This window comes from Anopheles cruzii, chromosome 2 (assembly GCF_943734635.1).
Source record: "Anopheles cruzii chromosome 2, idAnoCruzAS_RS32_06, whole genome shotgun sequence".
NCBI classification, from domain to species: domain Eukaryota; kingdom Metazoa; phylum Arthropoda; class Insecta; order Diptera; family Culicidae; genus Anopheles; species Anopheles cruzii.
Window position 1 is genome coordinate 19,302,860 of NC_069144.1, and position 141,275 is coordinate 19,444,134.

Below are 141,275 nucleotides of genomic sequence, written 5' to 3' on the forward strand. Positions count from 1 at the left end.
GGTTCGACTGTCCCGATCGATGATTGACAGAGCGATCTAATTTTAACAACGTTACCGAACGTCCATCAACCTGCTCCCGCTCCCCGGGGGTTCCACAACAAAATGTGACCGGAACAGGGCGACCTGTGGCCGGCTGGAAGGAACCGGTAAGGAAAGTAAATGGAAGCATTTGCTGCGCCCCTGGGCACGCATTCTCAAACCGGACTACATTTTTCGGGCAAGTTCAAGGCATCCGATTGTGTTGCCTTTCCTTTTGCAATTCCATTTAGCAGGTGATCCTTTTCGAGGCCCCCGTCTCATTTGTGCACTCCCAAGAATGGTAATGTAAGAGGTAGCGCCATCACCGCCGGAGATTCGACCCATTTAATCGCGGCTCAGTATTCCGTCATAAGCCAAATCACCAACAACTCGAAAACAATCCATTCTGTGGCGAGAGGGCACACAACAACCGGAAAACCCCGTGAGAGTGGAGCTGTATGTGTCTGTGTGTCGCGGATCCTTTCGTTCTGGATTAAGGCTCTACAGCAGCGAGCATTTCCGCACACTTCATCAATGTTCCGAGGCGGCATTTTATAGCCGGATGCAGTTCAAAGCACTCAAACACGGCCACCGGAGGATGTTGCGCTGGGTTTGCATTAGGACCCGGTCCCGTAATGGTGGTGTGCAAGGAATAAAAAATGTTCTTCAAAAGCCGAAGCCCGCTACAAGTCTACCCAAGGAGCTTGAGTGCAGCGAAAAATACAACTCCAGTCATGGTGAGCCAGTAGATCCTGGCCGACACGGGATACTGATCGGTTTGGTACAGACGCTGGGGTGGCAACACTCCGACTCCAACGCTCACAGAAGCGTGCCACGTAGCCGCGTTAGTAGTGTGTTGCTGACCAATTGTGTCAGCAGTTTTACGTGGTTAGCTTTCAAAAGCTTACCACCCCCACGGATTGTGTGCGGGCACTTTGACGTCAGCGGTTCTTGGGCCACAAAACAGAAGTCGTTAAAAGTTTCCAGTTTCTACAATCGATTATTTTAAAATAATTTCCGCTTGAACTGAACTACAGGTTGCACTGATAAATAAATCTATAGATTACAAAGAAAGCTCGAAAATTGAATAAATTCATTAGAAAGGCAATCTATTGCTCAGTATTAAATAATGGACGAGCAATGAATTGGTATTAATTTATGTTTATGCATTTATTGTGAGCCCAATGAAGGTACAGGAGATCCACTCGCTTCCTGATACAAGTAAGTTTTTATCAATTATTCATTCGATGCGTAGGGCGTTAACGTTTATGGGTCAAATTGTTGAGAATTCTACAACTCTAGGCGGCCATTATGGAAACTTAAAGAATTTGTATATAATGTTCTCGCGGTAATCGATAAACGTGGTCTACATAGTGACGTAAGAGTAAAAAAGAACATTACAATGTGTTGTAAATCAGAATGTAAACTTACTTTCCGGCCAGAACATACACGTCGGACGGTTGTAGAAAAACACACATCGACCAAAACCAGATCCAACACACTATTTGCACGTTTCCGCTACCGAGCACGCCCGGGAAAGCGGGACCAAACGGTGGCCGGTGCCAACAGCGATGGTAACGGAAAGCAGAAGAAGACAAAAAAACCACGACCAACCAGACCAACCGTTTGATGATCCAAAAAATGGTGGATGTTGGCCAAGTATTGCAAAAATTTGCAACGATTACTTTGTTTCACCGGGAGGTAAAAAGCCGGGAACAATGCTGGGCCGGGTAGGGCATAAAAAAGGACCGCGATGGGAAGCAGAGTGTTGGTCTGGGATAACCCGTTGCTGGTGAGAATGGAACACGGTGTTGCGGTGAGGCGTTCCGGGTCTCCCGGGGTCGCCAGGAAGCCACCGCAATAGACAGCGGAATTCTGCAGTCACATTGTTCGGAATCCTTCTGTGCCGTTGGTTGGACGTTGTTGTGTAACGTCAGAGAAACCCCCTAAAGAACGCGAGAATCGCGAGGCACCGCGTTTGCCGAAAAGCACAAAATGGCGATGGCCAACAGTCGGCCCATATTTTGTTACATCATTTCGTGACAAAATGTCAGGCACGGCACCAAGTTGGGTTTCAATAAGGAATTGAGCAAAACATTGATGATAAAGCTCAATGACATGTGTAATTTCTTGTTAACATTCACTATCAAATCTATTATAAATCTAACATTGATAACATTGAAAAACCATTGTCATGTAGATCGCACCTCGATTTTTGATCATCAATGTTTTTTGAGGAACGTTAAACTAAATTTGTGGTTCGTTCTGAACTTACTCAATGTCCTGGTATGCAAACGAAAATTTTATGTTAGGTGCCGAGGTGAAATGGGGTATCTAATGACAAATTTTACCAGCGTCAAAGTTTGATAGATCCTATCAGGTTACGTCTATTCTTTGTGATCTTCGAGTAGCTTTGCAATGCACTTTCGTACAGGACATAGCGTTGAAAGCTGGTATGTGTTTTACAACTTCTTGCTCTGAATGCGCTATAAAATGTATCGAACGCACTCAAATACGTTGCACCCAAAACTTCTCGTTTTGTGCTGAGAACTTTTCCTCTAATATTTTAACCAAACACTGCCCGCGATGCGATAGAACCGTAACCGAGAACTTCTTCCTAATTGCTGCTTGCTGCTCGAACCGGATAGGTCCTCAATGCACCATTTCAATAATTAGCACGCGCCCTGCTGTCGATTGGTTAATGAGCTTGCACACCCTTAAGCCCCATTGTTCTCCATAATCGATAGAAAAGGGCCTCCTTAATGTCTAATGGGGCCAATTACTTAAAACTGCCAGCAAATTCTCCTGGCCGACCTTTGGAAAAACGGGCTTCGCTCGTTACCACATACTTGCTGAATCTTGCTGGCAAGGAGAGCACATTAGCCTGCGAAGTAAATATAAAACGGCGCCCCAGCTGCAGCATCACCGTCGTCATCATCATCATCATCATCATGATCGTCGTCGTCGTCATCATCAACTACGGTATGCCGCCGTCTCTCCCAATTAATCTTTCATGAGTTCGATTTTTCCGAATGCCGAATACCTCGGGGTCCAGAGACCACTGCGGAGGCATGCCGTACCGTACCTTCGGAACAGCAACCGACCGCCGGAAGACACCAGCTTCGACCATCAAGACCACCTCAAGCGGGAAACGGTGGGGAAGCAATATTTTTCCATCAATTTCCATTTCTTCTTTATTTAATTTCTATGATAATGAGTCTGTCCATCATCGTGGGGCAGCAGTACTGGAGCGAGCGCTGGAGCAGAAGCGGCACCGGACCGGACAGCACCGTCGGTCGGTGTTGGCAACGCCTGGGACAGCGTTTCGCCCCCGGAGACCATCCATTCACGGATCAACGACGGTCTCCAAGTCACCCGGAGCGAGCATCAGACAGGCGTATCGAGCCGGTTTGCATGCCGGTCGCACAATACGCATGCATTGGCCTGGCCGGCCCGAGCATAGAGAGCCTCCATTAGTCTGGCTGCCCGAGGGCAATTTGGAGGGTACATTAAAGCGTTTAACACACCATTCAAAGGGGGTTTTCACGCCATTCTTCCAAGATCTTCGCCAATCAAGTGCTATTGACGGTAAAGTGCTTAGAACGTAGTACAGCGTAATCGGTCCTCCGTTTCGATGCGCTTCGCCGATGCAGTGCGCACTGCACACAGCGTCATCGAGAACCTGTCCCGCGATGCTGCAGCAAATAACCCCCGTTTACCGTTCTGTCAACATAAGAGACCATTGTGCTTCGGTGAAGGAGTCTGCGCCATCCGATGGGCAGGGCATTGGGAGGGCAGTTTTTGTAAGTGCAAAATCAACGAACTTCTGCAATCGGGCGGTGGCACGCAACGCATGGGCGAGTTTATTTATTGGTTAGAATATGTATCCCATAAATCTTTGGTTAGTTAAGGTTAGTGTAGCTATACAAAAGTCAGCACCGTCGAGTCTCCGTAGTGTTGATAGTTTGTCATCAGTCGGATCATTAACAATTTCAACAACCTTTAAAAATCCTTTTAAAATGTTGAGTTTTCGAGACACTTCAAGGACAGTATTATCATACACAATAGAAAGGAACCGAAAATCTTTACATGATGTGCTTAAAATTATGATTTTAATCTATACTTAAAATTCGCATTTTTGTGGTAGTCAAGTTGCGTGTTTTAGTCGTAGTTTTTTCGGTGAGAAAATAGTGCTAAGAAAATGGAAATGAAAAATATGCAAAGTAAATACACATAATGACAAAACTTGCTAGCGGTAAGTGAATTAAAACCATACATACGAGGTGTGATCAATAATTTTCGCGACATTTGAATTTTCTCGGGCTACGTATATCCGATTTTCGATTTTTTGTGGAGTTAGGTTACTACACATGTCAGTGACTTATGGTGAAAAGTTCGGCCATTTTGAGTAATCAGTCAATTTTTGACAGCTGTTTTGCTTGGACGTGTTTTGGCTCATCGTCGATTTTTGTGTACTCCAAAAGTAATTGACCACGAAGCTGTAATTTGAGTTTTGGAAAAAGAAAAAACAGGAAAAAGTACAGGGGGCCAGATCTAGAGAATACGGTAGCTTTGGCATCATTAGTGTGTTGTTTTGGCCAAAAATTCGCGCAGAAACCACGATGTGTGAGCAGGAGCGCGACAACCAATTTTGGGTTTCCCACAAATCCGGGCATTTGTGACGGATTGCTTCGGGCGAATTGCGCATAACTTGCAGGAAATATTCTTTATTGACCGTTCTATCCTTGGCAACAACTCATGATGCACCACGACCCTGCAATCGAAGAAAACTGTAAGCAAAACTGTTCACATTCGACCAAACTTGGCTTTTCGACGTTCACATCTTCTCGGCCCTCTGAAAAATTTTGAACACCGATAAGCTGCTTTTGGTCTTAATAGCTTCACCATAAGCCACAGTCAACATTTCGATTGCGTCCGAGCTCTTAATTTCGTTTTTCACACAAATTTGATAAAGATTCTTTGCCATCCATTTTTTGGAAGAGACAAAAATCGACGATGAGCCAAAACACGTCCAAGCAAAACAGCTGTCAAAAATTGACTGATTACTCAAAATGGCCGAACTTTTCACCATAAGTCACTGACATGTGTAGTAACCTAACTCCAAAAAAATCGAAAATCGGATATACGTAGCCCGAGAAAATTCAAATGTCGCGAAAATTATTGATCACACCTCGTATCAATTAAATGTGTAGGCTTATATTCCAGGCTACACTTTACAAAATATTTCTAAACTTTAATAAAGAACTTAGTTAGCATACTTGAGTTTTTAAATGAACTAGTTCGAAGCAAGGGTTGTGAAATGGTTTATAAGTTCACAATCAAGTTTGATGTAGCTGCGATGAATTCGAACGTAGCAGTAGCATCGCATCTGATAAGTTTCCTTTGCTTCTTACGTTCTTTAGTTTGGTTAATTGTAACTCGAACGTACTTCGAATTTGCTCACCATTGAAATGTCAAAAAAATGATAGAGAAACTGGCCGAAACTTACCTTATCACACAACCAGCGACATCGAAGGCTTCCCGGTGCGGTTCCATCGCGAAAGCACTCCATCCATCATCATGCCGCTTTGCCTCGAACACTCGATCCTTGCGCCCGTTTTCGTCGCAAAAATAGCACACAACACCCGCACACACACACACACACGCACGCGGCAGTCACTAGCAAGGATCGCTTCCGGTTGCCATCGGTACCTGCTTCGAGTACACTACTTCCACCATCGGCTCCATCCGATCGCGAACACACCCGGCATCCCCCTGTTTGTGATCCATCCAAAGTGTTTCTGCAAACGAGGAGCAAGGAGCAGCGAGCTGGACTCCCAATCACGATACAATTCAGCCCGACAAACGCAGGTCCATCTTCCAGGGGAGGGGTGCTTTACACACTACTTCACAGCTTCACAGCTCCGCCACTCTTAGTTTGGAACCAAATTTGATTCTCAACGCAAACTTACACACACGCGACAAGTGTTGGGCACGGGTTTTTGCCGGAATTTTCACCGAACTTCACTCGCTTTGTGGGTGGTTACCAGCAGCAGTACCACTCACTGGCGAGCGTTTCAATTTGGGCACTGTTCCCTGGTAGATGCTGCTGCTCCTGCTCGCGGCGGCAGTGGTTGTTCCGTACGCACAGGTCCTCTGCAGTTCCACAACTTTGTTGGGGTTTTTAATTTTGTTCCTCGTTTCGGCGCCACTTTCGCGTCCCAATCGATCGGGAGCGAATCGCTGGCCGCTGCAAAGATATAGGAAAGGCGAAACGAATCACTAAGATGTGAGCGAAACCCGAGAGATCCGAGGAAAGCACGTCGTCAGGGGGGCCGACGTTTTTCCGGCGGCTCAGGCTGGGCTCCGGGAAATATTAATAAAGGTGTCCCGCGCGTACTATTTGCTCGAGAAATATTTGCTCGATGCGTGAGGTTTTCTTCTTCCAAGCAGATTGTTTACCCTGGGCTGGATACACTCTGGCTCTCGCCGGTCGGTCACTGGGGCCCTAGCCCTTCAGACGCGGCGGTGGCTCAAGGCGTACGAGAGTCTACATTATACCGCAGGTCGACCTGCGAAGGTCAATAACTTGGGCTTTCGAAGGACGCTCGAGAAGAATCGCCTTACCAGAGGCAGTCCAATATCGTGTATCGTGTCCAATACCAACTATAGGGCGCACCAATCCCTCCAGAATCCTCTTTCCAGACGTGAAACGAGAAGCGACTGTGGAACGCGAGAAAGCGGCAGAAACTTTTCTTTTCCGACCTGAAAACGATTCCCCCTCGCTTGCTCCAGCTTGCTCCAGCTTGACTTGCGCTTCGTGCACAAGCCTTGTAGCAAGACATTCCGTTTATTCTTATTTATTTAGGGACCTATCTAAGTCTCACGAAGCCAGCCCGGGTACTGGTTAGACAAATATTCCACTCGTGCTGCAAACTACTACTACTTTGAAAAATCACCGGCGGACACCGAATCACCGACTTTCACTCGCACGGCAAAATTAGGTAGATACACTGGCGAAAGTCAAATAGTTCACGAGATCAATGTTCCCAATCAAGGAGAAAAATTACACAATTAAATGGCTATACATGAAGAAGAAAAAACGTGATAGTATTCTACTACTCTTTAGTGAGAAAAAACCGCAGTTTTCAAAAGGTCTCTTGGACTTATTGACCTATGTATTATAAAATACAGATGGAAATGAAAATCATGAAAAGGAGTAGAAATAAATGGATTAAAAATATGTTATCTTTGGCAGTTTGATCGTTTGTTAATTATTGATATAGTTCCACCAAACTCCAAACTTCGGCATTGCTCGAAAGCTGCATTGAGGCAAAGTGCCGACAGCCATCCTGGCTCGCTGTTTACATGACTCATAACGTCCAATCTGAAGCGCACACCTCAACCTCAACCGGGTCCGCGGCAGGTGGGCACAATGGACTATACAACCTGCGTCAATTTACTACGAAGCCACTGATGCCGCATTTCATTAGATACGGCAAGCGAGTGGGCCCAGTCTCAGGTCCTGGCCGGCCACGCATTCGCAACGATCACTGTATCGGCCGGCACTAATCATCATCATTCGGCCGTGCCGGGCGAAAATGGCCCACCGACATGCTAGCTGCTCCACATTGCCCACAACAACGGGAACATCCCGCCGCACCAGTCCCGAAGTCCATTAGGCTACCGTCATTAGGCCAACAAGTAGAAGATGAATATTTAAACTATGCACTGTTCTCATGAAAAATGTAGACCGAGACCGTACCGAGCCCGGCAGCGTACCGGCGGCCAGCCTTTCGGCTTTCGGCTTGATCATCCGAGGCTGTTCATCCGGGGAGGATTAAACCCGGGTTCCGGTGGGCGCCCCGGGTATATCGCTACCGGCAGGCAACCGGAAACTCGGGCTCTGTCGCGCCCGGAGTCAGAGCCACAGCCGAGGAGAGGCTGATGATTTATCGAATTATTGAAATGAGCCCGTCGACCCTGTGGCCGTCGACTGCTGAGCTTCATTCGATTTGACCACCCCAACCACCGGGACCTCTACGCTCGCATGCCCACCGCTAGACGCTACCGTGCGAAACACAGAACCACACACACTACAAGGATCTCCAACGGCCGGGAGACTATTAGTCAAACTACATCCCTGGCTGGCTGCCCATCGTCGGTCAACGACCAGGCGAAGGCCGAATCCGGACCGGAGAGGCAACAACATCAAAGATCTATGAGCGAGTTTGAGATTTTTCCCCAAGAAGCACGGTAGCGGCAGGTTGGCGAGCATAATTTACATGATGCTTTCGGCTCGTGGCTCCTGGGTCCGTGGCCGTGCCCCGAACGCCCTGTGCATGTTCTGCCGCCCGGTTTGTTTGATGGCATGTTGAAAGTGAACAAATAAGAGTCTCATAATTTGATTTAATATTTCACATGCTTTCCACACGTTGATAGCAAGAGGCGAACGACATGGAAGGAATGCGAAGCAAGCAAGTGCTAGTTATGTACGTACAACAGCACTTAAAAAGTGTAAAAAGTAAGTAGTAATATGCCCAAAATTGTTAGTCGGTCAAATACCAAAAAATCAGTAAATGAAAATTGATAAATGGCATGTAGATTGTCTTTTTGAAGCAAAGAACTTTAACCTGAACCTGATACTCATGTCAGTGGCTTTATTGGAAAACTAGTGTCCCAACACAAGTGTTTAAAAAACGATGACCTGTGGCACTTTGGGACCGTAATCTAGGATAATTACACACCATGTATTGGATTAATTGGTCACTTCCGTCTAGCTTTCTGATGTTCTTAGAAACATTGTATTAATAACATTGTAAATATAACAAAATGTATGAAGCAGCAACGCTTTGTGCCGTTAGAAGATAACATTCGGCTAGCATAACTATCGATCCACACCGCTCATATGCTTTTGAAAATATTATTACATTGGACGTAGTTGAAATTAATACGTGTCAAGTTCGGAACCTAACACAAAACACCAAAAGAGTTAAAACAAAAACATGTTAAAACATGTTATTCTTAGTTCATTTGATGATTAATGGTGCCCAATGCCCAAGGGACGTTGGACCTTTTTCTATGTGCCCAGAAACAGGGTTAGGCTATGTTGCGATATTTAGTTATGCATCTGACAAAAAGGTCACTTCGAAGTTAGCCTCTTCGGAATTACAATTAAACGTCTGGTATTAATTACACGCATTTCTCGCACACCCACAGAAAATTATCTCCATAACGCAGCGCACCAAAAACCCAACGCACCGGCGGTCTGAACGACGCACTGGAAGGGGGTCGCACATATCCGGGTGCCGGGACACTGCAAGAACGCTGGCCAGAGCCTAACCGAATGCTGGTGACAGTGTTTAGCACTAATGAATAATGGGCCCCCACCAGGGAGCACGCCGCCATGGCTGGTCTGATTCTGACAACAACCTAACGCTCCTCGGAAAGAACCCGGCACAGTTTGTTACACATTTTAATTTTGTAATTCCTTGTCCGTCGCTTGTTCGAGAAAAGCCCAACGGGAGGCGTCCGCTGCTGCTTTACACCTCGTAGCGGCTGTGCTCCTCGTTCGCTTTGTTATGGAAAAATCTTTACCGAAACGAAATCATCTGCCGCCGGCCCGCTGTCTGGCGATGCCGCTCCCGTGGCCGTTTGCTTTGCGCACCAATGCGCACACCGAGTGCCGGGGATTTTTCCTTAAGGTTCGCTGATTTCACTGTCCTTCTGCTCATAATCTCATTCCGTTTTCGGTTCGCGTTCCCGGCTGTGGGCAGGGAGCCCAGTATCCCGGCCGGACGAGTCAGGACGAGCAATAAATTCTCCGTTTGGAGTCCGATTTGTGTTTGCATTCCTGCTCTTCGCTCTTCGTCGTGGACCACCACATTTACTACCGCGTGTGCCAGCCAGCACGCGAAAAGGAACGGAATGTAACGAAAAAGAAGATTTTAGTTTCCTTTTTTTCCCCGTGGCACGACTTCTCAGGGTCCTGCAATGCGTTTCCCGGTTGGCCAAGTGTTCCCCCTGTAATAAATGAATCGATTGAACATTCGTAACGATAAATTGGATTTTCTCGCGAACCCCATTCTTAGCCCAGCCCATGCTCCTGGACCGACGGACAAAGTAACGAACTTTGCCGGCTCCGTAGGTTCAACTGAGCGCGGCGGCGAAGCTGCCGTGTTGTGAAAGAAAACTTTGCTTTTTCTTGTCAAATTAAGATGGCTTTTGTAAGACGCGCATCGGGAGACGAACAGAAGGGGCGGCAAGAAGTGAGCTAATTAAAACTGAATTGAATTTCGCTTTATACACAACTTATCAAAAAACACTCGACCTCGGTTTGCTCGGTCGTCGCGAACGCGAAGTTGAAATGAATTTACAATTACAATCGATTCGATTGTGCCTTTACTTACGTTGCTGTTATTACATTAAGCGTTACATCCGACCGTAAGGCTCACCGCCCACCAGTAACTTCAACAACAGCGTGTCGATCGATCGAGTTGTAGTTTTTGATGCATTTATTGCTGAGCATTTTAACAGGCCGAAATTAGTTCTGATTGTTGATTGTTTTACACGGTGGGAATTATACATCCGCCTGCATTCTAATCAAATTCATTAAGTCCACTAGTATTGATATAATAAGCAAAGAACGTCTGTACGTGTTAACTTTACATCGAACGATTATTGAAAAATCGTTTCAAAAGAATTATGATGATGATTCAATAAAAAAATAATGAATAGTGAAGCTCATTATAATTACTGCTTAATTAATTTATCAACGAATTGAAACTAAAAGTTTAGCAACGCCTTGAGTGAATGCATGATTTTATTTCTTTTCAAATCATGACGTTGGCTAGCATATCACTCACGAGAGTGATCTGAAAAGTTTCCGAAATCAACGTGAAAATGGCAACACTAGTAAACGAAAGCTAGTGATTTAGGTAGTTAATCCTTTGACAGTTACTTACAAAATTTCCAGACAGTTTGGGTGCACAGTTTTTGTGCGTTTCAATCGTTTTACGTGCACGAATCAACACTTTTCCGAATTCTATTTGAACTGTCTACAGATAGAGGAGTATCGCTGTGAGAAGTGTGTATAGTTACAACCTGACGGTGTTGAAAAAAAATTAAAAAAAACACCGAATAAATGTCCTGTATCTTTGTCATTCCGGATACTTTTCAGACTACTTTCGTAGGTTTCCGACAACTGCAACCGCCAAGCGGCCCTAGCCAGCCAGGGCTCAAGTATTTACTTATACCGTAATACAAATACCGATATGGCTTTAATTTACACTAGACTCGAGACATATTTACTCACCGAGGTGAAATAAATGGCTCTAACTAAATGGTTTAATGGCTCTCTAATAAATAACAATATACAAGTATTTGCTGATCAAATACTGTACAGTACCATTCTTTCAGCCATTCTTCTTTAGAGGCGAAAGTTAGGGTTACAATTTTTGTACGAAGATCATTATCGATAAGAAAAGATACAGAAATCCACGAAACACTTGAATCTTGAAATTCAGATCTAATAAGATGCTCCTGACACGTTCATACCAACCGTAGAAGTACTATAAAAGCTCACCAGTAAATGTGTTATGAAAAGGACAACAGGAATTGAACCTATGACAGGGTTGTCCGCAGCTGTTTGTCGAAGAGTAACGAGCTTTCTACCACCAAGGCCTGGACTGTTTTGGTAAAACTTTGCTCGTGAATCGAAAGCAACCGAACCGACGCTGCCCAAAAAAACCCGGAGCCCGGATTGAACTGCTCTTTTCAAAACCGAATTTTATTCCGGAACACGGGGACAATCCCCGACGGAGAGGAACGGAACAAAAAACACTCATCCTTGCGTTCGCCGGCACCATTTCGCCATAGAGCCATCGTGCCGATGCTGGTGCCGAGTGGTTGACTCTATCCGTTATCGTTTTATCAGAACCTTTTCAAAACCGAGCAATTCCGGGCCCGGCTCGCGACGAACGTGGCAAAGTGGGCTCTTCAGGTGCCTGGCCACTCGTCGGTGTGACTCGACGAGCAGCGGTGCAAATCGTCGGCCTACCAATCGGAAGCTTTCAGATAAATTAAAATTCCTTCAACATTAAATCGTTGGGCGCCCGCCCGGGCGCGTTCCCCGGTGCCCCGTTCTGGAAGGGATCGGTCCGTGATAGCATCGCTCAACAATCGGATTGTACCGGCCGGCCAGCGCTGCCGCCCAGAAGCTACCAGCGGAGCGGAGCGGTAAAGGAAGAAAAAACCAGTTGGAAGATTTACTTCTTGCCTTCAGGCGATCGGCAGCGACACACACACAGGCAGCGCGCACCCACGAGAGGGCTATGAATAATCTTTTGTGGGTTACACACGTGGAAGAGGCACGCATACACCGACTTGCGCCGGAGAAGGACGAACGACAACGCGCAGTCCTCGCAGGAAGATTAAAAACCGTTTTCCGTCACTTCGGGGAGCAGCCGGGACCCGGGGAACCAAAGGACTCACCGGGTTTCCTCGCTTCGGAGCGCGCTGCGCGAAACAACCTAACAATTTCCGTCCCATGGACCTTTGTTGGTTTCTCTGGCTGCTCTCCTCCGTCCGCTCTTTTACAGGCACACACACACAATATGGGCGCGAGAGGTGAAAAAAGGCGAGAATGCATTATCTCAGAGTAGCATCATCAGTCGCCGCCTCGTCGGCCGTCGCCGGCGCTTGTCCCGGCCGATGAGAATTACAAAAATGACTGACTTGAGGCTATAAAGTAATATGAAGCGTCCCCCGGTGAGGCACGCGGGGGACGGAGACTACTGAAAAGAGGGCTTTGGGCTCACACAACCAAAGGAAACATACCTCACCGGTGACCCAAAACAGTCCCTTCCAATAATGGCACCACCAAGGGTGGTCCTCTGGGTTCTCTGGACCGTGCCCCCCCTCCCTCATAAATATCAGTAGCAGCATTAGGAGGGTACACACACACACACACACACAGGGCGGTCTATTGTTGGGTGGTAAACTTGAGAAACTTGGGCGCGCGCGCGCGAAAAAGAACCCCAGAAAAAAAACGCTTCTCAAAACCAACTCAAAAAGTTCGGAACGCAGCGCGTCCTTTCACTTTCATTTTGTACCCTTTTTTGTTGTTGTTTTTCAACAATTTTCCTACCCTTTCCCAGTGGGTGGGGGAGGGCAGCGGCCCACCATTTCAAACAACAGGGCCTTGGACCGAAGCCCGGACAATTCCCCGACAGGTCGTTGGGGCGTCAGAGGAGTTGAAAAATATTTGATCATCACGAACGCAGCCTGCGAGGGTTTTGCCAAGTTTTCGATACGATCTCCCGCGATGAGTCCGTTGGAATCCATTAGCAACCCTGCCACCGACAATCTGTTCCGTGGGTCGCTTGTGGCCGGCTTCGGGCTTTTGTGTGGCACCGTTACCTAGATCGCAATCGAGATGATTCACGAACACTTAAGCATCCCACCAACCTGCACGTAGCTCACAGGACCCCTAGCAACTCAGGCAGGGTTCGAAACGACTTCCCGGGTGTAGCTAGTTTTACTACTTGACCAAGCTCTCTGGCCGAAGAGGGATAGCAATAAAATTTATTAGTGTAAAATCTTAGTAGCATTTACATTTCGATGGAGAGATAAATATTTTGGTAATGGCAGTACTACGTCGCAGGCCAGGACCGCGCTCGATGATTGTAGCTGCCAGATAACGGCAAAGGAGCATAACAAGAAGCTGCCTGTCGCTGCTGTTCCCTGTGACAATTTTCATGACCACATCTGCAACTCTTCAATACTATTCCATTTGTCTTATGGGAACATTCACAGGTGAGTCGTTGAATGCTTCAAGACATCGGAAGAAAGGCCTAAGTAGCAAGTAACACCGTATTGTTGACTTATAGTTGATTGTCCTACTCTGATAAAAATACGACCACAACACCTAAATTCCAGAAGGAATTGAACAGAAGTCGAAGAAGAACACGAGTTGTGTAAATTATTTTAACATGATCGATGAGGGGTTCAAGTATCGAGGATATCCAACTGTGTCGATGGATGAACAATATGCCTAGGGCAACAATACGAAAAGGGCGCTCAAAACTTCTTAATTTACAATGATTGATTTACCTCACTAGTGTGGCGATATCTGACTGATCGGTCGGCACCATTTCGCCCAAGGACTCGACGCGTACCACCAAAGACCAGACGTTTGTTCACGACACCGCTCCGTGGACAACGTTTCGGCCAGTGAGATAACAGAACCCCGAATCGAAAGAGGTGCTAAGGGCCATGTCAGAAAAGGACTATTAGGGTGTATTGCATTGGAAAAATTTAAAAGTATTCGGAAGTTTTGAAATAATACGATTTTTCTTATATTTTTTATGTAGCATAGTTTCAAAATTAAGCATCAGAAATCAACTAATAACAAAAAGAAGTTCTTGGATTCTTGACCACAAAGTTGGCAAAAGTATTAGGTAGCACCATGAAAACTTAAACTTTAAACCACAACCAAACCAAAATAAACCATATTTTTGTTGTGGTTCTAGCAACAATAAGGCCATTACATGGCGATTATCTGGTGCCCGGGCATGAGTGCGGTGAGATGAGCTCGGTGAAGCATTAAAAACTCGTACATCTCGGGCAAAGAAGCGCACCATCCATCAGGACCCACTTATCCGGGGCGATCGGTACAGCTGCAGCTTCCGAGGCCGGTGATGCCGAAACCGCACACGTACCGTCCCGACCCACGGGCGAAACACATGCGCGCCGCCCTACTAATGGAACCAATACAGCGTAACCCAGAACCGAACGGCCAACGGGTGAGGTTACAAATTGTTATGAGAGTTCATGGTAATCATTTCGTAACTTTTGCGAGCCACGCGCCCGAGCGTACCTCGAGGTGCAAGGTTGTGTACGTGACCGACGGTGGCCACACAGACACACGTAAAGCAGCGGCAAGGATCGCCAAAAACTGTCGCTGTCGTCGTCGGATGTCGTGTGTAGCCTAGGCAACCACACAACCGCCGAGCCCAAAGAGCATTATTGCCTACCACGCGCGCCCGAGAGCAAGGACGAGCGTCCTGGCCACAGAGAGAGAGAGAGAGAACCCGTCGAGAGACAATGTCTGCGAGATGCGATGAGGCCCGAGAAATAGCTTTTCAATTTCCAGCTCCCGGAATCGTGCGTCTGGAGTTCTCCTGCACAGGTTTCGGAACCGTGCCTGTCGCAGGATTACTCACTTTTCACTTGATGGGGTGGCCCTGCTCCACCGGCCTCCGGCGCACCCGTCACCGTGACACAGTAACATCAGTCACCACAACCACTCCGCAGATGATGGGTTCGGGTTGGGCCTACCGCAGGGGAGACCTCTTGAAAAGTTATTGAACCCCGAAACGCTGGTGGGCTCCGAGTTGGTAGACGATGAGAAGAGTGGATGTCACAAACAAAACGGAGACGTAATCTGCAGCCACCGAAGTAAATCGGGGTCAAGCTGTAAGCGGACAGTGAGGCGTCTTCCCAACGCCGTCAACCGGTCCAAACGGAATCGAACGTATCCTCCTGCCCATTGGCATACCTTCGCTGGTGTTGTGGAGTTTCTGACGACAAACGGCAAACCACCCTCCCGAGCTGTATCACACCGCAAGATGCCACTCTTCTGCGGTGCTGGGTGATCGAAGCATCACGAAATACGATGAGACACTGCACAGCACAACACTGTCCGCCCCGTCAAGACGTTGAACCGTATGGACTTTATAATGGTAGCACTCCTGTCAAATCGTGCACATTAAAGGTGCACTCGACATGACCTCAGTGAACTGAACAACGTAGCACTTCACAGCACGGGGATGGTCACCATCAAGCTCGGCACTCTGTGACCTCGCGAGCCACTGGACCACCCTTTCGGCAATGCATTCGGGCACCAGCGTTCCATGGACAGTCGGTCACAGTCGTTCCACTAATCTCTTCTCCAACAAACAAGATTACCACGATGGCGATGGCACAGGATGGGCTTCCCGCTGTCTTCACTGCGTTGCAACCGTACCGGACCGTACCGTGTCCGCGATGGAGGATCGATTCTTTCTAGTCCCTCCCGCCCAGCACTTCTGACACGGGGTCGGAAACATTGCTCTCTAGCCTGCCAGGCTTATCAGATAGGCTCACTGAGCTACCAGCAGAGTCCAGGCCGCAGGTGCTTTATTCTCGACGAAAGTCCAGACTGGCTGGCTGGTTCTTGACTCAAATCCTACGACACCAGAAGCGCATCCACACGCCTGACATCGTTGCAGCAGTTCGCTCGTCCCGCGCTGGTGTCCAAAAGCGGTCGGTTGGCGTTCGGTAGGAAAAACGGAAAGTACAGTGTAAGAACAGCACACACCAGAACCGATTCGGTAACCGTTCGTACGGCGGGAGTTCACCGTTGCAAGTCTCGTCCGGGACTGGCGATTCGTCTGCCGTGCGGATGGATCCTCATCATCCGTTCGTGGTCGCTACTCTCCGATTCTCTTCTCCATGGATGGATCTCGGAGGAAAGCGCAAAATAACACCGTCCGACCGAGCGGAGTTTCGAGTCCCATTGGAGCCCTTGCCTTGGTGTCCAGCGGGTCCAGAGAGTCGGGAGAAAAGCATGCCAACTAACAGCATCCAGCATCCGGGCTGAGAGCCTCCGGTGGCGCGGCTAGGCTCTCTGAGCGTGTTGTGGACTTCCGTTGCTCCGCTGTTCTTTCTCGCTCGCACCCGCGGCATCCATTTGCCACCAACTCTAACACTAGCTCTCTCTCTCTCTCGGGGGTCTCTCTTCCGGCAGCTGTCACATCAGCGCGTTCCGGTCTCATCGGGGCGCGTCACGCATGCGTCTTCGGCCGTCCCGAAATGGGACGCTGGGCCAGCGACGAACGAACGAAAGAGCCAGCCTGTCCGGACGGCATCCGACGTAGTCGGGCCAGAAGTTGTTGTCCCGATTGTTCCCAACCCAAAAAAAAAGCCCAACCAGATGGTTTCGGAAGATTCGGTAACCTTACTACTCTGCCAGGCATCTACGGCATCATCGAAAGGTGGCCGATGATGACGATGATGACGACCTTTTCGGTGGACAGAACTCGTAGATAATAACGACCCGGTACTTCAAGGTTTTAAGAACCTCTGCTTCAACAATACGATGGTACATAGGCTTGGGAGTAAACAACTCCTGATAAGAAACCAGTAACAATCTGGTCTTGACCACTGCTTTTAGATCAAAGTAGTATCGTCCAAATATTATCTACATCTTGTCCAACAGATTAAAATGTGTACAAAAGAGCTAAACCCAACGCCCCAACCGTGACGCAAAACCAACGCCCCAAAATCTCCATCCAAAAGAACGCCTTGGTCGGGAATCTACTCCCCGCCGCCGGGACCTGTGGAACTCTGTTGAACGCCACGGTCCCTGGTCGCGTCTCTGCCAACTTCCGAGAACACGGCTAGTCCGTTTACGCTAAGCTTTTGGCAGTGCCATTCGGAGACACATAATCAAGTTAGTTGGTCACCAGCTGGACCCGGCTCGTAGGCCTTTGGTGACAAGGCGGCCGCCAAGTCGGAAGATGACAACTGGTACGTAAAATTTAATCCATCACGCGGATCGGCCCGCCTTCGGGCATTGCTCCAGAGGGGCCTCCGAGAGCGTTGTTTCATCTGTTTGTCACCGTGCAGCTCGCTTCGGGCTGGGAATCGACTTCAAGATAGCACGATTTATGTGCTACGCTATGGCTACGTTTGAGGTTGGATTCCGCGGTAGTTGTTAACCCGTTGGGCTACACCGGAAAAACGTTTACCGCTTAGCCGGGCGTTCAACGGTGCGCGTCATCAGCGCCCCAACAGCCCAACGAAGCCTGCCGGGCGTCAGCATTTTTCGGGCTAGATGATTAACGTGCCACGAGTTCCCCGGTGGAGTCACCCAGCGCGCTGCGGGGTGGAATTATTTATGTAATGCCTCTTAAATTGAATTCACTCCGACTCAACGGACGCCTTTGAAGGCCTGTAAGATTTGATGACTGCCCGGTAGCTGTTGCTCCCTGGCCGCCGGGAGTTTTTTTGTCTTCCCATTAATGAAGTCTGCCTCTGCTTTGTTCTGCTCTACATTTGTTATGGTGATTAAACAACCTACTAAAACGGATTAGAGTGTCGATCAAAACTGTCGCTCTGTGTGCACCAAGGCCGACAGTTTAATGCGCGTCATGAATATTCGATTCGCAGCTGACCCGACCCAGTGCTGGATCAGCCACACAAAGACCACAAACCTAAAAAAGAGGCCATTGGAAGGGCAAACCGAGGAATCCGTTACGAAGCCGACCCTACAGAAGCTTTCCTCACTGCCGAGGGTCGCGCTCCGTTAAATCAAACGCCCAGCCCATTGGTCGTCGACGTCGTCGATCAACGGTGGAGACGCCCGGTGGCCCACGTGGAACCGGCTTCGCCAGCGTGGTTGAATTTTGCCAACCACCGAACGACGGAAGCAGTGTTAACGACGTAATGGAGCGATTGTCTGGTTTACGGTGAGTGGGCTCTGCGACATTCCGTATTTAACGCACCTAAACGATCAACAGCTCCCCCGGCAGAGGGCTCCCGTGGCCAGATAATAATGTTACCATAAAGCCCGCGCACGGCATACCGGCGCTCCGAGGAGCGTGCGGTGCGGTGCGGTGGTTTGTTTATCCGGCGAAATAGTTGCCGAAAATGCCTGCACCCCCCCAAGCCGTAGTAACTAACCGCAACGTCTTCCTCCCGGGTTCGGTTGGGCTAACGATAATTACGAGAGTCATGCAAAGTTTAATTAACGCTTAATGCATAAGCCAGCCAAGGCAGGCTGGCGTTGTCCCTGGCGACATGTGCTACCCGTAACCACAGACCCAACCCGCGCGCCGTGCCCGTCAAGCTCGACCGCGAAATGATTGCGCCTTTTGCCGAGCTCCCGAGTGCGGCTGGAACGAGGGGCTTAATTTCGGGGCCGGCACTCATAATCCGCAGCACGCGTTCGCCAACCCCAGCGGGACCCGGCGGCCTACTAACAAACTCCCACCCCGGGTTTCCGACCAGAAAAAAGGCACCGCAACACTTTCCGCGGCACGTCCGCTCTGTCCGCGCGAAAGTAGTTTTAAAACACTTTTTGCCCGGCGGCATAAATAAAGCAATAAAACCCGGGGCGCCTTGAAAGGTTTAAGGACCAAGCATAAGGACGCACCGGGACCGGGGCATTATGTGGTTCGGGCTCGGGCCATCCTCCAACTCCGACGGGAAAGTTTCGTTGGAAACGAATTAATCTACAGCTGACTGGATGCTGTGCCGTTGGAGTAAGGAGCAAACTCGGGGAAAGGAGCTGAATTTGAGAGACAGGGAAAGAAAGAGACAGCCCTAAAGCCGGCAAAAAACGGTATCTTCAGACGTACAATCTGCGTATAAAAGAGTGACTTTGAAATTATAACGCTCCAAGTAGCTTTCACTAACAATTGTAACCGCAAACCGCGTTGTTATCGTGTGACGGATGGTAATTTAGCGTTTAGCGTGATCTGTAAAAATTTTCAGCTTCAGCCACATCCTCAAAAAGTGTTGTTTCACTGAAAGAAAGTTAATGAAATTCGATCCAAACAACCAACAAGCATCACTCGTTGCGCATTTCCACCGTTGCCACAGTATTGATTTAGTTGGTGCCGCGAGTGCGGAAAGTTTCTCATCTCTCATTCAATTCGATACTTGGCCACATAAATGGCAAGTCCTGTTGAGCCACCCTGCATGAGTCCTTCGCTGGTGTTGCGGGAACACAACTGCTACGCTGATGCTAAGACATAAAAACGAGCAGACTTCTTAATGGGTCAAAGTTTCTCCACCGACTTGTGCAATGAGCTGAGGCAATCCGACGTGAAAGAAAAGCGCCAAAACTCCTGCTTTTCACACACACCCCGCAACTGCCAAAAAGGGCCAACGAATAAAAGTATGATTACGATATACATGCATCAAATTGCACATCAATTCATGGTCCAGCGTTGAAGCAACAAACTTGATTGCCGGCGACCGACGCAAAAATTGCGGTACGATTGCGGTCAGTGCGTTTAACGACCAGCGACAGCCACTGTCTTGGATCCACAGTTGGCGAAAAGTTCGAGCCAGCCCGATCGGAAAGTCCCAAAACTAAAACGATTTCGGGCATCGGCATCCGCATTACTGGCTCGCTCCATCGATATTGTGTGACACGGTGTTGCAACCGACGGACACAATGGAGATAATGGAGTTGAAATGGATCTTTCGAAAGGAAGCGCAATCTAGAACTTTCACTGTATAGTCACTCCGTTGGCTCTCCCGGACCATTTGTCATGTTTATCGAATGCTCATTGGGGTTACTACTTAGTAGAAGTGCAGTGTAGAGTTGATCGTTTGTTGTACCCAAAGTGTAAGCTCTCGCAGCTCGTCCTATTTCTCCTTCTACATCACATGGCCACGCGCCACTCGTGAATTAAACAAGAACCCAGCGTCGTTTTGTATACTGTTTATTCCTTATCGTTTATTTTCATATCGAATTTCACTGATGCATCCGGCTCCGGTCTTTCCGGTGGGTGACAGGTTCAAAGTAAACGCTGGAGCAAGTGGGTCGCGCGCTCCTTAATCAAATACTTTTTGTCACCGGAACCGAAGACATGTAGTCGTGCTACGGAAAGGGCGCTTCCATTGGTTTGCTTTTTTGAACACATCCTATGTACCGAATTGGTCGAACACCTAGCGTGGACAACACGAAAAGTAAACGTAGCTAACTTGCGATGAGCCTCACCGCACCCCCGAGACGGCATCCGGGGGCACGGTGGTGACTCATCAGAGGCGGTTTTATTTCGGATCAACAAAGCGCGCAGCGGCAGGAGCATTTAGATTGGGTGCGGTGCCCCATCATTCAGTAGAGAAAACTGCCGAAACCGAACGCGGATCGAATGCTGTCCCAGTAGTAGCTCTGCCAGTTGTGTCTGGTCATTTCGTACTCGGCCGCTGGAATCATCGTTTGTGTCAAATGAAGTTCCGTGTGGTCTTCCTAAAAGTTCCAAAAAAACAAAGCCTGTCTCAGTACTGGTTGCCGACGGAACTAAGCAATAATGGAACACTTGCAAGTCCGAGTCAAAGATTTGGATACCTAATTCACCCCAAGACCAAAGATTTAAAGTAACAAAATGACTAATTATAAAGATTCGAAATGATCGCTCGCTGATAGAGCAGTCGGTCGGCAAATAACGGAGTGACAGGGGTGTTGGCGCGAAGCCAACGACCCGGTCCGTAAAACCAAACCGATATGGAGAGCAACAGAGATTAACATTGTCTGATGCAGGCCAGGACCCCTCAGTGGTTGTTGCCGAATAAGAAGAAGAAAGGTTCGAAAACTAATTAGGATGGAATCATTGCATAAAGTGGTTGGATACGGCAACCCTGCGCAGTGACGGGACTTATAGTCGCAACCGCCAACGATCAAAGTAGACTCTGCAACAGTAGTTAAGGGATGAAAAAAGCTCCATGCTCAAAATTTCTCAAATGAAAAAAAAAACAGAAAAGAAAAATTTGATAATTCGTTGTAACACCTCGCGGAGAGAAGTCGTGGCCATTTCAAACATAAAAAAGACCGGTATTGGTATCCAATAAAATTAATAACACAAAATTGAAATGGAACGAAGGTCTTAAGGTGTCCTCCAGCAGTATCAAGCATATAAACCTGTTTTTTGTTCGACATTTGAAGCGCAGGCCAATGATAGTTTTTAAAGGGTACAGCTTTATACATGAATCGGCAATTGTAACCGTCCTTACCTTCTGCTCCATCTCCATTGTGACGGTGGAGAAGTGTCCGGGGGGCCATTGTTTGTACCGCCAAGTCTGTACAATTTTTTTGTTTGTCTCGAGCTCCTCGAACTTCCCGGAGATGTTTCCTCCAAAGTAGACGAAACTGTAAAACGAATCAGCGAATTACGTAGAGTTAAAATTCTGTCCTCGTTGAACCTGCAGTAAAGTCACGCTACGTACTCTCCGCCCTTGAACAGGTCCTGTTTCACGTAACTTCTAGTGAAGGCCGTCACCATGTCGGTACGCGTCAGGGCGTCATACAGTTCGTTCGCTCGGCACTGGAATTTTTCGACGGTGCTTAGCGTTTTCACGTCCATCTTGCAACCGACAGCCTTCGGCGAAGTGTCCGAGCTGTTCACGGTGTCGAGGTCGATCTTCTTCCTATTGAAACCACTGGCAAAAACCGTTTCTTTGTCCTTTTTCACCGTCACCGTCTCGGTGCCGTTTGCTTCGTCCTTCTTGGGCAGAATCAGCCCCTTGGCAAAATCGGCCTTCAGATCCCGGATGTACGTGTCCAGCTGCTTCCGGAGCATGTCCCGCCCAATGTTGTACATAAAGAGTTTCAGCTTCTCCGAGGCCGCATTCGAGGTGTCCACCGTAACCGTCAACTCCACCTCGTCCACATCGTTCTCCTCGGACAAATTCGGAATGGTCACCTTGCCCGTTACTTCCTCGTCGTTGCACATGCCCTTCCACTCCAGAACTATGTTCCACTCGTAGAAGAATATGAGCTTCCCTTTTCGATTGTTGGCCGTCGCTTCGCCCTCCATCTTTTCGATTTTTGTGACCGAGCACTCCTGGCCATTGCTGGCCATCACGAATCCGTCCAGCAGCACGTGCAGCTTATCCCTCGACCACGGTGTGGCATTCTTCTCCGTCCAGTGCCAGTTGTTGACGTTTGTCGCGTCGGGCCGCTCTTCCACAATCCAGCGTGGATCGCCTTCTCCCCATTTGGCCATTGTGCCGTGCGAAAGGAAGGATTGGTTTGTCTGTTCGGTGAACCAATTGCTGCGCGCCTCCTTCGGAGATCTGCACGATCGATGGTTTGAGGTTACTCGCCTACTCTATTCGGTAACAATTTATGCGGGGAAACTGTCCACACTTTCTGCACGCTTCGATGGGCTATTCTTTGTTTTGCGGCAGGAATTTGTATCGATCTCGTACGCCAGTAGCTTCCGGACTCTTTGTAGAAAAACGCTATCGACGGCAGGTTGATTCTCACTCCATTCAGCAAACACGAAACAAGCGCGAGCGAAATAAGGAGATTTTTCTAGACTTTTCGGCTTTTCTTCTAAACGATGCCGAATCAGACGGGAACTGTCAAAGTACGCAGCCTCAGAGAGAAGTGTCAAAAAACCCAGAGAAAATTGCAACGCTTACCAAACATGGGCCAGCACCCGCTGTCAAAGGAGTGTTTTCGAATAATCCTTTTCATGAACATTTATTATTTTGTAGTATGGTAATGTTTTATTGATAAAATAGAATGCACGATAGAACGTTTGGCAGATGTACATTGTTTGCTGTATTATATAGCCGTTCCTCGCTCCAAGTTTTGCTTGATCTCGACCGTGTGTTCGCCGTAGAACCGATCGAGTTTCTTGTTGAACCGTGCGTTCTTCTCGTTAATGTAATCGATGTCCGCGTCGTCATTGTGGGTGCGCCGTCGGGAGAACTTCTTCCGCTTTGCTATTTGTCCTTCAAGGTCCTTCACCATGTTGTCGATCGCGCCGGGAGTGTCTTTGTGCAGCCCTTGCAGAACCACATTCGGTCCACCGTAGAACGCGGCACCGTACTTTTCCTTTTGCGCTTCGTACTTGACCAAATCTCTCGGAGGCATGTTCTTCACCAGCCGGTTGTACTGCCGCGCCGTTTGCGCTTCGTAGTCGGAGAAGCCCGGATCTATGTTTTTCTTTCTCGCCTTCAGTTTGTCCATGCGCTCTGCCTCGGCCGCGGAAACACTCAGCATTTTCACGCGATTGTAGTCCAATCCTTTCGCTTCAGCTGCCGTGCGGGCGTTCAAATCGTCCGTGAGCCATTCGGCCTGCCGTTTGCGCGATTCCCAGTTATTAGGCAGTTGCTTGCGCTCGTTCTCGGCAACCACCTCTTGATGGTTCGAGACGCGAGCTTCGTTGCGCTGCGTGTGCAAGCTCTTTAGTCGAGCCATACGTTCGGCTTGTTTCTCGGCAAACGTTTTCGAAGTGGCAGTGGCCTCTGCCATGTTTTGTTGTGGAAAAGCACAGGTTTCGCCAGATAAAATAGTTTTTTCGTCGAGATTAAAGAACTACGTCGAGACTAAAGAAAACACTAATCGTAAACAAACCTTCGTCCAAATGTCAAGCAGAATGTCAAAACATCGAAACCTGTAGCTGGGCCCACACGAAGCGTAAAACCGAGTGTAAAAGCAATTATTAATGCCAAATCGTTTACACTTCGTGTGGCAGACTTAAAATATAAAAAAGTTTATACGGAAATGCCAAACGTGTTTTCGTGTTTCACCATTCGTGTTTTTGGCCCGAGAAAATAGAAATTGAAGAGGTAAGTTGATTTCTGAATCATGTTTTCTGTTTTTTTTTTTTAGATTTTGTTGCTGTACCAACAAAGAACTTACAGCATAAGAACTTACATTATCCTCTGTTTGTGAACAAAGCGTTTGCAAACAGTGTTTACGCTTGTTTTTACTTCACCGCGGACGTATAAACTTTTTGACATAAGCGTAATCGATTTGCCATTAATAATTGCTTTTACGCTCGGTTTTACGCTTCGTGTGGCCCCAGCTTTACAGTAAAATAAAAAGTAGCAGATAATTCTTTAAAACTTTATTGTATTGATTCAAGCACTTTTTTACGACGCAAATTAGCAATTGGGGCATTTCAATTGTACTTTTGCATCGTTTAACTTTGTTCCCCAATATTTCTGAATAGTTAATGTAGGGTGTTTCAGTAACAACACATTTTTTCATTTGGTTATTAAAAAACGACTAAATATTTATCAATGGTTGAACATTAGTTTGAAAGGTTCATTCATGACATTTATGTATAAAATAAAATTTTGGTTGCATAAAATTGGGAAATATGAAAAATGAAAAAATGTGTCGTTACTGAAACACCCTATAGAAATAATTTTTGAATGCCTCATGAGAGCGCGTTCACACCAACACTAGCGCAGCTGCGCACGTTCGAATACGAAATTTGTGGGTTTTGGCAGTTCGTGCGCCAGTGGTAGTTGAACTGTTCCTTGCGTGTGGCGTGTGCGTTGCGCGTTGCGCGAGTAGCTTTAAAGCGATTGAAAATGTTATAGTTTTCTGTGTTTTTTGGGAGTAAACGGAATGAATTGTGATGGAATAATGACCGCAAAACTGCGTGTAAAGTGAGCAAACAGAGTTGAGTGAAAATAAACGGATCCTCAAAAAGGTTGTGTGAAGAAAATCGTTCCATTTTACCGTGGCCAATGGCAGACACCGTACCAATGGCCCTCAACACACCGAAGCGCCTAAAAACGACGGTACCGCACCACAATTATCTGTGCACCCCGCCGCCGCCACAGTCGGTTGGCTTGGGCATCGGATCGCCACCGGTGCAGGCGGATTCGCAAACCAACGGAGCTTACGACGGAGCGCTGATGGTGCCGTCAACGACGGCGGTTGGCCAGCAGCATCAGCAGCACCAGTGGAGCAGCTCGAGCTGGTTAAGCGAAACCACGAGCCCGTCGTCGAGCTGCGGTTCACCGGATGGGCTGCTGAATCGCAGCTTTGGTGGCAACACCAGCATCGGAACGCCCAGAACTTGGAGCTCGTCGGGCGGATCGGCCGAGAAGTCGGAAAACAAGCGCGGCCGCCCGCGCTCCGAGGCACTGACGACGCTGATGGTCGAGGGCTCCAGTTCGCCATCGGCAATTAAATGCCGCTTCTGTAATCGGGTGTTTCCGAGGGAGAAGTCTCTACAGGCCCACCTTCGGACCCACACAGGTACTGTCCGCGCACGTAGGCCTTTTTCTTGTTTGTTCCTATTTCCTCCCTTTCCGTAGCAACCGTCCGTAGTTTAAATCGCAGGCCGCGGGTGTGCGCAATAGCGTAGCGATCGGATAGACAAATTTCAAATGCAAATCGAAGTGAAATGTAAAACCCGGAGCGCCGACGCTGCCGGCCGTTTAACCTTCACCGGCTGGCCACTGCGAGGGGGCCAATTGGTAGAAAGGAAGAAGGAAGACACACTCACACCGCACCTGCCCTTGACTTGACTGCTGCTGCTACTGCCTGAGCCATTTATTCCGGATTCCTTTCGCCGGCTACATTCTTCCTCCGGGCGGTTCGGAAAGTGTGCTGCAGAAACACCGATTTACTCTCTTTTTTTGGTTTGCTGTGGGAAGCTGCCATAAAATTTTGTTCCCCAACAACGCCACGGCCCCGTTGCAGGCAAGGAAACTGTGTGCGAGTTATGAGGTGCGTGAGGTTTTTTAAAGCCGGCCCCCAAGAGACAGCTGGGCACGGTCCAGCGCCAGGTGGATTGCTCGGGTTTTGCTCTCCTTCACGTTCGAAAATGGCCATCGGTTTGCAAAGGCGTTCGAGAAGCCTCCTCTTCCGCGTTGCACGCCGAGCGAACGCAGGCTGGCGGCCAAATGATGATGTATGCAATAATTTCCTTTCTTTTCTGGGCCTCTCTCATCATCATCATCAGCGGAACGTGAGCTCCGTAACGGGGTGGCCACTTTGCCCCCGGGTGCGGGGAGTGTGGGCAGGTTTTCCGCGATGGAGAAAATTGCCGCCCCTAAGCTGCACGGGGAAGCTCTTCTCGGTGGGGAGGCTCTTGCTATTTAAAAGCTTCCATCGCGCGCCCCGAAGACGGGTGCGTAACGCACCCGAAGCAGTGGCGCTGACGTGCGACGTACCGGCTTTCGTGCGGCTTCCCGGCCACGGTCCAGTAGTAGTGTCGGCCGGATAGCCAAATTATGCGCTCTAGAGTAGTGGGGTGGCAACACGCAAATGACCCAAGCCGGCTCCCACGAAACAAGGGAGACAAAAGGGGATACCACACGCAAACCAAGTGATGATTCCGTGCGAGGAATTTTCTTCACCAAATAGCTCGGTGTTGTGTCACGAGTGCGTGTGTTACTGTTCCCCTGTGTGCGCGTGCCCCGATCTCTTTCGCTCGCGATCCCACGATCTTCCTTTCCGCGGCCGTGCGTGGCACTAACACTGACACGCAGGTGTAGCGCTCGCGGCTGCATTTCACCCGACGCGCAACCGACCCGCGAGCCGCACACGAGCAGCTTCATTAAATGGCTTAAATAGCAGTTCCGATGGTGTGGTGGTTCGTGGTTCTTCTTCCTGCTGGCCGTGGCGGTGCTGCTTCTGCCCCAACACGTATTTTTCTTTGCCACCTTGCACTCTTTTCTTACCGTTGCTCGTGGTTTTGTCCTCTTTTCGGCGATCACTTCCTTCTGTTTTTGCTGATTTTTAATTCTTCTCTCCGCTCTTCCGCGCACGTTGCGATCCTCGACGGAATGCTTTTTAGCTTTTCTTTTGGCCTTCTCCTTCTCGTGCTCGTTCTTTCGTGTTCGTGTTTTTAAGATATGTTTCCATCGACGGCTTCATCGCGGCTCGATCGTATTTCTGGCCTTCCGTTCCTTCGTTGGGCTTACGGGCTTGCCTGTGAAGACGAGACGCGCCCCTAGGGATTTGAATCCTGCCGCTGAACGTTTCCTTTGAAATGCTTATGTATTGTAAGCGGAGATCGTACTCAACCGGCGACCGTTCTGGGCTGATCCTGTACCGCTTTTTTGAGGATGCACCGATGCACTTGTTCCTTTGTCCCAGGCCGTACACATTCGGTGGAATTCTCCAAAAGATCGAGCAGTGGGCATTTAATGCCAGGCCTTTTGCCTTTAACTTCTGTCCGCTGTGCTCCTTCCTTCTTCTGTTGTTCTGAACGGGAAGAATATAATAAATGCACTTTTAGAGAAGTCTTCTTCACAAGCTTATGCTAATCATATAATTATATCTTCAAAACGTTTACAAATTAATTTTAATTGCTGTATGTTTGCGTTGCAATTGATGTCATTTGATTCGTAACGACATTTCCTGAAATGATCCTCGCGTCGGATTCCTGTCGAAACTTTAACACTCCATTGGCCGGTTCCAGTCAGACGAACAACTGAAACTGCCCCACCGGGGATGTATTAGTTGTTAAGGGAAACAGAGAATTCGATCGATTCAGTATCCAACCGGACACGGTATGCAAACCCGACGTCGGTTGCGAAATTCTGGCCAACCAGCGTTGGACGCAACGTGTCCTGGATCGTGCACTCGGTGAAGGTGATCTCCGAAGAAGATCGACGAAGTGTGTATAATGATTACCGCAATTATTTCAACCGCCGCGATGGCTGCCAAATATTCAGCGGTTCGCAACAGGCACCCTCTAAAATTTGATCCACTTCTTTCATTTGCAGACCGCGAAATGGAAGCTTCGTGCGGCCCTCAGTTTGTAGTCCAAATTCTTTCTTCTTTCCGATGATTTGTTTCTTTGATTACTATCGCAATGCGGAGCAAGAGAAAAAAAATGTTTAATTGAGGTGTCTATCCTAAAACGTAAATTTTAAATTGAAGTACAATTGCGCGCAGGCGGGCAGCTATCGAACATACTGAAATTGTGCGATTTCTTCTGTCCAACTTTTTGTGTTCCAAAGCCATCGGAACTATTCCCACGAGTTACCGAGCATCGAAACCGTGGATGAAATCTGACTAATTTAAAGATGGTAGCAACCCATTTAATGATGATGGCCGCCTGTGTGGTGAGATAGTGATTTAACAGGCAGTCGAATGTTGTTAAATGTACGCCGCCGGTGTGCTACTGATGATCGTACATCTTGCCGCGCGGGCATCATCATCATAAGACGGGCAAGAAGAAGCCTCTAATGGTTCGTGGTGGTGGCTTTTCAGGTGGTTCACCGCACTGTGATGGTGTGTGAGAGTTCTCTCTACGGGTGTTTGGGTTGTGTTTCCGTTGCGAATGCTCATGAGTGTGTGGGTACCACAATGCGTACCACAATACACGGCGCTGGAGAAAGAGGTTTTTAAATTGGATGGTTTAAATTGATTTTCATTCGATTCGATCTCAAATCCAGGTCCACAGTAGAGAGACTTTGAGAAAGAGAGAGAGAGAGTGCCAACGTGCCAATTTCGTCTTGAATTTTATTGGTCGTATTAATATTTCGTGGCTTGGCCGGTCTTCGCAAGCCTTTCCAATTGATTACTTTCTTTGGTTAAATCTTTAATCTCGTACTGTTTATTTAACTTTTTCCTCTGCATTTTAGTCGAGAATTGACCTTCCCGGGGGCCCTGATACTGGTTTTACTACCTTGTTATGAGGGCTCATTATGTACATTGTCTTGTCTGACAAATTACATGACATCCACAATGCGTCGTAGGTAAATAAGCTATCCTTTTAGACACTGAAGTTTTCCTCGCTGCTGCTGCTGACGATCGCTGCTAGAGCGCTACAATTTTCCTGATCCTTAGCCGCTTCGGCATTAGGCCCTCCGCAATGGCCTCTAATGCTCCGGAAGCTTACGGCTATAATCTATATATATAAAAGAGTACCGCGTTATTGTTATTCTCTTCAGAACTCAAGAACGGCTGAACCGATTTGGCTGAAAATTGGTGTGGAGGTAGCTTAGATCCAAGGGGGTAACATAGGATACTTTTTATAATCCGATCGCGTCACAATGAAGCCACAATACGCACAATGTGTTTTTCTTCATATACTGCACCGGACAGACAGAGCGAGCAACAGAAAACAATTGTTGGCTTCTCTTTCTCACTAATGCAGCGTTCCCCCACCCCCCTTTCCCCCTTCCAACAAATAAGGTCGTCGCGATCTCTCCCACTGAGGCGGCATCGACAAACGATAGACAGAGAGCGAAACAGCAAGCAATTGTCTCTTTCTTGCGTATGCTTACACTCTCTCTCGCAAACGTCGAATAGTTTGGCAAATTGTCAGCCAGTGAGAGAGCCTCCACTTAAGTGTTAATAATTATTCTCACGATCCGCCACTGTGAGCAATTGTTTAGCGACAAAGGCCAGAATTCTCGCAGTTCGACAATTCGACGGCTCTCATATCACCTTTCATCCTTGGCGTCGTAAAAAAATTATCGTGCGCGGGAATAATATTGAATACTTCATTTTAAACACTTGCTTTTTCGGGAAATAATTTTAATCGTAGGGAAGCATTCCCCAGTAAGTATTTACTTAAAAATAGTGAAATAGTACCGTACCGTGTTTTGTTTGGGAAAAAATGTGAAGATTCGTGTCAATTCCAGCAATCCTGATCTTCAGGTGAATAAGGAGATACCAGCTAACAATTAGGAATGCCAGCGCCAAATCGTGAACTGAATGACGCATATAATCGAGATGTTTGGCGCATGTTGCGAGATGTTTTGGAGGGGCAATGATTTTACTGTCCTGAAATTTCCGCCAAACACTGCCAGTAATTCCAAGATCAGCTGACGAAATGAAGTGTTTCTCTTCTTATTGGACAACGACCGTTGAACGGTTTTAGCCTGCACCAACCAGCGACAATGTTAATCTCTGATACTCTTTCTAAACGTTCGTTTTTACGGGCCGGGTTGTTAGTCCCGCGCCAACCCCCCTGGAACGCCGGAATCGGGAATCGAACCCATGGCCAGCTGCGATACAGGGACGAGCGTTACCGACTGCTCCTATCACCGGGGGCCCATTGCCTCTGGGGCGAAACAGAGTTCGCCGGGCCTGCTAGTTTAGTAATAAAAGATACAGAAAGTGAACCGAACCCTACCATTCTGTGTGTATAAATTTCATCTTTCGCGTCCTCTTTAAATCACATTTGTATATCGCCAGCTGGCGATCGGAGGGACAAATCATATTGCGGTGTATGAAGCGAGACAAAAAAATCGTTTCCCTACCGAAAATTTCATTCCTCTGCGCGCTCTCCAAAGAAGGGTGCACATATCCTGCGCCCGATTTCTTGGCGTGGCGTACCACCCGGGGTCGAAGAAATCAAACGAGAATCGTCGACCCATTGTTCCGACGTCCCTCTTCAAGCTGTGGGGACGGGCGAGCCCTCGAAAGGATTTGATTGCGCTTGCGCAACACGACACAACAGGATTGCACGTGTTCGATCCTGTGCGCGACGAGAATTCGGTCACAACCTCGCGTTTTCTTCGCGTTTGAAAAGGATGCTTCTTTTATTTTTTTACCGTACATCCGCGCGCCACGCCGAGATACATGTTCAAATCCGGACGTTTCTCGTTTAAAGAAAATCAGTTCAAAGCTGAAAAAATGCCACAGAGAGCGAGAGGTGCGCCCGCTTGCTAGTTGTCCTCTTTCGGCGCGACGGGATGGCCGCGGTACCTACCGGTTTGCGAAAGGCTCTGCCGGGAGGACACGGAGAGAACACATTCTTCTAAACTGTTTCGCAGGTAAAGCAGCTAAAAACTGTAACAAAAGCACCACGATCGGGGGACGATCCGTGTTTCGTTTTTTCCTACTCTCTGGGACCGCTTTACTCGGCGTCGTACGCGCAGCATAAAGCCAAGATTAGCAATCAAAAAACGCACATGGACGCACGTGTGTTTTGCCCTGCGTCGTTTCGGGCAGCTTACGCGGCCACCACCCAGCAAAAGATGCGCACCGTAGCACAGAGTGTGGTGATTGGTGCTTCTTCAAGCCAAAGGCAAAGCGTAACACCATCGGAACCGGTATTCATATCGCACGGAGAGGACCTTCCACGGGCCTCATATTACTCCAACTCGGTTACCTGCCACTCGGGACGCTGCAATCAGTCACTTCGTAGAAAGCCGGTTATTTTTTCTGCTTCGCCCATCAACAAGAGGCGCGCCTTTTCGGATCCTGCAGAAGGTTGTCCGCGAACGGGACAACCCGTTTTGGTATTTGCTAAAACCGAATTCTTCGCATCTTATTCCGACGTCCTGACGTTCGTGGCACAAATCCTAATATTTTCTGTTTTCTTTTTGCCCCTCGTCCGGCCTGTCGCAGGACGGAGATTTAAACGACGCACATTCCGTTAGGAAAGTGTCCCACAGTGAGGCGAAGCAGAACAAAACGGAGAACGGCCAAAGAAGGCCCAACCGAAGAGCCGTTTAAAGGCCGATTAACAAACAACCAGCAGCAGCGGGAGCGATGATTCGTTGCATTTCTGAGTACGATCACGCGAAAGACGTTTTTTTTAAATCTCGCTTCACAACAGTGTTGTTGCTGTCGTAGACCGAAAAGTTTCGAATGTTTATGTCCCTTACGTCTTATGTGCTAATGGCATAATAATGGTTAATATTTGTATAATGACCTTAATATTTAGAAATTAATTTAAACGAATTCAATACTCTAATCTGTCTCATTAACGTTTCCGATTTCCCGACCAATAACCCACAGGAGAACGTCCTTACCAGTGCGACTACCCGGGCTGCACACGAGCCTTCACGCAGAGTGGTCAGTTGAAGACGCACCAACGGCTTCACACCGGCGAACGACCCTTTATCTGTGCTCGGACCGACTGCCAGATGCGATTCACCCATGCAAACCGCCACTGTCCGGACCATCCGTACGAAACACTGAGGCGGTGCGATGATTTCTTCATTCAGACTTTGCCGGAGCAGAGTGGAGATGTGCTGAGATGGTTAGAAAAGTATCGCGCCGAACGGGAAGATCGGACACCAACCAGGAAGACACCAAAGCGGGGTAATGGTGCTGAAAATGGCAGCGCCGAAGGATCGGTGCACCACCTGCAGAACGAGAATGAAAATCGTCGACCGGCATCGATGCAACGGCCACCCGACAATGATGAGAACTATCACGAGCCTTACGGTGCGGCGGTCGGTGGTGGAGCCGGTGGCGGTGCTGCAGGAACGGGCGCAGTAGGTGGAGCCGTAGGGCTAGGATTTGGAACGGATCGGAACGGCTTGCTGTTGCAATCTCCGATCACACCGAACAATACGTACAAATCGAGTCGCAAAGGGTTGATGTGCGAACTCGACATGAACGCGGGCCTCGGTTTGTCCAGCAGTCCGGTAACGACGAAAGCGAAGACCACACTGCCGAAGCTGATCCAGTGGCAGGAGCCGATCCAGGGCCAGGAGGAAGACGAATCGGGCGACGAAGCGTGTGCCCCGCTGGCGCAATCCAATTTCAATCCGAAGAAGAAGTGGCTGCGTGAGGCAGGATGGCAGGACGATCTGGCGAAACCGCTCGAACCGAGCGTGATCTCGCAGAAAGCGTTCGCTTCCACGACCTCCACGATGGCGCTGAAGCAACAGCTCCACCAGGAGAGCAGCAAAGCAGCTTCGCCGTTGAAAAAATTCGCCGGACAGCAGCCCACTTCCGGGCGGCAGCCCCTGCCACGATCCAGCATGGGTAGCAGTGTCAACGGTTTGCCGGTACCGGGGATCGCTTCGCTAACACCGATCGATCCAAATCAGATGCGACCGACGGTGCTGATGGTGGCGAGCAAGGACTGTGCCCGACCACTGTGCGATCAACCGGCCGCACTGCTGACAAACGGCCACCAACAACGGGTCAGTGGTTCCCCCAAACCGGAAGAAAACAATCGCAAGCTGCAAGGGGCACTGGCACTGATGGCATTGGCCACCGAAGATGCCCACCAGTTGGGCACATCACTCCCGGAAGACGATCTGCTTACCGGTGACACCATGCGTTATGCTTATGCCATCTCTACCCAAGCTGCTGGTGGCCATGGGGTGCAGTTCAATACGGATCCGGTAGCAAATGGACACCACGAGGAATGCTTTCCTTAGCGGTAAAGTAACGAGCCTTATGCGTACACTTTTAGCTGCATCCGCGATGCCGTAACGGTGGGTTACTAAATATGATTTCCAAAGAAAACTGACCAACAAATTGCAAAGACGAAAGTTGCTGGCGGATGGAGGAGGAGTGTACAGCTTAACCGTAGGATACTAGTGAGACAGCACTCAATGAGACACGCAGGGATATAGGTGATACTGGAGCCCTGTGATTAATTCTAAAGAAGCTTGAATAGTCGATGAACCGAACGAAAGCTATCGAGAGCCGAACCCGTTTGGCAGTTCGCGTCGTTTCACTTCCATTGATATCTCTACTTTTTCGTTATCTACCTATAAATTTTGCGAAGGAATAATATCTTCTGGTCGAGAGAGAAAACACAGAAGTCCATATTTCCGGGACGTATTCTTTTATTGTACATAGAGCGTATTTATGAACTTTGCAGAGAACGCGCTATAATTATGCAAATTGAAGCATTATTGACCTGAATCCAAGTGAAGAGTTATTTATTTTTTCATATATCTTTTTTACCTCTTTCTACTAATATTATGTACGAATTGGCCGATGCCTGTGGATCATTCTGCTTTGTGTATAGATAACGAATATCGGTGGTGCACCGAAAGCGGCGCACAATCTGGAAGACAGTTTCATTCACGAGTTAGCAGGGTCCGTGCGTTATTATCTCGATACGTTCGTGCTTAAGGCAACTCGTAATCAATCTAAGAAATGCGTACTGTAATACCACCACAAAGTGTGAAATAAAAATCCACAAACTTTTGTGACTAAATGCCAATGTGTAGCTCCTTTATTCTTCTTGCTCTCGCTTCTAGCGGCCAACGAATCCGATGCTCCAAGACGGCACCGAGAACAGGTTCGCCATACGGTGGTACTACTCTCGAATGCGTGTTGCAAGGTAAAACTATATTTTATTTCGAATTGCTTTCTCCGGCCACAGAAAAACAGGGGGTGAACATAGTTTTTGAAACTTTTTCAATCGACACGATTGCCCGCCGTTGCCAGATTGATTCGAATAGGTTTCCCGAAGTGGCAGTAGTAAAGCACAGCAAGTGAATGTTACTGCGCCTTCGCTAGCCGTTCCGAGACATCCTTCCAGTTGACTACGTCGAAAACGGCGTCCACGTAGTTTGGTCTCAGATTTTTGTACTGCAGATAGTAGGCGTGCTCCCAAACGTCGATACCCAGCAACGGAACGAGACCTACGAAAAGCGCATTAGAAGTAACGCACTCGTTTCAAGATTATGTAAACACCTCAGTCCACCATCACTCACCGGTGGTCGCCTCCAGTGGGTCCTGGTTGGGACAGGCAGCAATCTGCAGCAACTTGCTCTTCTTATTGTAACCCAGCCAGGCCCAGCCGGAACCCTGCACGGCCACAGCAGCGGCTTTCATTTCCTTCTTGAAATTGTCCATGCTCTGGAAGTCCCGGTTCAGCGCTTTCTGCAGTTCGGCCGACGGATCGCTACGATCCGGCGACAGGTTCTTCCAGAAGATGGAGTGATTAATGTGACCACCACCATTGAACTTGATAGCGCTTCCCAGCTGGATGATCTTCGATGCGTCGTTCTTTGCCACAGCATCCTTCAGCTGTTCTTCGGCAGCATTCAGGTTCGTGACGTACGCGTTGTGATGCTTCTGGTGGTGAAGCTAAAAAAAATGGTTCCAACCATTAACCTTCATAATCACACGTCCGGCTCCCGCCATGTTTACCTCCATGATTTCCCGGCAGATCACCGGCTCAAGAGCACCGAAATCGTAAGGCAAATCGGGTAAGGTATGCTTGCTGCGGCATCCTAGCACGGCGCTGCAATTTCTACGAGACGTAAAATTGACAATGTTTATAAATAAACCGGCATCTTTTTTTAAATAATCGTTTGTATTTAACCACAACAAAATGCGGAACTCTCTCGGCAAGCGCTTTTACATAACACAACCCGGATCGATTGATTCTTTCGCCGGTTCTCCTGGTCTGGCGCCCCAGGTGCCGAGACGGAAAGCGGAAAACATACCTTGCTGTCGAAAACAGAGTACCACGCACGGCCAACATTTTACACTCTGCACGAACCGAGATTTTTGGTGGTAATTTACTCCAAACGCAAATATACGTTTCGATTGCAAACGATCCGGAGATAAGGACACTGACGATTCGTCGATTCGTCGACCACCATCGTTGACAGCAATCGCGAAGCTTGCGAGATGCTTCGCAAGAGGTCGCTGAAAGCAGTTCAAATTACGATGTCAAACATTTTAATTTTGATCCGTTGTGGAGGAGCGAAATTGTGCTTTACCTTCAGCTTGATTTGTCATCATGTTGTGATTCAATAAAATGTACACTTTTGTTCTCGACTGAGGGATAGCCCAACGCATAGTTATTATTTGTTCTATACGAAATTAACACGTATTTTGCATAATTTTACTCGAAATATGAGCTCATTCAAACTGATTTACGCACTCAAGTGAGATTGACCAATTGATTTCGTCGATGAGCGTTATACTTAGGTTAGTGAGGGCATGGATTGGGTTAGACGATTGGCGGAAATATTAAAAAAACCGAACACTTTGCAAGACGCAGTGTGCAAGCATTTGTAACGCGATTCGGGTAAGTAGGAAAATAATGGGTGGCCAATTGTAGCTAATACTTTCCTAGTTGATTGCAACTCCCAGCTGCTGAAGACAGAACTTGGCCGCCGTCGCTTTGGCCTCCTTTTTCGTGTTGTTTGAAATCGCCGGCTGATACTCCAACCCATTGACGAGAACTTTGAAGATGAAGTTCTTCGCATGACCCGGCCCACTCTCGTGGACCAGTTCGTACCGGGGAACGTTCCACTTCCGCTTGGTGGTGTACTCACCGAGTATCGACACCGGATGTTTTCCTTCGGTGGTAACCTTCATCTGGTGGGGCTGATTGGGCGGAAACCGTCCTCCAGGCCGTTCTTCCCGGCGAGTGAACAGTGGCGGCTGGAAGGGCATGTTACGATTTTTGTTCTCACCCTCACCAAGGCCTCGCTTGTCCAGTTTAACGTCCAGCAGCAGCGGTTGCAGGGACCCGTTTTTCTCCTTGCCCAAACCCTCCCCAGGTTGCCAGCCCATCTTTTGTAGCAGATGCATTCCCATTCCGCCGGTCACGGGTGCGGTGTGCTTCATCATGTCTCGCCTCGCCCACGGCTGATAGCCCTCGGCCAGTTCCCGCTGGCTAAGACAGTTTACTCCAGTCGTTCCGAGAAATTGACCGGGCATCACTTTCGACGATGCCCACACGGACATATCCTTCTGCGTGTTGTACAGCAATTGGCGGGCCTGCGGGTCGGTAGGATTCTCCTGCAGCTTTCGCATCGCATTCAACCGTTGGCTGACGATTTGCGCGACATCGAGCTGGGCACCATCCGATTGGGGTTTGAACACATTATCCGGCGGCCCTGGCTGTTGATGGTGAGCGGGTGAGAAATGCTGTGGATGACGTTGGTTCCGCTCCTGGCGGTGCACTGCATCGGGACCCATCAACGGTGGAGGAACACTGGTATCTACCGGCAGCACGTGTGGTTGATCAACGGGAACCATGTTGCTGAAGGGTTGGGATGGCGCCGGTAGTTGATGACTCATCGGTACATGCGCCTGTGGGTAGTTCGGAGAAATCGGATCGTACACTGGGCCGGGGGCGGGCCTGCTCGGTCCATTGGGGTGCAGTGGAGGATTCACACCGGGTTGTAGAGGCCTCATGGGAAGAGAAAGATTTTGCTGAGCCGCAACGCTTGGTCCCGGTAGCGCTTGATGTGATGTCGAAGGTCCGCAGCCATAATCCGCAGAAGGAAGCGGTGCTTGTTGCGGCACGAAGGTTGCCGACGGGGGCAGTATCGGTTTCGGCTTCGGTTTATTCATTTGGCCACCACCTGGGGCTGCTGGCTTGATCGGAGGCTGCGCTTTCTTCGGCTCCACCGGCACCCATTCGTTCTCTGTCGTGCGATGCGGTATCCCGGACGAGACCGGGAACTGCATCAGTATCGCTTTTTTCTCTTCCGCTGACTTTGGCTGGATGCGGGTTGCGTTGCGGATGTTCATAACAATCGGCGCCTGTTCCTTGAGCTGAAACGGATGGTGAAACGCTTTGCTACCACCGTCCGCGTCGTGGTCACTCTCGTCAGAAGACACACTGGAAAGATCGTTAAAATTGTCCTTGTTGGACAGCTTCTTGCAGTACTCCGTCAGCTCCTCGACGCTTTTGCCGCTGGTCCGCACCATCGAGATAAGTTTGGTTTTTGATTCCCCGTCCAGGTTTTGCGCTCCCGGAAGCGTACCCTGCTTGATCATACTGATCGCGTTCTTGCGGGCAATCTCCAGAAGCTTCTGTTTGTCGAACTGCTCCGGTGAGCGTGACCGCGAGCGCGACGAAGCTGACCCTGAGCGGGCCCTTCGATCGTGCTCCTCGCTGCGCTTGTGTCGCTTCCGCTCGTGCCGGTGCCGATCATTTTCTTCTTCGTAACTCGCGTAGAAGGAGTTGTATTTTTTCTGATAGAAATCGTAGTACCGTTTCTGGCCGCGGCTTTCATCGTCGGACATCGAAAAGTCCGAATCCGAAGCTTTACGTTTGCGCATTTCCGCCCGTTCGCCCGTGAACGATTCCGCTTTCTCCCGTCCGTGGTGGCGATCATGGTCATGCTCCTTGGACACCGTCGAACTTTTGGTCAGATCTCTGAAAATTGAACTATTCTTGAGACTTTTGATTTGTATTTTGCCCTTTATCGGTAGCTTCGCTTCTTCCACCGGTTTTTCCTCTTTTGGTCTGCTTTCTTCTTTGTCCCTTCTGTCCTTGTGCTTCGTGTGGCCGAGGTCTTTCGCAGGCTTTTCGTAGACGTCCAGAGGCTCCTGCTTGATTGTGACCAGCAGCGTTTCCTCGCGCGCTCTTTTCCGTTTATGTTTATTCTTGTGATCGCGATCTTTTTCCTTTTTGATTTTTTTCCTCTTTACCCGTACCTCACCATCAATGGGAGCCAGTGGAGCAGCCACGGGCCCCTCTAGTTCCGTGTCGCTAATACCACCTTTATGCTTTTTACTTTTCTTCTTGTGTTTATGTTTCTTTTTCTTTTTCTCTTGCTCGACGTGGGCGCCATCGTTCGAATCGTCGTCAATAATCTCCGGCGGAGCCGCATTGAACACTCGGAACAGTTCGGTCAAGATCTCGTTCGACGATTTCAGTGGTTCCAGCGATGGTTTAACGTCGGCACTGTCGGAGCCATGCCTATCCGTGGCCGTGCCCGTGCCGGTTGTTATGGTGGTAGAGAAGATGTTTGTTAAGTTCACATCGATCGAGAGTTTGTCGACGGTTTCCGATTTGCTGGAATCTTCGTAGCTCGTGGTTTTCTCTTGCTTGATCTTGATGTTCAGAGGAAACATTTCCTTCGGCTTATCAGCCTTTTGCTTGAGTTCTTTCTCTATCGCGGCGCACATTTCGAACGGCCCCGTTCAATTGTCGCTGCAAGCAACAATTTGTAATAATGAACAACACTGCAAAATGGCTTTTCTGCAAATTTCCGAAAATGCGAACAATTTTACCCCAACAACGTCTGACGCACCATTGTTTTGGTCGAGATTTGTTTGACATAACTCGAGAAGCTAACCTTCTGAACGTCGCTTCGAATCGAACCGCTTAAAGTCGCTTGGATGACAATGAGTAATACAATTTTACACTGTACGTGGCACTTTTTGTAAAACCCATTACGGTTTTTTTTGGTTGATATTTAGATAGACTTTGGGGAGGTTGAATACTTTTCAAAGAAGTTTGTTACAGCATTAATAAATAACTTAGTATGTATTCACCTTGTTCAGGTCGTCGAAGTCCCTCTAGTTAGACATTTGATAGCTCGGGTTTATCGTAGGGCACAGGATGTCAAGTTGCAGTCTTTCCTGGCAGAAGGGTGAACTGATCCATATTCCATTTGTCTAAGAACTGTTAGACGTGCTGTGGAGCGCTATCTCCTAAACGTGCAATATTATTGTTTTTTCCCCTTCTCTCTTGCGCTCTCGCCGAAGGGTGGTTGGTGGGAAGTGTTTTGAAATGATTCCCTTGCCTCGGGAAAACGCATTTTCCTTTTCCATTTCCCAGAGCTGAAGGAAAAATCGAAGTTTTTCCTGCCGTGCTGTCGTCACACTCCTAGGACGACACAGTGTGCCCAGTGTCGGTCCTCGATGTAGTGTGTTGCGCGTGTGTGAGATGTGAGTGCCCGTGAATCATTGTTCGTATTGTCGTGGATTTACAGCTGTTTTCGCAGCTCTACAATTAGCTCAAACTCAAGTAAGTGGCCCTTAGTGTTAAGTGGTTTTGATGCACTTTAGATTTGGTGCGCTTTGTGTTTCTACAAAGGTTACTTCGATCCTTCCGCCTTCGCACGTCGCCCACGAGAGAACTGGAACGTTCCAATCCAAAATCGCTTCTCAACCGAACTAGATATCAAAAAACCGTTTAAATTCTTTGGGAAATTCCTTGCAGTGCCTAGCAGTGTGTATGCAATGCACCAAATTTAATTAAATGAATTTTTGTGCCAAGAGGTCGAAAAAGTAGATATAATTTTGCAACTGTAAAAGATACTGCTACTAGGATGTTAGTGCATTTCAACCTCCATACGCTGCATCCTGCGAAGAATGCTCATTGCGCAAGGACCTTCCCAACCCGTTCAATGTTATATAATGAATGGCCCCACGATCGGTAGCACCAATTTACGGCAGGATGGGTCCGTGCAGAAAGGATGTAGCCTCACCAACTATCACGGTGGGAAAAAGAGCAGAATGTTGCTCTCGTCGTATGAGCAAAGCGAAAAGTTCCAGGTGGATCGATATTTTGCGTACATTCGATTGTGCGAGCATAATTCATCTGCCGAGCCGAGAGATTCGTGGAAAGTGTGGCCAGGTAATGGGCCACATTTTCCACGGGACTATCGGGCGTCAACAGCCTTTTCGATGCCTGCCCCTGTAAATCGATGCTAAGTTATTGCAGTTTCATGCCATTTCGAAACTGGGTCTGTGGTTCATTTATAATTCAATCGATTTAAAAGCTGCCTCTATTAACGGCCATCCGACAGAAGCTTCAAAATCTGCGTGATAACTTTTAATTATCCGGAAGTTGGAAATTTCCGCTCGTTTTCTAATTTTTATTTTTACTGAATCAGTTTGTTAAATTTGCATTAATCCCAATTTCCCTTATTCTCCGTTGTGTGGTTCGTTGTTTGTGTAAAAACAACAATTTATAATTTGCCTTCGTTTTAATTTTGTTTTACGCAACACTTTATAACTTTTCCTACTGATCATCGCCTAAGTTTTTTCCGGATACAATCAGCACCGACGAAGGACAACTCAAATTAGTGACCAAGCTGATTCGTTTACCGCTTTTTTGCTGCTCTCTTCTCCGTGGTTCATATTTTTATGCAAACGTATCCGAAATGAGCAAAGCAAAGCGCTACAGAAAGCATCCAAAGACAGAGGCTGAAAATGGGATGTTGCCGAATTATACATTCCGCTCTCAGGTCTGCCTTTGGGTGTGCGGGCTTCGAAAGCGCGGATCCATTTTACTTTTTCCCTCCATGTTTATTGTGTCAAAAAGAAACCGGAAAATTGAGAATAAAGAACGAAACACAGGAAAAAAGAGGTCCATAGTGGCTGCTGCTGCAAAGTTTCGCTTCCGTCCTACGCTCCGAACACGAGCCAGATCAAGCGTCGTGGTCGCTATATACTTCATGTTTGAGTGTGTTGTTGCTCCTGGGCAAAAGCTTCGATGAGTCAGAGGACACTTTTCCCCGTCGGGTCCTATCATCCAGACGGCGGTGCCAAACTGGGACTTACTGGCACCAGGCACTTTGGAGCACATATGGCAGTGTTTTTCTTTTTGCGCTCCATCCGGCGGCGCCGTGACTTTATGTCGATTCCGAACGCGTTCGGGTTGAATTATTATTTAAAACCCCACTCACAATTCCATGGCCCTTTTCGTGTCTACCGATGTAGTGTTCGTTGGACGGGATTCGTCGAAGTAGAGGCAGCCATTTGTATCATTTGTCGATTTTCGCTATTCCGCTGCTACAAATCCGAGTTTCCGAGTTTTCACAATTGATGACTCACGATCTTGGATTCCTCGTTTTTTTTTTCATTCGCCCAGATCTACAGCACGTGGAATTTAAAATGACACTTTCAGCAATTTTTACGATCATAGATTACGCGGACAGCATCCAAAGCATAGCTTTTCTTTCGAAAGTTTACACTATGTCCATTGGAAACTTTTACTAATTGTTTGGTAACACTTGAACAACTGAAAGTGGGAGAATATGTGTTTTGGATCAAACCAACCCTATATAAAGTATATTTTCTTCCGAAAATAATTACCCGTGTCCAGCTAATCCACATCGCCTTTACATTGTCCTGGCCATAATCCTCGTCGAAGCCACGGTTGCGCACAGTGCAATCTTCTCCGAAACTGCGAATGATTTTGCGATTTGATGAATATTCATAGCGCAGCAGATCCATTGCGCGCTGGCGGGAAGCTCCGAACCAATATAAGATTATCGTCTGTTTGGTGACGGATTTGCACGGCCACGTTTCCGTTTCCGTCTTTGCTTATTTTTGCATAGATTCCGCTCCGAAAGGTGCTGCGGGCCGGCACGTTACGCCTCGATTATTACGTATTCCGCGCGTCCGTGGGCCTGGCTTTGGGGTTCGTTAGGAATTTGTACGGATTGGGGATTGCGTGCGATAGCTTCGGCAAACTGTTCGCACACTGTTGGGTGAGCGATGCTTGAGTCACCGTCCGTATCAAATGCTGACAAGTTTCTGCTACGAGCAAGTGAAGAAGCTCGCTCGTGGCCACCTAATGAGGCACATAACCTGGTTCAAATGATGATGGGTAGGGTTAACACAGAGTATCGTAGTACCGAAATCCAATTAGCTGTGTATCAACAGTGCACGTAGTGTTACTACGAAGGATAAGGTTTTACATTCGCTACATAGCAAAGAGGAGTGAAATGTAAACATTGACACAGTCTGGTTCAGGAATCCAGGCACAGGAGTCGTGTCCAACAAAAAGGGAAATTCGTATCTCGCTCTCTTTTTAGGTTTTTATCATATTCAGTACTTGAAAGCAACAATAAGAATGGAACATACTTTTTGCAGTATTCAATGTTAAAAGGTTTACTTGTCCATTTTTCCTGAAATCAAACGAAAATGTTGGTATACGCGCTTCCTTAGAAGAGGACATTTTTGATTACTTCTGAGGAAGAAGGTGCTTATTGTGGCAAAAATTCGTCATCCTGCCATCGATCAATCCACCAACCGGAGGGTTCACTTCGTTCGATTCGGTACCCGTTCCGAAATACGCATCATCGCACCACGAGCAACTTCGTGGGTAACCCGATCACGGAACCAACCGGAAAGTAAAGGCTCCATTGGCCCCATATGCATGCCCCAAAACCGTGTGATGCGTCACGACCGGTGACTGGAGTTGCTGTGCCGGCACTAAAAACGGAAGTTCCCCGCGGGAGAGGGCACATCGCGTGCCAGTTGCCGTTCTTTAATTCGAGCAGCACAAATGTCCGTTTTTTTGTTGCCTTCTTTTAGCAAACACCTATCTTCTCTTAGGAATGCTCGTATGACGACGCGGGCGAATGTGGAAACTGTGAGATGGCAGAACCGACACGGCGGCCATCTAAAGGAGAATGAAAAACGTCCCACAAACCGCCACTTTGTGCCGCTGGTTGTTGATTTTTATTTTCCCTCCACACCGGCTCAACACCGGCCGCCTCGTGGTTCCCGTTTGGCTCCTTTGGGCCGGTTTGGCTCGCGCTTGTTCGGAGGTCGTCCGCGCGCGTGTGCTAACGTGGCCGCGTCTTGTGGCATACACTGGCGGTCTCGTGTCTTGCAGTTGCTCCAAACAGTGGAAAACGTGTTCGGCCCCTTGCTCGCTCACGCCCAGGAGGAGAACGAACATTAAATTTCCTTCGACGAACAAACGGACGTTCCTCGCGGCTTTCCACGACACGTGGATAGGCGCGCCGCGTTTGGACAGCAGTCTCCGGTGGGAAATGAGACTCCGTGAGACAGTCGGCCTTTGGCCTGCGAGCACCATTTTGCTTGTTACCGAGAAGGCCACCGACACTGAGCCAAGAGCCTATCACCTTCGGTTCTTGTGGATAAAGTTTTATCGGATTTTTCTGACGAAGAAAATATTTGTTTCGAGAAAGGGACCACACCGATCCCCCGAGCGAATGTGTGGCGGTTGTGAGCATAAAATCGGGTTTTGTTGCATCCCGGATCCATGGCAGGCGCCGTCGACGTTCGGTCCCCAAACAAACGCTCGCAGGGAATTAAACTGGAGCGGAGAACGGAGCGGCAGATGTCGATAGGAAATCGAATTTTCTTCGTCTTCTGGGACTGTAACTGTTCGATGCCGGCACACGATGCCCTTGCGCTTGGCTTATTGCCGCGCATTCTGATATCAAACGGTCGGGGCCTGGGTCGGGGGGACACAGTCAGGTTACAAGATTTCATCAGAACCTGCCAGCCAAAAGTACGCCGCTCCGCCGATTCCCCGACCGATCCTGACCATAACGAACCGAGTGCGGGGTGTCCTGTTTGGTGACTTTATTTGCAGTATTGCCCATTTGATCGGGGAAGGCTGTATGTTTTCATGAGTTAATTCGGGAGATAACATGATTCAAAATTGCATATTGAGCCGCAAAAGCGCTGCCATTGTAAAGTATGCTGCACCAATGGTTTTCGACGTCTTCAATTTCGTTTTATCATTAAATGACTAAAGTTTGCAACATAAAACTTAAGACCCGTTTCTGTAACAAGAAATCATATTTTAGGTAAACTTCGCGATAAACTATGCTTTGACGGCGTTTTATTCTGTTCAATTGTTTGTTTATTTCCACTAATCAATATTTAAATTTGTGGTATGAAAGTAGATTAGTAAAACATCGTAGCTAACGGCACAACATCATGAGCAAAGTTTAGAATTAGACCCAGAGTTTGAGGTTCAATAGTACCGATTTCGGTTCTGAGCGCCAACGGCAAGCACACCAAGCAAAGGGCCCATGAATGTGAATATGAAATATTAATTTAAAATATATCTATATTTCATCGTCAGCCCATAACCTTACATTGTCGCACGATCTGATCCCTCTGTGCCATTAGCCCGACCGAAGATGTTGCTCCGTTTTGTCAAGTGTTCGTGAAGCATGATGAAGCTGTGTTTACATTTTATCTCCGAAGCGGAAGCTCAGACTATCCACCCACAACGCCCGGCCTATCGCCCATTTTTTATGTCAAATACCATGCTGCGAGACGCGTCATAAACGTGGCCGTAAAGCTACCGGGAGGTTGACGGTTGAAAGATGATTAATGAGCCAGCCTCTTTATGGATCGTGGCAAATCTGGCCAAGGGCAAGAGCAATGGCGCTTGAGATGATCAAATATGTTGAGCGAGCTTACCCTGGAAACTGTCGATGGCTGCCGCTGTTCCCGGGGACCACGGCACCTCGGTACTGCTCGAACCGGTAGGCTAGCCAGAAGTGGCTAGGGCTAGACATTAATTTCTGTGCAAAACTTAGCTCGCCATAATAAGATGGTCGCTTAAAATCCCCGGCCCCGTCCCCGGCTCTTTTTAAGTGTCGTCGTGTTACGTTAAATTAACGGCGTACACCGCTAAAAGTGTCCTCCCGGGGTGAGCGACGCAGCGCAAGGTATACGGTTTCAATTTGTAGGCAGGCTCCGTCAGGCGGCCCCAGGGAGGCTCGTGCGGAACGATGATGGGGCACTAGCATTACCTGCTGCAATATTAACAACGCAAAGGACCCCAAAGGACGCGTCGCCTTTGGCCGGAGTTCCGGTGTGCGCTTCGCACGGCACACCCGACGGTCGATGTAGGGAAAAAGGTGTATAAATAAAGATTATGTTTTATTCAGTAAAAACGCTCCATCCATCCGGCCTCCTTGGCCGAGCTGGCAGTTTGTAATACAAGCCGCAAGCCGCCGCTGGGGAAGAGGTTTCTTATCGCAGGACTCGAGAACCGATCTGAACCGTTGCTTATTTGCCTTTTTTGCCCTTGCCGCGTTAGTTGGTTTACATGTCTTCATTTCTTTCTTCGGGCCCACTGTCGTCGGTGCGCGTTTGCAACCCCGGAATGGAATCGTCGGAACATGAAATATTTGAATTTAATCTCCGGATGGCAGTTCAGTTAATAGAGAGAAGCCGTCTAGCAAATGGTGCCTATTTGTATTGTTCAATCGCTGGCGGCTCCGGGAGCGCACTTGCTGGCGGGCCTATTTGTTACGTTCGTGCAGAATGAAATGTATCTTCATTAATCTAATTTAAATTGGTTCCTGAATGCGACCGAACGCGTGGATGGCCAATTAATGGCTACAGCTAAAACGGTGTGGGCGCATAAATTTTATTACATTCCAGAATTGGGTAATTGGTTTCCGTAAATTTGCAGGAATTGGCAAAGGTATGAAAGCAAAACGACCAAATTGGCATTGGTTTCAAATTCAAGCTTTTTTCTGCTTGTCTTGCGTGGATACACGACTTGTGAAAGTGTTTTCAGAATTTTTCCAAATTGACAGGATTATAAAAAATCGTCTGGATATTGCTCCACTGCTTTCCAGCTTCCGACGCTAGCATCCGAGCCCACATAGGCATACGGAACACTCTCAATTTAGCGATTACCCAGCAGCATTGTCAGTCGCCCCGGTGCTTCGGCCAACATTAATTGACAAGCTGGCAGCTGGCGGTATTACAAGGTAATCCGTTTACTGCCATTATCAATCCAGCCTGTGCCTGTCACACTCAGGGGATCCACCGGCAAAACATAAAAATGTTGGACGCACAATCCGCGCACGTGCGTTTTGCATCCTTGGCGCTACGCCGTCGTCTCCGTCGATCGAGATTGAAATAAATAATTCAATTTTAATTAAACTTCACACCGTTCTCGCAGTAAGGACGGGAGTGCGAAGGACGAAGATCCCTCAAAGGATCCCCGTCGTGGCGTTGTCTGGTGGTGGTGTTACACCTCGCACTTGGAAGTTGAAAGAAAATGCGAAGAAAATAAACTGAAAGAGATCACACCGATTGAAGTGATTCTTTCGCTCGCTGTTGAAGAATCTTAGCGGCGGTGAAGCTGCTACACGGCGGCAGGAGCAGTCCTGCTGTGCTGCGAACACAATCCGGGTGTGATACTCCATTTGCTGCGGAACGGCTCAATCCAACCGAAGCATGTAATGTGCCGCGCCACCAAGTTTATGCTACGCTTTGCTACATTGCTTCCACTCACTTCCGGAGCTTAGCGCGTTAGATGAAGTGGTGTGCGAAGTGGTAACAAAATGATTCCCAAACTGGCCCCGCACCAATCGTGGTGCTGTTAGAGTTGCGTGCAAGTCTTCGCTCTCTGTAACCAACAAATTTTCCGACAGTTTTCGAACATTTTCCGTGATCACATACACCCGCGCAAACAATGGACCCTCCTACGGGGGCTGTAAGGATGCCTGGAAGCCTGGAAGCGAAGCGAAGCGAAATGAATGGTAGCTGCTTGAGGCTGCAAAGACGTCAGCACAAACAGCACACCAATCGTGCGCCGGACGCGTAAATTGCAGACCATAAATTCCTGTTATCTGTCAGGACTGGCTTTCCATTTTCCGTTTTTTCGCGTTGGCCTTTTGCCCACTTCTGTCTTCCAATCTGTGCCTCCGACTTTTGCGCCCTTGCGTTCGTTTCTTGCGGCAAGCTTCTTGCGCTATATCCATTAGCACCACCTGGCCTGGGTGAGAGTGGGTGATTTGCTGTGCATTTCCACGTGCCATTATCATTAGGCGCGCCGGTGATCGATATTTTAAAGGGCAAAAAATACACACCAAACCGCGCTTCGATTGCTCTCTTTGGGCTCGTTGGATGGCGGGCGGATAGGAGGGATAAAGCTCTTCTTTTTAATTTTGGCACAGGTGTTGGCACAACACATATGCCATTGCTGTCTTCCTGCTGTCGGTTGCCCACAGAGTTTATTGATTGAATTGTGTACATCACTTTTTTGGATTACAATTTATGAGCGAAGTCTAGTCTGAGGCAGAGTTGTCCATGCTGACCCTGAAACATACTCATTCGTGAAAGAGATTCTTTTAATTCAAACCTAGTATGGTAACTATTTATATGGGTATTCCTCTTTCTATCTGGTTTTTTTCATCAGATGAAGTGTATGGTTTTGTATGTGTATAGATGTTTGTTGTCTTTTTGAAATCTCTCCATGAAATCTTTCCTTTCGCGCATCATGCCGTTTAAAAATCATTATCCTGTCATTTGAAACCATGCTAAGAAATATCGTAGTTCCTTCCAAGACTTTCAGCTTCTCTACTTTGGCATGGCTCTACTTTGATTAAATTGTTATTGAGACTATGATCAAATTACTCACGAAACAACTAAAGGTAACGAAAATCATTAAAGCATGACCAAAATAAGGTAATTTAATTCCAAACTGGCGACCGTAGACGAGTCCTGTTTTCTTGACCCGTATACACGACCAAATCAAGTTCATTGAGCCTTTTTGTAACTTGTTACTAAGGTTTCTTTTTTGTACTGCGAATGTTCTTGGAATATCTTTAAAGTTGAAAAAAGTCAGTTCAAGTCATGCATCGAAAAATAGTTATAAAAGTGTTGTTACCACAACTCTTGCTCTGATAGTCGACTTATTTAGGGACTAGCGAATTTACAATTTTTGGCGCCACACCTACGAACGGTGTGGCTGAAAATATGCGCCCTTCAAATTGAACTTATAATCCACAATGTGCACGGATGTGACCGGAAATGATTGACCTTCAACAGCAAATTTCATTCCACACCGAACGCGTGCCGTTTTGTGTGGTTTTTATTGCGCAAACGGCTGATCGTGTGCCCACTGCTGCTAATCGTTATGGTAATTTAAACTTAATTGACTTACCGTCCCCCGGGGAGGTTTAGGCCACGTTGAGTTATATTCCGGGGAACGGTACGGATATTTGCGGCTTCTCGCCAGGAGTCGCCGCGTGCATCGTGCTTGCCACCAGACCCATCTGCTAAAAGAAAAAGGAAATTGTCACTCTCCGGGCTCTCGTGGTGGCTAGGTCGAGCAAGGGATCGTCCTGTGCCGGCGCTGGGAGATATTTGCTCTCCTGAGAGGACCTCTGTGGATACAATTTTAGGACCAAAAGGCTTGCAGCGGTGGTTGCAAAGGCACCGGAAATCAATACCGTCTCGTTACGTCAGTCGCCGTGACGCAGTTTTAACTGAAATGAACCCTTACGATTATGATTACGGTGGCCAAGTCTCGCTGTCTCGACCTAACGATGCTCGTACAGCTCTACTAAATAAATTACAACCTTGTTGCGTACTGTGGTTTGCGCTTTCTGATTCAAATACTACTTTCAAAACGTGCTTTCTTTTGATATGTACAATTTGCAATCACCAGCATAGTTACGAAGTACTTTGCCCATCCAGACAATCCCGAACATATTGCAGACCACAAGACTGTGATCGACCGGACAAAGATGTCGCCGGATGCTGTCGCTGCTCTTTGGAGCTTTTTGGCTAAAAATAGATTCGTCGCAGTCACAGCTCGGCCTTCAGCCTCGGCCTTAGCTCGCATCGTGTTCGTCCTGGTCCGCTTAAACAAACACGTCGGCGGCGGTGTCTGCAGGACGTTGATGTGTGTGTTGTGGCTACAATTATAGCGCCACCTACACTCGACACTTATGGGTCCTTCAGACAGCGTAACGAACCGACGAAGGAGAGCAGTTCAACAGTTCTTGCACGCGAAGCTTTCCACGGTTTGCTTTTATAATTTGAATTGGTTCCTTGCTAGGTGCTCGAAGAGGAGCGCCTATAAAACCTGTTCCAAGAAAGCGGACGGAACAAACCTCTCCCAATTTCGGTTGAATTTCGGTGGGGAGATTAAAGGATTTCGGCTTTAGATTAACTTTCGTCCTCCAATTATTGTGCTATTTTTGGAGTAGATCAACTGAATGTAATGGTAATGTTCGTTGTTTCAGCCCGACAAGGCAACCCGACTTGGGGCTCGCCCTGTTTACAACACCCTGGAGACACATCTTTTAGTGGTCAATAAATTTACTCGCCTTTCTCCCGCCTAGGGGAACGACTTCTTCGCCCACGGAGCATAATTAGTGTATGAGGGGGTCAACGTGATGCACGTCATGAAATATGTTTACGGCTCTCAGGTGAGATCGGTCACAAGATGTTATCAACGAAGGTGCGAAACAGTTTATCGTTCGATAAATTGGACCGGTTTTTCGGTCCGAAAACAAACCCTTTAACTAATTTCGAAACGTTTCAAAAGCTAGAAAACGGATCAATCAATTTGCTAATTTGTTGCATCGTTGCTGAGCCATGCAAACGCCTTCGTCCATCTTGCTGACAGACGGGCTTGGCTGTGAATGAATCGAAGGGCAGGTTCTCGAGGTTGGTCGGCTCTTGACTATGGGAGTCACGAGTTAACTTCTTTACGAGTTACCTAGTCTACCACCATCGTTTATCGTTATCCAGTTTCGTGATGGAAAATCAATGGTTCGTGGCAGGTGTGTGCTGCCCAGCGTTAAGTAGTTGCTCATTTAGTGAAATGGTAATGAAATGAAAGCGTGTTGCACGTGCATCGAGGTCGACATGAGCGATTGTTGGTGATTTGTTTTACGATTTTATTTGCTTTTTTTTCGACAGTCGTTTTCAGCCAAAGATCTCTTTTCGTTTGCGAACAATTAAGCAATTACTACAATTTAGTAATTATTAAGCAAGAGATTTTTTATACATTCAGTTATTGCATTCGTCCTTCGTAACGAACGTAACGAAATAGGGTTGAATGTGACACTTCAGGGTAGTAAGCTAATGGTTATATGACGTAAAAGTTTAAACCCCAATCGAATAAAGCATAAAATAAACAAATCAATTAAAAAATTAATAAAGAAAGAAATTTTGTGGATAGTTTCGATATTTCTGGTATAAACGGAAAATGTTTGAGATGCGATGGTGAAATAACCCGGATGGATGGAAGGATGAACCGGGAAAAGAAGCTGAGACAAACCGGGAGTGTTTTTCATGGGCGCTCAAGTTTTCATACGTTCGTCTGGTTCTGACAAATTTTCGCCGGAACTTTGCAGCACGTTTTGCTAGCAAAGGATGGTTCCATACGTTACGTTCTTTTTATGAGCTTTACAAAACTCAAGACGTCGCGCGATCATAAAGCATTCGTTTGGTGTGTCCTTAAACAAAAATCGTGCTCAGTGTCCACCGTGCTCACTTGTCGTAAAACAATAGTCAAGGAAGAAGGGATCACACAAAGCCTTTCTCTTGACGAGAACACGAGCGGGCGAAACAACGAAAACAATGCACACACAATACGTCGGTGCTTGTGCTTGTCCATCACAAAGTCAGTCAGTGTCCGCGCCTGGCGAAATGCGAGAACCGGATCCCCTGTCACTCGGTGCCGTGTGTCCTATACCAAAGGCCCCTCGCGTGCTAAACATTATGCGCCTTCCAGTGTCGGTCCCCCTGCCCGTCGACATGTGTTGACCAGTGCGCGCGCACCCAGCATATGTTGGGCGAGTTGAGATGCGGGGCCGTGTACGGGGGCGGTGGGTGTTGTTTGAGGAGGCAAATTTCGTTGCACATATTTTGCACCGGTGACGTCTTTCCGCGACCGCGACCGGGGAAAACCAATTTTCCGGAGGACGTACGGCGAGTTTTGTTATTTTTTTTTCCCGTTCGATCACGATGCAGGAGAATGTCGACACAGCCTGCTTTCTCACTCGGTCTCGCAAACCCGGGGGCGCCTCGGTTGTCTCTTTCCGTCGAACGGAGGGACAACATAACGATACGTTGTGCAGTGGAATCGATAACGCAAAGGTGTCCCACAGCAATCGCGCGCAATGCGCATGTTTGCTCATGACTTCTACAAAACATCCACTTTTTTGCACTGTACGAAGAGTGAGACGGAGCGAGAGAGAGAGAGAGAGAGGCTTTTACAAACATATGACCATCAAGAGAGACCAATGTACCGGATCCTTGCCGAATGCCATCACTGTAACTCCGTGTTTGGCTCTTTAAGTTTCTCACGAACGAACTGGCCTGTATCCTTCTGAGAGGCGCAGTTTTCCCAAAGACTCTCCCGCTTTCTCTCGCTCTCTCTCACGATATTCGAAAACAGCTCTTCTTTGTCGAAGCCACGGAGCAGGCTTCGAACCCGTTATTGCTGCTGTCAAGGGGGAAACATTTCCGCGAGTCCTCGAGAGTTCATGGGCTCAGTTCCAAGCGAGCCTTTCTCCAAGATGGACTGAAAACGGGAACGCCGCGGAACGCCAATCAGTGTGCCGTCGTGTGTGGGTGGTTTATGTGGTAAAAAGTTAATACCGTGGAGCATAAGTTTGTGCGGAAAAGGAATTATTTTGCAAATAAAATCACCAACCGCGACGGTTGAATTGTGTGCGGCTCTCTCGTGCGGTACGGTGTGGCGTTGTGTCCGTGGTGATCCAGTAGGAGATATCCTTGCGAATCTTGAGCAGGAAGAAAAATCCTACTTTTTACAGTGCTTTGCCGTTCGAAAGCGGCGGTGGTGGGTGGTAAATCCTCCCCTTTTTGGGTTCCTGCGCTGCATTCGATTCTGATTGTAAGTGGTGTTCCGTTTTCCATACTTCGCTCAACAACGTCACATGGCGTAATATGTTCATTAGAGGGGCGTTTTTCTTTCGGTTTTCGAGGTCAATGTTCTTATTCGCTGTCTTCTTCTTCCGGTGCCATCCGATGTGTATTGCGGTTGGAGGGGGGGGACATGCGAACCATAATCCGCTCGTGGCCTTCCCTCGGAGCAGCATATCGTTACGAACTTATCAACCGATTGCGAACAACCGTCTACACGCAAATTTGTTAAAGGTCATGTCCGATGCCAGCATTATTTGTGCATGTGTGGGTGTGTGCGGAAAGTGTATGCGTGTATGATGGATTACATACTGCAATATAAAAACTGAAACCAATGGAAGTATAGACAGTAACCGCAAGTAAGGTACTTGATTTAAATGCAATCAATCGGTTTCGTTCGGGGGCAACATACTCTACATAAAAGAAAGCAAAGGAGGCTTTGCGTCAAAAGTACTGTTCCATTTGTTTGCGATGTTGGCTGACAAAGTGTTGTGTAGCTTAAAAATCGGACTGAGCTAATCTAGAAAATACAGAAAAACCAGAAATGTATTTCTGGTGAAAAATCCTGCAGCGCCATTTTGTGAACCATTAGTGTGACTTCTCTCTCTCTCGCTCTGTGTTTTCTCTCGCTACTCCCGGGGGTGGTACATCCTTTCGGTGGCTGCAAAGAGAAGTTTCGCGAGCGAGTGAAGTCGAAGCCCAGGATATTCGTGGCTTGCTGTGTGAGTCACGCAAGTGAGATTCGGTGAGAGGACTGTACGTGAGGCGTGATTGTTTCGAGAAAGGACTATGCTTCGATACGTGCTCATTACGCTACAAAGCATTCCGACGGCAAACAAGGATTACTTTTGGTTTGTATTGTGGTGGGGTTCGATGCCTGTATGAATCGTTTAATATGCAAGATATGCATCAGTTAATATAAATTTTTGAACTAATTGATCCGCCAGACATTGGTGCCGAAGTTATTGTTTCTATAGTTCAAATGCTAAACATAAAACAATAATTGGAACGCAAAAAACAATTTGCAAAACAATACAAAAGCATTATGTCAAACACTAACCTATATCAAAAGCAAATATTCGCAATCAATGAATGAGGAGTTGTCAAACAAAAAAAGAGAGACGGAGATAAAAAACAGATTTTTGGAACCTGGTCTCTCTCACGCTCTCGCTCCCCAAGAGAACGGAAAAAGCGAGAGAGAGTGAGAGATACTGAGAAAATATTCAAAACATAAGCGCACACAGTCCCCTGCAATGTGGGATAATCACGTTGCCAGCCCTCGGTCGATTTGTCGTGGAGAGGAAAAACAGTGGAAAACCCGTATCGATTTTCCCATCACCACCACAACGATGATTGCTCTTTCTGCCGCCATCGCGGGCCGACACTGCGGAGCAAAGGGTAGTTCGTACGTTGCCACAAAGAAAGTGCCCCGAAAGGCGACTGTGGCTGGGGGCCGACGTTGAAACAGGAACTAGAAAGGTGGACACGAACGGTGGACAATGTCCTGCGAGTCGATGAGTCATCTCGACGCCGGAAAGTGGAGCACACAGGCCTACTGAGTGGGCCACACAACTGAATTGGAAGCTAATTGTATGGCAGCAGGTGTTGCATGGACGGCCGTCGTCGTCGTCCTGTTGTACATAGGTTCCACTTTCATAACAATTTTTTGCCGTCATCACAGCTGATGGCTCGGGTGGCGCCTAATAGGCGCTCGAATATGGTCTATTACCTTGAAAATTCCCCCGCTCCTCCCATCAAGGGGATTGCTGCTGACAGGCAACGGTCATACGGACGGGTAGCTTCCCGTCATTGGCTTGGGTCGAAAGGCTTCTGCCTTTCGGACGAACGATGACCGAATGTTGAGGTTGAGCTACCACATTGGAAGCGATTGCGGGGAGGGCGAAACTGTGTTTGGTTCGAGTGTAAAAAGGGGGTTATTTATAAGGGTTGATCGATGCGGAGATCAATGACCTCATGATGCGTCACACGAAACCGAACTAAACTGCATCACGAAAATTTGAGCTATTTCGTTTTGTTAAAATCGTTCCGATAACATCAGAAAAATAGCAGCCAATAGCCATTTACGAACTTTAAAATACAAGTCGTAGTCGAAAAATGTTGCTGTTTGTTGTTTCAACGTTGTGAGTGATGGATTGGATTGTGGGAAAACGAAAAACGATCCGCCGGCAAAGTATTCGATCCATCAGTCTGCTGTCGTTGTCACTGTTGCTGAAAACCCATAAGTCAGGGTGCATTAGGAAAGGCAAACAACGCGTCGCCCCCGGTCGTCGCCGTAGTGGCAGCCCCAGTAATGCATTGAACCTGCGTGAAATCGGATACCTTTAAGTAAGTTGCACCATACTGGCCAAGGTTGTCTACTTTTTTTCATAGCTACCTGCTGGTGTTGTCGGTCCTCGAAGTTCCTTTCCAAGCAGCGAACAGGGCGATATACCGAAAATCGGTGCCGGATGAGTCATCGTACGAATGTTGGGCGATACTAGTCCGCTCGACCTGGTCGCTTGGCCTGACTCCAGCTTTGACTGCTGTAGACGCCCAGTAGTCCCGACGCAAGGCCCACACGCAAGTTATGTTTGTGTGCCGCCGCACGATAGATTGTGCGCCGATTTTTTCTCTGTATTTTGTGGCACACACACATAGAGCTTAAAGGATGCTCAGTGGATTACTGGCGCACACCGTTCGCATTTATACGGACGCAGTGCCAAACATAATATCGACTCCAGCTCCTCGACGCTAGTATATACACAGAAAGGTGCGCTTACCTTTCGAGAAGCACGTAATGACGATTAAATAGCATGACCCGGGCCATCTGTAGGTAGAACGATGTCCAGGTTGGTGCAGCATACAGTTGTTTTAAGGTCAGCAGGTCGGCGCAGAATGAGTATTACTTTATCGCTCCTTATTCGATTACACTTTAGGTTCTTATGTAGCATTGCTAGTGCTTACCATCGCCGGGTCGTTGGTTTCACCCAATTGTCGTCAAGTTTTCTACGCTCCAAGAATGGCGAAAAATATAACACCACAAATCGTTTAAGAGTTTTGTACCAAATTGTTGAAGGTCTCGGTTCAAGGCAGTTTGTGGGCTCTCTCTCCCGCACTTCACCATCATCGCCCGGCTGCTTACCATATTGACCCACGCCGCGTTGGCGTTAATTGACCATTAGCAGCCCTATCGGCGGCAGACAGCTGGCGCCCATCCAGACTTTTCTCGTACTCGGCCATGTACTGTGGCACTTGCTCTCTCTCTCTCTGTACAGAAAATCACATCGTTTTCGCTTCGCAAAATGTCCTTGTAGTGGACGAAGGACTTGTTTCATATTTTTTACCATGCGTACCAAGGACATCGGGCATGTAAGCGAAAACTAAAACATTTGTGTGATTGCGATGCAAAATTGGAGCTTGGGGATTACTCTCCGAGAATCGTGCGGCCAGTGCCGGGGGGTGGTCCTGATCTCACAGTATGGCAGGACTCCCTGCCGCACGACCCCATCAAAAGGCGCCTGCTAATCATAGCGTCACGCTTCCACCGTCTGGCCGAAGCTCTTGAGCGCTTTTGTTGTTCACTTGTTTGTTGTGCGAGTTTGTTTTCTCGTCGCGTTTCCTCGTCGTGCTGTTTGAACTTCGCTTTCACCTTTCGCAAAGTGGGAAATTGCTTTAAATAACGTTTTATATTTATAACCACGCACCACGCAGAGCCGCGAACCGGTCTCGGCGGGCGTGGAGACGCACGTGTGGCGTACAGGAGGTTGGCCACACAAATTGGATTGCGTGCGGACGATTAATTAAGGCAGACGCAGCAGCGGTAGACGCACACTTTTCCATCCTTCAGGAGTTCCCCATCGATCGCTAAAAGGTTGCAAAAAACCGGAAACGTGCCCGCAAAGTTGATTGATGGCAAACTGACGTTGTTGTTGCTGGGTTGAGGGTGCCTCCGAGGCAGCCACGTCGAACACTGTGACGGGAGTCGGTTGCATGGCATATGGCCGTTTGTTTCGGTTGTTCGATTGACGGATATTGAGCGCCAAACGTCAATACCGAGGAATATCTCACCGCGGAGTATCGCAAACTTTCGGCTAAATCGCACTCTTTGTTCCCAATCGGCTGAAAGTATTTCTTTCGGCAAAATGTTTTTGTCTAAATTTGAAAAACGAAACATTTGAATTCAGTGTTTGTACGTATTAGATTGTTTGCCACTTTTGAAGTTTTTTTTGTAGGACGCAAAATTTAACTATGAGCATGTCGAAATCTCTTTTTTTCGAAAGTGTGGGTTACAGTAACATTGTACGAACCAAAGAAGAGGCGCATTTGGTCTACACAGTGCCGCAAAATTCAATTAGTTCCGGACTGTTGACTATGTTCGAGTATTTTCCGTTTCTTCGAGATTATTTTCAAACTCGGCGGTTCCATAGAATAGAGGGCGTGTTCATGTTTTGCCCCGAATGGATGATTTATACGCGCAAATATCCCGTGGAGATTAATCTCGATTCGAACATGCAGTAATCAACTCACCGGTCCACCAAATTGCCGAACTGCAAATGTCGCGGAGGACCACCGTAAAATCGCACCGCATGTGGGCGCTGTTGAGAAGACAGGAGGACCCTTTTTCCTTCCTATGCGCGGGATTGTCTGACTAGTTCCTCTTTCTGGACGTGTAATAAATTCAACTAGCAAGGCTTAAGTGTGGACAGGCATAGAAAAAGTTTCCAATAAAGCATAATTTATGTGTCTGGCTTTGGCATTACAATAGCAAAGGCTTTGTGGCAACCTCCGGAATCGTTAGTTGGCAAAGTCCTGGCCAGCAGCAAATTCTTATTATGTTCATACCATATTTGGTACATACTTGGCTTGAAGGGTTATTGACAAAACAAAAATTTAGGTTGTTTTACAATACGAATTTCTTGTCTTCTGTACGTTGGGTGCTAATGCATAATGCAGGCATCATAATTCAAAGTTTCGTTTTATTTTATCTTGGTTTTTTGTATATCAATAGCGTTTGCCCCTAAGAAAATGTATGCAAATTGAATTTACCAGCGAATCGATTGTGCATAACTAATGTGACTTTCTGAATGCTTAATTAAGTGAAGCGATAATGTACGGTATGAATAACCTAAATTGATGTTGTCAGTTGAGGTTTTGAAATCTATTTCGGGATTTCTTTATAACAACTCTTTAAGCTGACAGGCTGTTCTTAAAGCCATTGGACAGGCTTAACAACAGTAAAACGTATTTCTTTTACAAATATTATGCAACGGACCCGGTCTTAACCTATGTCCTTTTACTTTGAATCGTCGAATGCAACTATTTTCATCGTTCGTTTGACTCAAGTTAACAAGTTACTGGGCGTCTCCATTGGTATTTTGTTTCAACTGCTTTCTATAGTTCGGAGAAAAAACAAAATTAACTGAGTTTATTGTTCATCGCACTTACAGAATTGAAGCCAGTATCGGCAGGCCCCGTGACCAGCAGCCATCATGTCGTCCGTTAAGGTGGCGGTCCGCGTGCGACCGTTCAACTCCCGGGAGATCGGGCGGGAGTCGAAGTGTATCATCGAGATGTCCGGCAACACCACCTGCATCACAAACCCCAAAGTACCGCCCGGTACCTGTGACTCGGTCAAACGCTTCAACTACGACTACTCGTATTGGTCGCACGATGTACGTGTGCAAGCGTGTTTTCGGTTGTGCGTGTGGAAGTAACCGGTTTCTCTTTCTTTTTCTACAGCCCCGCGATCTGGAATTCTCCACACAGGCCATGGTGTACTCGGACATAGGCGAGGAGATGCTGCAGCACTCGTTCGATGGGTACAACGTGTGCATCTTCGCGTACGGCCAAACCGGCGCTGGCAAGTCGTACACCATGATGGGCAAGCAGGAGGATAGCCAGGAGGGCGTGATACCGATGATCTGCAAGGACCTGTTCCGTCGGATACAGGAAACGGAGAGTGACGACCTGAAGTACTCGGTCGAGGTGTCGTACATGGAGATCTACTGCGAGCGCGTCCGGGATCTGCTGAACCCGAAGAACAAGGGCAATCTGAAGGTGCGCGAACACCCGCTGCTCGGTCCGTACGTGGAGGATCTGTCAAAGCTGGCGGTCACCTCCTATCAGGACATACACGACCTCATCGACGAGGGCAACAAGGCGCGGTAATTAGGCGATTGGCTAATGAATCGAAATGAGTGTAGGTCATTAGGCTCTAATTTTCGGTTCGTGCGTTATTCTTACGACCCCCCAGTACCGTGGCTGCGACCAACATGAACGAAACGAGCTCTAGATCGCACGCTGTGTTTACGATTTTCTTCACCCAAAAGCGCCACGACCGTATGACCAGCCTCGAGACGGAGAAGGTTTCCAAAATCAGTCTGGTCGATCTGGCCGGGTCCGAGCGGGCGGACTCGACCGGCGCCAAGGGAACGCGCCTGAAGGAGGGCGCCAACATTAACAAGAGTCTCACCACTTTGGGCAAGGTCATCTCGGCGTTGGCAGAAATCGTAAGTAACTTTCAATGTACCGTCCGTTTTATGTTGCTAGTGGTGTTTAGGTGACCGTTTAGCATTTGGTCGTTTCTGTACACCACGACAACGACGGGATCAGATGATGATACCCTGCCCTAGTCGCGGTGAGGGTTGGTGCACCCCGCGTGGTGTCGTTTATGTGTTTCGTGCACTTACGTTTATAGCAGTGCTCTCTTTTTCTCTGATTTACGTAGCCGTTACTGATGCGTTCATTTACAATCTGTTTCATTTCCATTACATCTCGATCTCGCTTATGGCAACGAACTTTCCCCTCATCCAACATCAATTATTATTATGATCATTACCAAATCGTCATCTGCCTCATTGCTCTTCTTCTGACACATCCGCGAACTGCCCCTGGCAACAGTCCGTAAGTACAGAGGTTGTTCGGTTCTGCTTACGTTACGTGTATCGATTCCTCTTTGGTTGAACTTTTCTGTTACGTTGGACATTATGTTTCACTTTCGAGTGGTTTACTGTGTTGTTTGATTAATTTTCACGATAGTTTCTAATCATACATACATAAATCAATATTTGGAACCTATAAAATGTTTCATTTTAGTTCAATTTATGGTTTTGCATAAAATGAAACTCTACTGAAACTTTGTGTAGTGGTTGATTCGAGATTAAGATTATCATTTCGAATAATTATGCTCTTAATTCTGAAAGTAGTTAAGTTTTCCAAAAACCAAAAATTCTATCACAAACCCGAATGAAGAGATAAACCCTTTGCTTGATGTTGTTAGTTTTTGCATAGAATAGTTGGAATGAGTTTTGTTGTGACTAAGATTAAACGTATGGTTTAGTTTTTTGAGCCTTTACTACCATAATCGTGCACATTATCGATTTCAGGCCTCGAAGAACAAAAAGTCCAAAAAGGCCGACTTTATACCGTACCGCGACTCGGTTTTAACATGGCTGTTGAGAGAAAACCTTGGTGGAAACTCCAAAACTGCAATGATTGCCGCGATATCGCCGGCCGATATCAACTACGATGAAACGCTCAGCACATTACGGTAAGTGGTTTAGTAAAAGTTGCACTTCAAACAGCTTTACTTATTTACTTGAATCCTTCCGTGCTCTGCAGATATGCCGATCGCGCCAAGCAGATCGTCTGCAAGGCTGTCGTCAACGAGGACGCCAACGCGAAGCTTATCCGCGAGCTCAAAGAGGAAATACAAAAACTGCGCGAACTCCTCAAAGCCGAAGGCATCGAGGTCCAGGAAGGTAGGGTTTTTTTTGTCGTTTGAACGACTTTCCAACTTTTATTTCGTAAAACCGTTCTCCTCAATGCGTTCTATCCGCGCACACCCCCATTGCTTGTGAATAGTTCTGTCGAGCTCGAGAACCGAACCGAGTAACTAACTTCTTGCGTTCCATATACCTTTGACTACGTTTATTTTCGTTTTTAATTCACATTTCCATCAGTCAGATTATTTGTCATCGATTTGTTTCCTTTTTTTTTATTTGATGTCTGGTCGGTTCCACAGTACAAAATTCAAATAATCTCACTCTCACGGTTCACACCTGCATCCACTTGTTTCCTGGTTGAATGTTGTTCGAATATTCTCTTAGCGAATTTGGAATGTGTTTGTTTCGGCCGGTTTAGAAAGCATTGATTTGTGCGTTAGTTTTATATGTGCCAGTTGTTTGTTGTTTCGAGCAAAATTTTTACAAAACTGAGAAACAAAATTTAGAAACATCAAAAATCGCCTCAGTGACCATATCGTAGGCCTGGCGGCTATGGAATTGGCTAGAGCAATTGGGCTATGAAGTGCGAGTTGCAATCAATCACATTGTAACAAGATGGGCAGCAGGTCAACAAGCAAAAACCGAAAGCTTCGCTTGTATCGCCTCTACACACACAAATACACACACAAAACCATATCAATTTTTAAGTGTTGAACTGTGGAATTTAATCACTTGTACTACGATTTTCATGTAGGACCGGACGGTAAAGTGGTTTGTGAAAAGCGAGATGCTAATAGTAAGTAGTAAATACCGCCGAATGCCACTGAAAGGGATATGCCTATCGTAATGACATGATTTGTTTTATTGTAAATTGTTTACCTGTTTTTCGAATTTAATTTCCCACTAATCTCCACCTAGTGTTTCGTCATAAACCTTTTTGTGTTTCGATTTTATTTCTCCCTATCGTTTGCTGGCTTGTGCGATATTAAACCGTAACTCGCCGCTAAAGACGCGCCAACAGCTTACGGCGAATGTAAACTTACTGTGAAGACAGCAAAAGCTTCATCTGTCTATATGTTGTCCCTTGTCGACGGTTATCTCATCTATTGTTGTTTTTATTTTAAATTAAAAAAACTACTCGCTTAGCTCATTAGTTTCGATCTATCGTTTTGTAAATATTTCATGCGACCATAAGCCTCATTCATGTTTTGTGTTTTTTGTATGAGTTTTGATTTTTGCACTATTGTTATCCAACGTTGAGTATCGAACCTACTTTTATTGGTTGTTTCTGTTTTCCATTGGGTTGGTCAAAATGTGAGCATTCCAAATTTATACTAACAACATATTCGGCCCCTTGCTCTTTCGGTCCGCTCCGGTGGACTTCTCTTTGGTCAACCCAAACAAGCTAACGTGTAGTGGTTCTTGTACAAGTTACGACGTGTGTGTTTCCTCAGATGTCGCTTGGTTGCTAGCCCCTAATTTAAGTTTTGCAATCGATTCCGATCGATTTATGAATGACGTGCATTTTTTCTACTACAAAACATATTTCATGTTCCTTCCATGAAAGTATATAATCGACATTTGAAAAGTTGCATAGTTAGTATACGGCACGGTTCATGGAACGATTCACTACCGAGTCACTTATGGCTTTATTCGCGCTCACTTGTGCCTCTTATTACACTCTGCAAGCTCACCGTGAACGTTGTACGTGAACTAGTGAACCGTGTCCTACTTTCAAACACTTTTCGCTGGCCTTTGCCTTTAATTCCGAGTACTTTGCTTTCGACAAGTGCTACCGCCAGAGGTACCTGATGATTTAACATTTATCCTTTTCTCATTCCAGAGGACGAGTGCGTCATCAAGTCAGACAAAACCGAATCCGGCGGTGTCGGTGTGGTCATTACCGAGGAGGGTGAAGATGGTGAAAAGAAGATTCATTCGCCGAACCGCAACCGCAAGCGCACCGGTTCCAGCACGGAAATGGCGGTCGATCAACTGCAGGCCAGCGAAAAGTTGATCGCTGAGTTGAACGAAACCTGGGAGGAGAAGCTGAAGCGTACCGAGCAGATTCGCGTACAGCGCGAAGCCGTCTTCGCCGAGATGGGCGTGGCGGTGAAGGAGGACGGCATAACGGTCGGTGTGTTCTCGCCCAAGAAATCACCGCATCTGGTGAATCTGAATGAGGATCCGACCCTGTCGGAGTGTTTGCTGTATTACATCAAGGACGGTACGAGCATCGACCACTTAGAAGTAAAGGCAACGGCGAGCTTAATCTGATTTGTGTAAATCTCGCCTTAGGACTCACTCGTCTCGGCACGTCGGAAGCAAATGTGCCGCAAGACATCCAACTGTCGGGTTCGCACATCTTGAAGGAGCACTGCGTGTTCGAGAACAAGGACGGTGTGGTGACACTGGTGCCGCACAAGGATGCGCTGGTTTACGTGAACGGGCGCAAGGTAATCGACCCCGAGGTACTGCAGACCGGGTCGCGTGTAATTTTGGGCCGCAATCACGTGTTCCGGTTCACGCACCCGGAGCAGGCGCGCGAAAAGCGTGAGAAAAATAAGGAGGTAGATGTGTGTGAAACTTCGGCCGGCGGCGGCGAGATTGCTGATTGGAACTTTGCCCAGTGCGAGCTGCTCGAGAAACAAGGCATTGACTTGAAGGTGGAAATGGAGAAACGCTTGCTGGCACTGGAGGAACAGTACAAGCGCGAGAAGCGGGCCGCCGATCAAGAGTTCGAAGAGCAGCGCAAGGTATATATCGATGGTCTTTAGTATTTCTTTTAAAATATGTTGACATTACCTGTGAACTTCACGCTCCACACACCGGTAGACCTACGAGGCACGAATTGATGCGCTGCAGAAACAGGTGGAAGAACAGTCGATGACGATGTCGATGTACAGCAGCTATAGCCCCGAGGACTTCCATCAGGAGGAAGACATCTTTGGTAAGAATTTGTTTCACTCGCGTTGTTGAACATTCCTAGAAGAGCTTGAATGAGTTTCTATTTCGTACACTAGTAAATCCGCTGTTTGAATCCTGCTGGACGGCACGTGAAGCCGGGCTGGCTGCGTGGGCATTCCGTAAGTGGCGTTACCATCAGTTCACTTCCCTTCGCGATGATCTTTGGGGCAATGCTATCTTCCTGAAGGAGGCCAATGCCATTTCTGTGGAGCTGAAGAAGAAGGTGAGTGAAAATGATTACTCTAGCGCGTTTAATCCACGGCTCCACGTGTGGCATGATGGGTAATGGTTCTTCAACGTTTTCTCCCACCACACGCAGGTTCAATTCCAGTTCACTCTGCTCACCGATACCCTCTACTCGCCGCTCCCACCGGAGTTGACACCATCGCCGGTCGGAGCCATTACTGGCGGCGGTCAGGAGGACGATTTTGGTCAAACGCCAATACCGCGAACGATCGTCGCCGTAGAGGTTACCGACACTAAGAACGGGGCTACACACTACTGGAGTTTGGAGAAGCTACGGTAGGATTATGCGGTTTTTCGGCTTTCCGAGTTGGCCAGCTTTTTGCTTCGAATCGGGTTTTCAATTTTACACACGAAGCGTTGTACTTAAGCCTGCTGATCGATTAGTACCGGGAAAGTAATCCTCAAAGGCCAAACTGTAGCACACTTTCGAAACTCTGCCACAAAAACGAAACTAAACCTTCGTCACGTTCACTGCATTAGTTTTGGTTTTGTGATATGACGCGCGTCATTATCCGTTTATGGTTCATCTTTTTTGCCACATTAACACTGCTTCACAAAGATTTTGAAAACTGTATTTTGCCCGGCATTCCGTTGCGTTCCGTTCGCTCCACAATCGTTCCACACAGTTTCCTGTTTAGATGAACCATAATGGTGCTGTGTTTGTGTTAGGGAATGTTCACGTGATTTGATGTTCTGAAGACTAGTTTTGTTATTGATCCAAATTTAGAAAATGAACTCATTTTGGAACGTTTTGCTTAACTACTATTTCTCGCCCTTCTAGCGAACCTTCTAACGTTCACGTTTTTGTTTTAACATATTTTGTTTTGTCGTTTTTCTTGTTAATTTGTTTACAATTGCTTCTCGGTCCTCTGCTTACGGGTCACTTGCTCATTCATCGCGGATGCCGAACGTGGTACTAATACCGAAACCATAACCGGTGCGTTTGTTGTGCACAATCCCACGGTGGTGCATATTCGATCCAAATGGGTATTGGGTTGATTAGCTATCGACTAGAGCTGATGCGTCAGATCTATAATACATCGGATACCTCACCGGACCTGGTGAGCTTCGTGCTCGAGCTGTCCAGTGGTGAACACACGCCAGAGTATCCCGGTGCGGTGCAGTACCCATTCGTCAGCCATCCACGGGCGCTGGTAAAGAAACCGCTGTCGCCGCAATCGCAACTGGACCCGGATCAAACACTAGACCAACAGCTTTTGGTGGCTGGACTTGTGACTAGTTGTGACGTGAGCCATTGCATAGCGTCTCCTGCTACCGGTTCTCCCACATCCTCTGCCTCCGATTCGTCATCATCATCTTCACCACCGTCCGTGATCTATGACGGAGCTGCCGGATCGGCCGGAAGCTATAAATTGGGAAAATCATGTGCCAGACTCACGTTAACGAACCTGATGCCTTCTAGGTTAGCAGATTCTGCTCGGAATGATGTTGCTTTTGCTATCACCATGAACAGTCGCTGTGCGCTCTAATTTTAAGTGGCCAGCTGCCACCCTGCCAGTGTCCGACCCTTGACCTACAATACAAAACTAGTAGCTTACGCTGGTAAATTTCGCTATTGTAGGTCAAGAAATGCTTACCGTGCTTAAGTGCGTCAAGCATTGCTATTTTGTGAAGTTAATTCTTCCGTGGCTTGTGGCTGTCAAAGATATTTTAAAAGCTGCTTTTGATGTTGTGCCTTTCGCATTGCTTTCTTTTATCAGTTTGGCCGTTAAATGAAGTATACGATATAAAACTCTTGGAATCTCACTTGTGGAAACAGTTTATTTTTAACAGCATGTTGCTAAGCCGTTCTTATTACAAAACTGTACACTATCATGTCTCCATAATCTGCTTTAGCTTATGTCTGCTACTCACATCTACACTGAAACACTTAAAACAAAGCCTTTGAGGATTTATTGGGAAACGTTATTCAATTGAAGTTGAACGAATGTTGAAGGAATCTTGTTTGCTTCATTTTATTCAATTTTGCCAACCGCTTAAATATGCATAATTGCCCAGCAATAAGCGATTAAATCTTAGTTCAGACTAACAACCAATTCTCAAACGCAAAGGTTTAGTCACATATTATAATGTAATATTCTGAAACATGCAACAGGCTTTATACCTCAAATAAGTGTACCTAAGGCATAGAATCCAGAAGGGTAAACGGAGCACTGACTAATATTTTCTTCTTTCGATTCCGATTTCAGGCAACGGTTGGAGTTGATGCGCGAAATGTACCACAACGAAGCAGAACTCAGTCCCACCTCGCCGGACTACAATGTTGAGAGCTTGACCGGGGGTGACCCATTCTACGATCGTTTTCCGTGGTTCCGCATGGTGGGAAGGTAAAACTGACGGTCAGACTAGGACTAAGACCGTCAGACCGTACTAAGCATATTTATTTGCGCCCCAACAGATCGTTTGTGTACTTGAGCAACCTACTGTATCCGGTTCCACTCGTGCACAAGGTGGCGATTGTGAACGAGCGTGGCGATGTTCGGGGTTACCTGCGCGTAGCGGTACAACCCGTGATGGACGAAGAGAATGCCGACTTCAGCAATGGCGTCAAACAGTCCGCTCGTATCCTGTTCGATGAGGAGCAGAACGGTCAGCACAAAGTGCCCAAGATTCGTACCATCCCCGACAAGGACGAGAAGTACATCGAGGGCGGCCACGAGATGGGTACGAAGCTGGAGGAACTCGAGCAGGAAGACGCCGATTCCGGGCGTGGCGATTCGAGTGTTGCTTCGGAGCTCCACGAATCCAACGATCAGGAGCCGGGCGAGCATCTGCAGCCGGGCAAGGAGTTTACGTTCCGCGTTACGGTGCTGCAGGCTACCGGAGTTGCTGCTGAGTATGCCGACATATTCTGCCAATTCAAGTATGTCTTAAATGCCAGAGTGTGCACAGAGTGGATAGTAAGATGTTTATGTATGTGTTTTATACGCATGTTTGTAGCTTTTTGCACCGCCACGAAGAGGCTTTCTCGACGGAACCGGTCAAGAATTCTGGATCGGGCGCTCCTCTTGGATTTTATCACGTACAGAACGTATGTATAAGTGGTTACAGAAAGTGAGGCCCGGTTAATATTCTCGTGCTTTTGGCTTCGCAGATAACGGTGCCGGTTACCAAATCGTTCATCGAATACCTGAAGACTCAGCCGATTGTCTTCAAGGTGTTTGGTCACTACCAGCACCACCCGTTGCACAAGGACGCCAAGCAGGACTGCCAGATCACGAGACCGCCTCCGCGGCGCATGTTGCCACCCAGCATTCCGATCAGCCAGCCGGTGCGCAGTCCCAAGTTCGGACCCCTTCCGTGTCCGCCTTCGTCGACAGTGCTGGCCAAGCACGATGTGCTGGTGTGGTTCGAGATTTGTGAGCTAGCCCCGAACGGCGAGTACGTACCGTCGGTGGTGGACCACAGCGACGATTTGCCGTGCCGTGGGCTGTTCCTGCTGCACCAGGGAATCCAGCGTCGCATTCGCATCACGATCGTACACGAGCCGACACCGGAGGTGAAGTGGAAGGATATCCGCGAGCTGGTTGTGGGCCGCATACGCAACCAGCCGGAACCGGCCGACGACGAGGATTCGGACTCGTGCGTACTGTCACTAGGACTGTTCCCGGGGGAGGTGCTCGAGGTACCGGGCGATGATCGATCGTTCTTCCGCTTCGAAGCTGCCTGGGATTCGAGTTTGCACAACTCGGCATTGCTCAACCGCGTAACGCAGGCCGGCGAACAGATTTACATCACGCTGAGCGCATACTTGGAGGTAGGACCGGATGAGATTGAGTGGACTTGTCGCACTGACTCTAATTCGTTGCATCTTATTGATCAGCTTGAGAACTGCGCCCGACCGGCCATCATCACCAAGGATCTGAGCATGATCATCTACGGGCGTGACGCACGTACCGGACCCCGCTCGTTGAAACATCTGTTCTCCGGCCAGTACCGCAACCCGGAGGCGAACCGCCTGTCGGGAGTGTACGAGCTGTCCCTGAGAAGAGCTTCTGAAGCAGGTAGTCCAGGTAGAACTGTGCTAGTGTGTAGAGAGATGAACGCTTGTATCAGTTTTCGATTATTTTTCCCTCGAATTGTTTTCCATTTGAATTGGATCGCTTTTTCTTTCCATATTACGTTGCATTTGGTTATCTTTCTTACGATTGCAAAAACTTTGAGTTCCGTTTTGCTTTGGAGCAATATGCTTGATAATTTTGAATTTTTTACAAAAAAGTTGGCTTTGTCGTAATGCTATATGGTTCCCACGTTGCAGGTGTCCAAAGACGCCAGCGCCGCGTGCTGGACACAAGTTCCACTTACGTTCGTGGCGAAGAAAACCTACACGGTTGGCGTCCGCGTGGCGACTCTCTCATCTTCGATCACCAGTGGGAGCTGGAGAAGCTTACGCGGCTGGAGGAAGTGGGACGCGTACGGCATCTGTTGTTGCTGCGTGAACGCCTCGGAATGGACACTACTCCGAACCCGACCACGAAAACCGAGAAGGAGGTGTGCAACCTGGCAGCCCGCGCGAGTGCTTCACCGGTGCACATGGTAATACCTCCATCGCCACAGACCCCGGTGAAGGACCAGCAGGCCCCGGTCATACCGGAGCGCGACCTATTGCCCCGTGAAACCGAGCTCGTGTGGAAGTGCGTCAAGCTGATCCAGGGCCGTATCGGTAGCGGCAAGGAGTTGAGTGGCGAATCAAACAGTGCCGCCTCGCAGGCGGCGGCCGATGCTTCCCCCGGGGACGAGGGATGTGCGGACATGAATGCGAGCTACATCTCCAGCAACTCGATTGAGCTGTGCTCTCCGGAACGCGTCGACGTACCAAATGGGTGGGAGGCACCGGCACCGGCCCCACAGACGCAGGACCTATCGTTGCGTCTGTACGTGCCGGAACTGGAAGAGATTCGCGTGAGTCCGGTCGTGGCCCGGAAGGGCTACTTGAACGTGCTCGAGCACGGTGGATCGGGCTGGAAGAAGCGCTGGGTGACCGTCCGGCGACCGTACGTCTTTATCTTCCGCTCCGACAAGGATCCCGTCGAGAGGGCCGTACTGAATCTGGCCACCGCACAAGTGGAATGCAGCGAGGACCAGGCGGCAATGGTGAAGGTCCCGAACACGTTCAGGTAACTGTCGCCCTATCGGCCTTTCTGGGTGTACTTGGTAATTAATTATCAATAACATGCGAATGTCTTCTCCGATCCATAGTGTTGTCACCAAACACAGAGGCTATCTGCTACAAACTTTGGGTGACAAGGAGGTGCACGATTGGCTGTACGCAATCAATCCGCTGCTTGCCGGGCAGATCAGGTACGTGCGATGCGGCGGTCGAGATGCCATTCGCCGGAAGCTTTACCACCACCATCTTCCTGCTTGCAGATCCCGGCTGGCCAGGAAAAATATCTCCAGCGTCAGCAGCAGTGGCAGCGGTAGCAACGTCGGTGAACCAGTAACAACTGGCTCGACGTCTGCCCTGGCCATGGCTGCTTCGCAGGGCCAAACGAACAGCAGTAGTTCCGGTGGCAAATGAGATACAATCACGATGGAGTCCGTGCTGGTCTACTAAACCGGCTCATCGGTCACTCCTTCGCCGTATCGAACCTAAGGCGACACCACCGGCAAAATCAAACCAAAATCTTTGTAGAACCCTCGTGTTGTCGTTACATTCTCCCTTCCACCCTCGCAACGCCTTAATTTCGGAAACGAGAGATTTCAGTTTCCACTGTCGGGCGAGACATGTTTTATCCATGACAAACAAAAAGGGTCAGAGCAAAAGAAATGTCTTGTCGTTGCAATCCTATTCCCAACCATTCTAGTCGGATTTTGATTCCAGAAAGTGGCGGTGGCGTACTACGGATAGTAGCTAAAGTTAGGTGGGCAGAATGGACAAGCAGCAAACGCCGTTTACCGATCGCAGTAGACGGGTTTTTGAGACTTGAAGTGGGATATTCAGTTTGATAGGTTGGTTTTTTAGTTAAAGACTACAATTTTACTCAGGTCTCGGCCGTGGAAAAAAACATGGCCAACGTGAGACAGAATGATTTTTGTACATAGACACGTTCCTTCATATTGCAATCTCTTTGTGTTAGCCAATGTTTCAAAGTGTTCAGTTGTGATTCGTTTAGTGTCGAGGCTAGTGTTTTTCTAGGTTAAGCCTAAATTGTTTAGGCTACGTGTGGAGGTCCGCGACAATGTTGCAGGGCGAACAGCAGAGCTGTCCCGCAAAGATGGCTGGACACCATTTAGAGGCCGTGAAATAAACATTCCACTGGTCTGCACGATTCGGTAATAGATCTTTTTTATGCTACTTTTTGCAGTTCCTAAATTTCTTGCTCTGTCCCCTTCTTTGCCTTTTTGCTTGACGTACTGGAGAGCAGCGGTCGTAGCGAAGGAAGGTAGCGAACGGGGCGTATAAGACAGAAACGTGACAGTGCAAACAGGAGACGATAAGGAATCCTTTAAAAACTGATATTAATCAATAGAATAATTAATGTTTAAAGTAAAGCAAAAGGCGTAAAGCCGTAGGTAAAGCTTACACTGAGCGTGGCCGTGGCGTGTTGTTGCGAAAATGGAGTGGTTTGTGGATGGTGGACAATTTTCACCACAGATCACGGGCCAAGAGGCTAATGTTATGATGTATAGGCAGCAGGTCGAGCATTATGCAACCAAACCAAAATTAGATCGTAATTCCGACACAGCCACTCTACAGTGGATACTCTCACTTCAGCAGGTGCAGGCAGTTGATGAAACAAACGCAATTTAAATCTCAACGAACGCTATTCAGTGTACATCTCTCTTCGCGTGCAGTGAAGGAAATCATGACCAATTTAAACTCAATCTTTCTGTTAGCTACGAAAATTACTAACATAAATCGAAGACGAAACAGCAAGCAGTGCGTAACCAACTGTTGATTTCAATTCGAATTTTTTTGCAGCAAGAAGTAGTAAATGGGCAAGCAAGGATTCGCAAACTGGCACAGTCACAAAAAGTATTAAAAAGGAGGCAACACCGGTTCCATGTTTGTTCCTGATTGGGGGAATTGTCGTGCTCTTGCATACGATGTTTATTGTTTTGCATAACGAAGACGAAATGGCAGTCACCTTTTTCGAAACACATTTTGCGTCGTGCTTTGGTTAAGTGTATTGTTTCCATTTTGGAAATTCACGTAATTAGTTTCTGTTTTAAAATGAAATGGCTCAGACAAGGCAGTGTACAAGTTGCCGGGACGGAACAGAGCACTCAAGGAAAGACAAACAAACTATAAACAAATCAACATAAACACACACTACCGAAAACACGCATACACACGCAAACGAAACATTAACGCTGTTACGAAATTTGGCATGGAAAGTGGGACGATGCACGAACAAGTGAAAGCAATTGCATAGAAATGTATAGAACTTTGTAAATAGCAAACGAGGGCAATAGAAAAAGGTATCGACATGTGTTTGGTTAATTTTTCTAAAGTATTCGCTTACAATGGCCTTAACTCATATCCCCAGGGCTCATTCTTCCGCTCCACGCAGTCACACGAAGCGGACGAACGGGAGTGTCGGAAATGCATCCCCAGCCCAGCATGGCCGGCCGGACAGCTATCGAAACAGTGTACATATTCGGTGCCATTTTTACATTCCAATCGTGCACAACCCAGTGCCGAGATATGCACGTCGAGTGTGTCGCGCAAAAGTTGTCGATTGCACTTCGATTTTGCTAATTATTCAGAATGGCGGAACCAGTTCCCTTTGCGGCTAACAGAATGCTTGGCTTGTGCGGTTTGACGCTACGCTAGCTGAGCTGAGCGGCGGATTGAAGTAAAATACCAAAGAGGAAACCAATAGTGGTGCTACGAAAGGACAGGAACGATTATTGTTGCGATGGACAACGTTTATAAGGCAGAAGCTTTTGTTAGAGGTTCGTCGTTCCTCATTTCGCGTTGGTTCGCGTTCTTCGTTTTGTTGGTTCTGGTGTGGACTGCAAAGCTAGCATTAAGTGATGGTTCAATGTCACTTTTATTATGCTATGCAACCGAAGGGTCACACTTGTTGCACTGAGATGGTCAGGATCATTTCGGGGCAGCATGGATATAGACTTCATTTTGTCGTAAATCTCAACGAATGTCTCAATCTAAGCCAATAATGTACGAGAAAGTGAGATAAGGGAACCGTTTGGTCTTTTGAAACAAACAGAAATGGCGAATGTCTTCGAAACTGCACCAAAACATGCCTCATGGCTCGCATGAGAGAAAAGTGAAAGAGAGAAAGAAAACAGAGAAAGAGAGCGCAACAATAAGTAACTGTTTCTTATTCAATCCGCTTGCCCGCAACCGATAAATACCACTAGATGTATAGAATATAGTCTAAAGAGCAAACTGAAATTGAACTTGACCGATGAGCACACTACTTAATACAGCGAGCAAACGTAATCTAACACTTGATGAACCCATCTTTTGAACCAGCACACAACACAGTCTGCATGTTGCCCTCTAATCAAAATGCTTGGCAAACTGCTAGTGGAAAAGCTTGCTGCGTTTTCAGTTCTCTGTTCCAACTGACTAGCCAAATTTATCGAGCCATTTGTTGTTATCTCTGAAGCGCATCCTTCTCCCCATACGATCATATATACACCTATAGCTGTAGCTACAAGGCGCTCGCAATCGCAAAAGCCCAAACCAGAAACAGAAGCAAAAAAAATCCACTCAAAAATACAATAAATGTCAAACAGAAGGTAAAACAAACCAACAAAGTAGCATTTACGGAAACCTAAGCTCGAAAGTACTACTAGCGACGGGGGGATTACGGGCAACCGCGAAGCAGCTGGGAGGACAGATAAGAAAGGAGCGTGAAGAAACCCGGAAAATGATAATAACACAAACAAGAGCGTGGCAGGGCAATGGAAAGGCGGAAACGGAGCAAACAAAAAGTTTAATCTACCAAAAAATATATGAATATACACAACCTAAATATTTATATATATATATGATATATATATTTGCAAAAGCAAACGATTGAAGGCAAAACGAAAGGGAATGGGCAGAATGTGAGCGATGGAGACAAAACTGACCACCTTCAGCAACCACATAGCGAAATGTGTAAAGCGGCAATGGGCAATGGGGACGAAACGAAACGTAAAAATGGTGGTTCGCTCATTTGCTAGATATCGCGCCCGGAACAACGCTTCACGAGCAGCTGGTAGAGCTGGTGCAGCAAAGCGTTAACGTGTAAGGCCTGTGCAAGTATTAGTGAAAGTATTCGACGCAAAGGATATGGGTTTAGCTGCAGCTATCAAAATTGCTTATAAAGTGTGTGTACACCTTTTACTGTCATCGGTAACCTATTACATGTTACATGAGAACCGGGATCGAACGGAAGGCGCGCACGGGAGGGATCACGTCTATAAGACTATCCTGCGGAGTAGCCGGTACGAGTGCGAGCAGAGCGCCCATGGGACGCCTGGCGACGTCAGACTGTGTCGACTGTTCAGAGCAGTAGAGGAGCAGGGAGAGAGATAGTAGCCACAAGGGCTGCCAAAAAAATGCTAGTAGCCTATAATTCGCTAGTTGTTTGGGAAAGGGCTGAATTCATGATAGGATCGAGACGGAAGGATGACTGGAGTCTGGCGACAGACACCGAAGCAGAAATATGGCAACCTAACACACACACACCTGAAGCGACCCCAGTACGGGAGGAACAACAATATTTAATCGACAGAAAGAAAAACTGACAACTTCAAAACCACAACAAACCACATACTACTATTACATTATGGAAACAACCAACCTGCTTTGAAAGAAAATTAAGGAAAAACCGAACTACAAACACAAATACAAAAGAAATTACAATAAAATACAATAAAAATGTCATAAAAATGAAACCATTCGTGTTGTGTGTTGATTCAAATTTATTCGGAACAACGCAGGGAAAGAAATAGAGGATACACTCAATGCAATGTTTCGCTCTCTTTAGTCTACGACGGGTACGAAATTCGCATGATCCTTCGCTTTATTGCTGTCCCAGAAGACACAACATACAAGTGGTATTTAAAAAACACAGGATTCCGATTAACTCTTTTTCGGGGTTGTTGGACAAAGTGTAAAAACGGTTCCAATCGATATCGGAAGGACCTTTAGGGGCCCTTAGTTTGATGTGAAAAAGAATGGCGAAAACGATTGGTTATTTTTTTCTGCGGGAAGAGAAGAGAAACTAAAACAAAACGAAAACCTTAGCTTTAAATAAAACATTAAACAATACTGGCTTTTTTACGCTGTCCGTTCAGTTTCGATAACAGGAAGCTTAGCACGCACTAAGCACGCGTGGCGCGTGCGCTCGTTGGGCGAAGCGTATCTAATCCTAAGCCCTACTCTAGAACAATAAATTTATCTACTTGTCCACAGCTTCGACACTGCCCCTGTTTTGTCATACTGGTGTAGCTCGGAGCAACGTAAGAATCTCAGTGAAATTCGGGGGGGTTTATGTAATTTCCATGTTGTTTCCGTTCCAGTAGCGGTCGGTCTCGGAGCTCGTCTACTATTGAACGTTCTTGCTACTGTGTTACTGGCGCCTGGTTGCTTCTGCTTGGGATGATGATGATCATTTTGCGTAGTTTAAATCTATCTGGCCTTCAGTTTCGCTCTCTAGTACTATGTGTTTGCTCTCTTACTGCTTAAAACAATATCATCGCAGGTGGTTACCGTTCCGTTAGCTACCGAGCCGTTCACTAGCCCTGCCCCTTCTATCGATTTAACTAAACCATTCGCTCCATAACAGGCCCCTAACAGGACGCTTAATAGCACGCTTTCATTCCGATATCCCGACGGAAGTGTTTTGTTTTTCGTGGTACGTTTTTCGTGAACATTCTCTGCCCATTTTCACGTCCATTTCCCACGCTCGATCACGATTTTGTTTCTCCCTCGCGCTACGGCAGATCTTAGATCTCGCTTAGAACGACGTTCAGCGTCCATTGTTTCTTAACTTGTACTAGGTAAGGAATCGTTAACGGTCCGCTCTGCTTATCGGCTTCAGTAACACAAACAACTCGTAAAACAAACTACAGTGTAAAATGGAAAACAAAAAAAAAGTACAACAAACAAACGGTCTAAACAAACTTACTAAATCTAATAAAAATCGCAATCGTGTCTGTCGTGTAAATAAAATAACCGCTCCGCTTACATTAACCGCTATTTTGGGATTTTTCATCAATTGCACTTTTCATTCGCCACACGCGCTCTTTGAATTGGGCTGATCCGCATTACTGGCGCACATTCGCGTTGGCCCAAAGTTCGCTTCACACACAAAGGTACTTCTGATAGCTCCCGGACTGGGGGATCCAGTTGGAGTATTTTATGGTCCCTACAATCATCGCCGCACGATCTGGAAATGGCCCTAACAGCGTTTTGTCTACCCTAGCACCCTAGCTGTGCTAAGTCTACGCTACGCTACCACTACTAGCTACTGTGTAAAGTTAAACTGGCTCCATGGTTTGTCTGCTACAACCTGCATGAAGGAATGAGCATTTTACTATCTTGCATCCTGGATCTTGTTTCCACTTCCACACACTCGCACACACACTTTCTATAGGAATATTCGGTTACAATTATCGATTAAAAGCTGGCAAGGGTTGATAAGGTAAACTGTGAGCAATGCAAAAGTGTGAAGGGACAATCGAAGACAATTAATAAAATAGAAAGGGACGAAAAAATTGAAAATGCAAGACGAAAACAAAAATGAAACGATCAAAGTGTACCAAAAAAGAAGCGTGTTTTGTGTGTAAATTCTGTAGATCGTAAAAGTGTAAACGGTTCATGATATTAAATAGAACGGAAGTGAGAGAGAGAGAGAGCACTAGTGAGTGAACAAGAAGGTTAAACTCTATCATAACTTAACCGTAGTACGAAGTAGTGAGATTCATTGACAGTTGCTTTAGGTTCGGTGTCTCTTCACGGACCGGACACTCGGGAGGACTCGGGGGGAGGTTTGGCACGCGCCGCGACGGGGGTGGCTATGGAGTCTCGCAGCGAAAGGAACGGGTGGGTTGGTTGGCTTCTCCTAGCACACTCGGGTCAATGGCGTTTCATGTGCAGCGACAGATGGTCCGATCTGCTGAAGCACCGCGTGCACAGCTTGCACCGGAACGGCTTCAGCCCGGTGTGCTTCCGGTAGTGTCTGGTCAGCTCGTCGGAACGAGCGAAGCGCCAAACACACCCTTCCCACGTGCAGATGTACGGTTTTTCACCTGATGAAGGACAAAGAAAAAAAGAAGAATTTAAACACGAAAAATAAAAAGTTCGCTTGCATCGGCCGGGAATCGAACCCGGGCCGCCCGCGTGGCAGGCGAGCATTCTACCACTGAACCACCGATGCTCGGTTGAAGAGATGACTCTCAAACGCAAACATAAGCCGGCCGAGCGACACTCACCGGTGTGGGTTCGCTTGTGGGCCTTCAGGTGAGAGCTCTTGGTGTACATTTTGTCGCAGCCCGACGCATCGCAGCGATGAATTTTGCGGTTCTTCGTGAGACTCTTCAGCGAGGCGGCCGATAGGTGGTCCACGCCGAGGCTGCCGAACCCGCCACCGCCGCCACTACTCCCGCACGCCGATGGGTAGTGTAGGTGGTGGCGCGGGTGACCAGTTCCTCCGTCGCGTCGCTTTCCCGACGTCGTTTCTCCGTTCGCCCCGGAACGATGCCGAAGGTCCGTCAGCTTGCCGGTGTACCGATCCGGGCTCGGGCCAGCACTGGTGCGAGGCCTCGGGAACGGGCTGCTGGTGGTGGGTGGTGCGGAGGGTGCTGCATTGGCCACTGCCGGTTGCTGTTGCTCCAGCAGTCGCTGAAAGGCGGCCGTGGCGCTTTCACTCAGCGGCAAACTCGATGCGATCGACGCGATGGACGCGGCCAGTGGACCCGGCAGTCCTGGCAGGAGCTTGGACACCGGTGGCCCCACGGCCGACGCGGCCGATAGCTGCTGAAGCTGCTCGTGGAGCGTAAGGGGCGAATGGCTGCGCCGGCGACTACCGGTGGCCGCCAGCAGCTCATCCTGCTGCTGCTGCTGGTGATGGAAGGCGGCTGCGGCGGCGGCGGCAAACTGCGCCGGAAACAGATGCTGATGGCGCTGTAGGTGCTGGTGTAACGTGGCCACCTTCTGGTCCGCCGCCGACGGGTGCGTAGGGCTTTGCGGTTGACCGCGGTAGTTGCTGTAGATAGGAAATGCTTCGGCCCCCCGGAAGGTGGTCGGCTTCGTGTCGCCGTCACTGGGCAGGTAGTTGTTGTTGTTCACGCTAATGCTGTTGTTGTTGTCGGCCGGAACCAGCCCCGCGCCGGATGGGTCGAATGGCGCGGAGGCCCCGTTGCGGTGCTTCGATTTGGTGACGAGGGATGAGGCGCGGTCGCCGCACAGGCTCGACAGAAGTTGGACGTGGGTTGGGCTGAAGGCGGATGGTGATGCTTTGGCTGCGGCCGCGATCGATGCTGCTGCGGCGATCGTGGCAGTGGCTGCGTCCGTTCCGGAACCTTCATCCTCACTGGTGGTGTTGAGCGAAAAGAATCTGCGAAGAAGGTTCAGAGAAATTATGTAAGCAAAAGACGAGTTTGCGAGGCCGTTTGCGGAACTGTTGCAATCCTTAAGTGATGTCAAGGCAGTTCTGGCTCCTGAGTTCTGATCTTTAATTCATTCCTTTGATGTCAGACTTTCCATGTCGATTGGAAGTACATATCTATGGTAATAGTATTAAAAATTACATTTTCCATTTGGTCGTGTACTTTTATCTGACCATTCCAGTCAGAATGCTTGAACCAGCTTGTCTCTATGTCTGAAGTATCCACGGTAACGCTTTAGCTGAGTTCGTTTCAAGATGTATCTGACCTTGGCCTATTTTTTAAATTCTGTTTCATTGCAATGTCATAGTGACAATCGATGGCCGAACCTTTTTATTAAGGCCTTATTGCCCAACGAAATAATAACTAAGTAGATCTGCATGTACTATTTGCAGCAAAAGGAGAAAAATGAAGAAACAATGAACTGTTCAACATTTCTAATTAACGCTCTCTTTTGTTGCTTTTAGGATTTACAGGATCGACCAACGATTCGATCGACGATTTACAGGATTTTAGGTACGAGTAAGGCCGAGGTAATACTTACAAGTCTTCTGTTTTGTGCCTTAACGCTAGCAGGTGTGGTGCTGAGATGAGTGGCGGCGGAGGACGCTTCAGCAGCCCGCTACGGATTCGTATGGCGGTGGACCTCAGATCTGCAACGGAGGGAATGGAGGGAAAAAATCGATAAATGTGTGCAGTTGCAATTTGTGTATTCTTATTGAACTCCTAGCCTAGCCGATTTTATACGATCGATCTGTTTTACGGCACCGAAAAGTGTTTTGCACGGCCACCGGGCGGGTGGCGTGTACCTTTCCGAAAGTGTCGAAAGACGCTTAACAGTTACCGAGGACGTTGGTTCCATAAAGTTTTATCTAAATCACATCATGTGGAAGTCACCCGTATTCGGCCCGTAATGTGCGTTTAAACACGGCGACCCGCCGCCGCGACCGGCCCGCTTGGTAGAATTGTTGTAAATTTTTTATAACATCAATAAAATATGGAGCACACTTTCTGTCAACCGCCACGGTACTGGGTTGGCTGAATTATTTTCACGATCACCGTGCACGGTTCCGATGGATCCGACACCGGTACGATGTGGTTGATATGGGGCCACCAGAGAGGTGAGCTTTATTGGCCACTTATTGACCGACCGGTACGACCTTACCCTTTTATGCCGAGGTGCCCAGAGTAATTGCAATGCGCGCACCAGTTTAAATCCCCGTTGATCTTAATCGTGGATTACCGTTTATTTCATCCTGCTCCTGCAGACAATTTGCGAACATAGGCGATTTTGAAAATCCCCATGTAGTCCCCAGTGTGAGAAATTAACCTTTTAAGCTTATAAGAATCTTTTACGGTGCTAAAGAAGTATAATTGGAACATCGTGCCACCGCAAATGAGATTTAAGCTGCGCGAGGTACTCTTTACAACGAACGTTCCGAGAGAGTAATATTAGCCTTTCATTTTAATACAAGCCTTAAACGATAGTTACGAGTGCTTTTCTTTTACGATAAAGTACTGATTGGGTTTGAAGTCGAACTTAAAATAGTAATTCTGTAGTCTGTGGCGTGATGGCAGTGAAGAGGTTTCGTGATCCACTTTCTGATCCGCCCATGGATGAAACTGCGTTCGGACATTTGCCTTTTAAGGTGCGGCGGGCTTATGCTAATACGCGGCCCGAGCATAAGCAAAGTGCAGTGCTTGAAAGCCGCGCAATTCTGGCTGCCGCTCACCGCCGATTCTTTCGCCGATAAGTAAAGCGTCGTTTGACCTCACTGTCTCTCTCTCGGGCTGGCCATTTCCATTTTGCGGTTGCACGGGGAGGGTTGCCGACCCGGCCTAATAGCGGCCATAATAATCAAAGTGCGAACCGCGAAGATCCCGGCCCGAGCCGTCGACAACCCGCGGGAATGCTCATGAAGCGCCGATCAGCGACAGCCCAAAGCTTATCGGGTGATGGGCCACTCGAGTGCGATTTGCGGGATTTTTTCTTTTCGGCACAACGAACCCCTGAGTGGCCATAACTTACACGCGGCGACCGCGCGCAATGGGCGCAATGATAGAGGCGATAAAATAAAATCCGATGGCCCCCCCGTCCCGGAGGTCATACACGGCAGCTGCGGCAAGCCTTTCGAGGTTGCGGGTTGTTTTTGGAAAGGATACTAAAGCCTCGAAATCGGCCACAGCAAAAAACCTAACGCGGGACAAGAGGGGTTTGATTGTCACCGCCGGTGCGCTGCAGGTCGAGCATATTTATGCTTCGGCGAAGGTATTCTGCCAGCCAATCGATTAACGATCGATTTCGAATTAACGCTCAACCGATCCCGAGAGAGCCCGTTAAGTGAGGTCTGAACGGGCGCGCACACGTGATTACCACTGCGAAGACGAAACTCGCCCGTGCGGACGAAACATAAACGGAATGATGCGCGCGCAATTTATGCTGCGCGCTCGAGAGAAAGGCCGGTGCTTGAGTGCGCGCGCGCGCGCCCGTTGTAATGGGGGGCAATTTTTGGGAAAGGAAATCTTGGCTCGGATGACACGGAATATGCAAATTCAACCACCACGGAGATGAGCCCGCGCGGAGAGACTTTTGCTTTCGTTGCCTCGTCGCGTCGGGACGGGGACACTTTGAGGATTGGCCATTTTCGCGAGATAAGTGATAATGATAAATGGTGCGGTGTCCGGTGCAATGATAATTAATTTAATTTAAGGTCCTCGATAGTATAGTGGTCAGTATCCCCGCCTGTCACGCGGGAGACCGGGGTTCGATTCCCCGTCGGGGAGGGCGCCGAGAGGGGGGATGCCGCATCTCCTTTTTTTTTTTTTGAGTGGCGATAGGAGGAACCTCCTGCTAAAGCGATTTGAACAGACAATCGAAAGATTTACTCCCGTTCACGACCAACGAGCTTTAAGTAATGGAAGAAGAGCAACTATCTCAATCGAAATTTACTTATTTTTATGATTTTTTAAAATAAATATTGCAATAAGCGATTGCTTTCAAGGTCGGGTAGTGGAGGAGCTGATTTCGTACTTTTGTTGAATAATCACATCTAATTGGAGGATAATTTTCTTCCCATGTTAAGCCAATTCATACTTGGCTTGCCCAATTCAATTCATTCTTTATAGTTTTAAGATTGTCTTTATCTTTCAGCATTGATGGTAACGGCCAGATGTAAGTGAGCTACACAACCACTTCATGCGTCATTTTACACGATGTTTAAGAAAACGAGCCAGCTAGAACATTTTCAGTTAGTTCAGTTACTACTTCGTTAGTTCAGGCTAGGCGAATTAGATTTTTGTTTATGCGAAAACCTTAACAATGTTGAAATGTATGTATTCTGTTCTCACTCTTCTGGTTCTTCGGTTCTTCACTTCTTACATTATTTAAACAATTATCTTACAGAAAATTGTTTTTATTTTTGTAACAGTAACTATATGTAGCAAATAGAGTATCTGTAAAATTCAGTCTTGTAGCATCCTTGGGAGATTTATCAGCGTGAAAAGCGTGGTTGTAAGTGACTAGAAATCAAGAAGTGCTCCTGATGCAAAATACTTGATACGGAGGTGCGATTTGTGCCTTTTTGTAATCTGGCTGTGATTCTTCTCTGGCATAGGATCGTGTGCTACTAAATCCGTGGCCGTGTGATGCTGCGCAGCCAGCGTAATTTTAGATCAGCTTTAATCAACTTCCTCGATAGTATAGTGGTCAGTATCCCCGCCTGTCACGCGGGAGACCGGGGTTCGATTCCCCGTCGTGGAGAACGAAATACTATTTTGTTTCTTGATGTATTGATGGGCGTTTGTTGTGCAACAAAATACGACCTCTTTGTTTGTGAACTGTAGTGGTATGTTATGTTTAACTTGAAATTATTGATTATTAAGTGTTTTAAAGCTAATGTCGAGGTTCGTTAGTTATACCCGAATGTAAAAACGTGAATAAATTGGTCTCATTACAAGCTGAACTATTTTTTAAGCAATTTTCTCAAACAGTCGATACCGAGGTGCGATTTTTGCCTTTTAGCATTCTGGCTGGGTTCTTCTCTGACCTGGCATCGTATGCTGCTAAATTAAGTCGCTAAAAAGTGTTCAAATCAATTCTGTTTCATTGTTTTTCAGCAAGGCCGTGTGATGCTGCGCAGCCGGCGTAATTTTAGATCAACTGTAATCAACATCCTCGATAGTATAGTGGTAAGTATCCCCGCCTGTCACGCGGGAGACCGGGGTTCGATTCCCCGTCGGGGAGGATTGATTTTTTTTTCAATGTTTATTTTTCAACAATGAAGTTGCTGCAGTATTTACTGTTCCATAAAGCTACCCCAGGCCGTTCAATCAATGGATAGAGCTGGTCAGTAGACCTAGTTCATAAAGAATTATGGCGGAGGTCCACTTTCCAAAACCTTGGCACACCAGTGCCAAGAAAGCATACCTGAATACATCAAACGGATGGTATGCTGTCGAAATAACAGCTTTACGGTGCACGGTTAATGTACGAACATGAGTTTCTCCAATAAAACTGTTCTCGGCTAACTAATGGCGCTCGCCGTGATCTAACGGGGCATCGGGCAACACAACTTTGTACGGAAGAAAGAACGTGCTTGGGGTGGACGGTTGTTTTTTTTTGGGGGGTGTGCTAAATGTGTCTCTGCCATGGCGGCTCCTCGTAGCGCCTCATAAGAGCACCCGCGAACGTGACGAGACCGGCGCACGGTCAGGCCCTTCTGGCATCCCCGGCCAATGGGTTCATAAATTTGTATCCGTGCACGCATTATTGCGTAAAATAGTTCGAGCGGGCCCCCCGTATTGGACCCCGAGCCGGCGTTGGTTGTAAAAGACTTCGATTTTGTACTAAAAGCCCTCCACGGTCCGCGGCACGCGGAGGTGGTCGGAGTACTTTCGTCGGCCGAACCGACGAGATTGAATCAATCCGTCGATCCACAATTGCTTCCTCCACGGTGTCCACACGAGCGCGTTTTTTCCGCGCGGCGGTGGTCTTGCTGGACCAGGAGCAGGTCCACGGCCCAAAGTGGTGCTTTATATGGCAGGCACGAGCGGATACTCTTGCACGCGATACGATCGCGCGGGGGTCCCCATCCGGATATGCAGCCGTCGTCGCCGCCGCCACCGAGTGGACCATAAAATTGTTTCTAACTGGACAGCAATAATGGACGACATCAACACAAAGCAAAGCACGGTCACCGAGATCTATCTTGGAGCGCGCTGCGTGGCGAGATAATTGAAGAAACTCTGCCCACATCTGCTGGCCGTGGCTGTGAAAGTGTTAACCGGCCAGGGGCCAGCGGATTCGCCGAAGGAAGGATATTTGCAATCCGCCCGTGATCTCCGCTCAGCTTGCGGTGGCTCTCTGGAGCTTTTCTTTCCTGGAGCCCGTGCGAAGCGGCCCTTGTGTCAGCTCCTATGCAGCTTCCATGCAGGTGCGGTCCCAGGAAAAACTTCCTGTATCAGTCGGCACCGATCGCGCGGTAGCGCATAAAATATTCGTGTCCCCGTTAGTCTCGCCGTCAGAGATCCCAGACCGAGGGAAGAAGCGAAACCCTCAGCAGCCAGCCGTCGACCGTCCAATCCAATATCTCATGTGGAGTGGAGCTCCGTGGAGCTGCTTCCGGACCACAGAGAGGAGCGGCGCCGCTGGTACCGGTGACAGGTACGCCTCATTTTCATCATTGTTCCCGCCAGCTTCAAGTACGCGATGCACGCCGGTGCATAGATTATTTGTCTTTCTTCGCTGCGCTGCGCCCAGTTGGGATTAGAGATCGGCGCTCTGTACGATGGGCTCTGCGTCTGTGGCGCAGAAAACACGAAGCCTGTGCGCCGTGAAGGTCTGCACGCGGAGTGGAGATCGTCGCACGGAAAAGGGCACCCTTGATCATGTCGCGGACCAGAAATGGATGAGATAGCCAAACGAGAGTTGAAGAAGTTGAGCCTCGAGCCAAGCAGTGGAGAGGTCTTGAAGTCACAGAGTCCAACGGGCTGGGGTTCGCTCGCCCGATCGATCGCGACAGGCATACATTTTCATTATTCAAATCGCGAAACAATAATATTATGCAAATCTGATTGAAATGTGTTTGGGTCGGGCGGTTTGAAAAATCGGTTCGCGTATATCGAACGGTCCAGCTCCAGCTACTGTGGACCGAAGGCAGATGACAAAGGACAAGTGCAAACCTGTGAAATCTGAGTATTTTTGTAATGATCAATCAACCAGGCAGGATCATCGTGATTTTTAAACATTATTTTTTTACCATTCACCATTTTAATTTTCAGATACTCAAGCGACTAAAGCGTTGTATCCCTCATCAGGTCTTGTGTTAACTAGTTTCGTTTTCATTATTTGCTTTGCTTTCGCTTCAATATTATCAAACAAATACTTTGTTTCTGTTACTGGTTTCATTCATGTCGTTTTCATCATATTCTGATTCTTTCGATTGTTTGGTATGTTAATAATCTTTTCATATATTTATTCGCGTTATTATCTTCACGTTTATGTTGGTTTTGTTGTATTTGCTTATTTTATGAACTTTTTCTTCTGTTTTCCCCACAAACGGCAACAAATGGAACAGGTTTGTTCCAACACAGTTCATTCTCATCCACGATGGGATGGGTTTGAACATGACCGACGACAAGGAGGAGCACCAGCAGCGAAACTAACGGAAAAACCATACGGTCACAGGGACGTGCACGAGTCGCTGCACCACCCGGATGCAGGCATAGGGCGGGCGTATAAATTGAACCCTCTGCCGCCGCCTTGCCGCCTTCGCCTGGAACCGCCTTTTTGTGCTTCCTATCGACAGTTGCCGTTGGCTACGTTTTTCGTCGTCGAGCAATGGGAGAATGGGTGTTCTTACTCCGCTGTGGCCGCCGTCGTCGTCGTCGTCGTGACGTGACACCGAGATCTCAGTGGCCAGATCTTCAACCGAACGTCACCGGGCCGGGCTCGACAGTCTTGGGAAGATTTCCACCCAATGCATGCCCACCTTTCGACTTTTCGCCCGGAATGCCGATGATGATGATGATGATGATTGGAGAAGTAGCAGTGCGGGGCTGCAGGAAAAAACACGCGGCCCAACACGGCTCCCGGTGGCGGCGGTTGGTGTTGCGGTTGATGGGCACGACAGGTCACGACGGTTTCGCCGCCGTGGCCGCGGGCGGACCCCGGGCAAGAAAGTACCAATGTAACATTTTATCACCTTTATCTCCCCACAGTGGGGGCCTCCTGTGTGTTTGTTTCTGGGCCGTTGTTTCGCTGTCGGAGACATTTGTAATGCATGCATATTTGAATGTTTTTATTGCCAATGTCGAAGAAAGCGCGGCTGAGTTGGGCGGCCCCGGAAGGGAACTCCCAGCACGGGGACAACGTGCCGGATCGTGCCGGACGATAGAATCGGAGGTGCGGCTCCGGGTCCGGTGCCGTCGTGGATCAAACCCTAGCCAATGCACACCACACAACCTGCCTATAGTGTTTTATCTGGAAAAGGGTATCGGTAGAGGGTGCTACCACGAGGGTTGGGATCGAAGCGGAAAAGAACAGCGTTCGGGTACAAGGTGCTTAGCTGCCGTTAGCAATCATTTAAACTGTGTTCAGAATCAAACGAAGAGCTTTGGAAAATCCTGGGAAAGTCAAGTAACACTCTTCCGGCATAGCTTTTAACTAAAACAATTGTTCAAGATTTCAAAACCGCTTCTCAAAAAACACAAACACAACTCAAATTAAACAACTATTTATTTTTAAATAAGAAACTCCAGATAAACAACAATAAATTGGAAGCATTCAATCGATCTCCCCCAATCAATCAAGGAACAAGCCTAGAAAACTGAGCAACATTCAATACACAAATGGAATGCCCAATATGAAAATGAGATAAAACATTTAAGAGGATTCCTTGATTAATAAAAGAAAAAAGAATACAATTTCAAAATAGACATTAAAAAGTTTGTGAAATAGGCAGAATAATAACCGAGCAACAGTAACACACTGGAAATGTAGAAAACTAACAGAGAAATGTGACCAAAGCAAAGGTCAAAGAGTAAACAAACCACACACAAAAAAACACGAGCCAAACCCACGCGAGGTTCCATCATCTTAGAAATAAAACGCCACCGGAAAGGCATGAAAAACGCACATTAATTGAACGATTTTCATCGAGCCCTGCACTGCCCACGATGGGGATGCGTTTTCGCCCCCGAAACGCACCACCTCCGCCAGGGTGTATAATTTGACCTCTCGGCCTCTCCCCCCCCGAAAAGGGGGACTGTACTTTTCTCCGGCCCAACAAGTGCTCGTCAAAAGGGAATCTCACTTTCGACGGGCTCGTGTGCGGGAGGTGGAGCCAAAAAAAAACCCCACTAAATTAGACCTCTTTGGCCACAGCCGGTAACTACCGCCGGCACCAGGGACCGCTGAAATGATTGATCATCGTTCCGTTTTTCGAAAGTTCGATAGATTTTCACTCTGCGTTCAGCGCGGGTAGGGTGACCGACTGGAGCGCTGATTTTGGGGGAATATTTCAAATTCGAGCCAATTTTCAGGTCCGTCCCGCAGGTAAAACCGGAGAAGTCAAGCTGGCAGACTGGCTGGGTACCTTATTCGTTTTTACGCCCAGCCTAGCCAAACTTGAAGATATAATTTTTTTATGAGTCAAAGTCCATTGGCATCGGGTTACTTAATGCAGCTGACGTTAAGCTCTAAAGAGGAAACTAAAAAATGGGTAAATCAAGCCGAAAAAGCTCTCGGCAAAATAGAAAAGAACGTGTAAAGGCAACACAAGTCGTTCAAGATTAAATCAACACGAAGCAAAAGAGATCCTCATTTAAATGTGAAGTGATAAAATGATAAGATGAGTGATAAAAGGATGAGAAAATTTAAGCGTTTAAATTAGAATAACTAAACACATTATTAAAGCGCAGTGACCAATTCGTTTGAAAGATCGTTTCGAAATTAAATGAAGAAAGCGATGCTCGTAGAGGCTCAGTTCGCCAACGCATTCGAAGGGTATTAGGTAGGATTGAGCTAGGGGATTCGTGAAATAATGTCAGAGACACCGATTGACGTTAGATCAGGGAATGTCGATCTCTGTCGATCTTTCGGTCGCCTCAGTGCCGCCCTCGGTGCCCTCAGTGGTGGGTGTAACACCCAAACGCAGTGCCAGGCGCGGGAGGCTGAAGGAAAAAATCGCTCCCACCCACCGCTCCGCTGAGCCCCGCTCGAAAGGGGCGACCAAATTTGGTGGCGGCAATAAATTACACACCTGTTTTTGGGCTCGTCTAGGGGTCCACGACGAGCCAGGCGGCCGCCTCGTCTGGTACGCATTGCCTGCAGGAGGAGAAGGTACCGCCTCACACGCGGCACTTTGGAGGTCTAATTGAAATCACTCAAATTGGCTGCCATGGGGCGCGTAGTTTGTTTTGCGGCCCCGGCGGCCGGTGGGCTTCGCTTCGGGCGGTCTCTCGGCGGACCACCAATCCGTCCCCATCCATCCAGAGAGGGCCGAGACACAAATATGTGCAAAAGCTGCGGCAACCCTCGGTGGAGTAATGGGCGAAGATTTTCGCGGTTCATCGGGTCGTTTGATGTGGCGCAAAAAAAAGAAACAACCAACAGTACAGAAATTGAAAGCCATTTTGACACCCTCGGTCCGACGTACCGGCCCCAGGAAATTACAGGGAGCGAGACGACAGCGCGACTAGGAAAACGTTCGATTCCAACCCCGGCGGGTCAGCGGGTTGGCGGGTCTGTAATTTTACCGCAACCTGTGCCTGTAGACCCCGGGAGGTAGAGAATCCGGGGCTTCGCCCGATGATGATTGCTTGTTTTTCAAATTGCGGAGACTCCAACGGGGACGTTGCGTGCGAAGTCGCGAAGGTCGTCGCTCCGGGGCGTCGCTAATCGCAGGATCCGGGCGGCACGGCAATGCACGTGGTTAGCAAATTTCGGTGGGCTTTCTTCGGGCTATTGTCCGGGAGACGAGAGACGCGTTGGAGACGCTACATTTTGACAGGAGCGCCGTTGATGATCCTCTGCGATTATCAACGGTGGAACGGGACCTCACGGGCTCACGGGACTGTTTGACAGGGCCCGTCCTCATAACGATCAGAAGAATTGAAAAACGATCAGGATCTTAAGGTTGAACCATCGTCGAGGATGGACAGAACTGCATTTGTATAGTGCACCATCGAGATATACCGGTTAAGCAGCAAAGTCGAGATAAATTATTCGAGTATCGAGTTCTACAGACAATTGAAAGTTCTTCAAATTAATCCATTATTCATATTTTAGCGGTGAAAATTGTATTGAAATTAACAGAGATTAAAGGTGTATCTGGAAACGAAAAGATTCTCATTTAAGTCATTTCAGATCTTTTAAATACGTCGACATCAATTAATGCATTTAATAATTATAAACACTATAATAAGTTGCCCTAATAAAACATAATGAGAAGCATAATTCAAAAATTTAACTCAGGGACAGTTGCGCATTGCTGCTCAAACTCAAATCGCAATTATTGGGTCAAATAGACTGTCCGGCGAAATGGCAACTTTATCACAGCGTCTGTCCTTGGCTTGCTATTAAGGATAACAGGAATGGAGAGTCAATCGACGCTGCGGCCCTAGCTTGGAATAGCCCGTGGATGACAACTCCAGGGAACTTTTTCTGAACCAACTATTCTGACGATTCAACAACGCGTGAATGAACAACAATCCATTCATGACGTAAGCCGTAGTCGAAAGTAATCGGAGCATTAGACTTGCTGAAAGAAATTCGCGTTTTTGTCTATATTCATGAAAATCTTCAAGCCGTCAACATAAAATGATTGGTGTTTTCTGGTCAGTACAAAACTTGGACCATTCTTAAATTGAATAAACAAATATGGAACCAAAATTAAGAACTTAGCAATAGAACTTGACAATTTGAGAAAAAGGCATGCTTTATTATTGAAGTAAAAATACTCAGGACCTTCTGTCATAGGTTATGCTAGTCTCGACTAGTGCTGACCTTGATCGTAGCAACTGCAAGATTGGCCAGCGAACTAAACACGGAGTTCATATATCGAGAGTTTCGGGAGATCTTATGCCCTTATTTTTATTTTAATCGTTTAAATAGCGTACCTTTTTAAATCAGAGACCTATTAAAATTATGAATGTCTATCAAAACTCGTCAGCACGCGAAGCACGTCAGCACCGGGCCGGGCGCCGATGCGCTGACATAATTGAGCCTTTTGGAAGGCGCGGCTTATCTGTGCGGCTACAAATTACGGCGCCCTACACACGAACCTCTCCCGACGGTCGCCAGGTTAATCCGGAATCCGGAGCGAAGGAATAAAAGTAAAAGCAAACGGCCGCGTGGACTCCCGGCCCCGCAGCTCAATCGGAGAGCACGTGAAGCGCCACGATGGCGCAAAGATTTATAAGCGTACATTTGTGACCGGGACTGAAACCGATATCCCCGTGGGGACGTGGGATTCGCCACAAGCCGCTTAACTGGGGGCGCCTCGTGCGTGCGCCCGGACCGCGCAAGTGAATGTCACCACCGCTGAATGGTGTCGTCAGTCACGTCGGATCACTTTATCTGCGGGCCCCTCCGGAGTACGGGGGTTCCCCCGGACTACCAGACGGCGGCCCAACGGGTGCTTTGGGTGTTCCGATAAACGTTTGCTTACTTTCTCCCCGACGCCGAGGGTTCGTCTGCCGTAGCTGTAAACGGGGCGCAAATTTGCGTGCGAATCCCGGCGGACTAGGCCAGGTCGGACGCGATCTGAGACGCAAGCGATAGTGCCGACGGTGGGGCGACCGTGCCCGAGCCACTCGAGATCGGGACATCGGGGGCCCGCGAATGGATTTGCGAACATGAGCAATGCCACTCTCATTAGTCAGCGTAATGAATTAATTAAAATGTAAAATGATATGTTTTGCCCTATCCACGCCGATTTGCTGGCATCTGATGATCCGCGCGCGGCTTAGCTCGGCACAGAGCAGAGCCGCGTCAGAGCGCAGGGCCGACAGCCCAGGTGCCGCCGCAAATCCGTTTATCGGTGCCGGTGCCGTAAAACTGGTTCACCACCACCACCGTCGGGTTTATTGGGCTATTCCGTATCGCTTCTAATGGAGCTGCCGACTGACCGGAGATGAAGGTGCATACATGGAATTAAATGTCAGTTTCTGAACATTCCCGCACAGGTGATGTACGGCAAGCGTGCGTCGAGAGTGTGTCGTTGTTTAGGTTATGCCCCATCGGATGCCATTTTTCATCTTAACCTCACTTTTGCGCGTGTACTTGCCGATCGGCCGCCGTTTGTCGGCCGAGACTATTAATGGACGGTTTAGTCTAATTAAGTCATAAGTTAAGCACCCTGGGATAGTTATCGGATAAGTTTGCATTAGTGTTACTGGGCCGCCAGTAACTCTTGGGAAACACACAGCCAAAGCGAAGCAATTCTCTATGAGCAAGATCTTGAATTCTGCTTCTTCTTAGGACCTCTGTTATGATAAGTGATTCCTCTTCTTATCTGGTAATTGCAGGAGACAATGCTTATCTCTATTACTTTCTGTAACGGTGTGTTTTTTACCGACTACCCTACTGTAGACACTATAACTAGTATGTGGACAACTGAAAGTCACATGAACTGAAGCACTGCCCGTGTTTCAAGCACTGCTCCTTCATTTTTACTTTCATTTACCATGCCGCGCCGTTGATCGATCTGCGCGATCGCGTTCGCTTTCGGTGACCCTGTTCCGACGACGCAATCGACGATCTAGTAGCGGGAGATCGGCCCAAGCTGGCCCAAGAGCCAGCGGTACGTCTATTGTCTTCAATCGTACGACGAAAAGAAACGTCGCACTATTTTTGGGGCTCCGCAGGCTTGGGCTTTAGGTCAAGTAGAGTTTGATCCACTTCTGCCGGTGCCGGCTGCGGCTGCGATCGGTATCGCAGTTCCCTCTCTGGCCTTCTTGCCGACTCGCGGCAAGAACAGGCTTGAAGGAGGGCGGCTTCGGTTCTTTGCGGTATCTCCATATTTAGGCACCCGGCCGCCGGCTCGAGTGCAACATTCGGGGACCACCAGATGTGTATCGGAGCGTCCGTGAGTGCTGCTCCTTAACGGAAACGATTCAATCCGCGTCCGAAAGTCTCTTCGGCATTGAAACTCCTACTCCTGAGCCGTTGCTCCAGTTTGACCGATCGGGATGGGCTACCGGAAGTCGGTCGGTCCTACGGGAAAGCTGACTTCTCGCGTCGCTTTGTATAAATAAGACCCTAGGGCGACCTTCGCCGAGTCTGCGGACTGAAGCCAGCGTGTACCATTCACCGTGTGTCTCGTTACGTGTGCACCCAGAGCACCTTCCCGGGGAAGGCATTGAAAAATTCATGAGCATGAAATTTATTTGCACTCGTTTTTGTAGCTCCCGGAGCCCCTTGAGAGCCTGCGAAAAAAACGGAATCGTAAAAAAGGAGCTGGGCTCGGCACTGTGGCCCGCCGTGGGAAACGATCTGCAAATGACAACGGCCGCCACCACATGTGAACCAACCCTATGCGATCAATCGATCAATCTTAATCCGGGCCGCCGCAGAAGGACGCGAGGTTCCCGTGGCACGGGATTTGAGTAATTGAGTGGGCCAAACCGATTGAAATGTATGCCCAGCGGGCCAGCTCACTTTCTTTCCTAGCTCAATCATCCGGACTCCAGCCGGGGTGCTTTCGTACCATTTGTGGACACTTTGACAGATACGGTGCCATCGTGGGTATCGCCGTGTTTCGTAATCCTGATCCTTCTCGTGTAACTTTTCGAGTGAATTTAGCAGACGGTAATTAGAATTTTAAAATGCCATTGCGACCAAGCTCCGGACGAGCGCATTGTGTCTGCTCAAAATATTGTCCCCCCCCAAGTGGATCCTCGATCCGATCGGATTGACCATTAGCGTCGTTTATTACACGCTCGCCGTAATTGGCTTTGCGGCGAGATTACGCCTGACACGTCGGGTCCGCATTTTACAACGCCGATAACTGACAAGTTCAGTTACAACAGACGCTTTATGGATCTCGGACGCTCGTTCTATCAGAACCCGCCAGAACCTCGGCGGCTTGGTCCGGAGATATCCGTAAGGGGGTGCGTTGAATGGTTTATCTAAATCGCTCCATTGCGCCGGACTTAACTGGCTTGTGTCGCGTGTGTCTGCCCTGGGACAGCAAGAGGTGTTGGTGTTGTAAAGTATCGTTCGAAGGCTAATTTGAAAATGAAGTTTAATTTTCGACCCGTACGACCCGAACCACGGGCGGAACGATTGCAGAACAGGAACTGGAACTGGTGCGCACGGCGAACACCATGGCGTTGGCCGTGGCTAGTATTTGCGCGCAGAATGTACCACATAATTTGTCCATAAAATGCCGATGTTAATGCGGTAACCAATGGCGTTTCTCACCTGGCGCCGGGACGTCGGCACTGTCCGCGCACCGCGCACTGTGGTCAATAAAAATGGGAAACTTTAAGGTGAGCCAATCGATTTCTGCACATTAGAAAACGTGCCAACCCCGGTACCGTGTAGTACATGGGGTGCAGCGAGAGTAATAAAACCGGAAACCGGGGCTGTTCCGTCGCTCCGTCGGCTAACGGGGACGGTTTTATGTCCTTTCTTGCCCATCAAACACACGCTCTTGGCCGAACCGATTGAAGGCGGGATTAGTCCATGTCTTCCAGCATTACAATACCATTAGCGCGCACGCGTTGAATCGGTTTGATCGGTTCTGAATAATAAATCCGTTGCAGATTGAAGCGATTAGACAAACGGGGTGGCCATTTGCGCCTGCGCCTGCGTTTTCTGCGGTCAGTTTTGTAGGAATAACGCTATTTATTTATTGGTCCCGTTTTGACGTAACGCGGTGTGTTTGCTTCAACTCAGTCTGTTTTTCGCTTTCGATCTTTGTTTTATGAATCACTTTCCTTTTATTGATTATTTATACTAATTTGTGAAGAATTCATTATGTTTCTTTCATTTTATTTTTATTTGTATTTACACTGTTTTCTTCTTTCCTTTTCGTTTCTGGTCATGTTGATAGAGAACTCGAAGATTAGAAGATTGGTAGAAGTTATCGAGTTATCTTTTTGATCAAAATAACATATTACTTCAAGAGCTAGAAGAACCCTTTCCCACATCATAATTAAGTTTAGTTGATGTTATCTTTAAGTTACTATCGGTTAAGTTTATAACTAAGTCTAAACAAACATTGATTTAAAAAATCATAATTAAAAATTATAAAAAATCTAAAACCTCCAAAACCTCAAAACATTGCTTTGGAATCGCATAAAACACTTTATTGAGAGGACACCACCTAAAAACAGTTCTAGAAATGCTTCCAACATCCTCTAAAGCAATTCCAAATGCTGCTTCTGATATGGCACAAAAATAGCTAGACTGGATATTTACTATTGATGACCTTCGAAAAGCTCAAAATGATCCATTTTGAATCTTTTTCTTAGGACGTTCAATAGGTATTTTAAATTTGATCATATTGAAATTTAAATTTTTTGTTTAAGAAATTTCGCTTCCATCACCTGATTGACCCACTGGGCTTAGCGTAGGATTCTACCTGAAGTTTCGCCCATCGTAGATCCGCTTATCGAGCAACTTATCCACTTTTCCGACTGCCCCCGAAAAGAAGAGCCTTTCTCCGTCGGCTCCATACAGGGTGAGTCAAAAAAACTGCAACAAACTTCAGACTGCTGTCATTTCTAAACCTCTCGTCCGACAGCTGTCAGATTTATACCAGTGACAGTTCATTTTATTGTTTATAAGCGTGCAAAAGCATTTTGGTGGAAATTTTACAGAAAAAAAGTTATTCGTGATGGAACTCAACCGTAACAGTATGATTTCATTATATTTGACTGGAAAACCACAAGTGGCTATCTTTAGAGCCCTCCAGCATTTAAATGTTAATAAATCTTTTGTGTCTCGTACCATCGCTCGTTACAGTGATACTGGTAGCGTAGCCTGACGTCAAGGAAGAGGACGAAAAAAAACAGCAACATCACCAGAAATGGTTCGAAAAGTGAAGAAGCGACTTCATCGAAATTCGTGTCGCACTGGCCGAAAAATGGCTCGTGCGCTGAACATATCGCAGTATGCCATTCGGCAAATATTGCAAAATGAGCTTGAACTAAAGCCATTGAAGTTCCAAAAAGTGCAAGATCTTACCGACGCACAAAAAAAAGTTACACTCGAAAGAGCCAAAGACTTGCTTCGCTTGGCCGCAAGTGGTGAACTGTCAAATTTGGTTTTCTCAGATGAGAAACCATTCGTTATCCAGCAGTTTGTAAACAAATAAAATGATCGTGTTTACTTGCCAGAGAGGTCAGCTGAAAATTTACACCTTCGGTTGGCCACCAGAACTCAAGCGCCGGCCATGGTGGGGGTGTGGGCCGCCATAACAGTCGATGGTCGCTATCCGCTCGTATTATTCGACCGTGGCGTCAAAATAAATGCCGAATATTATCGCAAAATATTCTGAAGAGTGTATTGGAGCCTAGGACACGCAAACATTTCGTTCGCAGACCTTGGACATTCCAACAGGACTCAGCACCATCGCACTCAGCACGCGCCACCCAAGAATGGTTAAAAAATGAGGTTCCTCGCTTAATTTCCACCGCACAATGGGTACCAAAATCTCCGGATGCCAATCCGTTGGACTATTGTGCCTGGGGTATTTTAGAAAGCAAGGTTTGAACTAAAAAATAACAAAATTTCGATCACCTCAAGCAAACGCTTCGCCGAGAATGGGACAGAATACTGCAGAGCCACTTGCGGGTAGCGTGTAACGGTTTCATTGGCCGTTTGAAGGCCATAATTCGTGCCAAAGGTGGCCAATTCGAACAAACCTAATTTGTTCTAAAATTTTATGAAATTTCCGACATTTTTTGCTTTCATTCAATAAAATTGAATCAAAAATGAAAAAAATATGGCGTTTTACTTTGTTGCAGTTTTTTTGACTCACCCTGTAGACTACACCGCACCAGCCAGGCCGGGTCCGGCGACCAGCGACCCTGCCTTTTTACTGCGGATGAAGTACCATTTTCCGTACACTAAACCATTATGCTTTATTTTACGACCATAATGAAAACATTTAATTGCCACCGCTGCTCCATCCGCCGCCTGGCCTCCTGGAGGAGGAGGAGCCGTGAGAGACGCGAGCGCACCCCCGGGACGACGGGTTGCGTTGGGGTAACGTTCACTTTTACTACACGCCGCATGAATCACTCACGATCCCCACGGCAAAAGGTACTGTTTAGTGTGTGCGGACCGTAACAAAAACGGTATCCATCTTGTCCGGATAAAAAGAGGCAGACAGAGAGAGAGAGAGAAAGTGGGAGTGAGAAAGAGCTCAAAGCTAGCATCCCTTGCGTCTACACACACTCGCGTCCGATACGCAAACGCACAAAGATGTCCCGCCGGCGAGGGAGACCTTTCGGCGGGTTTGCGGCTTGAGAAATGGTCACCAGAAATTGGCACCAGAAAGTGGCACCTTGCCGGCTGGACAGGCCGAGGTGCTCCAATCAAGGTTCGCTCCGGCAAGGTACGGGAGCGGACAGAGCGCGGAACGCGAGAGGATCATAAATTAATTGCAAATAGAAAGGAAACGATCCCGGTGCGCGCCGCGGACGGATCCGTGGGGGCCCCAAAACCGATGGCGCAAGCCCCGGCAAAGTCGTGGTCGATGTTGTTGCTGTTGTTGTTGTTGAAGAAGCAGAAGGAAGAAGCAGAAAAAAGAAGCACGAGCGGCGACGAGTGTGGTTGACAGGATGGTGTTGGACTCGGCGGGCCCTACAACGCAACGGCGACGACGGCTTCAGGTGCCGCCGGAGCTGCGAATCGGTCCCGCAAATAATGGTCCCAAGTGTTTGGCCGCCCGGCCGGCCGGCCAACCCTTGAGATTCCCCTCGCGAGTGGCAACCGTCTTTTAATTTGTCCATTTTCAACCGCCTCTAGGGCACCCGGAGCGGTCCCCACGCGGTCTAAATCTGGTTCAAAAACTGCGGCAAACACGGCGCTGGCCTTGAGCGGGTTGAGGGTCTTCTAGATCGAGGTGGTGCCGGCTCACCCGCTGAGGCAGCTCCAGGTCCTGCAGCTGAACGACGACGACGACGACGAAGTGTCAAACGTTGCACGGTGGCGACGACCACGTCCGCTGGCTCCGCGGGAGGTGAGTAATAAAAACGATTACTCTATGTGCAGCACGGTCATGAATGTAATTTAAATTTTATTCACCTTTATTATTTTATCGATTTGCTAGGACCAGCACTAGGCGGGTGGCGGGCGAGAGTCCCTTGTGCTGGTCTGGGTCTGGTAAGATATGGCGAGCGAACAGGGGCGCCCGGGCGCTGGGATTTATAGGTCCATAGAAAGGCACGCCGCGATTCCGGCACCGAGTTCAGGTTGTGGGTGAGCCAAGCAGCGTTACCTTGACTGGAGCGCTACTTGAAGCCGCTACGGCGGGAATGTCCGCATCCCGCCGTCCGAAGCACTTGAGGCGCTCGGTCACTTGAGCCGCAGGTGACAGCCAGTGCTTGGCCACCAAGAAACCGACGTTACACAAGCCCCCGGCCAAGAATCAGAGATCATCAGATTTGGACATGTTCTGGGACACGTGTTGTACTGCGCTGCCGTGTGCTGCCGTGCGCAGCCGCGCCGACAATTGTTTACCCGTCGAAACGTAGGCCGCACACGATCACAATCGGTGATGCGAGAGATTTAGGAGCCACGGCCTGTGAGTGCCCTGCTGCCGGAGTTGCGACATATACTAGCCCCTAGTGCCCTAGTACCGCTTCGGGATGTTGTTTTCTCATAGAACGAATTGTTGAACCCACCGACAGATTTGTGCGGCTCAAGATGACCACAAGATAGCTGTGTGTATGTGTAGGTGCTCGGGTTCGCGGGTGCGCTCAGGATCTTGTTAACAGTGGCAGCGCATTGTAATTAATTATCCGCGGTGTTGTTCCTGTCCGGTCGGTCGCTGTCGGCACATTGCGGGAGGTCCACATAAACCCCGGCCGGCCGGCCGGCCACTCGCTTCCTCGCTATATTTTTCACCATTTTAGTATGTGGCGGTAATCATCGAGATTGCGGCGAGGAATTCGAGGCGCTCAGACCCTATTGTAGGGCCGCGGCTACGGGTGGAGAAAAAATTTGTTTTGCAGATTTATGCTTTTCGATATGCATCCACCGCTAAGCCGGGTCACGCCATCCCGGTTCAACTACGCGGCGTCTTACGGCGAGGGTGAATTCTTTGGGTCAACCGGGCGTCACTTTACACTCACGTGGTGGATGTGTTGCTTTAAGGAAAATACGACGGAAATCTATCTCTTCTATGCTAGTTTAGTCAATAGCCGGAAGTTACATCACACAGTTTATGGAGAAATGGATCACGAAAATGTAATGCGGAAACATCGGCTTCTTTGGCACCAATTTTCATTTCAGTTTTATGTAGTCTAAACGGTCATTCAAAATGGATTCCCCTGCTCCTTTCGATATTCCGACAAGGAACAGTAATATCTCCGACTGTCAATCTATGATTTTGGAGCACTAATTCTTTGATTTTTTTGACGTCTAGCTTATTAGTAGCTATGTTTATGGTTTTCCTGGGCATTCCTCGTTTTCAACGATTTCCCGATTTCCTTTAAACATTTTGTACCATTTATAAACTGCTGTATTCGATGGAGCTTGCTCACCGAAGATCTTCTGCAGCATTTTCAACCTTTTTGGTAGCAGAAATTTGATTCCGAACACACAATTTAATGGAACTGCGTTGCAGTTTCATTTTCAGAAATTATGAAAAACGAAGAATTTATGTTTGTTTAAGAAAAAACCCGTAAAGTAAAGATTACTTTGACAAAGATGTTGGTGAGAGTGTAGCCAAGTTAGCAATACAAACATTTGTCCATATTTGAATGACAAACATGTTCAAAATCAAAGTTCTCCTTAATTTTTAGCCACATTGTTATATCCGGCCAAATTTAGAACTCAATTTTTTTATCAACGATTAATGACAATTCAAAAAAAAGGAGCTATAAAGAAGCTATAAAACAAATATCTATGTTCGATGCTGTTACTACTAATATTTATTGATTCGCTTGTTCGCTCGGTATTTACGTTTTCTAAAGTTTGGATAAATTACTTTAGTCAATTTCATTTGAACTAGCAGCTGGACCATTTTTAGGTTATTGGTTGCTTTTTAAAATGTTTAATCCAAGAAAAATGTTGAATCCAAGTGAAATATTGCAGACCTTATGTAATGCTCATAAAATTGAGTATACTCAAACCAAAATCGAGCAATATTCGAGGTGTTCGAACTGACAATCGATCTACTTCGATGCATTCGAGCCTCCCTCACGATTTGGGACCCAAGAGAAGCATGGGCTGCATAGAAACCACAGCCCTCGATGACGACGCGATCGTCGACTTCCCTTTCGAATTCCCATCGCTATTTCGTCAGGAGAGCCCTCAACACGCACCTACCCCAAAACGCGCTCGGAGACGGAGTCGACGAAAGGGGGTTTTCCACGAAAAGCGCGGGCTTTGATTTGGAAGCTGGAATTCGCGCACAAATAAAAAACAAAGAGCGCGCGAGAGAGAGAGAGAGAGAGAAGGAAATCCCGATCCCCGGGAAGGATGGTGGCCGCAGCATTATTATGTTGAAGCGTTCGCTCGTGATCACATTCAAATTGCTGCCGCTGCTCCTGCTGCTGCTTCTAATGTGCAGTCTTCGGTCCATGCAACGGGCGGACTTTCCACACGATCTCTATGCTGCCGAGCTATGCGGTCTGTGTGCCTAAAATGCGCCATTGACGAGCGCTCCACGTCGCCGTCGCCGTCGCCGTCGTGTTGTGAGCATTGCATTACACACGGTACATGACCTAAACGACGGTGCGGCCATTAAAGCCTATGCTTCCTTCCCCGTTTTGATGCAATCCTTCGTGGGGCACACGGCAGTCGCAGAGCGCGACACGCTGTCTGTGCCACTCGATGCCACGGGCCACGGGCCGGGTGCCAAACATAAGAGGAACAATGTTTTCCTTCCAGCCTGCCGGTGGGGGGTCACAAAAAGTGCATCGTGCAGCGGCGGCGGCGGCAGCAGCAGCAAGGTTGCAACCGAGCCGATTGTGCCTTTTCGAAGGGATGAAGTTGCTCGTGAGGGCCCGTGGAGGGCTGCTATTTGGTGATGGATGAAGGAAGCGATCCGGGCAGGGAGCCGGCAGTGGTTGCGACACGATCCGGTGCGCCTCTTGGGTGTGGTGGATCTTCGCCCATTCGTTCGATCGATCGATAGCGCTTGATGCCCCCAATCAAGAGCTTTTTGGCCCCAATCAAATCTGACAGTAGGATGTATGGCATGCTCGACGATGGTAAGTTTAATATTAGCCAATCTCATTCAAGGAATACCTTAAGGCACTTTGCAGACAGCGATTCTTAGCATTAGTTGTCACAGGATTCTTAGCTGTTGTCACAGGAGTAATGCGTCGTGAGCGGAATACTCTAAAGGCGTGATCGAAATACTGCAGAGATAGTAGAATAAACATAAAACATCGCAGAAAACGAAATCTTTACTACTGCTCAAACATGGCCGTGGGGTTTTAGGTACCGCAATAATGTGATTTTTCACCTCTGACCGCAAGCCAACCTTAAAACTTCTACAAAGAAAAATGCTGATGTTTTCGTGTACCGAACGGCGGATCCCTTGACGTTCAGATCGTTTCAACACTTTCCATAAAAAATTCAGAACTTGGCTGAACCGATGGCTGATACATTGTGGGGTCGGCTCAGATACCGAGCGACCTAATTCGCTTAGCCTTGTTTGAAAACAAAATAAAACCAACATCGAGGGCTGGCTATTGGAGCAGAAGCCACGGTTTCCATTCTTTTAATGGGAATGTGAGCGACAAGACGAATCACGAATCAGAATGTGGGGAGCTAGGTCGCCGTGGGACTGCGCCGTGGTTCGGGAGCAAAAGCAGCTTCCCAGCAGCATTAGCCGCCGAGCAGCGGCAGGGACAGCATCACATACTCTAGCACACGTAAAAGGGAAGGCAGCGCAACGAATTCGTGATTGAGTTATAAATGAAATTCAATCAAATCAAATCAATCAATTGCAGAAAACAGGACGGAGAGGAGCGCGCAGACCCTGCCCAGGCCGCGGGTTGTTGCGGTTGTCACAGTTGTGTGTGAAAATCGTGGCGCGCGCGAAGGAAGCCGCCCCATGTGGGACCACCCCGTGAGGGAGCGAGAGAGGTCGTACCTGAGGGGGGCCACCGGGGGTGGTTCGGTTTTGTTTTGCAATTGAATGGCCGCGGACAGCCGGAGCGCGCTACAATGTTGTCACAGGATCATTAGCAGCGCGTGTGGGACTGGATTTTGGGAACGAGCCCCACAAGAGCCACAAGAGCCACAAAGCGATTACAAGCGCGGGCTTGGGTTTCTACTTTCTAAGGGTGACAGCAGCAGGACATCAAGGAGCGTGGCCAGCGTGTGTGTCGTAATTGCTCGAACGTGAATCTAAATCAAAATTAGACCGTCGACTGATTGGTTGGAAATAAATACGAAAAAAAAAGTTCCATGGTTTGCATATTAACTGTGCGACGCGATTAGATGTGAAAGTCGTTTTTGTGACTGGCTTTGGGGGGGAAGACCTTTTCCAATCTCACCGGAGGTCCTTCAATACTTACCACACACCGCGAGCAATTCGGAGACACACATTTCACTAAAAAAAGTATTGATCGCCCCCGGGTGGACTCGAACCACCAACCTTTCGGTTAACAGCCGAACGCGCTAACCAATTGCGCCACGAAGGCCGGTTGAGTGTCGCGCGGCGCTAAGTAATAACGAGGTCTTCATGCCTTTAGCCTTTCGGATTCGGAGGTTTCAAGTGATTCCAGCCGCATCCAGCCGCGCGTTGAGTCAATGAGTCAATTATCCTTCGCACCCCTCCCGAGCAAGGTTCCGGCTACCCCGCGGGGACCGGTCTTGCGCTGACTCTTCCGTTCCCGCAACGCGCAATCCGTCAGCCGATCAGTCAACGGTGGCGCGCCACTGTCGTCACGTGCTGCGCGCCTCCGTGATCCTTTCGCCCCCCCCCCCCCCCCCTCGGGTCTGCGGTGGTCTGGGAATGTGCGCGCTGTGCACATAATTCTGTTCGCGCAATGTGTGCAATGCGACCGGCGAATCGGGTCGCGGCCCGGTTCGCCCGAGCCCTAATCAGCTCTCTCGCGGGGGAGGGGGGCGAAGCGGCGCTACAAATGAGCCGGGCATGCGCGGCGTCGGTTTCGATGCGTTTCGATTGCGGGCCGCCCTCAGATAGTGAGGAAAGATTAACTCAGGCATCAGTCGTAGAGCAGTCTATCAAACGTCAGCCGGCGCAACGGAGGCAGCATTATTTAACCGCCGCACCGCGGCAGTGCATAATTGCTCTGCCTACGGCCCGGTGGAAGGTGGTGTCGTCGGGGGGAGCGAAGGGATCCACTTTCTAGATTGCAGTGCGCCGCGGCACCTCTCGCGTAGCGCGGTCGTTTGTCATATCAACATCAAGTGCCATTTTCTCTTCACGATCGCAGGGACCACAGGTGGACCTTGGCTGCCCGAGCCCGAGACCGGGTTGGAACGGCGAGCTAGCGCGTATGTGTGTTTGGGAATGTGATCAAAAACGGTAAAAAAGGAGCAACATCAATTCAAAAATCGATGTACTTTTCACATGGTTTCTGGCGCACTCGCTGGTGCTTTTGGAGCCTCCCGGGGATCGATCTAAACAACCTGTCCGAGTTCTGGACCGGTGGACAGGTTTTCAACCGGTGACCACCTCCACCGGTTGGTCGTAGAGTTTGATGAACGAAAATGTTTTCAGCTGCCACCACAGAGGGAAGGCAATTAAAACGTGTTGCGTTCGACGCCCTTTAATGCGTACGCCGGCGGTGTAACGCGAAAGGCAAGGAATTTAAGTTTTTAATGACCACCGTCTTGGTGTCATTTTAGTAGGCCCTTTCAGTAACGTGCGTTTGGTCCGGCCCGAACTTCCTTTTGAGAGCAAGTGCCAGCAAGCGAAACGTGGTTTGCCTTCAATTTAGTTTGAAGCGTGCCAAATTGGAAACCGTAAATGGAGTAGAAGAATGTACCAAATGTTGGGTTGGCTAGAAAGAAATCCATTATTTTTTTGGAAATTTCAACACTTTATTTAAAATGTTTCCGATGGTCCGGTTTTGCGTAAAATATGCACCGTTTTGTTGGGAAATTTGTTGCCTTTTTAAAGGTATGGCGAACTCCTAAATGGCGAAAAACTTTAGAAATCTATTTTCACAATCTTCTCTTGATGTCAATTTCTTATTGTGAATGGAGTTTTGCAATACGCGGAAAAGGTGATAATCGCATGGTTCAAGGTTTGGGCTATGTGGTGGATGCAATAAAACTTCTTTGAACTTCGAACTGGTTAATCTTTAGCTCCTGAGCGATGCTCTGATTTCTAAAATGCCGATAAATTTTCATTATTTCTGTGTACTTCACACACTTAAACGGTAGCTTAAAAAACTATATAAATCAATATGAAAGTCATTAAAACAGAAGAACAAAAGATAAAAGATAAGAATGAAATGAAGAATAACTAATAGTAAAGTATTAAAATGAACAACTAAACAGTATGCAAAAAGAGAAAACTCCCGAAAACAAAGTGTAACATAAAGAAAGTGATAAAGCCGCTTTCCGTTCCGACCGAATTCGGACAAACCCTTAACGGTCAGGCGGCAGGCGGAAGTAGCTGCAGTGCAGGAGCAAAAAACGGAACTAGCCACAGCGACACCATCTCCTCGGTGTGCATGCGCCGGTGCACCGAGGACAAATATCTCCGAGCATCGGTTATTAATTTTCTCACACTTCGGAATGCCCTTCCAGCGGACGGTTCATTACCACCCGGGGGGAGGTGGTGCTCTGCCGGGGGGTGAGCGTGTGTTCGTCACCCATCGCATCCAGCGCGCCAGCACTTCAGCTGCTGTCCCGTGTGGCATGAGGAGAAGACCCGCCGGTGGCCGGTTTAAGAGATGTTTATTTTTTACTCCAAAGAGCCCCATGTTTGCCCGCAACGGGTCCGGCGGGGCTGGAAAAATGCTTTCGCGCCTCCTGCTAATGGGACCGGGGGTGGCCGTGGTAGCGAGGTGGTAATGGGTGGTGAGCATAGGAGCAAAAAAACCAACCCCGAGCCCGGACCCTGCCGTCTAATGGGTGCAAAAATTAATTTATGCGACAAATGACTCCATCGCCTCCATCGACGGCGACGACGAGGAGCACCGCCCTCTGGTGGCCAGTTCTTCGAGGGTCCAAGTCTGACCCAACCTGATCGGTGTGTGGAGTATGTGTCGAGTTCCCCCTTTGCCGAGTGCCGAAGGAGCAGCAATCGTTGGGATCTGTGGTGACGTGTCGCCGTAATCGTCGTCACGTCGCCGTCCGGGCGTACTCCTCGGCAGTCCCCGGCAGTCCTAGTCGGAGTGGCCAGGGAGACTCGATTTGTCGCACACGATAACGAGAGATGACTTTAATTAGTTATGTTTGTCACGAAAAAAAAACGAGGCCTAGTGTCTCTCTGGCGCGGTCGGTGGCTGGTGTCGGCGTGGCATGTGGCGCGGTCTCACCTGACCACTTTGACTACGTGTAGTCCAGGGCCCCCCGGGCCCCGGCCCCGGCCTAATGCAGCGGAACCGGAGGCGAAAGGTGTTAACTAGTGAGCTTTTTCGCGATTAGGTGTGATCCGGGAGCCTTTCGCCCGTTCGCGCTCTCTTCGGACTCGGACATCAAATACCAATTAGCGTGTGACTCAACGCGGGGCAGGAATTGTCCTGCGCGGCGGGCTGGCGCTGGCAGCGCTGATGAATCCGCGGGCACTAATCTACTTCATCGTCTGCTACCGTTTCGATGATGTCCGATTGCTTGAGCGATGGGCGCAGACGTTGAACGCTGGACTGGCCGTTTTGATGACTTCAATTTAACTTCTGCCACTGCCCCGAAGTTACACGCCATGACTGATAGGGGGCCCCTGGGCCACAGTCGAGTCGCTGGTCTGGTTCGAAAGCTCAGCCACGCAGACCCCCGCTCACATTCACCGGTTTAATTGGTTCAATCAGTTCACCTGCAGGAGTCTGGCTGGTGCGCCGTCAGGTGATTTGTTAATTCGAAAATTATTTACGTCGCTGCTCGTTAAAGTAGCTGCTGCTGCTACTTCATATTTCTAGCCGCCCTCGTCGGCCCGAGGGGGGGCACTCGGCGAGTGGAGAGTGCACAAACAGAAAGGAGCTGTCGGCGCGGAGATTTCGCAAAACGACCACGACCACGGGCACCAGGCGAACGAGGAATCACTATCGGTTGGTCCGGAGAGACCTGTCGTAATCTCGCTCCTAGCTAGTACTTCGCCTCTTGAGGGCGCTGACATTAACCCATACGTTACACGTTGCTGCGGTCTGGGGCTTGTAAACCGACGGCTTGAAGTAAGGTCCGATTTGAAGTCACGTTATCCCAATTAGGTTTTAGGTGGACGCTCGGTGTCTAGTATTAGTCATAAAGTCGTTTGGGAGCTCTGGGAATTCTGGTCCAGGGGCAGTGTTATTGGTACCATCTCTATTTTGAGTCTTGACCTCGGTCGCTTGGACTCCTGGAGGTGACGTCTCCAGCTCAAGCACTGGACTTGCGGTGATTGCTGCTCCTACACGTCTCCAGCAGATGTCGCAGGGGTCATCGCAGGAAGTGTGCGCCACCGTTTCGCTTCCATTCCTCCGCCGGCATAATTAAATTACAATTCCAAGCATGTTCGGCCCCGGCCCCGCTTGTCAATCAGCTGGCGGCCGGATGCGGGCTGTCAAATAAAGTAGCGTACAGCGCAGCGTTGGCTTCCCGCAGCCAGGAGCATTCCCGGTTCGTGAAGCGAATCATAAATTGCACTCCCTGACTCCGGTTCGATCTCCGGTTCCGCGGGCGCGTGCATTGGACCTTTGTTCTTGGTTTTTGTTGGTCCATCGCAAGATTGTGCGCACCTTTCGATGCGCGCAGCATCGTGTTTTTGTGTCGCTGGAGCGCTTCTGTCATCTCCGCCGACATGTGTCGTTGGCGAGACAACTCTCAGAACGCTTCTCTGGTAGACACGCATAAAAACACACCGCACCGGACCCTTGAGCAGGACGTAGTCACGTGTCCGGCGGGTTTAGGCCGCTGATTGATGGATCGAAATGGACATTTGGCCGTTAGGCCGCTTTGCGGGCCCACTCCCCGGGGGCAATCGGCCCAGCGCCGAGGCCGTGAGGCAGTGTGTGGAAGAATGCAAAAACCGGAGTCTGGCCCTCGGAGTCGGACACAGACACACACGCGCGCATGGGGTGGCGTATCATAATGTTGCGACAAATTGTCGCATTCATTCGCATGCCTCAACATGCGCTCAGCTGGCTCGGCGGGTCTGCCGCCGCCAGAAGGAAGGCGTTCCTTTCACCTGCCCTGCGCCATCGCGATTCGCCTCCCAGCCACCTTCTGGGAGAGGCTCCTATGCGCGCGCGCGCCACGGTGGCGTCGCAGCGATGATTGATCTGAGGTGCGGACAGATCAGTCATGATCTTCGGGGACGGGATCCACGCGGGGATAAGACGCCCAGCGGTCAGCAGCAGTTGTCATTTCAATTTACCGCTACCGCCTGGCTGCGCTAAATGCGGCCGGAGGCACGCACCGGCCCCGACGCGAAAGCATGCACCCGGACCCCGTTCGACCGCAGGTTGCACCGAGCCGTAGCTGGAGCATTCTGAAGTGGTAGCAAGTTGCATTAACGCGGCCGACCCCAGAGAGTATTGTGGCGACGGTTTGGGGGCAAAAAACTTGGCTCCACTCTCTAGTACACGGAGCCATTCGAGGCGAGGGCATACTTGCATTGGAATAGACGAATACATTGTATTCCTCGCATTGGAGTTCTCTTAAATCACGCTCCGTACTTAAATCAAACTGCAAAAGGTTGAGCAACAGCAGGTACAACTAATTCAGTCGAAGAATCGACGGTCGAAGATCGCCTATGTTTTGTCCCAAATCATCCTTGGACATGTTTTAAAGAAGTGGACAGCGATAATTTCTACAATTAACGCGATTCCGGAGCCCTAGGGCAAATCCATAAAATCTAATTCATAGACCACTGGTGGCCTCCGATCACCGATTGGGAAGCAGATTGGTCAAGAAGAACCTGCGATCACCAGCTCTATTTGTAGTGTCACCTCAAGCAAACTTGACGAATTTTATAATGTTGGAGCATAGAGGTTGCTATAACTGTGGTAATTTGAATGGAACTTCTTGGGTGGAATTGTTAGAATCAATTTTTACCAATTCCAAATGAGCTGCGGCGACTAAGGTTTAACAAAACTTGATTTTGACTTGCCTCCATTGGGCCTATTGTTAAATATTCGATGTGAATCGTCGTGCGTCGTGCCAATGAGTATCTCGAAGATTCTTCGGAAAAGCTTCTCCTTTGGCGGAAGTTTTGTCCATAACCTTAAAAAATTTGCTTCGAGGAGTACGATTCTTGGAACAATTGGTGTTAAATTGATGTTTTTTGCACTTGGCCGGCCGCTTTTGGGCTAGGTGTACGTGTGGTCTATGGCTCTAGCCCCAGTTCCCGGTAGATTCGTAGATAGATACAGTAATTGCTCTATTTTTGCTCTATGTAATTGCTCTATTGCTCTCTCAATAGAACATGAATATTTATTTATTTGATTGAGGAAAGGAAGCGAAATATGATCCAGCTCGGCCACAACAAGCAGCATCGAAGGTTCTCATTTAACTAAGTCTCAATTTCAAGTAAATCAATTCAAATACTTAGACGTGCCTACGGTTGGTTCCCCGACGTGGACTGTATTATTATTAATACGGGTATTATTAATCCACACGAAATAACTGCGACCATTTGCTTATTTGTTATTTATATAGTTGTAAGTGAAAGAAAAAGAAATCGGTTACTAATATTGAACTTCCTATTGAAACTCCTTGCGACTTGCAGAGAGTAACATCGTCATCATCATTCGCTGATGTGCTGACTGATTACTGGAACTGAACCGATCACCTTGAGGTTGTAAATTGACTTTATCAAATAACATTGAAGGCTAGGAATAAAACTATTACACTGAACGCCCCAAGTCACGATTGACTTGGTGCTTGTACTACTCTGCATTCAATGCGATGCATTCACACGAAGTTGCCACTACTCTTCCAGTTACTGATTAGACGGATGCAGCGCGGGAAGCACGATAGTTGAAACCAGTTCTAGTACCGGCGTGGCTGCTACCGGGATTTCAAGCTAAACTTGGGTGCGGATTTTTTCCCCGATTTGCGTACTGACAACATCGCAGAGGCAGTCAGAGTGTGCGTGGCAAACCGATCCTCTACCTCATGAACTGAACTACCTCGCTCATTGTTTTAGTCTCCGCTCGGCAGCGTCAATAGAATGGTGTCGTGTACGGTGGTGCTGCTTCTCCTATCGCTCTCCTCCATCGCGAATGGTGAGGCCGGTCGCGGAATTAGGCTTGAAATGCATCACCTGATCCTCCATCTATCCACAGGCTTCACTTTGCTACCCCTGGACATGGGTCTCGACGGTGACGGGTTGCCCTTTATGACCAGAGAACGGACGGAGTTTGACGGTAAGTCGTTCGTCGCTGACTGGCGTTACCAACCCCTGGATTCATCCCATCTCCCTCGCGTTCAGACTGTCACCTGCGCTACGCACGGTACGGTAGAACGGAAGTTAACGTTCAGGATCCGACGGTGCCTTACAACGAAACCCGAGAACTTCAACATGTGGTGGCGATAGGTTGGACGCGACGACCCGGAACTATCGAGTGGCCCTGTATGGGTGTGCTGATATGGGAAAACCTGGTGCTCAGCACGGCACACTGTAGCATTGATGACGCGTAAGTGACCGGCGAACGTAATCATTGCCTCCTTCGTACTTAATCTTGTTTGTTCCGTGTAGAGGAACCGCTCCGGATGTGGTCCGGATGGGCGGTGGCGACTACTTTCCCGACTCGAGCATTCCGGAGCGTGAGCAGCGACGTCTCCAGCAGCGAGCTATCGTGGCCATCACGAGGCATCCCGATTACCGGGCCGGAGAGAACGATATTGCGCTGCTGAAGCTAGACAAACCTATCAGGTGAGTTCGCCCCGAGCGGTTTTAGATCCCATCTAATCGATCGATACGATATCGATCGTAGTGTGAACCCGACGGCAGGTCCCGCCTGTATGTGGTTGTACGACGCGGTGCCCTTTCCGTTGCTCGAAACCGTCGGATGGAAGAGGCAAACGCCTCGTCGAACCGGACGAGTCAGCAAAATTGTTTCCACCGAAGAGTTCGAGCAAGCACCGAACGGCGGGTGCGGAGCTGGTGCTGCTGCTGCCACCAGCCAACAGTTTTGTGTGGCACGAGCCAACCCGGATTCGAGCCAGTGTCTCGATTCTCGTGGAGGTGTGCTGCAGATGAGGCTTCTTCACAACTACAGAACGACTCCGTTCGTGTTGGGTCTGCAGGTGGCCGACGATGCGTCATGCACAACACCGACACGGGCGTACACGAAGCTTGCCTCGTTCCGGGACTGGATTTTGGCTGAGGTACAGAAGCTCAGCAGTACGGTCAATGCCGGCGCACTGCACCCGGCCGCTTGTGCGCTCCACTACGTCCACTTTCGGCCCCGCGTCGAGGATCTGCTCCAGGAGCGCGAGGGAGAAATGCCTTGGCTAGGCGCGCAGGTTAGTGCGGTGGAGGATAGTACGCTGAAATACATCGTCCAGATAGTGTGGCCTCCGAACGTACAGGGCGGCGCACGTAACGATTGCGTCGGAACGTTCGTCGACCAGCAGACGGTTCTTACGCTGGCGGAGTGTGTCGGCGGCACTACACCCGGTGGGTACGTATCCTGTTCATTCGTTTGGCCTCATGGTACAGCTTGGTCTTCTAACCACCTCCACTTTTCGCTTCCGCAGTGTAAAACCCACCTCGGTAAGGACCAAGCACCAGTACCGAAGTATGTCGTACAACATTGCCAGCATAGTGGTACATCCGGAGTACGGGCCGGCCACGCCCAGTGCCAACTTGGCCGTGATAAAATTAGCGCGCCGGGCGGAAGTGATTCCGGCGTGCATTTGGCTCGCGCAACCCGACGTAGCTCCCGACCGGGTTGACCTGGCCGGGGTAGGCAGAAACCAGCTGCACACCTACTCCGATCGAACCGACGGTGATAGTGAGTACTGCCTGATGCTCCGGTCTCCCGGTGCAACTCACAACACGCTTGTTCTGGTCAGTTTCAGAACCGGCTGCGACGTTCATACTTCCTGCCGTCGAGCGGCGTCCCTGGGCGGAATGTTCGGCCCGTGTCAACCGAAGTCTGGCCGGTTTGAGCGGGGATGACAGTCTGTGCTTCGAGGAGGAGCACTGGATGGTGCCGGAAGCGTGCCAGACGCTGAGAGGAGGACCCGTGCAGCGGTACGTGGGCCGCGATGGGGCCTTCTACAAGTACGTTTTCGGGCTCAATCTTTTCGGTGGCACGTGTGGCTACGGGATGCCGGCCGTGGCCATAGCCCTCGCACCGCACGCGACCTGGCTGCGGTCGGTTATGATGACGCAGCGGAAGCCGGCCGTCACGTCCCAGCCCGTTCTGTTCATCAATCCCGATCTGCGGCCGAGCGATGAGTGCCGGAACGGGGATGGATCGGATGGGGTTTGCGTACCGCACGAGCGGTGTCTGGTGGCCACAGAGCTACTGAGTGGCGTCGGTGCGGTAACGTTCTGCACGAACGGATCCATCATCTGCTGCCCGTGGGGTGACATAACCCGCGGGGCGAGCGCCAATCCGGGGCGCGAGCAGCTCGATGGGTGCGAGGACCGGTATCAGGCCATTCGAAAGCAGCGCTGGATCGGATGGAACAACAACGAGACCCAGTACGACAATATGGCCTCCTTGGTAAGACCTGGACAACGTTCTTGAAGACGCCCTGGGCCGGAAGGTTCTAATGATTCCATCGGCAGGCTGAAATAGGGTGGCCGTTGAACGGAGGGAAACTGTCGTTCCCGTGCAGCGGGTTCCTGATCACACCGCAGACCATCGTCACGACGGCCCGGTGTGCGGAGACGTACAGCTGGAAGCCGACCGTGGCGCGGATCGGTGCGCTCGGGGCGAGCGATGCCACCAACTACCTGGTGCAACCGATTCGCCGCGTGACGGTACACGACGACTACGACGAGTCGAGCGGCCTGCACAACCTGGCCCTCATCACCCTGGCCACGGCCATCACGCCCTCGGCCCACGTGTTCCCCGCGTGCCTCTGGAGCAACCGGACGCACGCACCCCTGCGACCGAGCGCTATCCATTTGCGTAAGACCCTGCGGCACCAATTTAATCTAAGTCCTAAGTTAACCCAAGTATCGTCCCCTCGTTTCCAGAGGAGTATGAACCGAACGTGGTCTTCGTGGAGGTATTCCCTTTGTACGACCGGGATTGTGAGGAGCGCCTCAATACAACGCTTGCGGACGGTCAGCTCTGTCTGCTGAGGGGCAGCCCGGAAACGAAGTACATCAGCGTTGTAAAGTGCCTCCAAACGGGGGCCAACATTGTGTGGGACAAGCGGGACGGGCCACCGGAAGTGGAGGTTCCCCAGTACCTGGTGGGCATCTTTAGCCACGGCGGGTGCGCCTCGAACGAAGACATACTCATCGCTACGCGGATCTCGCACTACTACGATTGGATAGCGAGCCGGTTGAAGTAGACGGACCTCCAGCGCCATGGTCGGACTTTTGGAAAACAAATTTGAAATAAACATGGGCGCCGCTCGTTCTGGATTTAACGATCCTCTATCACCACACCGGAGTCGGTTGACGGAGTGGACGAAGACGATTAGATGCTTGTCTCGGCCTCACTGGGCCGCATCGTGTCCCCACGTCACGGCGCCCAGCCAGAGGTGCGCATCGCCAATGAGCCCGGACGCCGATGCGTATCGGCCTCGCGCGCGCGCCCTTATCGCTGACAGCATCTCGCGCATCAATTATTCGCCTCGAAAGCGCACCGCGTAACTCGCCGCCGATCTCGTCTTGTGACCACCGCGCAGGTGCGGCATTGCGCGCGATTCGCTGCGATAAACACACACGGACCTCTGTGTCGTTAGCAGCCCCCAAGCAGGGGCTAAAGCTCGGCCCAGGTGATGATGGGCAAGCGCAGCATCTCACAAAAACACGGCGCGGCCAATCATCACAGCCCGCTGGCGAAGGATGCCATCTCATCTGGCATTCGGCCCTCTGGCTGCGGTTGCCGTATTTCTTGTCGGCCTCGAGACTCGCGGAGCCTATCGCAGATCGCTTATCGGCGATAAGATCGAGTGGTATGAGCACGCGCGAACCGCACCGATGATGTCCGCGCGCGGTGTCGCCAGGGGCGCGGGCTCTTTTTAGTGGCGCAGAAAAGGATCGCATCAAATTCGCCCGGTGACCGTTGACGTTCCGTTGCGCAAAAATGGGCCACCGAGTAGCTCCCCTGGGGGGAAAAGATTTCATCGGGCTTCAGCCTCCCGTATCTAACTTGACCATCGCGTTGGGAACTATCGAATACCTGGCCGGCATAGCATTTTCCGCTTGATTAAGCCGTAACGAATCCCGAGCCGGTTCCCGGGACAAAGAATGGTGGCTGCGTCGTACACCGGTTCCAGTGCGTGGCCGCTTTTACTTCTCAGAAGAAGCGCTCATTTAACTTCCGTAACCCAATTGGCAACTCGCGTACGGAACGAAAGAGAACGCGACCGGGTTGCTAAGTTCGGTTAACCCATCCCGTTGACTGTTGTAGGGTTCCGCGAGTTCTAAAAATAGCCCGCAGCAGCGCGAGAAGTGCGTGTGCGCATCACGCGGCTCTTCGTAGCCATCGCTAGAAGCGCATCCGGGGAAGGGTTGTATATAGGCACGGGCCACCGGTACGTTTCGCTGGAGGTGTGTGTCTTCGTATGTGATGGCACGATAACTGAACATTGATCGCCAAAAACAGTTTAGTTTGCAGATCTGTCCAGTGGCATGCGTCACACTTCTAATGGTAGTCTTTCTTCTGTGTCATCGGTGATCTCTCGCTGCACAGCGACGGGCCGTACGCACGATTGATGTCATCTGTGACACAAGATTCTACCGACGTACGAAATTAGTTGAAATTGTAATTATACAAGTTAGCTTAGCTTCGGATTAAAATTACATTGTTCAGAACGCTTCCATATAACTCGGGCACTGCCGAGCAGTTGGCCCATTCTTTTTGCCGAATCGAAAAGGAGTTGCCTTTGCCGAAGAGTACGAAACGGAACACGTCTAGCCAACAAAAGTTTGTTACTTTTTTTGTGCATTATTGAACTTCTTCAATGCATCGTTATAAATTGCGGTTATGCAGCAACTCTTTAGGATGGCATATAGCATCCGCCCAAATGGTTTGGTTCTTCCACTAACTTGTATAGGGCTGTTAAACAGGCTTTTTGTGGCAAGAATCTGGAACATTTAGAAAAGTCCTTTGATGTTTTTGTTAAAATGGGTATATCTTCTTTTTGAATCTCTATTTTGAGACGTTGAATGTTAGTTTAAGGTTCTAAGAGCAAAATTTTGACTGTGAAATGACACTTTTATTTAATCTCGTACACTGGTATGGCCGTTTGCGGTCATAGGTGAATTTGAGCACCGCAAAAACATGTTTAGTTTGAGTTGGAAGCTTGAAGTTTTCAGATTTTCACACCAATTTCATTCGGTTTGCTCGGTAATAAACCAACTAGAGTAGATTGTTTTATTTATGAGCAATAATAACGTGATTTTTTTACATGTTTTCATATTTAAAACTCAAAATTAAGCCTGAAAAGCTGAAGGCTGTTTCTCAGCTTGTAAAATGATAAACACGTCGAAATGTTGTAAACTAACCGATGAAGAACTTCGAATGGTCATTAATATAAGGTTTAGGGGACAAAATTATCAATGATATTGCAAAAACGTTCGACCAAAGTGAGGCAGCAATCGGGTAAGTAATCAAGAGTTATTTAAACGAAGGTCGTATTCATCGGTCAGTCGAAGAAATTAACACCAAAACGAGTTGATAAAAGCGGTGAATGTTTCCTCAACAAACCCTTTTCAATCCGCCTAAAATATTGGACAAAAAATAAAATCAGATAATAAACATAAGTGATATTTAGCTGGTTCTAAATATGTTTGGTTGAAAGTATTCTTCTCAGGTAATCATCCTTAAATACAGCAAAACTATCATTTACACGTCTTTTATAATGTTTTCAACTGATTTTTGATAGACTAAAGTTAATTTTTCATCCTCGTATTTCGTAAAATCTTTCATGTTCTTGAACTAAACTTCATTTTACTTTGCAGGACTTAACTTAACTGGCAGGACGTAATACCATGTACATTCCTAGGAGTCTGTTGCACTCTGCACTCTGAGCAATAGCTGAAAGGCGGTATAAAGTAAATGGGGGCGTAAACGATTTGTGAGATCATTCGCACATACGCTTCCGTTTTCAGAAACAATGACAACGTTATTTTGGTCCCTTTACAACACCTAAACGCGAACGAGCTGGCAATACTGCCCAGAAGGAAGCACTTTACGGTCACTGAGAGAGCGAGCGCATAGGGACACCAATCGGGACCTACTTACCTTTCGGTGGCGGACGAACACTGAGGTCTACGGGCTCTAGCTGGACTGGTGGGCCCTCTGCCTGCGGAAGAGATAGCAAAACACGGCGGTTAGGTTACTGTCTTGGGTTCCGCTTTAACACCAATGTCTGAATCGCCCAGTTCCTCGAGGTCGCACAGGTTATCGTACGGTTTGTGCACGGCCCAGACACACCCCCCGGCTGGATGACAAACGTGACGTCGTCTAGGACCCGACGTAACGTCACGCGCCGCGCTCTAATACCCTAACACGCCCTTCGATTTCCCCCCGCTCGGGCCTCCATGGGCTCGACGGTCGGTGCGTGGGAACAACCCAATTATCTGGCAGTTTCGCTCTCGACTCGGCTCGGGCCAACCGAACCGAAGGTCCGGACGACCCGTCAAACGGTCCGTGCCACTCCACACGCAGGCTCCTGTGCCCCGGCGGTCTGGCAAAATATGGATCACCGACCGATGGGTCGCCGAGAGGGACAGAGACAGCCATGAGAGCCATAGCTCCCGGAGTGCTCCCGGAGCGCGATCCATTCTCTACCCCTGGGCTAAGGGACCCGAGCGGTTCACACGGCGTTCGAAAGGTGGGCAAGGAACCGGACCTACCCCCGAGAGAGCGAGAAATCCCCACGGGACAACCACTTCGATTCGGCTCGAAGGAAGTCACCGCCCGGAAGGTCTTCGAAAGGCGCGGTAAATGTTTCATGATCATGTTTTGCACCCCCAGCGCCCTCCACTAGCACCTCCCCCCGGAGTCTAGTGTCCGGGCCAGAGCTTCTTCACCAAAACGCCTGACTGCCTATGTGTGTGTGTAGAAACCGAATCTTGTGCAACGGTCTCGCGCGGTGGCAGTAACGAAACCTCCGAGGCGCCCAGATGGCGGTCGGTTTTCGGGGAGGCTCGGTCGGAACCCAAATCGGGTTGCCCTTTCCGAGCGGGTCGGGCCGGGCCGGGCGCCAGGTTAGGGCGGTTTTGCTCTCAATCTTGAATGGCGTCCTCGGCGTGTGCGGGGCACAGAGTAGAGAAGGTTACACACCCTGGGAGCGGGGGGGCGAGGCCGCACCGAGTGAAAGGGACCGCGGCCGTCTTCTTCCTTTGCTGCCCCGCGGATCCGGGTCTTCGGAACCTAAATCGCGTTTTAGCATCTATTACATAAAAAAAAAAATGAAACGAGACAGAACGCCGGCCGAAGGATGGTACGACCTCGCGCCCGTGGCCCCGCGTCCGTGGCCGCCATCGTTGCATCGTGCGCCGGGCGAGCGTGGGAGAATTATTTAGCCGGAGTTCGCTTATGAGTGAGCCACACCATCGCCGTCGGCGGCGGCGGCGGCGGCGGCGGCGGCGGCGGCGGCGATCATGCGATCGCTTCTTGCCCGGATCGCCTCTTCTCGACACGATCGATCTGCTCTCCTGGGCCTGGGCCGTCTCGCTCGCACACCTCCGGTGTTCCTCCGCTCCTTTTCTGCATTAATCTTTTTTCTCGAGCGTTCATTAGAAACGCGATTGGGAAACCGCCTGCCTGCGCCTGCGCCTGCGCCATCCTCCTCTTGCCCGACCCAAAACCTACCGAAAACCGGGCCACGAGCCACGCGAGCGCGAGCCGAGCTTCTTCGCCTTCTCCCGCCATGTTTGCTTAGTACCCTTCTCTTCGCGATGCAATCTTCGAGGACGACGGCGACGAATGTTTGCCTGATTGCGCCTGATGTCAGAGCTTCGACTCCAGCCAGCCCGCGCGTAGTGGTTGATGCAATTGCAGCTTCTTCTGCATCCCGCGCGACACACCGGCTGCGGCGACCGAAAGGCGTTGCCCCTCGTGCTTTACGCTTCTTTTCGGGCAGATCGATAATGAAGGAAACATGAGCCCGGTTTGATGAGCCTGAGGAAAGGAGCGCACCGCGGCTCAGCTTATCATTAGGATTCGTTCGATCACATGGCCCCAAGCCATGGGCCGGAACAGTGCGAGGAACCGATTCGATTCATTAGCGGCACACGCGAAAGGCAAAAGGTCCAAAGGGCAACGGTAAACGGCAACGGCGCGGAGTGTCATCTGTAGCTCGGCACCGCTTACTGGGTTGTTCAAAGAGTTTAGCGGTTCCACTGCAGAGAGCGCTGCTACTAGCTTAAGTTTATTTAGTTATGTTAGTGATTGGTGTTTTTTTAAGGCTTAAAAGCAAAGGAAAATTGGGGACGAATGTTGAAAGTGTAGAAGGACTCTTCGCCTTGAATTAGAATATTAAAAGGGAAGTTTCTGAGCTTAAACATCTTCGTACAAGCCTCCAAGACGATCCACGTCAAAAACGTCCTAAAACAGACACAGCTCCTGAAATCGTAAGAAAAATGCAGGATATCGCAGTGGAAAATCGTCGAGTGACTGAAAGAGATTAAGTAGAAGCCCTAGGCATTTCATTGGGCAACGACTCATTCGAGTCGACTCATTACTATGGGTGAGACTTGGGTCTATCAGCATGATCCTGCTCTGTGGCAGAAAGGGGCTGCGATTTAGTGTTACTACCGGCTCTAAGTGAGTGAGCAGGACCCAACCTGATGTAAGGTGAACATGTTCTGTGTCGGAGGCTCTCGTTTGATAATGCAAAAATCAAACGAGAACACACAAGGAAATTGGCCGTGCGTGTTGCATAACTTCAGGCGCATTCGTAGGTTTCAGAAATGCGCTGATCCGTGTCACACCTTTTGCGAGGTGATCATTCGTTAGTACTTGCTTTAAGCTGGAGCACAGCCGTCGCAAATTAATGGAAGGAATGTAAAAATGGTTCCTTTTTGGTCGGTGTTGCGGTCTCCTGTTAATTTTCCAATTTTCGACTGATTAATGCCACTAAAAAGGGACCTCGAACCTTCGAGCCCCGCCACGGCCTATGCTGCTCCACATCTCAGGGGTGGTCAGCCCGTCGGATGAGGCGTTTGTAAATGTCATTTTTAGCTCATTTTTTCCCCAAATCCCCTCGCGTCCCGTTCGTTAGACGCGTTGGTTGGTTAATTAGGTGGGCTGGCTGGCGGACGGCACATTGACTCACTCGCACGTAGCAGTGGAAGAAAAGAAAGGGCCTGCGGAGGTTAGAAAAACAAAACCCCAAATTGCTTTGTGGCACCCGCACGCCACGGCAAAGAAAACATTCGCCTCTACGGCGGGCACCACACTTGAGGACTTGCGGTGCTGTGCTGTGGGTCATCATTAGCTGGGGTTTAGCATTTTCTACGGTGCTGTGGCGCGGCACAGTGCGGCTCGTGCCATTCCTGGGAGCGTCTGCCGAGGGCACGAGACCACCCGGCAGCCAGGAGTCCGCCACCGGAGCGCTTCTTGTTACTGGCGGAGCTTCGCGGGCTCCGGCTATGGTCACGTCGTAGCGACGGCCCGGTGGCTTGTGACGGGATCCTATTGTGCTCGGCCACCCTGGAGCAGGCTCTCTGCAGGCTCTGACGCAACGCGGAGTGGGCCAGCAATTGTGCGGCCGGCGACCGGGACAGGACATAGACACACAGTGGCAGCCGGGCTTGGCCCAAAGCCATGGAACAGTAAATTTGCGGCCGGTCTCCGGGTCCGCGGGACGCATGCTTCCGAGTGCTTGGCCTTAAACTGTCGCATCGAGGGCTGGACGCACCGGCGCACGCTACGTACCTGTGCCGAAGCGAAAGGCAAAGAAGATGTTGCCTGATTGAAGATGATAGCCTTTGGCGAGAGTTGACCATCGTTTGTGTTTGCGTAAGCAACAGTTGGGGAGTGAAGGTTTCCTTTTCTCTTTCTCCTTTGTCTCCTTCTTCATTTCATTCTTCCTGTTTTGGTTTGCTTCTTTTTTTTTATTTATTGTTTCATTATCCTTTTGTGTTTTTCTCGATTCGAAATAATTTATAAATATAAGATTTTGGAATTACAACTTTTAACGAATGGATAATTAATGATGATTGAATCTTTATGTAGTATGAGAAGACCTGCTCCGTTCTGTTATTAATTTAGTTTAATTTGACTTTATTGGTTTGTTTACAGATATAATTTCCACATTTACTTGGACATACTGTTTATCCGTTTACTTCTACAATGTGCGCTGCTCTGTTTAATGTCCTATCGATGACGGGACCCTTTCTAGTTTTGTGGCCTAGGAGCCGAAAAGCAAAAGTTGCGGTGTTGCGGTCTATTTTCCCGCCGATCAGACATCGCAAAGGCCCGTTACGAAAAATCGTTTATCAAACACGTTCGCGGGCCGTTTGTTGCAACTCGGTCACTTTTCGCGCTGCGTATTTGCGTAGAAGACATTAAACAAATTGCTTTAGCCGACTTTAGCGCAGCCCTTCCCACCCGGAGCCGGAGATCAATCAATCGATCATTATATGCGGGCTCGTTTTCCACCGACCGACCGACACCCGACGGGGGAAGGACGTCTAGTGGCCCGGGGCCGGGCTAGTACTAGACGTCGGACACTTTTCTCGCTAAATTGTATGCTCGCAAATTGCCCGCTACTTAAACGGATTCTATGGGCACCGTCAGCCCAAACCCCCAAGGAGCTCGCTTTCTGGGCCTGGGACTCGCGGTCCGGTGCTGTACCGGACATTGGTGGAACGGTCGCTGGCTGAGGACTGTAATGCGTGGCACCTTCATTGCTGTCATTGCGGTAAATTATGAATAGTCCGGCCCAGGGTCTTGGCCGGTGGACAGGTGGCCTCCCCCCAGGAGGCCCCCCTCACCCCGGGCAGCTAAATGGTCCAATCCATCAGCGGTGGTCCGGGCGCCAATCACGCGTGCAACAAACTTTTCACTCTCCGCACGAACCGACGTGGGCGGAAGTCGTGAGGACGCCCAGAGCCGCCGTCGTCATCGGCATCTTTTCCGGGGTTTCAGGGGTACGCTCCCTCAATCGCCCTCCTCGAGGGGTTCGTGGAAAGTGTAGCATTTAGAGGCGAGGAGGTAACGATGTTCTAGCGACGGGGACGGGCACCTAATTCTGCGATCGGCCTGTGAGATTGCAAGGCCGAGCCCGTGGGCTAGTCATTGGGTAGTGGTAATGTTTTAAACGTAAGACTTTTTTCCCAGGAAGTAGCCCAGTCGTTGATCGTCGAAGGCGTTATTGAGGATCGGCCTGCAGGCCTCGAGTATTAGTTGGGCCTGATTATCTTATGGCACTAAAGCTTACGTCTGGAGTAAATCGTTTGTGGAATAAACCTATTTCGATGCCAAGTGAAAGGTATTTTATTAAACTCCCGTTTAATGCTTACGTCGTTGTTAGAACCTTGTTGTACCATTTCCGTACGCATGTTTTGGCTACTGAACCAATTGCCAACATTGTGTCTGACCGTTCTGGATTGGCTGTTATTATTCCCGATAGCTTCCGATGCAGCTACTTAGTTTAAGTTATGCCTTTATTCTCACCGTGTGAAACACTCGAGCTTTCGCTTAAGCTTATTGTGTTTAATAGAATACTCTTTGGTAAGGAGACTCCCGAAACTAATTTTTATTGTTCGGCTGATTTTTGCGTGATTATGGTTTTTGAATCAAATTAACGCTAGAATAAAGATAAACTACAAAATTAGCAATAATGAACTAACTTGTCGCACCTGAAAAACTTTTCCATGAGGTAAATGTAAGTACAAATAGGTATTGAAAATTTTCAGCGTCTGCGTCTTTTCTGGACATTGACATGTTTAGGGAAGTTCTTGGTTAGCTCAACCCCCAAGCTGGACAGCAAAATAGAATGTGAAAAAATTCAATAAGAAAAAAACAAACTAGATTCATCCTCAGTATCTCGTTAGACTACCTTTCAATCTACTTTGTCTGCATCCATTGCTTTGTGATGGTTCCTGATTTTTAAGTTCCCTGAAAGAGTCCTTGAACGACGCCATCTTTCGGTCGGGAATAAAAGGAACCGCTTTAGCAACACCTTAGCTGCAAATTATTCACTTCCCGGTAGACAATCAGCATGGCAACATAAGCTTAGAAGGCGACCATAAACCAGGGCCCCACAGCAAGCGTACGGGGGGGGTGTGGGCTCTGAACTAGGAAGCTGAATTGGTCACACCGTCTTAGCCGCGCCCACCGTTTCAGGCCGGCTTCCTGGTTTCCAACGTCCAACTCCATTTACGGGTGCCCACGGAGAGAGAGAGAGAGAGAGAGAGCGAGAGTTGATCTGATTGAATCGGATTGGTCTTGGCCACAGGATATCGTGCAGGACCCGGCACCGGTAGCACCGACAGTTAATTGTTTCGCGTCGGGAGCAGAGCGAGAGAGCCCGACTTCAATAGAAGCCCGTTGTAACCTTGGGTATGCACACACACGTCGCTGGCACTATTGCACCTAATAACGGCGGTGGTCGGTGGCGGTGTCCCCCCAGAACCAGAACCTAAGACCAGGAGGGTCCGACCGAACGTTCGTCGGGCCGACCGGGTTTTAAGGAGAGAACCTATCGCATAATATTAATCTGCTGAATGTTCGCCACGACGAACGTGTTTGCACTTGAGAAGCCGCTGTGTGTGTGTGTGTGTGGCGGAGTACTTGCATCATAAAGACCTTCCCCACAGGCACACCGCTCTCCGCTCGCGGTCCACGCAGAGGTTTACGCTCGCGAAGGAGCCCCGCGCCAAAACTGTAGCGATCGAGCTGGTGCTGGAGGGCGGCGTGAGGGGGACCGGAGGGCGAAAAACCGATCAAGATCAGGAAACTGTGGCCCGGCTGTGGGGCCGATTGCGATCGCCGTATGTGTCTGACAGCTGGTTTCACTTGTCGCTGCTATAAATCTCCGCGACCATTCAGCGGACCATTAATCTTGTTCTTTATGGTGCCGGACCGGTGGTGCCGGTGCCGCCGAGCGTGCCCTGCTGCTGGGCGGGTGGACGAGTGGAGGTCGAGATGCAGATTGGGGATAGCCACCCGCAGCCCCAGCTACAGCCAGTCAGACTCTGCCGGCTCTGCACGGCCAGTTCCTGCCAGGAGGAACGCTCCACCTGCGCCCGAGAGTCGCGCACCAATCTTAATCCCAGAATGTGTCCACCTCGGCTCGGCTCTGGCGGTCGGCGGAAGCGTGTGGCTCAGCGTGTGGGACGAAAGTTTAATAAAGCGCTGTGACGAGTTAATACACACAGGTGGGTAATAAAGACGCCTGGGTCCGCCCGCCCGCCCTGGGAGGAACGCCAACAGCCGTCCCGAAAGCCTAGCGTAACTCCGGGTTGTGAGTGGATGGACCCCAGGCCGGTCCAAGTGCCTGACAACTGTCGTCGGTGGTGGCGGCGCCCGTGGGCAAAAGGGCTCGCTGGTAATCGATTTGTTTTAATTACCGCCCGGCCCCAACCTGGTCCCGGTGGACCTGGGGACCTGGATTGAACCGGAGTAGCTAAGGTACCCCCCGGCGGTTAGATTAGAATGGTAGGACCGGGAGTCCGGGACTAGCCGAGCGAGCGCGACCATCACTCAGGGTCGCAGGGAACACGCTAGAGATTGAGCGAGCAAAACACTTACGACTTGCGGAGTCGGGACAGCCGGGATCTGGTTTGTGGGCTTCAGAATTATTTATATCCGTGGCCGACCTTGTAGCGGCTACCAACTGCATTACTAACCAGGTGGATGCAACCTGCTTAAGTGAATCCCAGCACGGTTCCACTTAGCAGAGATCTAGATCTTGGAGCCCAGATCAGATCAATATCTTGCCGGGAACAAGTTGTTGGCTTATGATGGACCTCACGGCCACACCTGATTTCTAGTGTAGGGTCAAACCCAATTAGGTCAATGGTTGTGCCCAATTGCACGGCCTGGAGATTCTCATGGTCTTCCAGGGGGAAGACCCGGCCACCGAAGAAGGCAATGAATTGGGGACACCGTTCGGGAAAAGAGTCTACCGACGAAGAAGACGATCGCCCAGGGCCTCATTTGGGGTAGCAGAGCTTCAAGCAGCGTTTCGCCTCCTGACACTATCCGTGGTCGAGGTCCCACAGACGCTGGGCGAATAATTTATGCATCGCAAAAAGTTATCCACCGATCAGCCTAGCGCAACCACAACCTACCGTGTGTGTGTTGCCGACCAAGGCGATTTGGAAGGTGGGATTGCTGGTTCTGGGCCTCCGTGTTTCCATACAGTGACTCGATGACATTATTATAGGCGCGAAGGTGGACACACCCAACTGCTGCCGCCGCCAGCTGCTGGAGGCGTGGAGCCGACCTCACATATCGGTGCTCGAGTCAAGGTCTGCGGCGAGCGCCTCCAGCGACACAAAAGCTTGATCGGGCAAGCTTGATAGTCATGGCGGGGTTTTTATGCATTCTTTCGCCCAGGCATCTCGGCACAGATCGAGCAATCGATCGGCTCCGGGTTTTCGTAGCCAACGTTTGCCCATTTTTGGCAGACTCTGTGGAAGACGTTATCGGGTTACCGGGTCGTTAGGAGGACCCAAACGACATCGGAGAAAACGGAGACGATCGAGCTTGGGGTCTTCCGGTTGAAGAGTCTCGGGTCGTTGAAGTCGTGTGCGGCAGGCTCGTTCCTGTTCATGGGTTAGGTATAATTTATCGATTAGAGCCGTGAGCTTCCCAGGCCATTTTGAGGACCGTGCGGAGATGAAGATATCATGGTCACCCCAGGAACGATATTAACGGATTAGCAACGTTGTTCTTCACCACATTGACCTAGAGTCCAGAGATAGAGGCACAAGTTTTGGCGGAAGCACATACACCATAACCCGAAACGTCGTGGATCTCCACATTTGTTATTCAAATTACCCGAAATATGGGCCAACCTTGGCATCGGCCTGTTTTGGGCGGATCCCCTCTGTTGACGATAATCGCGCGGACGACCTCTTTCCGGATCTTCGGAACGTGAGGTTAGGCTATAGAGCAGGAGCAGACATGCATCGGGTGTACTGGCGATTTCGAACCCTGGATTCGGTCCATTTGCATACGATCTACCACCATCGCTCATGTTTGCCAGTCACCTTGGCAAGGATGTTACGTTTTCCATCGGGGCAGCATAAATCAAGCACGTTATTTAAAACGTTCCCATCAATTAAAGGGGCGCATGGGGCGGCACGAATTTGCGCGCCTCGACATCTCGTGACATTGATAAAATACCTCCTCTCCCTCGGTAAGTGCTCGAACGGGCTTACGGGGCCCGTTAAGCACCGGAGCACTCTCGGAGGTGTTGCAATTGCTGCCCGTTTGACCTTCCGTTTTTCGAGAATCACCGAATAATTGAGGCATAGCCGTACTGTGCAGGTGGTGATTTAAGATGGTCCACAAAAAAGCCCTCTCAGTCGCGGCGGACGTTCTTGGCGGAGCGAGTAAATCAACGGGCCAACCCCCGTTCACCCACACGACGCAAGGGTCCCGGCCCCGGACCGCAGACGATCGCTCACACATTCTGTAGCTCATTAGCCGCCCGATGTCGGCAATCGTCACCCGCGGTACAGAGACCCCGGGCTTAATTGCTACCGTAATTTAATACGCACCGCGCGATCCCTAGTCGCGTCGTGGAGGTCGGTGGCGTGGCCCGACACGGGGATTAAGTGAAAAAATCTAAATGAAACCCAAGGCCACGGGGCACTAATATGCACTTACTATACGTGTGTGTGTTTGTCTGTGAGGTGATAAAAAAGGAGAGCAGAAGCGGAGACGAAACGAGGACCCTAAAATTGGTCTTCGCATGATGGAAAATTGGGCACATAAATGTGACCCAAAGCCAGGGACGGTGTTCTGGGGAATGTGAGACTTGTGAGAAGGAACAAATAGACCAGCCGTTGGAGGTAGATTAATAAGTAGTTAGTCCTGTGCTATGTATTATACGTGCGAGATTTGAAGAGAACGTCAGCAATGGTCTTGACGACTGATTTAATTGTCTCGGTTCAATTACTACTAATTTGTTTATAGTTTTTATTTAAAAGTTGAATCAAATAAGGAACCCATACAAGTTTCGACCTGGAACTGGATGCGCTTAAATCTAGACAGCTCAAACCCAAACGGTGCCAGCGAACTTGTGATATGATCGCCTTTAGGTGACTCAAGGGTATAGATTGTTAGATCAAACTCTCAAATGAAACCAAAATAATTTGAGGACCAATCGAGTATCTTTTGAGTAATCCCTTATTGAGGAGCATCAGTTTTGAACATAATTTAATGATGACAATAAGTGGTAAAATAACAATAGCTTAAAGATTATGTAAATCGCAATTTTATGTACTTCTGAAAAAGACTCCGAACGAATAGGAGAAACCTGTAACTCGTAGGCGATAGTTAAAATAAAAGTCGACGACAAGCACTTTTAAGCTACAAAATGCATGTATGTATCTTAGTATATTATCGCATTTGAATTACAAAACCATTACAAAACCGTCTTTCAGCACAGCTCATATCCCGGCCTGGTTACTTCTTGACCCACCTATTGCCAAAAGTTTGGCCGTCTCTCTAGGTTCCCGTTTTATCGCTCAATTAAAGAGCAGTTTCGGGAGGCTCTGAGCACACAAAAACGGCTATCCGTGCTATAAACAAGTAGTGCGACGAACAAGTGTTGGCAAGTGACTTCACCTTGTCCGGTGCATAGAGTAATATCCCTCGGCTAATTCTAAGCCCCAATCCGCGACAGCCATCTAGCATGCCACACATGATCCGCCCTAACTAACTTAATCGTGCCGCAGGTCTGCCCGGACACTTTACATCATCTTTACGTGGCCGATCGATGACAAAGTACCGTGCCTGAACCCGGAGAAGAATGGGGGCCAAACGACTGGGATGTGAAAATATGAATGTTAATCTCGGTCGTAAACACTTACGGACCTGCGATACGGCCCACTCGAGGGAGCGGACCACCTCATCGCCCCAGCGGTTATTAGCTGGAAATTGAATTAAATGGCGCTCGGGGATTACCGAACCGTTTGCTCGTTGTTTTCATTTCTTCACCCGTTCGTCTGTTTGGAGTGGTGAATAATTTATCGCTTCGCTTGCCCGCGTAGGTCAGGTCTGTGCGATTGATTTTTGGCAACTGAAACGTGTTGGACCTGAACGTGATCCGGACCTGTTGAAGATTTACGCAACGCGCAATGTTTGGCTGGTGCTTTTGGGCTGGCGTACCTAAATTATACTGAAAAAACACGATCAGCCCAAGCCGCAGACTTTGGTAGCTGAGAAATTTCACCAGGCAGTTACCACTCTATCCCAAACCTGTAAATAACGCCCCGAGTGGCCTTGATGAGTGGACTCTTCCCAGTAGTTGGGTCAGACCTCGGAAGGTGCTGAATCCACCATCGGTCCCAGGAGGGGGGCTACATAAATTAGCGGTCCATGTCCATCAGGCTGTGCCCACGATTGGGTCCCCTAATTTTGTGTCTCAAATTTCTTTTTAATGCCATTTTATGTCCGCCGGGCGGCACCGTTGGGCTGTGATGTTCCCCGAAGCGAAGGTCGTGGTGTTTTCTTCAGGTCTGTGGCCATTTCTCTCGAGGCAGCGCGAGGAAACGCGTGCCCCCAGCCGGGCCCGTAGGCGATTGTCTTGGCCATCAGCGCGAAAAGAGTCGCGCACAGGTCAGCGCGGTCGGTAAGGTTCGGTTAGTAGCCCGGCGGCGAGGGGACCACTGTGCAGAGAGTGCTCATTAGCGAATCCGGTTTATGGGGTTTGGCTATAAATTAAACAAATAAAACGCAAAGTGCGACGCGCGTATCGAGCGAAGGGAAGCGACTGACAGCGGCGAGAGGGAGGTCGACCGTCGACTGCGTTGTCCAATTTCTGTGGATGCGCCCACCGAAAAAAACCAAGTCCGTCCAGAAGAAGGCTCCCGCAGTCCCGCGGAATGTGTCTACGGCAGGTCGCGCGGCGGGTGCCAACGAACATGTGATAGGCCGCGCGTCGTTCAGGCGGCGGTTCAGGGTGCCGGGCGGTGTTCGAGGTCAACCGTTTGACTCCTGACACTTGGCTCTGGGTGCCTTGGGACTTCGCAGAGCAACGTCTCAGTCAATCGTCGTCGTCGTCGCCGTCACCCGTCAGTTGTCCTCTGCTTCCTGGTGGCGCACTCATCTCTGGCCGCCGAGCTCAGAATCTCCGCCCCAAGGCCTTAGACCGCTTAGACGTTGCATCCTCCATTCGCACCCCGAAAAGCCTGACGTGTGCCTGCGTGCGTGTGAGTTTGATTTTTATCGGCGCGAAACACTTGGGGCCGTTCACTTTGGGGCCCGCCTGCCCGAATCCTGCCTGCCTGCGTGACTGGGTGATAGGACCGTGGCTACGACCGGGGTGCAAGGGTTAAGGTGTTTCTGTGGCGGTGAACGGAAGTTTTTGCCTTTTACCGCACCGACCGGCGGCTGGCCGGCGGCGGTACCGGGCGATTGGTCTTTTGGGCGCTCCCTGGTTGCTGCCATTTTCAGGAGCACGCGGGCCAGGAGTGCCGAATTCCGAGGTGGGATTTCGGAGTTTTTACGACCCCCCTCATTTCGAGCCTCTGCGTGTTGGCTCTTTGTTTTTTGTTAATCGAGTTTTGATGATGTGCGTATTTTGGTTGCTTTTGGCGCGGAGTCCACTCTCGCGGAGCTTAGGTGTTTCCGCGTCCAACACTTTTTGGGCATAACGGAATGGCAAAGTCGTGGGTCGGCGATCCTGCAGAGTTCATCGAGGGTGTCAGGACTTTTCTTGAGGGGATTGCGTCCGAGCTCGTCAGTAGTGTGCTGTTCATTATTTTTTCAAGCCTTTCTATTATCTTTATTAATTCTTTGAAAATCTAGTTTATTAAGCTTTTATGTGACATTAATAACCATAAACATTCCTTAATTTACACGTAATTTGACGATGAGTCTTGTTTAAGTCATTTTTGAAACCTTGCTTTGGAAGCGTTTTATTTCGGCGAGAAAGAGTTTGCAAAAATGGAAATCAAAAGGTTGAGGTCCGAACTCTAAGGCGAAAATGTCACGGCAAATCATTTTTTTACGACAAATTTTGTGTGGCTTCAAAATATCGAGCTATGCTTGAATGGCTAACTGGTTGGCTATTTTTCGCAGCATTTTCTAGCTTCTGGTAGCTTGCGCGTCACTCTTTTTCAGTTACAAAATAACTTTCCTAAGACTTGGTTTTTAACAGGCGTGAATCATATCATCTTTTACCATATCATCATCACCATAACACCATCATATCATCACCATAACCTGCGTATGAACTTCACATAAGTTGTTATCTTTTCAATCCTGTACACCTTTTGAAACGATTACCAAAGTGACAAACTTTGATTGCAAAAATTATCAGCGGAGAAGTAATCGTTTCAACGAGGCTTTCTTCGATAAAATCAAAGCAATATTGAGACAAACTTGTCGATCAACGTTCCTTCAGGGTCAGCAAACTTTAATTTAACAGTTGAAAGGTATACTCTGAGTTAGGAGAGCTGAAAAAAGTGGAGAAAAGTTTCACAAAATCCTCCAGAAAATCCAGAAAAAAAGGTCAAGCAGAATTATGCTGTGATTTTCGGTTTCAATCGTGCTGATTGTATTTAAAGATAACCCATTCCCGAAGAACCTTAAAATGTAGGTTTTCAAAACGGCACCTGTATGGAACTCTCTCGCTCGTACCTGGCAGGCACAATTCGATTCTGCGTAACACACGATATGATCAGGAGTTCGAAGATCTAGAACCACTAGGTGACCCCTCAAAGTCAATGTACAGTAAATGTAGCTAAATACTGAGTGTCCCTTTCTCCGAAGTGAACGTCTCTCGCAGGAGCCACGTCCACCTTAACCAATGAGAAGAATAAACATAGGCAAGCGCCTGATAGCTCTCCCACAGGTGGTCGGACTTGGAAAAGGTTGAATAGGGATTACCTATACACCGGAAGGTGATGCCTTCTATAACCCTTCGACGTGGAGCAGAAGATACCTGAGGATGCCCCGTGGGATCCTAACCCTTAGCGGGACCCGTTAAGATGATCGCACCGCACGGTGCGAATAAACATCCAACTAAGCTAGGTGATTGCGAAAGTCCGGTCCGGCGCTCCTAATCATGCTAATTTATTGCCTTCACATTTCGGCAAGCTTTCCCACTCGGCAGTTGGCCGCCTGCCTCGTATAAAGCCCTTTTATCACTCACCACACCAGCTGGACGGTGACGGAACAAGCTGCGAAAAGCATTGTAAACATGCCGACGGTCGCTCCCACGATACGCACCGACCTGGCCCCGCTGTCGTTGGCCACGCTTCCCGGGCGATAGATTTTGCAGCGAACGGGGAGCGCGCGCGTCAATTAGGCGCGAATCCGAATGCGCCATTTCCTCATTGTCGGCATCCATGGAACTCGGGACATCATCTTGCGGGCGCGCTGCAAATCGCCGACAGGGAAGCGGTGCGTCTAATTAAATGGGCCCAACTAGCGCCACCGAACACGGGCCAATTTGTGGTTTCGGGAGTGATTAATTTGTTCTGGCCGCGCTGGCCACCGTTTGGGCCCAGGTTCGCCCAGCCGGTTCCCAGGCGCCAGAGTCCACGAGTGGCATCATTACGGGGGGGAGGTCGAAGAAAATGGGGTTTTGGTTTTTATTAGACTAACCGCTTCCTTCGAGTGGACAATTGGAGCTGGGCTTTGGTCGATTTGGCCCGTCAAACGGTTCATCAGTAGTTCCCGTCACCGGAGGGGTCGTTGAATGCGAAGATATGCGGCTCCGGGTGATAATCCAGACTCATTTACTTGGGAATCGTAGCTCCGGGCAATTGCGGACACTTCCAGGGCGACCGACGATAGCGGGACTTCCATTCTAAAAGTCCGGTAACACTCTCAGAAGCGAATGCGTCTACAATGTTGCCGGACCAATCGGAGAGCGACCGGCGGTGGAGATCCTACACCGCGCTTTGACCTTTCCGGCCAAACAGGTCCGGTTGGCGCACCAGCGTGCCGTGATTTCCATTTTCCAGCCCGCCCGTGGCGTGGGGGAAAATGACACCATCCGCCATCACCGGCGCCGCGCGAAGACATCGCCAAGGCCACACTCGAGGTCCTGGTTCGACGGGCGGATCTGACAGCTAGAGTGAGACTAGAGACAGCGAGCGCGCCTAGGAGTGGGAGCCATTCGCGCGAAACAGAATACCTCGGATACGGTCTCTGACGCAACCACCAGGAACTCGGACTATCGGAGGTCTGTGTTTGTGTGTGTGTGTGTGGTTGTGAGTGCAACATTTTATCGGTCGGTCGAACGAGATGAGCTTATTAATCACGCGCGCGTTTCAATTCGGACGGCCCAGCCTGAAGGCCCATAAATCTTGCTTAGAGACTGGTCATAGGAGCTGAGCGATACCTGAGCGCACCCGGCCATCGTTAGCTGCCGAGTGGAACCTTTCACTTCCACGGACGGACAGGAGGCGCCCTGAGCCAGTCGGTCGGTCGGTGGGGAAGATTCTCCACGGATGCCGGGCTCTCATTAGACGGGGCCGTGGCCGCGACACAAGATCAAGTATCGTGCGCCAACCGCGGTTGTCACGGTTAAACGGTGATGCACCATTACCTCGACCTCATCGCCCGGGGCAGACTCAGACCCAGACTTCCTGTTCGCGCTGGCGGAGCCCCCCCCCGTTGTCTGCTAGATCCTCGTCCGACTGACCGACCACTGACTGGCTGGTGGAATAATTGAAAAATCGAAGGTCACAAGAAATCACGGCTGGCCCGATCGTCTTCATCGCGCACCGCGCCGCTGTGGGTTCTGTTGGGTGGGAAAAAGCCCATTACGCAGGCGCGCAGGCGAGACGCCCGCATCGTACGCAATTACGCACGTGGAGTTACGGGTCTTGCGCGGTGAAGTGGCGGCGCGGCGGTTGAACTTTCTAACGCACGCGGGGATTCGATCGGAGCCGCTGCCCAAGGTGAGCCGTTGGCGTCGAGCCTTGTCCTTCGTTACTATTCTGTGCCTAGCCCCCCCTGAAGCAGCCGAGTCTAGAGTCTAGAGTTCTTGAGCCGCCGCACGGAGGCCGTCGTCGGAGGTGTCTACGTCAGTCGGCAACTTTCGAAGCGTTGCGTTGCGTTGCGTGTGCGGCGCGTTAAAGTTGAAACGAATTGGAAATTGATTGATTTTCGTTCCGACGTGATCCGTCTACGCTCGGCGTGGCCCCGTGACCCGACACCGACGGTTCTGACTTTAAACCTGTTGGCTGCCAGGACATGCGTTCTGGCTGCTTGAGAGCCACCGTACCCAGTTACTAATGGGCGTCGACCGGATTTGGTCGGCCCTTCGGATCGGACGCAAATTTGTTTGACAACCGAGCGAACACGTGTTGGGTACACGTAGGGTACACGAACCATTCGCCCAATCTGTAACAATCCAATAGGAATATAATGAGACTGGCCAGTTTTGGGGACCTTGTGAGCCCAATTACTCCAACGACTTCACTTGACGGCCACTAACGTTGCTCCAGAGATCGCTTCCAGAAGTGTCCGAGACGGATCTATTCTGGTCGGCCAAGAACCAACCGGTGGACCTTCGTGCGTAGTTCTTGGGAGCGGTCCAAAGTAAGCTCACGTTCACCACGCAGCCGACGACGACGACTGTCACCGAGGACGATTGATTGGTTACGATTGCGCCGTTGTCACGGGGTGGCCAACAAATTGGAGCGTACGCCCTTTTACGGGCGCACTCACGCCAACGGCACACGCAGCAATTGTTCGTTGCGCGAAGATTCTAGAGGCCCGACAGCCCGAAACAACAGAGAGCCACAGGCGGTGTAAGAGGGCAGCGAACACAATGTTGCGAACCGATGATTGATCGTATGGGGCGGACCGGCTACAGTGCGACCTGACAACGGTTCCCCATGTGGTTGGGTGTGGTGCGTTGAAGGTTCCGTTGGAAGGTTTAGGAAAGTTAAAGGATTTATTTACGCTATTGGGAATTTACAATACGAAAACATGGTGCCCTTGAAGTCTGCCATTGCTTGGCAGGGCCTCTAAGCAATGGTACTAACAGGATAATTAATAATAATAATCATGTTTATTATCAAAAATATTTGAAAGAGTAAGCCAATGAAATTGATGAAATTAAAATATAACCAAAAAGCACCGAGTATCACTGAGAAAAAATGGTGGTGGCTTTTATTTATCTTTTTGAACACTTTTACAGTACGTCTATGTACGGGGAAAACTTTTAAAACGCCACACAGCACTAATAAAAAGAAACAGAAAAGTGCAAGAAGCGGACCGAGGCTATTCGTCGGGTCAATTCAAGAACAAGTTCTAAATTAAAATCAGCTCGCTAAACTAATCATCCGTAAAATTATGTAAATCTAAAATTAAAAACCTAACCCTGAACCATTGCGGACAGACAAAATCACATGCAGATAAACAGGGGTAAACAAAATGGTCAAAAATATCGTGAAGGCCAGTGAAGAAAGGTTTAATTTGATGGTCAGAGCCACAAATTTCAGGTCAAGTCAAATGTCAAGTCCCCCGGCAATTCCAAATAGAAAAACAAACTTAAATTATTCATAAAAATTTGTTACATCTTCTTCGAAGACGAGGATACGCATAATCTGAAGTAATCTAATACTGTGGCTAAAAAATATCGGGAATTCGCTTATAACTCGTGTTTCGAATGTTTCGTTGGGGAAAGGCACCCTTCTTTTGAGCAGCTTTATTTTGCCGGTTGATGCGGTATTACACAATTTTATGCGATATTTTGCGATACTACACGATACTGAAGCGAGGCTAACACGAGGCTGACGCGATTTTATCACGAGGCTGAAGCTAGGCTGAAGCGTGGCTGAAGCGATTTTTACACGAGGCTGGAGCGCTAAAAGACAAAAAGGTCTTACCCCGTTGCGATTCGTAACCAAAAAGGAAGCACCGGCACGCGCCGATCCCTTTTGTCCCTTTCTGCCTCCTTCTCTATCCCTTTCTTTTTCGCCTTTTTCTGCTTTTTGCCTAATTGCCTAATTTTTTTGAGGCCGGCGCTCAAGGTAGTGCTACTGGACGTCGGACCAACTATAAGTGCGAAAGCTATGGAGCCATCGCACGGGGGGGACTGTCAAAACGTTTAGCGCTCCGACAGACGTTAGAACGACAAACGTTTGACGGTCCGACGATCGCGTAGTCGGACAGCGTATCAAGCGAGAGGGAATGCGTTTGTCTCGCTCGCGCGGAGCGAACGGGATTAGTGAAAAAACCATCGGAGAAAACGGACGCGATTTTAGCTCGCCAAAAAACCCGCAAAATTCAGAAAATAAAGCCATCTGAAAAGAGCTTAAAATAGCCGTTCTCGACTTATTGGTTGATTGAATCATTGTTACGCACTCATCGTAACACTATCTGTGGCGCTATTTCGACTGTTCATTCGCACCTGTTCATTCGGGTAAACGCCTGTTCACACTTGTACTATATACTAAATTCAAAATTCGGCCTGTTCTCGCAACGACTCGAAAAATCGTACTTTATCTGAGTCGAGTGTGTGATCACGAAAATGTGATGCACAAACATCAAGAGAAATTTGAAACAAGAATTGTATGTCCACAAATCTGGGTTTTTTTTGACGCACAGAGTTACACAAACGACGGATAACACCCAAAAAGCATCCTGTGTCGACATTTTGGCCATTCGTAAGAAATTCACGATGCACTAAACCACGATAATCAAAGGAAACTGTTCCCCATTTGTTTTTGATCACAGTAGTACAAGCATTTTCTAAGCATCCATGCATTTTTCACAAGCTCCGGCCGTTATCTCTAGTCTACCTCCTAATTTTGAGTTATCTTTCTAATTGGCAGTAAGCGAAAAAGGCCAAAGAATACCCAACTATTCAAATTTTATGTTCAATCGATTTGGTGCTGGTTTAATGTTTGGTCAAAAATTCTGTCAAAACGGAATCCTTTCGAACCTAGCACTACGCTTCTCGTCTCCCAAACATCATCATAGAGCCCAAAAATATGATTTAGGATCGTAGATTTATAGTTTCATTGCTTCAGCATTTTCCAGTGCACGACTGAGATAAGTCACTGGCGCATTGACGACCCCTTTGCATTGTTTTTGTCCACTCAAATAGTTGGTTGTTTCGTAACAAAGAGTCGCGCGATGGTCCTAAACAACATCCACAACGATTCCGCACAGAGAAATTCCATGGGAAATACAATATACGCACCGCCAACTGCACGTTCAACCGCTATTAAAATTGTCAAACTTGATTGAGGTGATCCTATAAATTAAGCTTTCAGTAAAAAAATAGCCTATTGACAGTCTAGCTCCCAACTTGGACTTGGCCTTCCAACATACACCTAAACCGTTTTGCCAATTAAGTCACAAGACGACATGGGAAATCAAACTTACCATAAGTTTAAAAAACATCATGTTTCTATTTTCTACATAATTTCCATAACAGAGGTCCGAGGTTTTCCCAAGCTCCGAGCATGAAACAAAAAAAATGATAAAAATACAGCAACAGCACCAAAGAGGGCCATAAATGTTGAATGTAGAAATTAAGGATCATCAAACGCAGGTGGCCGAAGATGTTTCGCGCGCCAATATGCATTTGCATGAAACCAGAAGCGATAAGAAGGAAACCACATCACGTCAGCGATAAGAAGTCATCCAATTTACATTCCACCTGCGTATGGATCCGTGATCCGTGAAGCGGGTTGAATAAAAAAAAACGGATACCTCCCCATGGATTGGGCGATTGATGATGAAGGGTCGTAAAATACTGCGCGAAAAGAAGAAAAAAAGGTGCGCAGATTAGCAAACTACCACAAGATCCGCTCAATCCGGTTTGCGCGAAATTTTGCGTAGAAGTTCAAACCGCAAACCGCGTTGTTGTTGTTGTTGTTGTTGGTTTCTGTTTTGCCCACCCCGACTGATTGAGGTCGAAAAGTGTCCCACATTTTTCCGCTCATCTGCCTCAATCATAAAAGTTTTAATGGTTCCACGTGGTTCCGGCGCCGCCCATACTGGGAATGGCATTTGGCCGAAAGATGGCATTTTATGCGCGAACGATGGTCAAAATAGAAACGCGTTTATGAGTTGGTGGTTCCATTTTATTAGCCGTAAAAAGTTGTGCAAAAACCGTTCCGCTGGCTGTAACCCACTAGGGGGTTTGCAATTTTTATCGAAACGAAACTATAAGTCGATCGTTAATTGGATTGATATTTAATTGTTTGGCTAATTTATTCAGATTTATGTGTTTTCCGAATGACCCACCGATGGCTTCTTCTTGTAATTAAGAAACCATGGAATTAAATTTACGTTTTGCAAATGCAACGTTGTTGCCAATGTTTTTAAACGAGTTTTGGAACGATTAGGTTTAGGTTAGGACACCTTATTGAACTCAAAGTGTCAATTCCGTAAAGTGTCCGTAATTCCGTGTCGCGCCCGTAAAAACACACCGTAACAGGAGGCAACAGAGATTAATATTATCTTTGGCGCAGGACGAGACCGCTCGGCGGTTGTCGTACCGGATATGGAGATGAAAAAGGCTCATTCTGCCAGAAACCTATGATCCGGAACCTAACCACCAGCATAAGCCAAACGATGACAGGTTCCGGTGCTATGGTTCCGTTGTGGTCGACCTCAGTGACCATCCAGCACCAGCCAACACCACCACGCTCTCGGATCAGGGAAAACGGAACACAATTGGCCGATTTCATTGTCCGGTTGGGCGGATGGCCTCGGTCTTGGCGTGCGGACAGCTGAAGATCTAATTTTTAATAGCCCCGGTCCCTGGCCTCGGCCCTCCACTTGTTGCTTCCCTTGGTGCGCTTCCTGCCAAACGCCAGCGTTCAATTGCCCGATGCCCGTTCACGGCCACAAGAGGCGCGGCCTTAAAAGCGTTCGGTTGTTTTTCACTTTTCGGTAACCATTTTTTTTTGGTGGCCACTTCTTGGTGGCTCGTTTCGGGTCGGCCCAAGCTGGTCACTTTCGCTTTCGAGGTCACCCTTTCCCCCCGGCACCCAAATTGGCCTTTCCTAGTGCATGGGAAACGCACCCACGGGGCCGCGAATGGCAAATTTCGGACGGATGGGTAAGTAATTTACGGCTCGTCCTCCGGCTCGAAGCGGAAAGTCCATCACTCCATTAAACAGCGCATCGCGGCGCATCATTTGGCAACGACCTTGTTTGGCCGGGTGGGGAGGTGTGGGTTCGGTCGCTTCGGTTTGCCCGAGCCCGCAAATGACTTCAGCGCGAGACCTTTGACTTGGGTCGCGCATCGAAACGATTTCCTTTCCGGACGCGCGCTCCGATGTTCCGGACTAATTGACCCTCTCTCGGTGCGGATGGTGCGCGTGAGAACGGACGGACGGGCACTCAAAACCGGGCCTCACCACTGGCCTGATCTCTGATTTACACCCGCGCCGCCTTCCCGCCCCCCGCGGGTCGATAATTCGACGCACGAGCGTCTTCAGCTGGGTTCTGGGAGCGGTAGGCGACAGAAAGCTACTTTCGGATTTCTCGTCTCGCCTCGATCCGGCTTGAAAGTAAATTATGTTTGGTGTTTTATTTTTTGGTCAGCTCTCGGAGGCTGAGCGCTGTGGCCTCCCCGGCGAAGGCGACGGCGACGGCAGTATATTTTGTCGCCCCAGTTCCGGACACTTCTAGGTCTGCACGCATGCGTCACGCCGTGCATTAGCCGTGCCGAGGCGGGCGGGCCGGGCCTTTCGTTACTCCGAGGTTCGAGGTCCCTAGCTCCGCACTAAACGCCCTCACACTTGGCGGGTTGGCGCTAAGCGAGGCGTGCTTTGTTCGGCCCCCTTAAAAGAGCGCCAAGATAATGGTCTTATTTTTAGAACGAAAGGATAAGGCGAGCGACTCTGACAGTGGAGCTCGTTCGGTTCTCAAGTTCAAACCCAATGCTCCGTGAATTGCCTCATATGAAACTAATACTAGTATAGTGCTGTTGGAGTATTCGCCATCAGCAAATCGAGCGAGCTTCGTTGCGCCTTATGTTGATTGTTTTTCTCAACATAGCTCGCTAGTAAGAAGAATTGAATCTCCAGCAGCATCCAGCATCAAAATCTCAACTGCGATTCCAACGTCAACGGTCGATTTCACATAATCAATTTCAATTTCCAATTTCCTGCTCGCCACCTAAGACGTCGGCATGATATGGAGATCAGAACTGCTCCAAGAATTACTGTTGCGGGCACAAGGATCCTTTATTGTCAATGTGCCGTACTTAGTTTCTCTTAGTTTCCTTGATCTCGCGTCATTTTAATGTCTGGTTACCTGTTTTTTGTCCTCGTCTTCGCCAGATGCAGTGTTAGGTTAGCTAGGACTTTGTTAACGTTAGTTAAGTTTTTCTTTCTCAACTAGGGTCTGTTGCCCATTGTCAAATTTTACATAAAATAAATAAATAAAAAAAATACGTCGAAGTACCCGTCAAAAGGGGACGTTTGGATTGCACGGCTTACGACGCACTTTACAGAAGATCTTCAGCTGTGCTACTCCTCATGTTCTCCTGTTACTTTTGATGTTATTTTGTAATTGAGCATTGATTTGAGCATGCTTCAATTGAGCAGTTTAATTAAATTAAATTACTAAATTAATAAACAATTTGAAGTCATCAAACTATAACATTGTGCCACTCTTAATTCTTCCGTGCTTGGACAACAACAACCGTACCGTATGTAGCGACCCCCTAGAAAATGTGGTCGAAAAAGCTGTTTGGCCGGGCTTGTGACCTCCTCAACACATTGCACGGACTTGCTCAGGCTGGCGCCAACGCCCAAGTTGCGGTGGGCGGTTTGATTTTGACGGTCAAGCGAAAGGATTTCTCCGAGTCCGACTGTGCGTGCGTGTGTGTGTGGGTTTGCTCAAAATAATCAGCTCACCCCGCAGCCGGAGGTTCCGTTTACGGTGCGGTGGGTGTTGAATTAAAAGTCGAACACGCCACGCGATAGTTGTTTACACTTGGTCCCGCGTCAGCTCCTGCCGTTGATAACGGTTCCGAACGAACCGGTTACGGGGCTGGACCTCGCATAGCCGGACCAAAAGAAGGGCCAACGAAACTGGAGTGTTGTGCTGAATGTTGATACCGGTGCATTGGGTGGAGTCGGTCGGAACTCTGAGAGTGGTCGCCGGTCTGGTCCGATCAGCCGCGCCCCAACAGCAGCAGGTTTTATATTTACGTTCAGGGCCAGTACGGGGCGCACCGATTTGGAGGCCGATCGATTGTTTGGCTATAATTTTGATCATATTTTTTTTTCGCGCCATAATGAGTCATGGTTATTTTCTTTCGGCGACGGCGAAGGTCACCGGCAGTGGCGATGGGTGTCTAGAAGCTCTCGCGCGGGAAAAACCCCTACAGCAACCCCAAACGGTGAGCCGTAGTAAAAGTCGAACCTATATCTTCCCGGTATTAATGCGTAACCTCTTTACGCACACGACACCATAATGTGGCCGCGCAGGCTCTTCCGCTCATCGGCGAGGCGAGTGAAAGGGCGCACCGACAGCACAGCGTATAGGCTGCGGGCATTGCCACGCAAACATAAATTATGTTGCACCGCGCCGCGCCGGTAGACTATTTTAAGCCGCGTGGCGGATTTGTTGTAAGATTGACACGTGCCCGTGGCTGGCGATTCTGTTTGCGCCGGAAGGGTTTGCGCCAGCAGGAACACGATGACCCAATTTTAATGAGCTCTGGTTTCGCGCGCGCTTCGGAGGTAGCTCGGCCCTTACCGATATGGAGCGGAGCTGCCGGTCGAAAGGCTTCCTCTTTCACTTTCAAGCCACGGAGCCTGGAAGCCGCTGAATGGAAGGACCCTCGGTCGTGCCACCCGGGGTGAAAGTGATGGACGGGAGTGATGGTCGCCCTTTTAATGCCGCTTCGAAATGTGCACGTTGTAATTGAATCTAATTAGGTGTGACAGATGGATGACCGGCAGAGAGAATGGAGTGTGCTTTCGGGATGTGGACATATCCCGCGCGGTTCTGGGTTTCGTTCATTGGTCATCGAATTTGGTCACTTGTGCAGGTGAGGAGGTGAGCTTATTTTATGCAACCAAGGGAAGCTTCGACAGATGTGAAAGGTTAGCTTCTGGCTCATCCGTAGATCATTCGTTTCGCTGCACCGATTAATCGGTTTCTAAGCGAAAGAATTCAGTTCGAACTCTGACAATTGACTTAACTTGAGTGCAAACTGCAAGCTAATCTTCGTACATTACAGAAATGTAATATGCCGAAAAATAATCGTGATCGGCATAAATGCTACATAAAATGCTTGGGATTAAATGCTACAAATATTTCATGCAATATCAACAAACCACACGGAAACGGTTGAATTGAAAATACACATGACATGTCATTTTTAAGATCTCAATACTGGTTTTGCAATACTCGGTTTACCATTCTGCTAACTTGTTCTCTCTTTATGCTTTACCGCATTATTAGCCTCTAGTCTTCACCACTGAAGTAATCTTTGATATTATCCTTAAAGAATATGTTTTTACGTGATAAGTATTCCGTATTCAGTATTCGAATTCCGAAGATGGGGGGCAAAATATTTATATTTATTAATATTCCACCGAGGTGGAAATGAGCTCGTACTGTTTGAGTTGCAGACTCACCATTTTGGTAATAAGTTCATAATATTTCCCAATTCCCCAAGCGTATAGCATCCCATTTCGTAAATGTAAAAGTTTTTACTAAATTTCTACAATTTCCAGAATGAAGTTTAACGCAGCTCAGTCTGTTTGCCGTCATCAGTTTAGTAGACCTTTCTATTGAAACAAGTTTTAGGTAAACATCATAATGTAGGATAATTCTCAAATACAACAAGCCGACGCTTTTCTACAGTTCTATGAATGTTAGATGCCCATCACCTTAGACAAATAGATCATGAGGGAAAACTTGGCTGCTAGCGCAGTGCGTTTCCCGTTCACCGCCTTCCAGCATAAACCGGGCAAACGGAGGCACATGTCGCCACCCGCCAAACAAATACCGATCGCCTCCTCTCGCCCAACAAAGGGATCGTCTGTGTGTGTGTGTGCGGATCGAAACGAAATGGGCGACAATATGTAAATTGCGCACGGCGGGGGGACCAACAGATCAAAAAGCAGGGCACGCGCGTCGATTAAACATATTCATCATTATGCCTCCGACAAAGGTGCGTACCACGCGCAGCACGCCGCGCGCCGCGCAGCTTAAAGTGTCGCGCCGCCGGCTCCCGAGGCGTTACGAATCGGGTGCGTGTCCTGCGGGGCCCAGGGGCGGGGCCGCCGCACAAAGTGGTCCATTGTGGGCCGGTGCGTGCCTCGCTGGAGAGTCGCTCGAAGTCGATCGAAAGTCGATCGACCGCCGATTAAGCCATGCCGCGAGCCATTGTTGTGACAGGCGCGATTTCGTCGTGTCTTCGCGTGCGTGCGTCCCTGTGGCTCCCAACAACAACAACAATAAAAGCAGCTCCTTCGAGGGCGATTCTAATTCAGTTAAACAGTTATTAACACGGCGTACGTGCGTGTCGTGAGCGGGTTGGCCACGGGGCTCGGTCGTGCCACGGATTGCGCTGGAAGTGACTTGACTTGAGGACTTGAAGTATTCAGAGGTTCCTATCCTCCACAACACTAAGGTTTCCGTTCCGTTTGGGTAATGAAAGGGTTGGCCGGCCAGAGGCTAATGCTTAGGGTCGACATCTTTAGCCCACCAATCGTTGTAATGGTTGTTTTGGTCAAAGTTCTAATATAAATATCTCTTCTAATAATTTTCATTGAAATTGGATCGGACGAACAATATGTACTATGTAAAATGATGTGTTATCCTGTCTAAAACATCTGATAAGAAACCCATAAACATCTAAGAGGTTAAGATTTTCTTCACTTAAGTAAAACATAAATAATATAAAAATGTTCATTCGTTAGCATATTGGACATATTCTGACTAAGTGTTCCGAGGAAGGAAAAGTCGAAAGTTGAACAAAAATAAAGTTATTTGGATTTAGTTACCACAGTATTGAATAATTTTGAAGTGAGTAAATTAATCAAACAGGTCGTAAGCAATACAATTTATCGCTCCGGTCCGACATCCAGGAACCAGGTTTGCTGCCCGGGCTGCCCTCTCCTAAACTGTCTGGCTTTGTTTCGGATGCTGCAAGGGTTGCCTTCTATTACTCTGCGAATCCTTTGTGCCCGTAGGAAGCACACAATAGCGTACCGCTACATAAAGACCACACCCGAAACAAGATGGTGTGTGATGGCCACTTCGGGACGCCAGCATTCCTGCCGCGTCATCCGTACCGTGAACGTAACCCGGACGCGGCGATGAACAAAGTCCACCTCCACCTCACCACACACATTGATGGACATAATAGTCTTTAATTAATTTATGATTAGCTGGAAACAATCGACCATCCAGCGGCCCACGACACAGGCCCATCAGACCCGCGGTCGTGTCAACCGTGTGCACCTCCGCAAGGGTCGCCAGGTATTTTCCCAGCCCCGTCGAGCTCGTAGCTGGACTTCGGCGGGTGGCAGGCTGCACGAAAGACGGTGTCGTGGTTTACCAACCCGGGACCTGGACCGGGGCTGGTTGGTCCCACTAACGATACCTCGAGCGCTGGACCCGAGATTGGACGGTGGACCCCGAGATCGCCGAGGCGCCAGAGGCTCTCTTCCAGGAACCAGAGCCTAGAGAGTGTGGATCCGTTACCCGCGAAGGGTGAGCGAAGGTGAGCTGCTGTAGTGATTTATGGAAATATTGTTCTACACACCACCGTGTGTGTGTGTGTGTGGAGACCCGCGTAGAGCTTTCTCTTTTGTCCACCCGTGGGGGCCCCGGAGTCGTGGACGGTAGATCCTTCGGGCCCACTAGGGATGGACCGGTTGCGAGTGGCGTCCATTTTGTCGAAATAGAAAACGGCTTCCACAGGGTTTCTGGGGCTGGGAAGCGAAGAATTGTCACCGGTCACCTGGTGGCTGTTGTACAGCTGTAACCACCATGTTTGCTCGGTACTCTCTCGCTGTGACATGATGAAGCTATTCGATACGGCCATAGTTTTCCTGTAGGGCGCAGGAATTTCTTCCCAGTCCCGTGGACCTGCGCGTGGATCGCCGTGAGCTGAATGTTTTGACTTGTTTCGCATGCGACTTGTGGTTACGTAACGGGTTTGCCTTGCTCTAGAAATTTGACTTCTCCATCACAGAGCAGACTCTAGTGAAGTATTGGACCAGTAAGTTTAAGTTCCAAGTTCCAAACTACGACAACTTCTGCTGACTTCAACTTCAACAAATTGAGACCCCAGCGTGGAGCCACCTCGGATCTAGTGTGTTGGCTAACGTCACATAAGACGCAAATGAAGCCTTATTCGGGTAGCAGCACGCCCTCCCAGAAGCGGCGTTCCCCGTAATGAGCCCGGCGGTCGAGAACAAAAACAGCTGCGTCGCGTAATGAGAGTCCGCACGCCCTGCTAAGTTGCAACGAACTAACCTCAAAAGTTGCGCCGATCGGTGGCGGCCCAAAAGCCGCCCGAAGCCGCCCTGTAGATGGAAGTTCTAACGCCTCGAACGGGGCCGGACCGGCCGGGCTAATTACTTCGAGGTCAGCAGTCACCCAGTTCGGACCTGGGCGTTGTACGGACCACTAATGAGCGCTCAAGCCGAGGTTCGAGAAGCCCAGAAGTCACCGGAGGCTGCGTCCGGAGCCATCAAGGTCGCAGCGCCCTCTGCGGTGGGTGGAACGCTCCTGAGGCCTCCTAAGTTTAGGGCCAAAGATCACCCCTAGTGTCTTGATGACCTCAACCAGTTTAAAGCTGCGCCTAAAGCTTTCGACGAGCGGCGACCATTGGACTTCCGTTTTTGGAAGAAACTCGCGACCCCGGCGCGGGGGACGATTAACTCATTAGTGCGCTCGAGCGACCTGAACAAGCCAGCGGGGGAAGGGCCCGATGCTGGAGCTCGGGTGGATTTATGGTGCGGTCGAGGCCGTTGACGACTCCGGGACACGAATCACTTTTATCGCCGTCGTCGTCGGGAGATCCACGAACAGTGATCGGGGGCCACCGTGCCGTTGTTTTGGGGAGAACCGATCGACAGATCAATCATTAAGTTCGGGGTTTTGCGTGCGCGCAGGAGTCGCGCTATGTTAATGGTTTCGAAGGGGTGGACCTAATGCTAGCCTACCTGAGCTACTGGCTTCGTGAGCGGATATAAGCTCGATCGCGACGCGGTGCGCAATTAATTAAATTAATCAAAAAAGTGGAGCTAAATGATATTTAATTATACTGCCACTCGGCCCGGCTACTACGTGGCCGCGGGCTACGCAAGGGCGAGGGAGAGAGAGAGAGAGAGACTAGCCCGGTGACTCTTCACCGCGGCGAGTCGCGTCAAATTGCTCGCCTTTCGATTGAATCGGCAACGTCGACGCCAACAACTCCGGCGGCCACGGCGCCATCGCCAATACGACGCAAGGCTTAATTATCGGAATCATTATCGTGTCGCGTCGATCGACTGTCGTGAGATGGAGGCGAACGGAACGCTACGATCATCGCACGCTCGCACGCACGTTGCAGCACGCAACGGTTTCGGGGCGGAACCGCGTGGTCCGTGGTCTTTCGGGATCTAATCTGGGCCGCGCAGAGTACGCGCAGCCTTTATCGCCCAAGAGTCGGCTGCCCGATCAGTGGGGGATGGTACGATCGGAATCAATGTTACGCCCAATTTAATGGCCGATGCACACGGGCTTCACTGTGAAAGGTCAGCCTCTTTGTCTTCGGAACACCGTGAACACCTTTCTTCTAATGGGGAGCGACTCTCGAGTGCCTCAGATCGTCATCGCGGATCGCGTCTTAC

At 48.9% G+C, this 141,275-nt stretch overlaps 8 protein-coding genes and 5 non-coding genes across 13 annotated transcripts; 6 read left to right on the forward strand and 7 right to left on the reverse strand.

The window, feature by feature from the left end:
* Positions 1–20,516: 20,516 nt before the first annotated feature.
* LOC128277519 (activator of 90 kDa heat shock protein ATPase homolog 1) lies at positions 20,517–23,123 on the reverse strand. The gene is made up of 3 exons (XM_053015989.1): positions 22,021–23,123; positions 21,808–21,943; positions 20,517–21,046 (listed from the first exon to the last, which is right to left on the reverse strand). Exons 1-3 carry the CDS (start codon positions 22,797–22,799, stop codon positions 20,912–20,914), a joined length of 1,050 nt encoding a protein of 349 aa, XP_052871949.1. The 5' UTR covers positions 22,800–23,123; the 3' UTR covers positions 20,517–20,911.
* A 177-nt stretch (positions 23,124–23,300) lies between these two features.
* On the reverse strand, positions 23,301–24,137 carry LOC128278112 (pre-mRNA-splicing factor Syf2). Its single transcript, XM_053016775.1, has one exon. It carries the CDS (start codon positions 24,056–24,058, stop codon positions 23,366–23,368), a length of 693 nt encoding a protein of 230 aa, XP_052872735.1. The 5' UTR covers positions 24,059–24,137; the 3' UTR covers positions 23,301–23,365.
* Positions 24,138–25,305: 1,168 nt separating this feature from the next.
* Positions 25,306–33,639, forward strand: LOC128278609 (uncharacterized). Its single transcript, XM_053017339.1, has 2 exons — positions 25,306–25,804; positions 32,261–33,639. Exons 1-2 carry the CDS (start codon positions 25,306–25,308, stop codon positions 33,637–33,639), a joined length of 1,878 nt encoding a protein of 625 aa, XP_052873299.1.
* Positions 33,640–34,547: 908 nt separating this feature from the next.
* On the reverse strand, positions 34,548–35,814 carry LOC128268352 (superoxide dismutase [Mn], mitochondrial). Its single transcript, XM_053005410.1, has 4 exons — positions 35,671–35,814; positions 35,372–35,474; positions 34,933–35,308; positions 34,548–34,860 (listed from the first exon to the last, which is right to left on the reverse strand). Exons 1-4 carry the CDS (start codon positions 35,706–35,708, stop codon positions 34,718–34,720), a joined length of 660 nt encoding a protein of 219 aa, XP_052861370.1. The 5' UTR covers positions 35,709–35,814; the 3' UTR covers positions 34,548–34,717.
* Positions 35,815–36,027: 213 nt separating this feature from the next.
* LOC128277898 (protein Son) lies at positions 36,028–39,198 on the reverse strand. Its single transcript, XM_053016501.1, has one exon. It carries the CDS (start codon positions 39,101–39,103, stop codon positions 36,305–36,307), a length of 2,799 nt encoding a protein of 932 aa, XP_052872461.1. The 5' UTR covers positions 39,104–39,198; the 3' UTR covers positions 36,028–36,304.
* Positions 39,199–39,901: 703 nt separating this feature from the next.
* LOC128268790 (kinesin-like protein unc-104) lies at positions 39,902–73,156 on the forward strand. Its single transcript, XM_053006009.1, has 20 exons — positions 39,902–39,947; positions 57,802–58,026; positions 58,094–58,518; positions 58,608–58,863; positions 59,740–59,903; positions 59,975–60,114; positions 60,833–60,874; positions 61,922–62,305; positions 62,377–62,834; positions 62,914–63,028; positions 63,102–63,268; positions 63,365–63,567; positions 65,502–65,639; positions 65,711–66,175; positions 66,253–66,343; positions 66,407–67,069; positions 67,136–67,325; positions 67,571–68,429; positions 68,512–68,613; positions 68,683–73,156. The coding sequence occupies exons 2-20, from the start codon at positions 57,844–57,846 to the stop codon at positions 68,831–68,833; spliced, it is 5,196 nt and encodes a 1,731-aa protein (XP_052861969.1). The 5' UTR covers positions 39,902–39,947; positions 57,802–57,843; the 3' UTR covers positions 68,834–73,156.
* A 2,202-nt stretch (positions 73,157–75,358) lies between these two features.
* On the reverse strand, positions 75,359–114,219 carry LOC128278610 (Krueppel-like factor luna). The gene is made up of 5 exons (XM_053017341.1): positions 114,160–114,219; positions 112,585–112,645; positions 77,432–77,540; positions 75,715–76,838; positions 75,359–75,531 (listed from the first exon to the last, which is right to left on the reverse strand). The coding sequence occupies exons 1-5, from the start codon at positions 114,217–114,219 to the stop codon at positions 75,359–75,361; spliced, it is 1,527 nt and encodes a 508-aa protein (XP_052873301.1).
* Trnag-gcc (transfer RNA glycine (anticodon GCC)) lies at positions 75,589–75,659 on the reverse strand. The gene has a single exon. It is a non-coding gene; the product is annotated as a tRNA-Gly (tRNA).
* Trnad-guc (transfer RNA aspartic acid (anticodon GUC)) lies at positions 79,600–79,671 on the forward strand. Its single transcript has one exon. It is a non-coding gene; the product is annotated as a tRNA-Asp (tRNA).
* Trnad-guc (transfer RNA aspartic acid (anticodon GUC)) lies at positions 80,576–80,647 on the forward strand. The gene has a single exon. It is a non-coding gene; the product is annotated as a tRNA-Asp (tRNA).
* On the forward strand, positions 81,059–81,130 carry Trnad-guc (transfer RNA aspartic acid (anticodon GUC)). Its single transcript has one exon. It is a non-coding gene; the product is annotated as a tRNA-Asp (tRNA).
* Positions 99,653–99,726, reverse strand: Trnan-guu (transfer RNA asparagine (anticodon GUU)). Its single transcript has one exon. It is a non-coding gene; the product is annotated as a tRNA-Asn (tRNA).
* Positions 106,364–109,767, forward strand: LOC128269509 (uncharacterized). Its single transcript, XM_053006991.1, has 9 exons — positions 106,364–106,425; positions 106,486–106,566; positions 106,632–106,836; positions 106,899–107,075; positions 107,137–107,826; positions 107,903–108,159; positions 108,221–108,879; positions 108,945–109,290; positions 109,359–109,767. The coding sequence occupies exons 1-9, from the start codon at positions 106,371–106,373 to the stop codon at positions 109,679–109,681; spliced, it is 2,793 nt and encodes a 930-aa protein (XP_052862951.1). The 5' UTR covers positions 106,364–106,370; the 3' UTR covers positions 109,682–109,767.
* Positions 114,220–141,275: the final 27,056 nt, after the last annotated feature.

Coding starts and splice junctions, on each gene's coding strand:
- LOC128277519 (XM_053015989.1), bottom strand. CDS start 22,799: ATGGCCAAATGGGGAGAAGGCGATCCACGCTGGATTGTGGAAGAGCGG. Junction 21,944..22,020: donor GACCTGTTCAAGGGCGGAGA/GTACGTAGCGTG, acceptor TTCGTTTTACAG/TTTCGTCTACTTTGGAGGAA. Junction 21,047..21,807: donor CAATGGAGATGGAGCAGAAG/GTAAGGACGGTT, acceptor TGGAACTTTTAG/GAAGACCACACGGAACTTCA.
- LOC128278112 (XM_053016775.1), bottom strand. CDS start 24,058: ATGGCAGAGGCCACTGCCACTTCGAAAACGTTTGCCGAGAAACAAGCC.
- LOC128278609 (XM_053017339.1), top strand. CDS start 25,306: ATGGCCCTCAACACACCGAAGCGCCTAAAAACGACGGTACCGCACCAC. Junction 25,805..32,260: donor CCACCTTCGGACCCACACAG/GTACTGTCCGCG, acceptor AATAACCCACAG/GAGAACGTCCTTACCAGTGC.
- LOC128268352 (XM_053005410.1), bottom strand. CDS start 35,708: ATGTTGGCCGTGCGTGGTACTCTGTTTTCGACAGCAAG. Junction 35,475..35,670: donor ACTCTGTTTTCGACAGCAAG/GTATGTTTTCCG, acceptor TACGTCTCGTAG/AAATTGCAGCGCCGTGCTAG. Junction 34,861..34,932: donor CCCACTGGAGGCGACCACCG/GTGAGTGATGGT, acceptor CGCTTTTCGTAG/GTCTCGTTCCGTTGCTGGGT.
- LOC128277898 (XM_053016501.1), bottom strand. CDS start 39,103: ATGTGCGCCGCGATAGAGAAAGAACTCAAGCAAAAGGCTGATAAGCCG.
- LOC128268790 (XM_053006009.1), top strand. CDS start 57,844: ATGTCGTCCGTTAAGGTGGCGGTCCGCGTGCGACCGTTCAACTCCCGG. Junction 63,269..63,364: donor CTGTGGAGCTGAAGAAGAAG/GTGAGTGAAAAT, acceptor CACCACACGCAG/GTTCAATTCCAGTTCACTCT. Junction 68,614..68,682: donor CTGCTTGCCGGGCAGATCAG/GTACGTGCGATG, acceptor TCCTGCTTGCAG/ATCCCGGCTGGCCAGGAAAA.
- LOC128269509 (XM_053006991.1), top strand. CDS start 106,371: ATGGTGTCGTGTACGGTGGTGCTGCTTCTCCTATCGCTCTCCTCCATC. Junction 107,827..107,902: donor GGCGGCACTACACCCGGTGG/GTACGTATCCTG, acceptor TCGCTTCCGCAG/TGTAAAACCCACCTCGGTAA. Junction 108,880..108,944: donor ACGACAATATGGCCTCCTTG/GTAAGACCTGGA, acceptor TTCCATCGGCAG/GCTGAAATAGGGTGGCCGTT.
- LOC128278610 (XM_053017341.1), bottom strand. CDS start 114,219: ATGGCGGGAGAAGGCGAAGAAGCTCGGCTCGCGCTCGCGTGGCTCGTG. Junction 112,646..114,159: donor GGCTCGTGGCCCGGTTTTCG/GTAGGTTTTGGG, acceptor TCTCTTCCGCAG/GCAGAGGGCCCACCAGTCCA. Junction 75,532..75,714: donor CCACAAGCGAACCCACACCG/GTGAGTGTCGCT, acceptor GTCCTTCATCAG/GTGAAAAACCGTACATCTGC.